The 144,179-nt window shown below is 37.6% G+C and overlaps 1 pseudogene; it reads right to left on the reverse strand.

Moving 5' to 3' along the window:
• Positions 1-53,971: 53,971 nt before the first annotated feature.
• Positions 53,972-55,176, reverse strand: LOC469679 (glyceraldehyde-3-phosphate dehydrogenase-like; annotated as a pseudogene).
• Positions 55,177-144,179: the final 89,003 nt, after the last annotated feature.

A 144,179-nucleotide genomic window follows, 5' to 3' on the forward strand; every position in this document is an offset into this window, starting at 1 on the left:
CAGAGACACACAAAATAGGTGTTTTAGTACAAAGGCACTGAGAAGAACATGACATAAGCCCTTTCAAAGAGTTCCTGAAATAAAAACCCAAACTATTATTGAGTGCAAACCTGCTAAAACTGTAGATGTCGATGGATGACTTATCTTAGTATCAACCTATAAAAATGAAAAGATTCCTGCACCTTCATTTCATTTCTGCCCATCAAAACTGGACCTTTGGCAGAAAATGAAAAGATTTCATCTTGGGGCCGGGCGTGGTGGCTCATGCCTGTAATCCCAGCACTTTGGGAGGCCAAGCTGGGCGGATCACGAGGTCAGGAGATCAAGACCATCCTGGCTAACACGGTGAAACCCCGTCTCTACTAAAAATATAAAAAATTAGCTGGGCATGGTGGCAGGCGCCTGTAGTCCCAGCTACTCGGGAAGCTGAGGCAGGAGAATGGCAGGAACCCAGGAGGTGGAGCTTGCAGTGAGCCAAGGTCACGCCACTACACTCCAGCCTGGGTGACAGAGCGAGACTCCATCTCAAAAAAAAAAAAAAAAAAAAAAACAGATTTCATCTTATCTATGCACTCACTTTCACAGTGTGAATCAAATATTTGTACTCCCTGAATGATGGGATTAATCTTGGAGTGTTATCCCAATTCTCTAGAAAATAAGGAGCACAAGGTATTAATAACAGCTAAACTGTGGTGGGCCCTTACCATATCCTCAGAAGTTTACCTGCATTAATGCAATCAAACCTTACAACTGCTCCCTGAGGTCAGCAAGTTTGGGTAGGCAGCTCCATACACTGCCACCTGCGTCCTGTCTCCGTACCCCTCTGACCCACAAAGCGGCTCCTTAGTTCCCATTTTGGCTATTTTTCCTTATTGTATAAATGTCTTGGTCAGAAACCTCCACGGGGAATTGGAATGAGTGGCAGTTTACTAAACCTATCCTCCTCGCATTCCCCTAGTAGTAAATAATTTTCCCATCTTCAGGATACAAATGAGGAACTGAAGGTTCAATTGGGTTAGGTAAAGTACCACTGGAACACAGTCAAAAGACAGAACACCCTGGAGTAAGAACTGCTTAATCAAAACCTTGTTTTTATATATGGAAGAAATTTAAAACTCTCAGTTCCATTGCCTGCAAAAAATTTAGAACAAACTCTAGAAGTCAGAATGTGCCTTTCCCTAATGGGAAGTAGAGCGAGGGAGGAATTGTTTAGGTGATAAGGCTGTGTTGTTCAATAAAGGGCACAGAATCAGAACTAGGGAGAGGTGATTCTGGTCCCAGATCTTTACCTGTTAACGTCTCTAGGGTGGGCTTCCTGTGCTGCAAGAGAAAAATATTAACCTAAATGACCTCCAGCTATGTCTCAGCTCCAGAATTTCATGTCTCCTTTCAAAGAGCTGCTAGAAGACACAAGATAATCGATGTGAAACCATTTTAAAGATTTTACCATCCGCTGTGGAAGTGTATTATTTTATGGAAAATTATAGCAAAAAATTTCAAAGTGTCCTAAGGCCAAAGGATCCGGGAGATTGTTCCCACTTTGGCCCCACTCTGAGGGCCATCCCCACACAAGGGAGTGCCCGAGGAAGAGCCAAAGGGCCTGGAATATTTTGCAGAGCAAATGTCTCTACTTTTGTTTTTTCCCTGATGCTCTTCTCTTCCCCAGCTGGGGTTCCCTTCAATTGATTTCAAAGAAAGAGCTCCCATTGTCACAAATGAAAGTTGCACCTGCACTCTGCAGAGAAGCAAATGGAACTCACCAGGAGGATGATAAAATAGACAGGTTTTCCTTAAATCAGAGAAACAAAAAACAGATAAATATTAATTTGAAATTACACTTTATCACAGCAGTCATAATAGAAGTCTAAGAAGTAGGCATTCTCCTTAGAGAAATGAGCGGATATCTGTGTATGAGGAGAAGCTACAGAGTGAGCCCAGGAGAGTTGGGGGTGGGTATTTTTAATATGGCAGTTGGGCACAGTCAGGCAAGCTCACATATTAAGAAAGCATCTGTCTATCTCTAAGGGACTTTACCTAAATTAATTTAAAACAAAATAGCTGTTAGAATTCCCACTTCATAGAAGAAGAAAGCAGGCCTGGGAGAGATGACTTGCCCAGGTCACATAGGGAAGTGAAAGCTGACCCCTCAATGGTACCTCCAAAACCTTCTAGTCCTCACATCCTCCTTCTCTACATTTCTATATTTATTATTGAAGTCTGTGTTTTAACTACACTGAAGGGATTGGGTAGAAAAATTGTCACATTCTGGACACAACTGAGTGTTCATAAATATGTCAACGTTAGTGGGGCTGTCACTGCTGGCCCAGGTGCAGAAGGTATAGTTACTGCCCCAACACAATTGACTCTCATCCATCTTAATAGTGATGGCAAGCAGATAAACCAAGCAGTTAAGTCTCCTCTGTGTTAAACAAAGCAGATAAATCTCTTCTTTTTGCACTCTCTTGCAGCTTGACCATACTGCCAAGTTCATCAAGTACAAAATGCAAGCTAACCAGACAGGTCTCCCTTGAGTTGCTGCTCAGTGTAATGGAAACAGGGTTATTCTATGGATTAGGATTGGGGAAGCTAACATTTCGATGGGGGTAAAGTATTTGCTTGTGCAGGTTTGCCTCACTGCTTTGGAATGAGCCAAATGTGGAAAGGGGACCAAATCCACTCTGGGAAAGGCAAAGCCCAGCTGAAATGTGCAAATTACTATCATATAAACAAATGCCATTCTTTATCTGGCTCTCAAGGTACAAAGAAGGTTCTTAAGTACAGATTTTCTGAGCTTTTCCTGGCACTAGACACCTTTTTTCTTGTATTTCCACAGAGACCTCATGTTTTCAAAGATTTTTCTATTTACCAAACTTCATTTAAGTAAATTAATTCATTTGTTGAGTCTTATTCATCAAAGATATAACTACTGATCAAAGCTTCTAATCAGCCTGGGATAACTAATATTTCCAGAGTGTGCTAATTATAATTCCAGGCTAAAGCAAAAAACTTGACATTTTAATTAGCATGGGCAGCTTTGCCATACTAAATGAGTTGTTTCTATTGGCTTCTGCAAATACAGAAGATAACTTCCGGTGTCCTGTGGATCCAGGGGCCTAGGGTTCAAAAATAGTGGCCTCTAAAAATAGGTCAAGGTCCTTTTTATGTAATCCCTTAAGACCTCCTGCAAACCCTTTCCAACATAACTTCCACGTTGCGTTGTAATTGTCTTTTCAAATATACATAATTAGAGTTTGATTACTTAGGTACCATCCTAATTACATAAGCATACTTACTGAGTTTCTTCCAAACATGTGCTTCCCCCAAGAATCCCAATGAATGTTATTTTCTCCAGCTCACGTCACTGATGTGTGTTTTGTTACATATCCATTCAGATATTTTGACACATATGCAATGAAATGTTATTCAAAGAAATGAAAATCCACTTCCTCTAACTTCCAATTTGATGAATTAGTAGAAGACGTTTCACGTATCAGGTGAATAAAAAAAGGAGGAAGGGCACAGGAAGAGTGAAAGGATAGGAAAAACATTTTTCAATTTATCAAAAGATGGCCTTATCAAGACAAAGAAGAGGAGGTGGGCGTCTGTGCACAGAGAATCAAGTTTAGGACATGTCCATTAGCTACACCTAATGACAGTTTAGAGATTGAAGAGAAAATGGCAAGAGACAGTGGCACAGAAAGCCGATCATGTGTTCACTGATAAGAAATTTAGATTCTATCCTGACACTTCAGGGAGTCAATGAAGATTTTTGTAAAAGATGTATTTGTGCTTTAGAAAGCACAATGGCTCTGACTATGTGACCAAAGTGTAACTCAGGTGTCAGCAGCATTGACTCTGCCTAACTACACAATAGAAATCCCCTTGAACCACCTCCTCTACCCCACAAAATCCATGTTCTTCCCAAAGAGTAGTGGGAGACAAAAATATGCCACCCCAAAATTTGAAGGGTTGTTGAGCTGAAGACAAGAGGAAGCAGATACAGGACAGCTCTCTGCCCTTTCTCTGTTTGCCCAAAAGCAGAGCACAGACTTATAAAGACAAAAGTTATTGTGCCTCTCCTTTTTTATCAGGGAGAACAAAAGTTAACCGATGAAGATAGCTTTGGACCCTTATCAGCCCAGAGATGATACCAGAGAAACTTGTATTAAGAAGCTTTACTGGCCAGGCGCAGTGGCTCACGCCTGTAATCCCAGCACTTTGGGAGGCTGAGGCGGGCAGATCACAAGGTCAGGAGATCGAGACCATCCTTGCTAACATGGTGAAACCCCATGTTTCTACTAAAAATACAAAAAAATTAGCCAGGCGTCGTGGCAGGTGACTGTAGTCTCAGTTACTCAGGAGGCTGAGGCAGAAGAATGGCGTGAACCCAGGAGGCGGAGCTTGCAGTGAGACGAGATCACGCCACTGCACTCCAGCCTAGGTGACAGGGAAAGACTCCATCTCAAAAAAAAAAAAAAAGAAGAAGAAGCTCTACTAACCAGCCTTTAATCTGCCAGTTTTTTTCCTTCCTCCAAATTGCTGCTGTAGAGACTCAAAGCCCTTTTCCTTTGTCTTGCCACTTCTCTAAAACTTTACTTTGTTGAAGATGCTATATAAGCTGGAATTCAAAGCCACCTCTTTGATAACTACTAATTTTGCGGGGGGTCTCCCATGTAAACATGAAATACACAGGTCAATAAATTTGTTTTTCTCTTGTTATTCTGTCTTTTGTTAACAGGAGTTTATTGCAACTACAAACTTACAGGAGCTTAGAAAAAAATCCTGCAGCAATTCTGCTAATGTCCAGGGACATTTTGTTTCCTGGCCTCCTCAGTCTCTGAAGCTTCTGATTTCTTTCAACATCAATCCTAAAAGGAAGTCCAGTTTTCTCTTTCAGTTTCAAACACACACACACAATTTTTTTTATTAATACCAAGTCTTTTGTTTTTTAGATTTTTGTTTTGTTTTGTTTTATATATTTGATCATTTTGTCTTGAAAGCTACACCGAAGATTTCTTAGGGAAGACGTATTAGCTTAGCACAAAAGTAGTTGTGGTTTTTGCCATTACCAATCTAATAGAAAGGGTTATATCCCCATGATGCAAATTGATGGCAATAGGAAGCTTTCTTTTTTTTTTTCAAAATGCCCGTTGGCCATTCACTTTGGCCATTCACTTATTTCTTGCTCCTTGGTCTCCTTTGTCCCATTGTACCACTGAAACTTCCACACTTCTTGGAATAGCCTTGAGAGCTGTGAAAGGCTTCCTCTCTATCAGACAGAACAATGTGTTCACATCCATGCTCTGATGTCAGGTTCCTGCCTCCCTGGCCTGGTGTGATTCTGCTGCCCCCAAGCAGGCATACCAAGGCTTATTTCCATAAAAACTATTTCTTCCTCCGATGAAACTTTTCCATCAACTGTAAAGAGAATTATATTTGTTTCATCTTCTTAAAAATTATTGAAAGAAGGAACACTTTCAATGAAAAAAATGGTAGTTGGTGCAGAAATGTAGTGGAAATGGTAAAACTGAAATAGTAGCAGTGTAAATAGTGAGAGGATTGTTTTAAGAGATAATAAGGAGATAGAATCAACAGTGTCTGAAGATTGATTAGATAACAGCTTTGTGGAGGGAGAGATGGAGTCAAGGTTAATTTTGTTTTCTTACTTGAACAGCTGGGACTATCACATAAATGGTAATGATATCCACCAAGGTAGAGAATAATGGAGGATTATAATATTATTTGTTTGTATGTCCTTTTTCACATTGAGATGTCTGTAGAACATGCAGTGACGATGTCCAGAAGGTAATTGGATTTATAGGTCTGAAACTTTGACGAAACATATTTAGACATCACCAAAATGTCAGTAGATTTAAGCTATAAAAATAGATTACATCGCCCTGGACCAGTGTAATACGAGTGAAGAAGAGACATGACAACAAAACCAGGAGACATTTATGCATAAGAAGTGCAGAGAGAAAGAAAAGCCCTCTCAGGGGCTGGAGGAGCCATCAGAATGGAGAAGGAGAATCAGGAAGGAACTGGTGTATTGAGAGCTGAGGGAGGAAAGTCCCAGAAGGACAGACTAATCACAATGTGAATGTTGTGCAGAAGCTAACATGGGACCACAATCCTCCACTGGATTTTCTCCTATTTTGTTGAGGAAAGAAAACCATTGTGAGATTTGCCAGATTTGAAATTAAACAGCTGTTTTAATTTCTTATGAGTTCTAATAATCTACTTGTCTTTAACCCACTTCTTATCACCGACAGGTAAATATATTCAAAATATTCCAGAATATAGCATTATTTTATTCACAGCTATAGAATAACGATACTGACAGGTGTACATGAGAGACCACACATCACCTCCATTTTCATTGATAAGGCCGAGAGTCCCAAGGAAACCAATCCCAACATTAGCACTGCAATTATCAAGCCTAAGCCATTGCCTAGTGAAAACTAGGCTTATTTGGAGCTGCATGAACTCTTTCAGGTCATTGGGTCAGATATTATAGTAAATTATTACAAATGGTATAGGAAAATAAATAACAGATTATTGAATATTTAGAGACATATCTATTAGGATAATCTGCCCAAGGAGAGTGGTAATTTAATTTTTTTAATCTTATTTTCTTCCTCTCTATACTATTCTCAGACAGCCGTAACAAGATCTCCTTCAGTATAACATGATTCACTGCCTAATGTTAACAGATATCATTCTTTAGGAGAAAAACATAACATCAAGAAATATTCTTCTACCTAAGAGAAAGTATTTTATAGAAACTAATATGGTAGGTGCCATGGTTTCTACTTCAGGCTGCAGGCACCCATTCCATGGTCTGCTGGCCACTCAGAGCTGAGACTTGCCCTGAGCCAGAAGGAGCTGCCTCATCCAGGCTGATAACCCATTGACAATGAAAGTCCACGTCCAACGACTGCTTTGTATGTGCACAAACCCAGATGCCTTGCCTTGGCTCATGCCCTAATTCTGGAAAACGCTATAGAGTTAAACCAGCTCCATCCCTTTTAAATGGGGTGAAGCCTCTGTGTCAACTGCTTCAAGTTCAACTTCTTTCTTCGTCCCAACCTGCTTCCTTTACTCCCTGACAGGCACTGTTCTGAGAGCACTCCCTGCTACTTCTTGCACACGGATCTCAGTGTCTCAGTGTCTGTTTTCCAGGGAACTTAATCTAAGACAACTGATAGTACATGTCCATTTAGATACACCAGATAAGACACGGTTAGACTCCTAAAAGATTTAGTACTATAGATCTCTGTTTCTAAAACTCTAAAATGCAAAGGGACAAAGTCATTATAATATATATCTGTAACTTTCAATCATCTCTATTGTATGTGCTAATAGCCCCATAATAATGAACACAAGAATTATTGTGTTCTCCATCATGTCTGTATAAATGCCATATTGAGCAGAGTGTTTTTCATCTCTATTTATTTATGTGTTTATTTATTTTTAGAGACAGAGTCTTGCTCTGTCACCCAGGCTGGAGTGCAGTGGCATGATCATAGCTTACTGCAGCCTCAACCTCCTGGGCTCAAGTGATCCTCTTGTCTCAGCCTCCCAAATTGCTGGGATTATAAACATGAGCCACTGCACTCAGCTTGTTTTTATCTTTAACTCCTACCTCTCACCTTTCCTTCTTGAAAATTTAGGAAGTGTGTTATTGTGCTTTTGTTGTTGATGGTGTTGTTGTTATTTCTATCTTCCTTCTAATAACTTTGATTTATTCTCAGATTTTCCTGCCTATTTACAATTATTTAACTTTTTTCCCTGTCTATAATTTTCACTGACTGCATAGGCTTATAGAAATGTCTACTATTTTCCTTAAAGTTGCCGTGACTTTTTCTTCGCCTTGATTACTTCTCTCCAATTTTAAGGCATGTTCTTTGACACTTCTGTAATTTTTTAAGAGGAGAAAGACTTCGTTTACTGTAATCATTCCTCTTATGTTTTAAAGTTTATCCTATTTGTTAGCAGTTAGAATATTTTAATGGTGTTAGAGAACCTAGAGATGCCCTAAGTATGCCTTGTCAATTGCCCTATAACCATGAGTTATTCTCTAAAAACAAACATTCTAAGAATGAAACAAACATCTAAACAATGAAACACAAAGAATGAGAAACGAGATATCATTTCAAATCAGGCAAAGACAGAATCAGAACACTTCACCTAGACTAAAAGCTTTCTCAGAATGCTACCTAAGCTCTTATTATCCTCCAACTGGTTAAGTAGTACAAAACCTTTAAGAAATAGCTAGTGTACTTAGGCCCAAGAGAAAAGGAGAAAGAGCTTCTGTCCTGTATCTGCCTTCCTGATGGAGGCTGGAACAGGACCAACTGGCAAGTAGATGCACTACCTTTTCACACGGTGATTTCTGCATTCCCCACATCATAAGAATTCCAGCAGAAGGTCCCCTGTGGAGGAGTAAGAAAGAAGGTAGGCGGAAGAGGCAGGTAGAGAAAAGAAGCACCCATACCCCAACACACACACATGCACGCACGCGCGCCCACACACACATGCACGCACGCGCGCGCACACACGCACGCACGCGCGCCCCCCCCACACACATATGCACACACGCGCGCCCACACACACACACACACACGCTGATGTACAGGAAATTTGTTATTGTCCTTAAATGTCCACTTCTGCTAAATTTCCCTGCTTTTGAAGAACTAGGTTAACTAGGCAAAAAGAAGTACTCTTACTACCTATTTCTATAGGGCTGCTATTTACCTCATTTGCCAACTCTGAAAGTCAGAATTTTTGTTCTAAATTCATGTAGAATCCACAGGGACCTCAAAACCATAGCTAGTGGCACTCTGTTTGTTTATCACTGCAGGTAATAAGTCAGGTGTTAGATATTTTGAATATCAGGCCTAAGTACATAAAGCAATAATTAGAGGAGTTACTTAGGATTCTGTAAAGATGAGAAATGAATTGATTGAGAATGACTAAGTTATCATAATAACAACAGGTAATATTTCCTCTGTGTTGACACTCTTCTAAGAGCTTTGCATGCCCAGTGTACTCATGAGGTGTGCCTTATTATGACCCACATTTTACAGCTGAAGAAATCAAGGCTGAGAGACTATTAGTATCACTCCCAAAACTGTATTGTCAGCAGCTAAAATGAAGAATATATATACAATTTTTAGGCAGTGGATTCTGATAACAATTCCCCACATCTTCTTGCCTATGTGGTTAAGGGGAGTAGAATGGCTCTCACTGGATTCCCCCATAGCGTCTCTGCCTTGTTCTTGTCCCACATGGTCTAATCAGTTCTAAGATGCTTAAGTGCTCCTTACTAATCCTCAGTCTTAATCTTTACTTAGACAGTTAGCCACTATTGTTTTGAAGATCTCAATGTTTCACAGTTTATTTTCACTCTTCTCTAGTGTGCTGTACATATATGCTCTTATTTTTCCCATCTTCCAATAATTTCTCTTGAAAGCACTTTACTTGCCAGCTACTCCCTCTACTTTGTAGCAAAATTCATCCAAACAATTATCTACATTCAATGTCTCCAATCTTTCTCCTAAACCCCCATGAGCAGGATTTTGTTCCTACCACAGAGTTGAAACTGGTCTTGTAGAGGTCTTCAATAACATCCCATTAATAAATCCAGTAGTCAATTCTCAGTCCATGCCTAATTGAATATCCGGCAGTGTTTGGTACATCGGATCACTATGTTATCTGTGACACTACATATCTGTGATTTCCTTTGGAATTTCCAGGTCTCCCCACTTCTCTGGCTGTCCTGCCATTCACTGGTGGCCCCTTCTCTGTTTCTTCTGCTAGAAGCTGTTTTTCTGTCAGTCCTTTTAATGTTGGAGTACTTCCATGGCTTAGTCCTCAGTCCTCTTCACTTCTGTATCTATACTCAGCCCTCTGGTGATGTCATCTGGGGATTACAAACTCCCCAATACTCCTGCTCTATATTTTTAGTTGTTTTTGCTGTTGTTCTTTATAGCACTTAACACCTGTGACTGTTCTATACACATTTTCTCTTATTATATGTCTCGTTCCATTAGAACATAAATTTCATGCAAGGGAGGGGTCTTGCCTGCTCTTTTCACTGATGTATCCCAAGTACATGGAATAAGCCTGGCACATAACAGGTGCTCAATAAATATCTGTTGAATGTCTGAGTTTGGGGGTGTGATGCTAAAGCACTATCTTTCTAATCTGAGCATTGTGTTCCTTTTCTGTCTTCCTTTAGTAGCTGACCTCTCCCAAGAGATTCATGTGCTTCTGTGCATCCTGCCAAAAATGGGGAGAGATTTTGTTGCTATTTTTATGGAGGTGAGATTCATAAAACATAAAATTAATGATTTTAAAGTGAACAGTCTAGTGACATTTAACATCTTCACAATGTGCACAATTGCCACCTTTATCTAGTTCCAAAATGTTTTCATCACTCCAAAAGAAAAATCCATACCCACTGAGCAGTCACATTCAATTCTCCCCTGGCCCCAGCTGCGGGCACCACCAATCTGCATTCTTTCTCTATGGACTTACCTATTCTGGATATTTTATATAAATGGAATCATCCAATATGCGACCTTTTATGTTTGGCCTCTTTCACTGAGCATTATGTTTTGAGATTCATCCACATCATACCATGTATCAGTATTTCACTTCTTTTATATCTGAAGAGTATCCCATTGTACGTGCATACCACAATGTGTTTATCCATTCATCCATTGATGGACTTTTGGAGTTATTTCCACCTTTTTGCTATTATGAGTAATGCTGTTATGAACATTCATGTACATTTGTATATTTGAGTACCTGTTTTTTAATTCTTTGAGGTATATATCTAGGAGTGGAATGGCAACTCTGTGTTTAACTTTTTGAGGGACTACCAAACTGTTCTCCACAGCAGCTGAACCATTTTACTTTCCCATCAGCAATGTGCGGAAGTTCCAATTTCTCCACGTCCTTGTCAACACTTGCTATTTTCTGTGTGTGTGTGTTTTATTATATTATAGCCATCCTAATGGGTGCGAAGGAGCACTTCACTGTGGTTTTGATTTGCATTTCCTGAGAAGCTAATGATATTAACCATTTTAAAATGTACTTGTTGGCCATTTGAATATCTTCTTTGGAGAAATGTCTATTAAAATCATTGACCCACTTCTTTATTGGATTTTGTTTTTTCGTTGTTGAGTTATAAGAGTTCTTTACATATTCCGAACAGTAGACCTTTATCAGATATATTACCTGCAAGTATTTTCTCCCATTCTGTGGGTTGTCTTTTCACCTTCTTGATGATGTCTTTCAATGCATACAAGTTTTAATTTTGATGAAGTCCAATTTGCATGTATATTTTTGGTTGTTCCTTGTGCTTTTAGTAGAAGGAAAGTTTTAAAGCCACATTAGTGGAAAGAGTCTTCTCCTGCTTGGAGTCCAAACCTTAATCCATTACTAAATGTGAACAGCATTATGATACATAACTGCATTCAGCTTTGCCCAGACAGCAGTAAATCTGGACATCACCACTTGTTATCATGGGACATTTATTCTTAGCTCCTGGCCTTACTTACTTTGTGAGGAAAGTTTACTATCTAACACTCCTGGGCTCTGCCAGATCCCTCACTCACTGTTTCTCCTAATCAGTAAGTAGATTTGGGAGTGATGAACTAGCAGAGTTAGTGCTGCTCCTCCCTGTTTCTCTTGACAGCTGGTCTGCCTATGGAGACAATGTGTACTGCTCTGCTCTCTATCACGTGAGGAAGGAGGCTCACAACTGAGTGTATCAGTTTACTCAGCTCATGGATATAATCTTATATCTGTAATGAAGTTGATGTTTTTATTTTCATATGCCTTGCCCATTCACTGACATATGCACTCATCCACCAGCAAATAATTATTAAATGCCTGTTTGTAACCAGGCACTGTCTTATATGCTGATGACACAGCTGGAACAAAATAGACAAAAAATCCTTGTGTTCATGGAGTTACGGTACTAATATTAAGGTTGAGACAAACAAGATAAATAAGTAAAATTATATTGGTCAGAACTTGGGCAAAAAATACAGAGGTACCCTTTATTGGCCCCCTCAGAGCCTAACAATAACCAGAGTCATAGGGTTTCCAATCACATAACTCAAAACGTTTACCATTTTCTCTGGCCTGCATTCTTGGTTGCAAGCAGTAGACAGGAGCTCCAATTCTTTTACATATAGATGAAATTACCATGTAGAGGAGCAGGTTTGAAATGTAAGTAGGAAACAAAGGGGCTCTGGAAACCAATTGCAGAGTGTAATCCCTGAACACACCTTGCCACAGCCATCCCTTTAAGCCTCACAGCTCCACATCTGCTGCTTAAGGGGCAAGATCCCAGGCAGGAGTCTCCTAATGGTGGAGCTGAAATCATGTGCACATGCTCTGGCTGCCATAGATACAGTGAAGAAATAACTGGCTTTCCTCGATTTCCATAGTCAAAGGTATGGATCAGCTTCTTACTGGCGGCCACCTAATGAGATCTTCTGAAAATAAAGCATGTTGGATGTTAGGTTGCCTGTATGGCCAAAGGAGATATATATCCATCATATTAGCACCCTATTACTACACGCACCCTAAGTCCTACTTCTCTTACTTTTTCTATTTCCCATTTTATAAGAAATTTTGGTCAGATTTTTTTTTTCTTTTAATACTATGGCCTGAAACTGAAAAAACTGTCACTTTAAAACTGCAAGTACTTTTGTCTCCTGACAGATGGAGAATTGAATTAATCTTTGAGGCAAATTGCTCCTTCATTTTGGGGGAAAAAAAACCTACCACTGTTTAACAACGCAGCATCCATCCTGAGTACAGGTGTTTCTAGCAGAGCTATGCCTCTGAAAATATAGTCAGTTTGTTAAGATAAATGTTTCTTAAGGATAGGAACTGCCCTATGTTTTTGCATTATTGTTTGTTTTTGTGGAGGGCTGTGAGTGTGTGTGTGTGTACACAGAAATTCAAGCACTTGCTCATAGGAAATTTACGAACAAAGACTCTGAAGACTCAAGAAAGATGATATTTACTGCCAGCAGACAAGAAACTGTAAAAAGGAACTGGAAATAAAATATTGCACACATGGTATTGTTCAAAAGAGAATAACATAGAGTTTGGAAAATATACTTATTTTGGACAATGTTCAGATGTGATTCTCTTTTGGAGGCCCTAGGACAAACCCATCATAGGGTGGATTGGGAGTAAGATCCCCTCAGGAGAGGGAACATCCCACCATCACTAATTCAGTACCCACTTCATGTCGCTGCCCCTGTTTCCATAGCCACGTGCCCTTCTGCATTCAGGAGGCTGACCTTACTGCTGCCACTGTCTCTGCCATGACCACAGTGAGAACTGCCCAACTGCTTGCCTCGTATCATCCTGGCTGCTGAGACAGCCTGACATGAGGGTTGCTGAGTGGCGGAGACTGGGCAATGTGCCTGTATTCTAACTGCAAGGCAGACTGAGCAAGCCGCTAAGGAGCGTTCACAACTCCTTTACAGGGAGATGATCTTTGCCAACACTGCCCCCGCCCCCCGGCCAAGGCGCTGGGTAAGAGTTTGAGTAGGCAAAGTAATAAATAATGCCCACTACACGTTCCAACCTCGTTTTAAATATGGCATTGTTTTGTAATGCAATAAACTATTAATTAGGTTTGGTGTCATTGCCCTCATTTTCTACCTCAGGACCAAAAAATAATTATTACTTGATAAATAGGAATTTAAATTTGCTGGTATCCCAAATTTTTTAACATGTATTCATTCAATTCACTCAATAAGTACTTACTGAATATCACATTTTTTTTTTTTTTTAAAGACAGGGTCTCAGTCTGTCACCCAAACTGGTGTGATCATAGCTCACTATAGCCTTGAACTCCTGGGCTAAAGCAATCCTCCTGCTTCAACCTCCCAAGTAGGTAGGACTACAGTGCATGCTTACATGACTGGCTAATTAAAAAAAAAAAGAGAGAGATATAAAGTCTCAACATTTTGCCTAGGCTGGTCTCAAACTCATGAGCTCAAGCGATTCTCCTACCTTGGCCTCCCAAAGTACTGGGATAACAGGCATGAGCCAACGTGCCCTGCTAAATCCTAATTTACAGTATTTGGAAGTAACTTAGGGTTACAAAAGCTGGAAAGTTATATAGGATGCCTTACCTTAAACATTGTATTAAATATTCTAAAATTATTCATGAAAATGTTTTAGTTCTTTAGAAAAAAAATTAGAATTCTACCTTCTCCCTGAAATTTTCCATATTTCTATTTCAACTTTTTTCATATCTTTGACTTTTTTAATCTTAAATTCTAATGGAATTGTATATGAAATAACACAAATTTAAAATTTGAGGCAGTAGAAAAATATTAAAGTGTTACTTTTTTTATAGAGCTCTAGAAATGGAAAGACATCTCCCCTGAATCTCGCATCATATTTCCAAACATTATGTAATGAGTACATGCTACGTAGTAGGAAACACAGTCTAGTACTGAGGCAGACTTAATAAATAATTACAAAATAGAGAATAGATTTTACCTTTCACACTTACATAGTTAACCTATCTCAAACTAAATGTTGCTTACAATGTGAAGTAGGACACATTTTCATTTCCCTCAATATGAAAAATTGTCTCAGAACCATTTATTGAGGCATCTTTGCCTCCCTCCCTGATGTACAAGGTGACCCTCGTCATATATTGAGCTGAAATTGAGGCATGATTCTCCATTATGCTCCACTGTACAGTTCAACTTTCCCTGTATGCATGCCAGGCTCTCCAAGCACAGTAACTCTGATCCAGGACAGTCTTATCTGGAGGAGGTCAGATGGGCTTAACCACTCTATCCCAGTGATTTAGGCAGAGACCATCTGAAGGCATCCCCATAGGGTGGACCTATTTCTGGGTGGGTTCTGTGAGTCCTGAAAGTGGTCACCCCTAAAACTAATTATAAATTATTTTCTGTGTTGTGCTTCCCTTCCACTACCTGCAAACCTCCATTAAAATCTTCCTAAGTGTTACAGCCTTGTCTCTTCTTTCACCAAGGGAGACGAGAGAAGGTATAAGGATGTAGTGAAATGAAATGGTGTGAGGAAGGGCAGCTGTTGGGAAATAATGCTCCATAAATAGTTTCATGTTTCTACAGTCAAGGCTTTCTGAGCAAAGAGCACTGGCACCTGGACTAAAGGATAATTGAAGAGCAACCCTGAAGATAGATACCTCTGGGAAGATGTAGAGATTCATCTCCCTGGAGCTATTTGTTTATATTGTGGGGTGGTGAAGTAGAGATTTTGTCCTCCTCTCTCTAGGGAGGATTTGTTTACATTTCAGAATAAAAACGTCTCTCTTCCGCCCTCCCTTCCTCTCACTCTATGTAAGCACCTAGAGGGGAGGATGGACAGATATGTCAGTGACACCTGCATAAACTCTGAGTTTCATAATTTGGGGGTTCCTCCTCTGTGGTGCAAACCTCCGAATATGCAGGTACCTCTAGCACTCACTGCACTACCCCGTGGAGAACTAGGGCTTGAGAAACTGATGAAAGCTGCTCTGTGAATAAAAGCTGCTCTGTTTCCTGATCTTGAGATCTTGATAGATGATATATAGATATAGATATAGATATATAGACATAGATATAGATAGACATAGATACCATGGTAGGATGACTAGTTAGCTTGCAGGCAGGGTAACATCTCTGCTAACCTTTCACAGCTTCAGACCTAACAGCAGCTGCAGTCCAAGTAAAACTAATTTGAAGACCATAGAAGATGATCCTGGAGTGGACTAAACAGTAGTTCCCAGGCCCATGGAGACCAGAAACCTAGGACTGGATGGTATTGTGTCTACAAGAGGCATTCAGAACAGATCTGTTCTCAAGTGTTCCAGAAATTCTGTGGGGAGAGAAAATTGATAATAAACTGAACTTTCTGTAATTAAGGGAGTTGGAAGAGATGAGGTTAGAAAGGCAGGCTGGTGTCACAGGCCCAAAAGGACCAATGTTACATCAGAGAATTTGGACTTTATTCTATAGGTAATAAATACTTTTAAGCAATGGTCAGTAGTCTCTGTGTGTGTGTGTGTGTATGTGTGTGTGTTAGTGTGTGTTTTAAGATAACTGACAGCAATGTCCAGTATAAATTACAAGAAGTGACTAGCAGCAGAAAGAGAAAACATTATACCAGTCGAGGTGACAGATGATGAGGTCTTCAAACAAGAAAGGTCTAGCAATTCTCATCTTCTTTTTCTTAAATTGAAGTTAAAATTAAGATTAGCTTCTCTGCTGATCTAAAATGCATTTGTTCCTGGCTCCAGAATTTGGATTACAGCAAATATACTTCTTTCACTCATCCAAACTGAATATGTAATCAATCCTCCATTACATATTCTCTTGCTGCATTGTTCCTTACAAGTAAATGTTCAGCAGATTCTTGAGTCAAAACATTCCCTGAAAGGGTCTTCATACACACAAGCCATGCAAGCCTTCTTTCCTCCTTCTTCCTTCTCTTCCTCCTGTCATTCTGCAGCCCTTGCAGAAAACAAAATGGGAATACCAGAAATATCTGTTTTCTTCCCTTTTGCATTTCTTTCCTCCTCTTTCTTCTACCCTCCACCCCCAACTTCTCAGTTTCTTCCTGTCATTCCATCCCTGAAATCTCCCATTTGTACCTGATACTTGACACTGACAATGTCCCTGACTAAAGCCAAGGACAGAATATTTGGAGCTTCTGATGCCTAAACTCTTACATGTCTGTTATTCTATCACCTGCTGCTGTTGTCCTTGCATCTCTTTCTCCAGCAAGTTCTGTATAATTTGAGCCCACATCTTCTCTATTCTCTGACTCCTGATCCTCTTGGTGTCTATTTGAGTCCCTGTGGGTTCTACATGCATTCATTGACTTTCCTTCCTCTTCTCACTGCTGATATCCAAGGAGCCTTCATTCCAGGAAGCACTCAACCCTCAGAGAGAAGCTCAACTTACACTCATAATGACCATGCCAGGTAGGCGTAAAAAAAGACTCTTGTCTCCAACTTACAGATGGGAAAACTAAGTCACAAAGACATGAAGTTCCTTATTTCAGAGCTGCATTGTTAATTATTGACAGTGCCAGGATAAACAGTGCACTGATATTTCTAAAATGGCCACCTATTTCTAGTGCATTGATAGCTCTAAATTGACATCCTAAACAGATAGAAATATTCTTCCTAACCAAAGTCTTCCATTTATATCCAAGGATTTAATTCAAGCTTTCCACAATACTCACAGAAAAAAAAATGATATCCTAACTAGTTAAAAATATTTTTTCTAACCAAAGGTTTCCATTCATACCCAAGGATTTAATTGAAGCTTTCCACAATACTCAGAAAAAAAAAAAGCTTAGACTTGCCTACAATACCATGATTCAGATTGCCTTTCTATTAAAAAAAAAATAGGCCAAAAGCTTTGTTAAAACACTTGAGCTACATTTTTCAGACACAAACTGGGGAATTTAAACAATGACTAGAGTTCAAGATAATGCTTTTTAAAATTATTTCCAACTGTCCGGATAATAGAGGGAAAGTGTTTAATGATTTTATTAGTATAATGGAAATAGCTCAATTTCCATCTGATTATACATATACAAGAACTAAGAAAACTAAAGCTAAAGTATATTTTAATCATGTTCTTATACGATTATATTATTTACTCCTTAAAACATAAACACTTGAATCAATAATTTAAGAGATGGGCAAAGGCCTAATAGACAACTTGATGCTTTTCCCAAAGACATTAAATACTATTGACATTCAACCAAAAAGAATTTCTATTGAATTTACATTAACAGTTTCCATTGCTCACATGATCTCTCTAAATAAAGATAGATGCCCTTCTTTCTACATCCACAATAGAAATTCTTTCAGTTACTTTCATACAGTGAATGTTTTATTTTAAATATTTCGTATGTATTCAAATAAGAAAGAGCAGAAGATAGATTAAATAGAAATAGAAGAAATAGAATAGAATAGAAATAGAAGAATAGATGAAGAATTTTTAGTTACCCTCCAAGGTATAACTTCAATATTCAATTAATGTTTAAATTTTACATGTTTCAATGATATAAATTGGCTCCATGTACCTTGAATGTAACATGAGTGTAAGAACTGTCCATTGTCTTTAGAGTATTTTTAATTCCAGTCTGTATTTGAGCATTAAGTGTTCACACTCATTCCTTCGCCCCCTATGTTCATCCACTAAATTATGCAAAATGATGAAGCCTTATGTGATTTCAGGAAATTGAAGTTCAGCATGGTCTTTGGTGTGTGGTGCTTTCTCTATTTGTGGCTTTTCTTTCTGCTACACATGATGCCACTATTGAACATCTGTCAGACACTGCTTCTCAGAGCAAACTAGAGAGATGCCCCTCACAGAGGGAGTCTGCACAGTCTGCCAGCTCAGCCACATCAGCCCTCCAGTATCCATAAGCCACACCCATCAATGCCTTCTGAGGAGCTGTGCTGGTCTCCATCATCCATGGAAGCCATTTCCCATTAACTCAGCCCAGTGGGATGGATCCCCCCTTAGTCCACTCTCTTCTTCTTTCCAAGCATCAGCCTCTCACCCCTCATTTTCTCTCTTCTGGAGCCACTTTTACTCTATCTTTCACTGAGCTTAACTTCCCCCAACAAACGCTGTATATCTAAAACTGAAGTTGATACAAAGGAAAAAGGGAAGGGATCATTGATTAATTGGTCTCCAAACACACTGCACATGACAATCACTGGAAGTGCCCTTTTAACATACATGTCTTATCTAGTCACTTTTGAGTGGAAGCGAGAAATTGACAGGAGGGGCCCTGGACAAATCTGAAGCAGGTGGTTCTAGAGCCACACTTGGAGAAACATTGGCCTAGGTCCTACAATACAAATGCCTGGCTGACCCCCAGGAGACATAGGAATGGAAAAATGCTACTCAGCCTTTTACGACAAATTTACAATCAGCCTTCAATCAGGAAAATAAGAGAGTTGATTTCTCAATCTGCTTATCTTGCAGCATGTTTTGTAAATTTTTTCTGTGATATAGAGATTCTGGGTGTCAGGATGAGAATCTGTCCCTTTGAACTGACAATAGCTCATAGATCAAGTCAACTAACAGGCAAGAAGCAGAAGAGGTATTAACATGATACATATTGGAATATTTTACATGTATGTATAAATTACACATTCATATTTTCAGATTTTACTTTTGCAAATGGTTTTATCATCACTTAATTTTTTTCTCATAGAAAAATTTTGGCTTATTTTACTTTCACCTCACAGTATAAGACCAGTCTTAAAATAACCATTTCTACCTAAGAAAGAGAAGAAGTAAGGATTACAAAGCATAGTAATGCAGCACCTTTCAAAGTTGCAACTTTCAAAGTGAATATTGCTTTTCTCTTTTTTCTCCCTCTCAATAAATGCTCCAAGACATCCATTAGCTGTTCCTAGAAAAAAAAATTACCTTTATGAAATATGGAAAATTGGAAGCAAATAATGCTAAAAATGTAAGTAGTAGCTTCTGGAGGGAAAAAGGCGGATCCAATAGTTTCGTTATTTTCCTACCGCCACTATACGTAAAATATAAGGCCTCATAGTGAGTAATAGCAAACTCCCAATTACTTTTGCACCAACCTAATACCTTTACTTCTGGTTATATAATCTCTCTCTTTGAACATCTATCCCAGGAATTTTTGTGTTATGCTATTGACAGAAAAGGGTTAAAAAATTGTGAATTAAAGGTAAAATACAATTGCATCTAAATAACTTTAAGATTGTTTTGTCTTTTGTGATATAACACATTATGATTACTGTTTACCAGATTTAAAAAATCAATATATACTTGCCTTAAGAACCACCACATTTAAGGTACTTTGAGTCCTTTAATTACAGCAAGAGAAAAATTTCAGAACACCTAGATGCAAAGACTGGCCAAAGGTTTTTATTCTCCCTTTACTCCCTATCAGGTATAGTACAAGGATACTCAGATAAGTAAATCCCACACAGCTGCTGCCTTCTGTTGGTAGAAGGAGCTCTTCAACTACATAAGTGGTCTCATAATCCATAGCAGGATAGCCTTCTGAATAGTGGGGTAGACACCAGAGGGACTGCTTCAGAAGCAACCAAGGATTTGTAAAGTATGCCCATGCAACTATTATATGCGACAGAGGTATAATATTAATCTCACAATAGAATTTATGATCCTGTGTGATATTCTGTGTTTCACATGTTCGACTGTGTTGTGTATTATTTTAGGACACTGATGGGCAAGCTTTATCTTGATTTTAATTAAAAAAAGAAAACAAAAGAAGAATTATTTCCAAAGAGAACATTTAACAAAGGATGATCAGATTCCATGTAGTCTCCTTCCTTTTGTTTCTTTGTATATAGTCACCAATCATTCATTCATTGGCTTCTTGTGAGAAGGAAAATGGTTACAAGGTAGTATAAAGAATCTTGGGTCTCAAGTAGGGTATTTTGTCAGGAGTGTCATAGAAGAGAGAAACAAGAAGGGAGAAAGACGCTGTAAAACATTGGATTCAACAGCAGAGGAAAAATAAAAAAGAATTTATTGGAAGATACATTTCTAAAAACAAGTGAAACCTATTAATAAAACTTACCTTTTATTGCCTAAGAGTTATGACGTTAGTTTCATTTCCAAATGATTTTGTTTAGCAATGGCTCCTAAAGGTATAGTTTTCAGAATTTCTACCTTTCCTCCATTTCACTTTTGCAAAGCAGTTACTGATTTGTTATCCAAGACTTACGTGTATTAAGGGAAGCAGTTAATGATTTTGCAAAATGAGGTCACACTTTTTGTAATGTGAATACTCACAGTTTATGTAATTGTTTAGCCAATTTATGTTTACTTAACATCGATATGACTATACAGAAATGCTAGTTTACCTTTTATTCATTTCAGATACCATAATCTTAAAATTATACTTCAACTGTTTTACTAAAATGAGTTTGGTATCTCAGAAAAATTAAAAATCTAGACAGCTGTTCATGCTAGCCTCTAATGTATGGAAACAATTTCTATGAACAGCTCATTTTGGATCCATTTTATTTCTCTTGGGAACTTAATATTTATAATATAGGTTACTTTTGAATCTTCTTAATTTTATTCTATTATTAAAAAACAATTAAGTCTTCTCTCCTATGTGGAGCCCATAAGTATTTTCAATGTTTGTGAGTTTCTATGGGTGGGGGCAGAGGGGGTGGTTCGTATGTATGTCAGTTTGCATTTTAAAAAGAATTAGGGAAGCAGAAAAGTGCATGTACTAAAAATAACTTTAGAAATAGAACATTCACTTCTGGATTATGGGCAAAGAGGTAATGTTGGGAAAATAGACAATAAGACTTTAAGCAAGTTTTGTCTCCTTTGATTTTGTTTTTAGAGACTCCAACTTTTCTACTGCTAGATATAATTTTTAAGAGCTTTGCTCAAGGGAAGTTTAGGAATGCGAAATAAAACTATCAAGGCAACAGCATGTATAAATTACATGGTATTATATTTCAAGGTGTACAAAAAGCTAGTGTTTTTATTTTGTTAGCCTTAAGAGCACAGAGTATATGCTGTTCTCTTTGAAAACTTCAGTGCAGAAAAAGCATTAAATATTATACCAAATAGCAATTTGTATTCAATCTATCCTAACTTTTATTGCTTGTTTGGTTTTTTGTTGTTGTTGCGAGGCCATTGTATTATGATGTCAATTGCATTCATCACTAGCACTTACATTATCATAAGAAAAAAAATCATCTGAGAATAATGGCCAAAGGAATCACAGACACACAGAAAGACTGCATTTCAGACACAGAGAAGTCATAGCTTAATTTCCCAAAGAAATTGAGTTGGTTATTTAATTCTGAGACAGATCTAGTTTGATTAAAAATCAAAAACATGATTCAGAAGAGCAAGTGAATTTAATATTACAGAATGATGTCACTATACTTTGTACTTTCTTTTTTCACGTAATAGTTTTTAAAAATCCTAAGAGCTAGACAACTAATTATTTGTGTACTTACTCATGTGCAAATGTTGATCACTTACCCCATTTTTGTTAACATACCAGATAATTGGCCAATGTCTAAGTCCATTTGTGCTGCTATAACAAAATACTTGAGACTAGGTAATTTACAAAGAACAGAAATTTATTTCTTACAGTTCTGGAAGCTGGGAAATTGAAGATCTAGACACTGGCAGAATTGGTGTCTGGTGTAAGCTCTCTGCTTCTAAGATGGTGCCTTATTGCTGAGTTCTCACACATCAGAAGGCAGAAGGGCAAAAGGGACTAGGGCACTCCCTTCAATCCATTCATAAGGTCACTAATATCATTCATGAGGGTTCTACCCTCATTACTTAACCATATCCTAAAGGCCCAACCTCTTAATATTGTCATACTGGTGATTAAGTTTCAACATATGAACTTTGGGGGCACATTCAGATCACAGCATCAAATATAAGTCTTATACCATATTTGTTCACATATCATGAATAGCCACTGAATTGTTGAGAAAATAGCCATTAACTATGATGGGGTTATCCTAATTAAAAGAATTTGTTTTCAAGCACAAGGAATCCTTGACTTGGATCTGGTCTATCCTAGCCAACTAGCTGAGTCATCTCTGACTAACTATTTAGGCTCTTTAAGTCACAGTTTCTATATTGCACAAATTAAACAGTGCAAACTAGTCAGGAAAATGAACTCAAAATTCTAGGTGAATTTCATGGAATTTTGGTTTGTTTGTTTTTCTAGTGTTTGTTGGTGTTGGCGTTATTGTTGTTTTGGTGTATCTTCCAAAATAAATCTCCTTAAGACCACTCTTACCTTTCCTTTTTTCACAGTATGTCTATGGATGTGTTAGATGGCAGACTCAGGATACTTTGTATTTGTTATCAGAGCTATGCATTTCATTGATGAGTAATACAACTTCAAGAACATGATTTCTTCTTTTAAGCAGGGAAATTTTTACCAGTGTTTTCCCATCCTGGACATCAAGCCACTTTATCTACAAGCATTTTCTCTTCACTTATTCATTAATGATATCTTCTTTGAAAGTTATTTGCTGAGTTTGGTGATGTTTTTTATTCTACCTATAAAAATTGTAAGAGTTTTCTTCAGAAAAATAGGCTGAGACATTGAATAGAACATTGAAGACATGGATTTCAATAAATCTTGTGATGTAATTTCAAGAATACAAGAACTTCTACTAAATTTGATCCTTGCCTTACAGGAATCATCAAAACTTCAAAATCAGTTAACAGCAAACTAAAAAACAAATCAAAAGAAAATAATTAGGATATATGCTACCCAAAGCCATTTTAATTCATTATCTTTCTGTTTCATTACGTTTTCTCCTAATCACCAATTTTTACATAATAGTAAAGAGATATATTTTGCCATTAAAATGTATTTCAATATTTGCCAATTCATTGCATTTATTGTAATCAATTACAGTAAATACTATCCAGCCTTTATTTCTCATGAGTATTTGTTTCTACACAATCTATGAAAATTCAAAGGTACAATACAATGTTGGAATTCTATCACCATATTCCTTTCTTGGTCTCTAGTCAGTAGGAAAAAAAATCCACAGAATTGAGCTAAATTGAACAAATTATCAGCTTTATTTATGGATCTCCGGGAACAGCTAGACTGAACACTACAGCAGTGCTGCCTCCTTCCACTCAAGTTTTGGAATTCAGGATCCACACTATTCTGACTCAAAAGTTAAGTCACAAGTGAGGAAGTTATAACTGAGACAGTAAAGATCTGACTTGGATTACTCATTTCATGATATAGAAATACAGAAATGTTTGAGTGCAGGTCTTTCCAAGACATTGACAGAAAGCTAAGAAAGCACTGGCAAAGTCACCCTGCTTTGGCCCCACCCTCTGATTAATGCAGTTGATATGCAAGTCAAGCTTCTCTCTCTCTTAAACAGAGAAGACACTTCTACGGGGAGGCAGGAGGGAGAGTTAGAGAGAGAAATCTCAATTGTTCCCTCCCAACTTGTCATCTTCCTCCACTTCCCTAGCTGCATAGTGGAATGTATTTTCTCTAATGAAAACATTTGGACAGTTAAATCATTCGTATATGCTTCCACACACACAAACACACACATACACATACACACTATTATCCTTAGTTTCAAAGGGTGGTTCTTAGGTGGCAATATGTGGAGGCTTGATTTGAACGATTAACAAGTAAATATCCCTTTTATTAACTCAAGCAGCATACACTAAGAGTTCCAAGACAAAGTTCTCAGTACTCTGGAGCAGAGAAAAGCAGAAAGGGATAAAATGATGCACAGCTAAATAACAAACAAATGACTTCAAAGAAATTACAGTAAGTGTTTCAAATATAGGAACACTGACCAATTAGTCTTTTGTTTGATTTTTAGTGCCTAGAGCTTGTCGAGGTAAATTCTTAAATTATGAATGGCACCATACGAAGAAGTAAATAATCGTGAGCAAGTCAAATGTACATCTAATGAAAATTTTAGAAGAAAAGAAAATAAATAATAAGACAGAGGCAATATTTGAAAAAAAATTATTGCCAAAAGGTAACAAAAGTCACCAATTCAATAGATTTAATAATACACCAAATCCTGCATAGGCAAAATAAAAAGAATTCCTATTCACTCATATTATATTGAAAGTTTAGAACACCACAAAAATGAGAAGGAGTAAAAAGCAACCATGAGAAAAGAAGGGAAATCAGACTGCCAATTACATATCAAAAAGAACAGCAGAAGTTGGAAGATGGTATAATAGCATTTTCAGTGTTGAGAGAAAATCATTGCCATCCGATTATATCCAGCAAAAATACCTATAAATAATAAGGATGAAATAAAAAATATTTTCTTTTCTTTTTTTTTGAGACAGAATCTTGCTCTGTCACCCAGGTTGGAGTGCAAAGGTGTGATCTCAGCTCACTACAACTGAACTTTTGCCTCCCAGGTTCAAGCAATCCTCCTGTCTCAGCCTCTTGAGTAGCTGGTATTACAGGCATGCACCATCACGCCTGGCTAACTTTTGTATTTTTAGTAGAGACAGGTAGTTTGGCCAGGCTGGTCTCAAACTCCTGACCTGAAGTGACCTGCCCGCCTTGGCCACCCAAAGTGCTGGGATTATGGGCATGAGCCACCACACCCGGCCTAAAAAATATTTTCTGATAAGTAAAACTAAAAAATTTACCTTCAGAAGGGATGTAGACCTTCACTAATAACATTCTATTAGGAGTTCTTCAGGCAGCTAGACATCCTTATAAAAAGGAAAGTCTGAAAACCAAAAAGGTAGAAAGAAAAACCTAATTTGTAATAATAAAAGCTTTAATTCTCCAGGAAAATATTCAAATTCTAAACTTGTATGCATAAAATAATATATCTTCAAGATACATAAAGCAAAAATTGACAGAATTACAAAGGGAAAAAGAAAAATCTACCATTTGAGAGCAATTTTAGTACAACTCTTTCTGTAACTGATAAATCAAACAATGATAGATTTCAAAATTGGCCACAGATTCCTCTCATTCCAGGATGCATATTTTTTGCAATGTGACTTTGTTACTTTTCCCATGAAAATGTGGAGTTTATTTTTCCATCATTTGAATGGGAGTTTGGGCATGTAATCTACTCTGGTCAAGGAATCATTAGCAAATAGGATACATAAACTTACAGTTTGGGGCTTGCTATCTTGCTGGTCTTGGGAACCCTGAAACCACTACCAAATGAATCAGCCTGGGCCACCCTGCTGGATAAAGAATGCCTTTGGGCTTAAGGTGGCACCCCTGCTGCTCACAATGTAAGGTCACTATAGACACTCTGTGGAGTAGCTAACCATTAATGCATGAGTGTGTCTAGATAATCTCTTGGAGCAGAGATGAGCCTTTCTGGCTGAACTCAGGCCAAACTGTTGACCTAAAAAATTGTGAGCAAATAATTATTATTTTAAACCAATACATTTTTAGAGTGATTTGTTTTACAGCACAAGCTAACTGATAGAGTTTCCAATTATAGAAAGTTCGAAGGTAAAATTAAATAACATATTGCTTATATACACATAATACAAAATTAGTAAAACTATTTCAAAAAGCAAGAGAATTATTAAAACAAAAATCAAAGCAATGCCTAGGATGAAGATAGAAATGGGAAAGAGCATATAGAGCATTCATAAAGTAGCCATGATACTCTATTTTTGACTTGGGTCATCAGTATACGTTATTTGGCTTTTTAAAATTACTATCCTTTAAAAGGTATGTATGTGTATGTTTATATAGACTTCTACAAATATATTTCACATTTTTACAAAAAAGAACAGTAAAAAAGAACAAACAGCAAAACCAAAAGCATGTACAGAGGAGAGGCTACAGGGAATAATAAATAGGAAGGAAAAAAGAGGCCTCCATAAGAGGCTGGAAATTATATTCAATCTACCAGTAAAGAAATAGAGCCAAAGACATCTGACTGAGTGGGAAAAGTTGGTATCTGAAAGTAAGGAGAAAGGATTTCCCTGGTCTTTGAAATATTTGTGAATTGCACCCAAGTGGAGAATCACAGGCTACTGAGAAAGTGATGCAGACCAGTTAAACAATTCCAAAAACTCCTGATATTGCCAAAAGATCCTAGGCAGGGAAAGAGCAGAACATTACAGAAAATCAAACTATGAGCATCAGGAAGGCTAAAGTGGAAAAATGTAAGGAAACAAAAATGGAAAGTTTCCCCATATGTTTATCTATCTTATGTATAAACTGAACAAAGAAATAATTTATTACCAATTGGAACTTCAAGCTCAAATCTCAGTGTTGGACCTTGGTAAACTAAACCGACCCAGGTGGGAAATTATTTTTGCACAAGCTTACTTACTTCAGTCCAGAAGAAAGAATAGAATATTTGGACTATAGCCCTGAACTCAGGACTCCCCCTTGGACCTCTGATGACTAAAGCCCTGTCTAGAACACATGTGTCAGCAAAAAGAGAATAGTTTGCACAGAGAGCTCTCAGCCCAAGACTGGGAGAGCTACTCCTTTACACTACCACACTAATCCAGAGCATTCACAGAGGCAGAAAGAGCCAAAGAATACAAAGGAAAAGGAGACGGTTGGGGTTTCTCTCTCTCTTTTTTTTTTTCTTTTTTTAGACTAAGTCTCGCTCTGTCGCCAGGCTGAAGTGCAGTGGCGCAATCTCAGCTCACCCTAACCTCCGCCCCCCGGGTTCAAGTGATTCTCCTGCCTCAGCCTCCTGAGTAGCAGGGAATACAGGTGCATGCCACCACGGCCAACTAATTTTGTATTTTTAGTAGAGATGCGGTTTCACTATGTTAGCCAAGATGGTCTCGATTTCCTGACCTCGTGATCCACCCGCCTTGGCCTCCCGAAGTGCTGGGATTACAGGCGTGAGGAGTTTCTCTTAAGAGGGAGCAGCTCTGGCCAGCCTCTCATTAGGTTCTGTGCTATGAGAGGAACAAAGGAAACAAAGATGAGATATTTACCCTTCTGGGAGCGAGTGCACGATTGAGAATACTGATCAGGATCTAATGGTATCTGCAAGAGACAATGGAGATGCTAATCATAGGAGGTTGCGCTCACAGATACAAGGACTCCAGAGGTAAAGTGGCATTCATTCCTGTTTCCCAAGGAAAGTAGGATTGATACCACTGTTCTGGAGTGATTATTCATAGCATTCCCTCCCACTTTTTTTTTTTTTCCTTTTTTTTTTTTTTTTTTTTTTTTTGAGATGGAGTCTCACTCTGTCACCCAGGCTGGAATGCAGTGGTGCGATCTCGGCTCACTGCAACCTCCACCTCCCTGGTTCAAGCAATCCTCCTGCCTCAGCCTCCCAAGCAGCTGGGACTACGGGCACACGGCCACCAAGCCCAGCTAATTTTTGTATTTTTAATAGAGACGGGATTTCACTATGTTGGTCAGGCTGGTCTCAAACTCCTAACCTCGTGATCCACCCGCCTTGGCCTCCCAAAGAGCTGGGATTATAGGCATAAGCTACTGCGTCCCACCCCCCACTCTTAAAAGTGTCTCTGTGTCAACAATAAATTATACAGTCATCCTAATTATAAGGAAAGTGTTTTGAGGGAATTTCAGGGCAATGAAGCAGAAAGCAAGCACCTGTGTTTTGGTACCATCCCTCAGTAACACCCACTGTGGATAAGCACCTCTTTTCCAGGACATGAAATCCAATCCCTGGATCCTGCCCAGTCAGTTCTCATTTCCTTCCTTTCCCCCTGTTTCTCTAACAATAGAAATCATGCCATCACTATCTTTATTTCAAATGAATGGAAATCTCTAAACATTTTTGGTAGAGTAATTCAATGAGTCACAAGAATTATAGCAAGCCCTAAATTATAAGATTCAAACTGGAGAGAAAGATGGAAATATGGGATAAGAGAATTTGAAAATTTCTGTTCTGGAAATTTCTTCATTTTCATTTTAGTCCTCTCTTTTATTATAAAATGCCAGCTCCAAAATCAATAGATGCTGTTTTCAATAGTGTTAGACAGTTACATTTTTCCTCAGGGAAGCATATTAAACCACATTTTCAGCCCAGTGACTTTCATTTCATTTGCTTATACTTACTTTCATTCATCCTTGTGTGCTAGGTGTATTTTCAGCAGCTAGAGGTTTTTTCTTTTCTTTCTGAATTTAGAGATTATATGGCTCTTCATTTACAAAATTTATAGACTTGCTACTGAAGATGATTGACAAGTTCAGTTGTCGTTGTGCAGAACTGTAAAATATCTGCAATGCTTCTCCTAGTTCCCAGCTTTGCTTCCTTAATTTCCATTCTTATGTGATTTTAGCAGCAGACTTCTAAAAGCTCCTGTTTGCATTTTTTTAAAAAAGGTGCAAACTCTACCATCTGTCTCTACAATGATCAAATTTTTCTCTAAAATAAATATAGTACCAAACTGATGTTCTAATTTAAAATTTTAGTCCTATTAAGGTAGTTGATATTTTATAATTCAAGCAGAGACCAATTATTTGAGAGAGATGCTTTAGAAGGAAGACAAACATTAGGTTGTGAGCTGGACAGGAGGTATTGATTGGTTCAACAGGCATTTATGGAGTGAATACAATGATCCATAATAGATTCTGAGCCAAATTTTATTGCTGTTTAAAGGATATAAAGCCAATGATAGTGGAATCCCCAATAATTCTGTGCTACTCACCTCTCCTCCCTAAAGGATTTCATATAAAAAACCCTATATCCAAGGAACAGCAGAACAAGTGTCAAAACATCAATGTATTGATCATTTAATGTACTTTAGTCAAAAGTGATCAAGTCTCAAGCTTAGTCTAAGCTGGGACATTTTATTTTCCACTCTCACCCCTATTTCTAACCTAAATTTAGGGTTCATCATGCATTAGTTTCCTTCAGAGAAAAAGAGATGGCCAGGTTACAGGAGGGGCCTTGAATCCATTCAGCCATCTACCTATAAAGAATAGGAGAACAAAAAAATGAGGAACTTTCATCTATGACCATGACCACTGGGAAAGAAACAGGAAGACAATTTTTTAAAAAAGAGAGAAGTTATCAGTGAGTTCTGGGTTGTAATGCTCTTTAACTCAAGCATGTAATAAAAGGTGGCTCTGACCAACTGATTTACCATTGGTTCCTCCATTTTTTTAAGCAAAATGAGACTGAACTGAACAAGTCCCCTCCCAGAAAGGTACCAGGCACTGTGCTGGGCATTGGTGATACAGAGATCAGCATTACAACCCCAAAGAGCTCATATTGTTGGAGAGAGTAGCAAATGAATCAACTACCAGGCTCCCTCAAAGACTAGGACTCCATGTTTCTAATAAACACGGTTTAATCTAATTAATAGCTAGATAAATCATTTTAAAATTTTGATCCATATAATTACACAGCTCTGTGAGGCAACTCTAATAATTCTGAAATTAAATGTCCTGTTCAACTTCTTTGATTCTAACAGTTTCAGAGCCTATGCAATCCCCAGACAAGGACAGATTTAGGTTTCTGACCAATGAAAAGCAACACATAAAGAAACCATGGCTTCAAAAAAGATGTGAAAATAACTTAGACTTTCATTCATTCAATAAATACTGATTGAACACCTAATATATGCAGGCAGTGGGAACGCAGCAGTGAACAAGAAGGCCAAAGACTTTCAAGAGATTTATTTTATAACACACACACACGTGCATGAAAAGTATACATAACTCACAAAATTAGTTTCGAAATAAGGATGAATCTCATACAAGTTTCCTAGACTAGAATAAATTTATGCCATAAATTAAAAAGCACTAGAAAGAGAAACTGCTTTTAAAAAATCAGATAAGGAATTCAAAAGCAAAAAATAAATTGTGCACATGATTATTCTCTTCGTTAGCATAAATATGTGGCCTTCCCGTGCCTAAATGCAAATGTCACTCATCCAATCATCACATTCTTTCCCACTGAGCCCAGACACAACCTCAGAATCATTCTCATAGTCCCCTGGGCAGCCATTACCAATCAACTGTGGTAATCACTCAAGGGGAAACCTTTGTCCTCACTGATGTAGGGCATCTATCACAGAGTGTTTCGTGAGTAGCCACCAGGTACCTCCAATTCTTCCTAACTGCTAAAAGAAGAAAATAGGACTAGAAGACATGTACATGGACTAAGAGTCTTGTACACATAAACAATTAATTAACAAGACTTTAATTGGTGTGGGAAGAGTTCCAAAGTTGCAGTTGATGTTCTTTTTCTGGTCTCAGCACTCATTAACTGTGTAATCTCAGGCTTGTTTCTTATGCTTCTGTATCTCAACTTCTTCATCAATGAAATGAGAAAAATGAATGGCTATTCTGCGAATTTCTCAGAGTTGTTGTAAGGATAAAACAAGATACTACATAAGCAAGCATTTTTTAAAAATGTAAAATGCCACACATTATTACACTGCTAAAATAATGAGCTGAAATTATAAGACTTGGACTAATTTTGTGAGTTATATATACTTTTCATGCACGTGTGTGTGCATGAAACAGTATTTAATATGGCATCAAGCCATAAAATGTATGAAGAATAGATTGATGTATACCAAATTTTAAAACTTTGATGTGAAAATGTATGTATATCAAATAAGAGACAAAAGACAAACTGGGTGGGATGGGGGGATATTTACAACTTATTAAAGTCAAAGATTGATATGTTTTCTGTGTAAAACACTCATAGTAATGCAAACAAACTAGGAAAATCACCACCACAATGAAAATATGAGCAAATACTATAACGTGGCCAAGGAATAAATCCTAATTTACCACAATCAACTGAAAAATAATATGTAAAGAAAGAAATGTAAACATATTTTTCACTGATCACATAAGTAACTATCATAAAATAAAATGCTGGCAAGAATTTGGAGAAATGGCCATCTTATATTCTACCAGTAGGAATATAGATTGGTACAATGATTCTGAAGGATAATTTGTCACTTGACATCACAATTTTTATTGTGTAGAATATCCTTTAATATGGTTGTCCACAACACTGATGATAATGGGAAAAACTGGAAATCGTTAAAACGTCCATCAATAGGAGATTTGCTAAATAAATGATTTTCCTACCAATGTAATCCTCTGCAGCTAATATAATAAATAAAATAGATCTTACTTATTAGCTTGGGAAAATGTCTGTAATCCATTATGGCTTTGTCATTTTGCTGTATTTCCATCTTTGTTAAAAAAAAAGTTTGAGTATGTATGTAAGTGTATCTGCATGTACATGCACATAAAAAAATCTTGAAATATAATCATCAAAATTTTCACTGTGATTATCTCTATGATAGAAGTGGTAGAACTTTTTTCCTTAAATACACACACACACACACACACACACATATTATTTTTTATTTGTGTGGGTACATAGTAGGTATACATATTTACAGAGTACACGAGATGTTTGCATATAGGCATGCAATGCACAATAATCACATTATGGGAAATGAGGTATCCATTCCCTCAAGCATTTATCCTTTGTGTTACCAACAATCCAATCATACTCTTTTAGTTATTTTAAAATGTACGATTAAGTTATTATTGACTATAGTCGCCCTATTGTGCTATCAAATAGTAGGTCTTACTCATTTTTTCTTTTTTTGGACCAATTAACCAACCCCACCTCCTCCCCACCCCACCCAACCCACTACCTTTCTCAGCCTCTGGTAACCATCTTTCTATTATCTATGTCCATTAGTTCAATTGTTTTGATTTTTAGATCCCACAAATAAGTGAGAACATATGATGTTTGTCTTTCTGTGCCTGGCTTATTTCACTTAACATAATGATCTCAAGTTCCATCCTTGTTGTTGCAAATGACTGAATCTCATTTTTTTATGGCTGAATAGTACTCCATTTTGTATATCTATCACATTTTCTTTATCCATTCATTTGTTGATGGACACTTAGGTTGCTTCCAAGTCTTGGCTTTTGTGAACAGTGCTGCAACAAATGTGGGAGCACAGATATCTCTTTGATAAACTGATATCCTCTCTTTTTGGTATACACACAGCAGTGGGATTGCTGGATCATACGGCCAACTCTATTTTTAGTTTTTTGAAGAACCTCCAAACTGTTCTCCATAGTGGTTGTACTAATTTACATTCCCACCAACAATGTACAAGGGTTCCCTTTTCTCCATATCCTCACTAGCATTTCTTATTGCCTGTCTTTTGGATATAAGACATTTTAACCAGGGTAAGATGGCATCTTATTGTAGTTTTATTTGCATATCTCTGATGATCAATGATGTTGAACATTTTTCTTAAGCTTATTTACCATTTGTACGTCTTCCTTTGAGAAATGTCTATGCAAATCTTTTGCCCACTTTTTGATTGGATTATTAGATTTTTTTCCCCATATAGTTGTTTAAGTTCCTTATATATTCTGGTTATTAATCCCTTGTCAGATGAGTAGTTTGCAAATATTTTCTCCCATTACCAACAAAGTGAAGAGAAACTTATCTTCACTTGTTGGTTGTTTCCTTTATTGTGTAGAAGCTTTTTAACTTGACGTGATCCCATTTGTCCATTTTTTTGCTTTAGTTGCCTGTGCTTGAGGGGTGTTGCTCAGGAAATTTTTGCCCAGACTGATATCCTGGAGATTTTTCCCCTATGTTTTCTTGTAGTAGTTTCATAGTTTGAGCTCTAAGGTTTAAGTCTTTAATTAATTTTGATTTGATTTTTGTATATGGTGAGAAATAAGGGTCAAAGTTCATTCTTCCGCATAAGGCTATCCAGTTTTCCCACCACTATTTATTGAAGAGACTGTCTTTCCCCAGTGTATGTTCTTAGCACCTTTGTTGAAAATGAGTTCCCTGTAGGTGTGTGAATTTGTTTCTGGGTTCTCTATTCTGTTCCATTGGTCTGTGTGTCTGTTTCTATGCCAGTACCATGCTGTTTTGGTTAGGATAGCTCAGTAGCATAATTTGAAGTCAGGTAATGTGATTCCTCCAGTTCTGTTCTTTTTGTTTAGGATAGCTTTGGCTATTCTAGGTCTTTCATGGTTTTATATAAATTTTAAGATTGTTTTTTCTATTTCTGAGAAGAAAGACATTGGTATTTTGACAGGAATTGAATCTGTAGATTGTTTTGGGTAGTATGGATATTTTAACAATATTGATTCTTCCAATCCATGAACATGAAATATCTTTTCCTTTTTGGTGTCCTCTAAAATTTCTTTCATTAGTGTTTTACAGTTTTCATTATAGAAATCTTTTACTTCTTTGGTTAATTCCTAGGTATTTAATTTCATGTGTGGCTACTGCAAATGGGATTATGTTTTTATGTCTTTCTTAGATTGTTCAGTGTTGGCATATAGAAATACTACTGATTTTTGTATGTTGATTTTGCATCCTGTAACTTTACTGAATTTGTTTATCAGTTCGAATAGTTTTTTGGTGGAGTCTTTAGTTTTTTTCTCCTCCTTATATTTTTATATGAAGTGAATTTTACAATGGTTGTGTTTCATTTTATAATGAGGAAAATCAATAGAACTTTTAAAATATATAATCATAAAAAGTAAGTACAGGTATATGGTTCAGACTGTTATGTGAAATAGAATATCAACTTTTAAAACAATGGAATTGAATTCTATATACCTTGGTGATTTAAAAACAAGTTTTATACTTTTTCTCCAAAAAAAAAAAAAAAACAAATGAGAAGAGTAGAAAATATCACATTCTCTTTATTTCCTGAACATAGTAACTGCCATGGATGTGGTATGGCATAAAAACATGCGCCCTGAAAAAGAGAGACCTGGCTTCAAATTCAGATTTCACCATTCACTGCTTTACACCCTTTGCAAATCATGAATGCTTTTCAGATTCCTTTCATATTCTTGGAAAAGGGTACACTTTCATTTTTGTTTTTTAAATGGAACTAATTTTAAGGCTTTCTGCTTTCAATTCTTAAAGTAAAAAAATGAGCCTTTAGAAAAGGCTTATTTTGAAGTCTAATTGCATCTAAAATATCTGAAACCCTTTAAATAATTATCTTACATCTACTAAATTTTCAAAAGAATCCTTAGCTCTTGGAATAAAATTAGCTCCTGACATACGTACTTCTCATCACTTGGAATTTTCCTATGTGATATTAGAGTGCCTCATGGGAAACTGAAGAACATATTATTTAATGCTTACCAGAATAAAAACAGTGATAAAAAAAGAAAATCCTGTGATGTCTTCCAGTCTCCTGGCTTTAAACACCAACTAATCATAATGGTTTCTAAATTCCCATCTCCAGCCCTGACGTATGTATACAACCATCTTATTGGCATGTCCACTTTTTGTTTAACAGGCATCTTATATTAATATATCCAAAACCAGACTTTTTATCTTTCCTCCCCACACCCTGTGCTCTCCAGTTCAGTAAATGGTTCCTCCTTTCATCCAGCTGTTCAGGCTAATTATATTGGAGGCATGTTTGACTTCTCTTTCTCTTGCACTTCTAGTCCAATCCCTCAGCAAATTTTGATGGCTGCCACTAAAATATATCCAGACTTGGGATATGTCGACATGGCTCCAGAGACTTCCTACCATGCCCACCTTCTCAGGCCATGCCATCATCATTTCTTACCCAAAATATTTTAATAGCTTCCTACTTGTATCCCTGCTTTCTCTCACCCCCCTCCTCCCCACTCTGTACCACACAACACCTAGAGCAATCTCTAAAATGTGCACCTTATTTCATCCTGACCTTGCTCAAAATCATCTAGGTGCTTCCCATCCCCTTTAAAGTAAAATTCAGAGCCCTCACCATGAATAACAAGGCCTGACATGATCTGGGCCCTGAATACACTACAAAATATTTTACCTACCACTCTTCCCCTCATTTATTCAACTCCGCTACACTGATCTCTTGGTTATTCTTTCAATATATCGGCCCACTCAGCTCAGGGCCTTACACTTGCTCTTCCCTCTGCCTGAGGTAGGCCTTAGCTCAAATGTCTTCTCATCAAAGAAGCACTCCCTGACCAACCTATCTATAATAACAGCTTCACTGCTCACCCATCATTCTTTATCCATTTACATGATCTAGTTTTCTGCAAAGCACATTTCACTATATTATGTTTTCTAATGTGTTTGTCTGAATATTGTTTACTGTCTGTTTCAAACCACTTCCCATTCCACGTGAGACCTATGACTTTATACACTTCGGTGATTACTATACCTCCAGGGCCCAGAACAGTGCCCAGCACATGTTGACATTTTGTTAAAAATATATTAGGTGAAAAAAATGGTAAATGAGTAAGGTGCTGCTGGTCTCCATTCTGTTCCACATTTCTGTGAATTTTTTCCTACAACCTTTCATAGAGAGACTTCCATTTTTAATCCAATTTATGTTTTTCTTCAGTAATAAATGATAGTATTAGGATCATAAAACACTAGGCAGCAGTGTTATCACATTCAAATGAAAATTTCTCTTTAATCAAAAAAGAAATGAGCCATGCTCTGTATCTTCTACATACAGACACACAGATATTGTATCATGTTTTAAAAAAACTTCACATGAGCAAGTTACAATTAAACTGAATTTATGACTTGAAATATTCTATTTTACTTATACACAACTTTCCATGGAATATTCAAATTTATAAATAGGTCCTATCAACACAGTCTAATTTTTCATTAGCTCTGAGGGAGTTTTGTAGATCATCTTTTCACCAAAAAGAAAACATTATCACAACTTTACCAAAGTGATTTTCCACTGTCATGTTCTTTTTAAAGTGACAGATATCTGTATATGCTATTAGGTTGGTGCAAAAGTAATTGTGGTTTTTGCCATTACTTTTAACCACAAATTCTTTTGTGCCAACCTAATAATAGAATACACTCCTGTGAGTATTTTCATACCTCTAGGTGTGTGAAATGTATATATTTTAGTATATTTTTGCAGTTTATATCAAAAGAAATAAAATAAATCTTATGTCAAAGTAACATTATAATTCCAATTACCTTTTTATAACAGAATAAATTTTGTTAATAAAAATAGATCTAATTAGGCCAGGTGCGGTGGCTCACGCCTGTAATCCCAGCACTTCAGGAGGCTGAGGCATGCAGATCATGAGGTCAGGAGATTGAGACCATCCTGGCTAACAAGGTGAAACCCCGTCTCTACTAAAAATACAAAAATTAGCCAGGCGTGGTGGCGGGTGCCTGTAGTCCCAGCTACTTGGGAGGCTGAGGCAGAAGAATGGCATGAACCCGGGAGGTGGAGCTTGCAGTGAGCCAAGATCGCGCCACTGCCCTCCAGCCTGGGCGACAGTGCAAGACTCCATCTCAAAAAAAAAAATTAGACATAATTCAATACATGATTTAATATTTCAATAATTGAAAAAGAGAGCAGTATATATATATACATGTTATATCAGAAATACATAAAACATCTTAAAATATTTAGTAATAATTCATCAGAAGGAATATTTTAAGTCAAATAACATTTAATACCTAATAGATGCTCAGTGTGCTACTAGATATCTTTGCATACAATATCTTCTTTAATTATTGCAAAACCACAAATAGTAGCTATTATTTCCATTTTACACCTACTGCACTTGAGGCCTGGAGTTTATGCCCCAAGTCACTCCTTCTGAATTATGTTTAGAGCCCAGGTTGTGTTGATGCTCTTAAATCTATATAAAAGATTTCTAAAGCATGTGTTGAAGAAAGAGTGTGAAGAAAAATGGTAACTTCTATTTACATTTATTTTGATAATTCATCTTATTTTGTATTGTTTATTGCAGCTTATATTGCACACATATTTGTGTTTTTATATGCACATACATATACAAATATATGTATTCAAAGCTTTTTTACAAATGAGATATACAATCAAAAACGTTCAGGGACTTTTTCTTAATAATTTAATGCCTCTCACACTACCCAACTTCAAACTATACTACAAGGCTACAGTAATCAAAACAGCATGGTACTGGTACAAAAACAGACACATAGACCAATGGAACAGAACAGAAAACTCAGAAATAAGACCACACATCTACAACCATCTGATCTTCAACAATCCTGACAAAAACAAGCAATGGGGAAAGGATTTCCTATTTAATAAATGGTGCTGGGAGAATTGGCTAGCCATATGCAGAAAACAGAAACTGGACTCTTTCCTTGCACCTTATACAAAAATTAACTCAAGCTAGATTAAAGACTTAAATGTAAAACCCAAAACTATAAAAACCCTAGAAGAAAATCTAGGCAATACCATTCAGGACATAGGCACATGCAGAGATTTCATGACAAAAATGTCAAAAGTAATTGCAACAGAAGCAAAAATTGACAAATGGGATCTAATTAAACTAAAGAGCTTCTGCACAGCAAACGAAACTATCAGCAGAGTAAACAGACAACCTACAGAATGGGAGAAAATTTTTGCAATCTATCCATCTGACAAAGGTCTAATATCCAGAATCCATAGGGAACTTAAACAAATTTACAAGAAAAAAACAAACAACCCCATTAAAAAGTGGGCAAAGGACATGAACAGACACTTCTCAAAAGAAGACATTTATGCAGCCAACAAACATATGAAAATAAAATGTCAACATCACTGATCATCAGAGAAATGCACATCAAAACCACAATGAGATACCACCTCATGCCAGTTAAAATGGCGATTATTAAAAAGTAAAGAAACAACAGATGCTGGTGAGGCTGTGAAGAAATAGGAATGCTTTTACACTGTTGGTAGGAATGTAAATTAGTTCAATCACTGTGGAAGACAGAGTGGTGATCCCTCAAAGACCTAGAACCAGAAATACAATCTGACCTAGCAATCCCGTTACTGAGTATATACCCAAAGGAATACAAATCGTTCTATTACAAAGATACATGTACATTTATGTTCATTGCAGCACTATTCACAATAGTAAAGACATGGAATCAACCCAAATGCCCATAGTGATAGACTGGATAAAGAAAATGTGGCACATATACACCATGGAATACTATGCAGCCATAAAAAGGAACAAGATCATGTCCTTTGCAGGAACATGGATGGAGCTCAAAGCTATTATCCTCAGCAAACTAATGCAGGAACACAAAACCGAGCACTGCATGTTCTCACTTATAAGTGGGAGCTGAACAATGTGAACACATGGACACAGGGAGGGGAACAACACACACTGGGGCCTGTTGGGAAGGGCAAGGGGAGGAAGAGCATCAGGATAAATAACTAATACATGCTCTGCTTAATACCTAGGTGATGGGATGATAGGTGCAGCAAACCACCAAGGCACATGTTTACCTATGCAACAAACCTGCACAACCTGCACATGTATCTCAGAACTTAAAATAAAATAAAATAATAAAAAATGAAATAAATCTAATTTAATGTCTCACACTCTAAATGGAAATGCAGGCCCATTAACCAATTGAACTGAATTTCAATTCATTTTAAGTTTTGTTTCTCCAAGAAGCCAGAAGGCAAAAAATAGTTGCTCTGAGGCCACTATTTGTTAAGTGTCTTCCACAAGTTGTTCATCAGAACACTAGGTCACCCATTTATTCATTCCAGAAAAATTAAAGGTGCACAAACTCAGTGAGTCTCTGAGAACAGGGAAGACGTATGTCAACAAGCATCAATGGAACATATGGGTAGTGCTACAGGGCCATGAATGTAGTGCCCAGCTGAAGACTGGTAGATGGAGAGAGAGGCTTCCCAGAGGAAGGTGGCTGTAAGCTGACATTTGAAGGATGAGCCAGACTGAGCGTGATGAAGAGGAAGAAGAAATTTGCTCTCAGGGAACAGCATGTGCCAGGCCTGGGAGAGAGACATCACATGGCATGATTGAGGAACTAAAATATGTTCAGTTTGGGAGAGCAAGGTAAGGTGGGATGGGGTAAAAAATGGGGTTGAAGGCAAAGATCATGGATGACTTATTCCTCCAGTCCTTCCTGCATTTTGAGATTCTGAGCACCTGCTTCGTGGCAGGCTCTGGACAGGTGGGAGGGTTTCACAAAGTAGACATGGCCCCTGCTCCCACTGAGCTTACTCAGTACTGCTGGAGGGAAAGTGTTGAGTTTGCTGTGGGGAAATAAGAAGCAGAAGCACCTAAATTTTACTTAGTGAACAAGGATTCAGGGAAGGCATCCTGGAGAATGGAGCCTTTAAGAGAATATCTATAGAATAAATAAGAATTAACCAGACAAATACAATCTAGGCCAAAGCAGGGGGAAAAAATACTTAAGACAAAGAAGACACCAAATGCTCTAATGATAGGTACAAAATAAAGGAAATATAGAGCTGAATTTGTATTTTGTGGATCATTTGAAGTTCACGTATAACTCCAGGTTGGTTTCTGCTGTACTAAAACTTTTCTGAGTCAGGCTGCCCTCCACTTTCAAATACATGGTCAAGGGTAGGCAAACCAATTCCAGGAACCTAAGAAAAAAATCTTCTAAAGAAATTTTGTAAAATAAATTATTTAATATAGTCCAGTGCCAAATATAAATTATTCTAAACTGAGTGGAATCTCCTATATCTCCTTGGAAAGGATAATGAGAGGGCTAGTTGTATATGTGTGTGTTTGTATATGTGTGTGTGTTCGTGTGTTTGTGTTTATGTGTGTGTGTTTGTATTTCAAAAGCCAAAACATTTCTTAATGTAGACACAAACTGGATAATGTGAAATTCTACATATACTAGAACTAATAGAAAATGTATGCAGATTAAATAGACTTATGTGTCACTTATAAAAGAATTCTATCTTCTGGTATTTATCAGCACACCAAGTGCTCTAGCTTCCATTAAAACATAATAGATTAATAATTTTAATAGCTAAATATTAGTATTAATTGAAATGAATATAGCATGACTAAAACTATAACAGTAATAATGACTGTCTTCATTTCATTTATTCATTCTACTAATATTTACTAAGTTCCTACTGTTTACCAGGCTCTGGTTAACTGATTAGTGGAGATCTCTGAACCATAATATTAAAAAAATCAAAAAAAAAAAGAGAAAGCTTTCTTTTCAATAATGTTAGAAAATAGACATTATAATGCCATCAAAGAAATCATAATTGGGTATTCTACTAGATACTGAGGATATCATGGTAATCAAAAGAAACAAATTGCTTACTCTCATGGTACTTATAGTCTGGTGGGGGAAGGGTTCTTATGTAAAATGGCCTTTCCACTTACTTCTTAATTCTTCACTTATAAGAGATCAACAAATATCATTAAATTCATGACCTTGAGAGCCAAATGCTAAAGGATGTGGGACATGTTTATTTGTTCAACTGAAGTAGGTGGACTTTTTATTAAGTCTTTTATTAAGAGATCCTGCCCATATTCCCTGGTATTTACTTACTGTCTTCATTCAGGTCAGTGGTGTCCAACTGTCAGAAACTGTGACTCTCCACCTGAGGGCATTTTTGGGGTAAGCTGAGATGGCCAGAGCTAGGAAGTCAACACTCTCAGAGGCAGACTTCAGACAGGCCTCAGCCACCTTGCTCCTTTAGTGAGATCATTCTAAAGGGTTCCATGCACATATCATCTCCTGGAGATCCATAGAAAGGTTAGGTGCCAATTGGCCACAGTGGCAACTGCTCATTAAAGTGCTCTGAGTCAGTGTCTTCTTTCCTGTCTCACTTCTCCACTCCCCCACTAGTGCTACCAAGGAACACAGGTCCCAAATAAGTCACTTAATTCCTCCTGCCAGGGTCTCTTTCTGGGGGAACTCAGGTGAATACATTCTCAAATGAGTATCTTTGCTTTCATCCTTTGCTTGATCAATAGGAATATTGGATCACTGGATAAATTTTCACTGAAGGACCAGACAAAGTAATCTTATTAATTTGTTTTGTAAGTATATTCTTTCACCAAACAATAATTACCTGTTGAATTTTTAGGAAGAGATTACTATTTTAAGGATAAGGTTTGTTTTGTGATAACTTTTCTACAGTTACCATTGCAAAAAAATTCTTGAAGACCAGAAGTATATATCAGAAATATTACCAAGCTGATACTTTTATTTATATTTATATATTTATATTTGTGACATAAAATATAAGCATGCCATAAGTTTATATTAGGTAGGTAAGGAGCCTCGCTCTGTCACCCAGGCTGGAGTGCAGTGGCGTGATCTCAGCTCACTGCAAGCTCCGCTTTCCGGGTTCAGGCTATTCTCTTGCCTCAGCCTCTGGAGTAGCTGAAGTAGGTGGACTTTTTATTAAGAAATAAGCAAAACAGCATGACAGCAACAATTTGTCCCATTCTGCACAAATCTTATTTGTTCCTCTTTGTCCCTTGGCTAAAAGCTGAGTCAGGTCTTATCATAGCCTGATTGGAGAAGTACAAGTTTCAAGGAAAGTATCCTACAACAGAAGGAATAGCAGAACCTGGCAAATATATCCTGGCAGAAACTGGAGAAACTTGTGGGAGTGGATTTTAACAACGTAGAGTAGAATCAGGGGACTCAGAATATATGATTGGATAGGAGAGAATTTACTAATGAACACTAACCCTTCACTCATGATTTAATAGTTTGTCAAGAGCACATAGAAGGGTTCCTAATGGTTTGGTGGGGTAGCTCTTTGAAGTCCAGACTTGTTTATGGCCTACTACAAATGAAATTAGATGGATAGAGCATCTTTGGCATAACCAAAGAAAAGATTAGAAGGCATACGGAAGTAGAGATGTTAAAATAAACTTACTGCATATGGTTCAAGAACCTCCGCCTCTTTTCCACAAGAGAGCCTGCAGGAGAGCCTATGACTACTGTGATCCTTTGAAAAGGGCAGAAGGATCTTTGAGAAATTCCATTCTAGATTTTTAGGGTTATAATTGGGGTTGCTACATGTATTTGGACTCCCTAATATCAATGAGGTTGGTGGGATCTTGGAATGCAGAGACAAAATAGCGGTACTTAACTGTCAGGCAAGATGGGCTGACTTACTGCATGGGTAGCAACATGGGAATGCCAATCAGAATGTTTTGACATACAATCTATGATGGTGACTAAGAGATCATGATATTCTTAGATGGAGAGCAAACTACATTATTAAAATAACTGTTTTATTGAGACAAACATTAACATACCTTGAAATTCATCCTTAAAAGTGTACAATTCAGGATTTTTTGGTAGATTCACAGAGTTGTGCAAACATCACTACCATGTGATTTTAGAACATTTCATACACCCAAAAAGAAACCCCATACCAATTAGCAGTTGCTCTCCATTCCCCCTTTTCCCCAATCTCCTGACAATCATTAATCTACCTTTCATCTTTGTGAATATTCTGTGAATAAATGGAATTATACAATACATGACATTTTGTGACTGACCTCTTCCATTTAACATAATGTTTTTAAGCTTCATCCATGTTAAAGTACATGTCATTACTTCATTCCTTTTGGTTGTTAAATAATATTCAATTGCACGGATATTTTGTCTATTTATCAGTAGCTTCCACTTTTGGCTATTATGCATAATGCCGCAATGAACATTTGTGTGCAAGCTTTTGAGTGGCGTATGCCTTCAATTATCTTGTGAATAAACTTGGAAGTAGAATTGCTGGGACATAATGTTACTCTGTTTAACATTTTGAGGAAGTGCCAAAGTGTTTTACAAAGTAGCTGTCCCATTTGACAATCTCCCAGCAATGTACAAGCGTTCCAATTTCTCCACAACTCCACCAATACTTGATAGTGTCTTTCTTTGTTATTTCAGCTGTCCTAGTGTGTGTGAAGTTGTATCTCATTGTGGTTTTGATTTGTACTTCTTGATGATTAATAATGCTAATTATCTTTCCACGTGCATATAGATTATTCATACTTTTTCTTTAAAGAAACGTAGATTCAAATCCTTTGCCTATTTTAAAAGTTAGTCTGTCTTTTGGTTATTGAGTTGTAAGAGTTCCTATATATTCTAAATATAAGTCTCCTATGAGATATATGATTAGCAAATATTTTCTTTCATTCTGTCAGTTATCTTTTTAGTTTTTTGATGGTGTCATTGTAGCACAAAATGCTTTACTTTGATTAAGTCCAATTTATCTATTTTTTCTTTTGTTGTTTATGGTTTTGGTGTTATATCTATGAAACCAGTGCCTAATTCAAGATCATAAAGATTTACTCCTACATTTACTTCCAAGAGTTTAACAGTTTTAACACTTACATTTAAATATATGATACATTTTGAGATAATTTTTATATATAGTGTGAGTTAGGAATTCAGCTTCATTCTTTTAATGTGGATATTCAGTTTTCCCAGCATCATTTTTTGAAAATACTTTCTTTCTCCTCACTGATTATCTAGGCACCCTTGTGGGAAAAGCAAACTAAGTTTTCACTTGATTTATATAATCAAAAATATCAAAATCTGGCAAAAAAAATGACTGAAATCATCCACCGCAATAGAAAAGAGTGACCTACACACCATTTCAAGATCTAAGCGTCTCCAAGAATAGAGTCTATTCATTGAAGTAGAGGCTGAATCCCTTAAGGAAGGACCTTGAAATATCTCCACAAAGATACACAGTGTATATTATTTCCATCTTTTCTTATTGAAATCTGTAATTATTCCTTAGCATGAACTGGGACAAGGGAAATTCACAGATTTTTTTTAGAACTATTAGATATGAGGTATAAGAGAACATGATATCACGAGATTTCAAAGGCAATGCCATCCTTGTTTAAATGAGAGTTTATGGAATCCAAATGACAAGTTGTGTTTTAACCAAAATCTGTTGCACATCATCCAAAGGTCCACAAACCACCCCCCATACTCTCCCAATAACGTTATTTCCCCAGTTCTCTTTATATAATTGAGATAAATATACTTAGCACTTGACAGAACCCTCAACTGGTTTCCTAACCTGTGAAGTAATGGCAGGAAGAAATGACAACAGAAGCTCCTGAACTGCCACATCCTCCACACCAAGAAGCAATACACCTAAAAGAATTACAAAATTTGGAGCCACCATATGTATATGGAGCCATCATATATTGAAAGACATAATGTTGATTATCTTTGTCTTATCTCCATTGAATGCAAACCCCAGATGGGTCGTAGGATGATTAGCAGACACTTAAGCAGACGATCTCCATAATCGAAGCAGCTGTGCCAGGTTGGTACCTTTACTAAAATAAATCAACAGTCTCTAGCAGGTGGTATGTGTTTATTACGTTGGCAAATGATTTATTCATGATAACCATCCATAGGGAAGATCAAAGCAATTCACTTTTACAGGGCAAGGACAGCAGTATACCTTCACCATTTTAACTCAGGAGTAGGTCAACAATTTTGCTGTCAGTTATAATGTAGCCCACAAGAACCTTAATTATTTTGACCTCATACCAGTCTACTATATTAATGACAGCACACTTATGTGCACCTGGTGAGAAGTCCAGAAATTGACAAGCACCAATAATGCACCTAATAAGACACATACATACGAAACAATTGGAGTAAAATCCCACAAGGTTCAGGGGCCTGACACTTCTGTGAAATTTCTAGGGATACAATGATTTGGGGCATGCCAGAATAACTCCTCAAAAAAAGACAAAAAGATAAGCACAACTTTTTTTTAAATCTTATCAGGCTACAGCTGTACTTTATTTATTTATTTTTTATTATACTTTAAGTTTTAGGGTACATGTGCACAACATGCAGGTTTGTTACATATGTATACTTGTGCCATGTTGGTGTGCTGCACCCATTAACTCGTCATTTAGCATTAGGTATATCTCCTAATGCTATCCCTCCCCCTCCCCCTCCCTCTCCCCCCACCACACAACAGTCCCCGGTGTGTGATGTTCCCCTTCCTTGGTCACTGTGTTCTCATTGTTCAATTCCCACCTATGAGTGAGAACATGCGGTGTTTGGTTTTTTGTCCTTGCGATAATTTGCTGAGAATGGTTTCCAGCTTCGTCCATGTCCTTACAAAGGACATGAACTCATCCTTTTTTATGGCTGCATAGTATTCCATGGTGTATATGTGCCACATTTTCTTAATCCAGTCTATCATTGTTGGACATTTGGGTTGGTTCCAAGTCTTTGCTATTGTGAATAGTGCCACAATAAACATACGTGTGCATGTGTCTTTATAGCAGCATGTTTTATAATCCTTTGGGTATATACCCAGTAATGGGATGGCTGGGTCAAATGGTATTTCTAGTTCTAGATCCCTGAGGAATCGCCACACTGACTTCCACAATGGTTGAACTAGTTTACAGTCCCACCAACAGTGTAAAAGTGTTCCTATTTCTCCACATCTTCTCCAGCACCTGTTGTTTCCTGATTTTTTAACAATCGCCATTCCTCCTTAAGCTGATAGGCAACTTCAGCAAAGTCTCAGGATACAAAATCAATGTGCAAAAATCACAAGCATTTTTATACACCAATAACAGACAAACAGAGAGCCAAATCATGAGTGAACTCCCATTCACAATTGCTTCAAAGAGAATAAAATACCTAAGAATCCAACTTACAAGAGATGCAAAGGACCTCTTCAAGGAGAACTACAAACCACTGCTCAATGAAATAAAAGAGGATACAAACAAATGGAAGAACATTCCATGTTCATGGAGAGTAAGAATCAATATGGTGAAAATGGCCATACTGCCCCAGGTAATTTATAGATTCAATGCCATCCCCATCAAGCTACCAATGACTTTCTTCACAGAATTGGAAAAAACTACTTTAAAGTTCATATGGAACCAAAAAAGAGCCTGCATTGCCAAGTCAATCCTAAGCCAAAGAACAAAGCTGGAGGCATCATGCTGCCTGACTTCAAACTATACTAGAAGGCTACAGTAACCAAAACAGCATGGTACAGGTACCAAAACAGAGATATAGACCAATGGAACAGAACAGAGCCCTCAGAAATAATGCCACATATCTACAACTACCTGATCTTTGACAAACCTGACAAAAACAAGCAAGGCGGAAAGGATTCCCTATTTAATAAATGGTGCTGGGAAAACTGGCTAGCCATACGTAGAAAGCTGAAACTGGATCCCTTCCTTACACCTTATACAAAAATTAATTCAAGGTGGATTAAAGACTTAAATGTTAGACCTAAAACCGTAAAAACCCTAGAAGAAAACCTAGGCAATACCATTCAGGACATAGGCATGGGCAAGGACTTCATGTCTGAAACACCAAAAGCAATGGCAACAAAAGCCAAAATTTACAAATGGGATCTAATTAAACTCAAGAGCTTCTGCACAGCAAAAGTAACTACCATCAGAGTGAACAGGCAACCTACAGAATGGGAGAAAATTTTTGCAATCTACTCATCTGACAAAGGGCTAATACCCAGAATCTACAATGAACTCCAACAAATTTACAAGAAAAAAACAAACAACCCCATCAACAAGTGGGCGAAGGATATGAACAGACACTTCTCAAAAGAAGACATTTATGCAGCCAAAAGACATATGAAAAAATGCTCATCATCACTGGCCATCAGAGAAATGCAAATCAAAGCCACAATGAGATACCATCTCACACCAGTTAGAATGAGAAGCACAACATTTGGTAGATTCTTTTGGACTCTGGAGAAAGCATAAGCCATACTTGGGGATAACCCATTTATCAGATGACCTAGAAGGATGCCAGTTTTGAGTAGTCCACAAAAAGATTTCAGTCCTCAGTCTGTACAGGAGGCTTAACTCTGAAGCAGAAAGAGACCAAGACTATGTTATCTTTATTCTCACTATGACAAAACCCGCCTGAAAATTATCAATTAATGCTACAAAGATTAAATCTGTAAGAGAAATCTAAAACTATACATATGACCAATAAATAATCTTCCATTAAAGCAAATTATTGACATTTTGGTTTTCCCTAGGCCCAACTATGCCTGATTTTTAAGGATTCCTTGCTAGCTCTGAAGAGAACCCCAAATCTTGTTTAATATTTATACTAAATCAAGTTGGATTTGACATATTCAACAATATGAATGTCAGTTAAATACAATTGGTATTTCAAAAATTGTATTTCAAGAAAATTACTTAAGAAATATTCCACTATAAAATAGATTGTTATTCTGATAACTAGACTATTTTCCAAGAATAAAGGAATGTAGAATGGATCTTTTACCATTAGAAGGAAATATGTCACAGCATTATGACATGACAGCAGTAATGCAACAGGATTCATTTTCAATTTTCCATTTTTTTCAAATACCTAAAATTTATAGAGCATTTATTTCTACGGAATTATATTTATTTGTTATAAATGATAACTTATAAGATTTTACCACCTTCAAGTAACTTTACAGTTCAGCTAATTTTGTTCTCACCATCATTCTGTAAGGTTATATAGCTATTACCATCCTAAGTTTTCATAATAGAAATCCTAAGTTTAAACTATTTAAGCAATTGTCAAAAAAAAATCAGTGTTTCAATGATAAGATTAGAATCCAGATCATCTGGCTTCAGATTTCGCTCTCTGATCACCTACTTTAAAGACATTAATGACAAAGCCTTTTCTAATCTTCCAACTGACATGGTATCTTCCTCCTGCACATTTTTAATAGCTAGCATGCTTTTAGTACATAATATCCATTTACTTAACATTATTTCCCTTACATTCAGTCTTTGTTGGTCTACAGTACTTTGATTATATCCTTCTTTTGAACATTATCATGGGCTATAGTTTTTAATACTGTCTTATTTCCTCTACTAGACTCCAAAGTACTGGAAACCTGACTTGAGATCTCCTTGTTTCCTCAGAAATTGATATACTTCCATCTGATGGGCCATTTAACCTTTTTGACTAAAATTTCTCCCAGAGGGTGAACATTTGTCTGACCTTGGTGATTGTCTTTGATCTTCCATTTCTCAGTCCTCTAAATGTCATGAACAACCCTTTCCCAGAGAGTGGAGTCCTGAGATTACCATTTCTTACCTGCTTAATATTTGACTGACTTCCAAACACCAAGTAATTGTCTTTCAGTCTGGGAACACTGCTAATCTTATCTTAGACCAGATCCAGACTCCACCTCTGTTGTAATCCTCATTAGTACATTTTTCCTTCATCACCACCATCCTGATGTCTCATGTTGGGGCTCAGAACACAATACCCCAAAATATACCACCTTGGCATACTGAGTATTTTAAGCTAAAGGAAATTGAGAAAACAATGAAAGCCCAAAAGTCACTCTCTGACCTTCTCCCATCTTTCTCCCCTGAAGCAGGCCATGAAATAGTTCTCTGACCTATCCCCCTGAGAGAAGGTCACAAGACCCTCATTCCAGAGAGGTTATGCCCTATAACCAGAAGGCCAAGAAGAATCTGAAAGAACAGGCCTTACTAAGCTCCCCCCACCACAAGGTTATTACCATTAAATAATACCTTTTGGTTTTACCATCACATTTCTTCATGACTGTCTATAAAAATATGGTTTTCCCTGGATCACTGGGTCTTCATTTCTGAAGGCTTCTGTGCCAAATAAAATATTAAATGTGTGTGTGTAAAGGGTATTGTTAGTGTAGGGGAGAAAAAGTAATATCTTTTCCTTGCCCATTGCAAGGTTCATGGATGACAACCCTGCAACAAAAGACACCTAGCAAAAAGAGAGTACTTCTACAATGTACACATGAGCTGATTTGTAAACTGATGTGGTCTAGAGACCACATCATTGTTCCAATGGTTTAGTTGCTGTTCTATATCAATCAATCAAACATCAAGTGCTTGTGAAACACCAGCTGTTTGGATAACTGTGCCAGTCACTTTGAGAATTAACTATATGCCAACTGATACTAGAACTTAAAACCTTTTTATTCTTTTTAAATTTCTTTAAGGTTGTTATCTCTTTTGTGGATTTATACACTACAGTGATTTACGGTAGGGTCATCTCAAAAGTTTAGTTGTATCATACCACCTTGTTAAAATCCTGCTTGTTTTTATGTGGGTTGTTACTGCTACCTGACACAACAGGGAAGTATCAAAGTATAAGATGACATCATAATTCTCTGCAGCCACACATCATATATTTGAAGAGGCAAAATGAAATACAACTGATATAATTAGATTAATTCCAGTCTATATGCTCTCCTATTAGGAAGTAAGCTCTTGAAATCAATTGCTAGACCTTATGCATTTGTGTCTCCTGTATGTAACCATCGGTTGATATCAACTAGACAATAATATAAAACTAAAGCACTAAACTAGGTAGTATAAAATAATTCTTATGGAATTTGGAATACAATCTAATATCTAGCACTGATTATAGGAAACTTGCCATTTTCACCTTGTCACGACATTAGGGTAATATGGAATAGGACTCAAAAATAGTAAAAATGAACAACACACAAAACTTCTTATTGCTTTATAGTTACTCCATGTCCCTTAGAGTTGTTACACATTGATTTAAGTTCAGTATTTCTTATTATAACCCAAACTCATATTGTGTCTATTTTGGAAGATATCTCATGGAGGTATATCTCAAGGAAATTACTTGCCTTTCTTTAACATATCAACATGGATTCTGTCCAGATGGCTCTGTTCTAAGTAACTTAGTAGTACTATTTGAAGCATATGAATCTTTTAGTCTCTTTTCCATCTGAAGTTCCAATTATTTAATTCATCTTACATTACATTTCAAAAAAAATTACAATCAGCTTGTTTGCAAAATGATAAATATTTCTTCAATGGGTAGGGATCTAGACTTACTCTGCCTCTTACATCTTCTTCAGATTGGTTCTTTTTTTACTTCCTAAATGTCAAAATGCAAAAAAGAAGTTTAAAAAAGTTTTATTTCTATTAGTAAGAGCCTTGTACAAATGTATTTGTAATACCCTTCCTTCTCAGAAAGGATTTTAAAATATCTTACTAAAAAATGAGAGAAAGGCATAACATAAATTAATATAATAGAAATACAAACTGGAAGTTAGAATTGAAAACAGTAAGGGAAGCATGGAGCCAACATAGTAGGTGAACTTCATTATAACTTTCCTGGCAACCAAACCTAAAAGGAATACCCAGTATGTGACACAATTTTAAAAGTCAGAGAAGAGGAAATAAACAAATTCTTCAAGGTACAAATCTAATGACTGGTCCAAAAACCTAATCATTTTCCAAAGTACGTTAAAGGAGAAGTCATGTTTGGCCATCGCTTTAGCTCAACAATTACTTATTAAACATTATTAAGAATTTAATTTGTTCAAGGATTTACATTAAGCATTGTATTGACTATCAAAATGTCAAAAACCCTAGTTCCAACTACAGAATATGATTAATCCAACTGGGCAGACCAGACATGTGCTTTTAAGGGTAGCTGATGACCCAAGCCTACATTTGATAAATGTGAAATGAATTGTGCAGACATTCAGAGCTGGAGGAATTGAGAGGAAGAAGAGACTTTTATGTCAGACTCAAGATAACCATAAGATAAGAAATTCTGGAGAAATTAGGCCTGGGATGCGGGCAGGCAGAAAGAATAGCACTGGGAGTCCTGTGGGCAAAAATGAGGTCAGAATCCAGTATATCAGGGAAAACTGGATGTCACAAATGAGTTTTAGTATTCAAAAAACCTAACAAAATTTAGTGTTCAAAGATCCAGGTCAAGCAGAAAGACACAGTGGAAGTAAAATCCAAAAACACCTGCCCTGGTCAGCTTTCAGTCTTTCAGCCAGCTATCTAGAAACAAATGAAGAATGGAGTTTGATCCAAAAGGCTTGAAGCTTTGCCTGCTTTTGAAAAGACCTCTTGGAGTGAGTAGGTAAGAGGGAGTAGGAATGAGCTGCCCCCCAAAATGAGGCAGTGCTCAGCAGGAGCTGGGGCCTGCTCAGAAAACCAGCTCTGGGGCCACTTTTCGGGAACTAGTAACCTTCAAACTAATTCCAGAACTAATTCCAGAATATTTAGAGAATAACAAATCAGTAAGCAAGGGAGCTGGAAGTCACTGCATGTGAAAATTTATTTAAAGAATTGAATATGTTTCTGTTAAAGGTAAGAGACCAAGGGGAGTATGATAGTTGCCTTCAGATTTTCTAAGGGTCACCATATATATATATAAAGGTAAATTATTTTATTACACATTTGTATATAATTTGTTGGTTTTTGGGTATTAAATACATAGTTTTATTTAAAACTTTTCTTACTGGAGATAATCTGTTTAAAAAGGAGTGAATTTTCCATCCCAAGAGGTGGAAATTAGATGACCACCTTTCTGGAATATTGTTGGTGATAATCTGGCATTGATATGGTGCCTTATGCAGAAACTCCACTTTCTGATAGCTTCAGTTCTATATTCTGATAAGTCTCAAAGTTCAATACTACAGAACCAATCAAGGAGTTCCTGATACCTCTTAAGTGCACCAGCTTATAATAAATCTGACAGTACTTTACACATGGGTCAGAAAAATGATGTGCTTTACAGGCTCCCAAGCCTGATCCTACTGGCTTGAAACCCTTCTATTTCCAGAAAAATAAGTCTAAAAGAGATCAGGTAACTTATACAAAGTCACAAGGGCACAAAATCAGTTAATGACAGAGCTGCAATTGCGATACTACAAAACTTCAGCAATTCTCTCCATTCTACCATTCTGCCCCCTGACTGAAGTAGAAACCCATCAGAGAGGTGTATGGTAAGGTGAGTGCAAGGCTAGAAGGCATATTCTTATTAAATAAGAACCTGCACAGGACACAAACTAGTCACTGTTTTGAAACTATGGTACTTCCTCAGAGAACACACAGAAATCTGATTTCCTGTTTGCCCTTTTCATACAAAGATGAACAGAATTGTCACCAATGCTGGATACGTAAACCTTAAGTGACACACACGAGACAGTCCATCAGGGCAGAACTAAATACTAGAATTTCTTTATATTAATTTTAACGTAATCTATCACTACATTTGTATATGTTTCTATATATACTCAATGCATTAGAGAAGCATATGTATATCATCTGTATATTAATATACATATATTGAAGATACATGCTCTAGAAGAAATCAGAAATATTTAGAGAACATTTAAAATAATTCTTATGAAATTTGGATGAGGAATACATCAAATAGTTAAATTAAAACGATGGTTTTTTCTGTATACATTTTGTATCACAAGTATATTTCAAAGCAAAAACTGTTCCTATTACAGATTACTAAAAAGATTATATTTTAGTGGTAAAAACCACTGGTTTTAAAATAAGCTATAAATAAGACATAAATAGGCTTCTGTAATACTGACTATATCCCTGTGTTGTTGCATTCACATAATTTTTGCCTGGGTTACACAAAACAGAAGCGGCAAAGAAAAAAAAATACATATTTCTCATCATCAGGTCTGACTGGCCACTTCCAAAGAGTTCCAAGGAAGAAAACATATGAGAGATTTTCCCCAAGGCTCCAAACTGCAGAGCAAAAGGAGAGAATCATGAGTAACAGCTCAATTTCCACCACAGAGACAAGGGTCCTGGACCTATAGGGACTGCCCTTGGGAGACACTGTTTGTGTGGAATCAAGTCAACTCTTAAGTAACTCCACAGCCAGCTGGAGTGACAACGCCTCTGTCATGACTCTGCACACTTTTCGTAGCCGGGCTCTGCTGGTGACTGACCATATGTATCTGAGTAAAAGTGAAGTATCTAGGATGCCTTACAGATTTCCAGTTGGTGCAGCTAGGGAGATGGTGATACCATTGAGTAAGAGAAGAACCAGAGGAAAATGAGTTGCTCAACTTGCTCATTTTTAGCAAGTTGAATTGGAGGTATAAGTGGACCACTTGTGCCAGTTCTCAGTTTATCACATCTGAGCCCCTAAATCCACGCTTCTTGCTCTGAGATACTGGCCAGACCCTGTAAACATTTCTCCTTTGCTAGCTGGCTCAATGTTGGGTTTTGTCAACAGAGAGCCCTGGAGGGATACTGTAAGGCCATAACAGCAGAAGGGCCCTCCCTTCCTATTTTAGTGTGGCTTTTCTTTGGATATGGCAGCCAGTAAATCAGCATGTGGAAGGCCATGGACATTCACCTCAGAAACCCTCAGGCCAACTCCAGCCTTGTGCCTTCTGGCAAGTTTTCTACCACTGCATGTTCCTCTGATAGCCCCATCTTCTCCCAAGAGATCTGGACTTCAGTCTCGGAGAGAGGTGGAAAGGGCATCTCTTTTAAAATCTTAGTTACTCAGTTTTTCATGGTTATATAGCCCTAGAGGTTGTAGCTTTCGGCATTTACTATTTCTCTACCTCTACAGCCCTCTTTTTCCTCATTTTAGTAATTAATCATCTTTTGCTAGTTAATTCTGTACATTCAAAGTTTCCTATCTAAATTACTGGTGTGGTTTTTATCTCCTAACTGGACTCTGATTGATACCCTACCCAAGTGGAGATGCCTTTTAAGGAGCTAGAGATGCAGCTTTAAAGAGATACAGCTTTGAAAGGAAATTCCTATTTGAAAGTCTCCAGAATATTACTGGTATTTATTTTTTTATGTACATATGAATTTATTTATCCATTATTTATTTAATATTTTTGGCTGAGTACAGGAGACTTTTTATTGATGGCACATGACAAGGTAGGGATACCTGGGCCCCTCCCTCTTCAGGGGGTCTGCATGGAAACTGTGAGGAGGGGAGATTCTCAGTGTGGTGGGGGACTGAGTGTGGCAGGAGCTCTCTAGAAGCTGAGGGCCTATCTCTTCCTCTCGTGCTCTTGCTTGTGTTGATGGTCTGGGGTTCTGACTCCTCAGAGGCCATGTGGTCTGCGAAGTCCACCACTCTGTTGCTGTAGCTAACTGCACTGTAATACCAGGACATGAGCTTGACAAAGTAGTCATTGAGGGCAATGGCAGCCTCAGCATCAAGGTGGAAGAATGGGTGTCACTGTTAAAGTAAGAGACAACGTGGTGCTCAGTATAGCCCAGGATGTACTTGAGGAGGCCCTCTGATGCCTGCTTCACCACCTTGTTGGTGTCATCATATTTGGCAGGTTTCTCCAGATGGCAGGTCAGGTCTCGTACCAACATGTTGGCAGTGGGGACATGGAAGGCCATGCCAGTGAGCTTCTTGTTCAGCTCAGGGATGACCTTGCCCACAGCCTTAGCAGCACCAGTAGATATAGGGATGATTTCTGGAGAGCCCCATGGCCATCACACCACAGTTTCCCAGAGGGGGCATCCATGGTCTTCTGGGTGAGGTGACAGTGATCATGAGTGTGGTCATGAGTCGCTCCATGATTTCCAAGGTTGTCTTGGATGACCTTGGCTAGGGGGCTACTCAGTTGGTGGTACAGGTGGCATTGCTGATTTATAATTCTCATGCTTTATGACCATCATGAACAGGGGGAATCAGCAAAGGGAGCAGAGATGATGACTCTTTTGACTTCCCACCCCATGAGCCCCATCTTTCTCCACAGTAGTGAAAATGCTGGTGGACTCCACAACATAATCAGCACCAGTATCACCCCATTTGATTTTGATGGGATCTCACTCCTGGAAGATAATGATGGGATTTCCATTGATGACAAACTTCCTGTTCTTAGCCTTGATAGTGCCATGGAACTTGCCATGGATGAAATCATACTGGAACATGTAGACCATGTAGTTGAGGTCAATGAAGGAATCATTGAGGGTGACAATATCTACTTTGACAGAATTAAAAGCAGCCCTGGTGACCAGGTGCCCAATACGGCCAAAACCATTTACTCCATCCTTCACTTTAACCATGGTGTCTTAGGGATGCGGCTGGCACTGCACAAGAAGATGTGGCTGTCTGTCGAATAGGAGGAGCAGAGAACCACTGCTCGTATTTAGAACAAAAAAGTAGATGATTACCACAAAGAATGTAAATCGTGGAACTATAAGGGAGCTAAGGAGGGAGCCCTGGGACGGCATCATTTGTGGGACAGGTAGGAAAAGAACAAAATGGGAAATTGTGGGAATGGAGGAAAAGGCAAAATGAAATGAGGGAAAGAAGCTGAGAAGGATTTGTCTTAGAAGTTAAAAAGGAAATCAGGAGAAGCCAGAGGCAGAGAGAATTTCATTGAGTGATCAATAATGCAAATACTACAGGTAACTCAAGTTAACTGAAAACTCAAAATGAATTTAGGAGTAATCTTTTCAAGAACAATTTTAGTGCAGCAGTTTGAGAAGTCAGTAAGAAGAAAGCATGTAGGCATGACAAATGTAAACCACTTTTTTTCTAAACTTGAAACAGAGAGAGTAGCACTGGGCACAGGGACTTCACAAAATCAGTGTCTCAAAGCTCTTCTAGTTTATGTTCACTGTAAATTGGGCTGATTTGGGTTAAATGAATTATCTGTAGGTTCTTCTCCCTTACATGCTCTTCAGATATTTGGTTTTGATCTGCTCAGTGCTCATTTAAATCATCATTGGAAAGTGAACAATAAAAAAGAAAAAGCATAGGAAGCTAAAGGCAAGTTTTGTTTTAATCTACCAGCTCTAGAAGCTAGCACTAGCTAAACTTGTGTTGCATTAAACCAACTCAAAAATTTTTGGTTCATTATAAAACATAAATTTATCTACAGGTTTTATTTAGTTCTTCTACACATATCTAATATCCTTAATATCATGCCATTGACTTCATTGACCACTCCAGCATGGTTAATGCAGTGGTGCCATTGCAGACATTTAATAAAGTCTGTGGACCAGTGAGAGTTTTCTATATCTGTTGCTTAAAATAGTAAAACATTATTTTCAGAATGAATTTGATGGTGAAGTATACAAAATGGTTTCAATTATAATTCCATGTTCAAATGTTCATAACTTGATGGAAAAAAATGCCTTTTGAACTGAAACTTTCCATTCCATGTTCTAGCTCCATCCAAATATAGTTATTTTTTCTTCTCTGGAAAATTTGAGGAAATCCGTATGAACACTTATGAATGTGGAAAAAATGCACTCTTTCAAATGTTTAATTAAATGAAAGGATCGACAATTACAAAATCTTTAATATAAACTTCCCATACATATTTATAAAAACCAAAATATAAATCTAGTAGGCCTCAGAAAAGAGATTAGGTGTTTACCCATTTAGGGAAAACTCTAATTTTGAATGTTTGCTAATTTGAAACTCAAAACTGTATTATGCAAACACAATAGTAATTTTCACATTAAAACTGATACATTTGAAGTGGCATTGTCGTCTGGGGTAAATACCTGGGGTTCATTGTCTTGCGCACTGAGATTAAGGATATGGACACACATTCATGGAGTGGGTTAAGGAGCAAAAATTAAATAGGTAGAAGAAAAGAGAGAGGAGAGCAGCGCTTTCTCTCTCTTGTGAGAGCGAGGCATCCAAAAGGGAAAAGGTGGCCTGGGTGGACCACAGCAGATTTTATAGGCAGGCTTGAGGAGGCGGTTTCTGATTTATGTAGAGCCCACAGATTGGTTCGACCAGGTGTGATGTGGTGTTTACATAGCGTTCGGGGAAGGCTGGTCACCCTGTCCTAATCTTATTATGCAAAAGGCCTTTTCACCATCTTGTCTGCTCTTACCTTACACATAGCTGACCAAGGGAAGGAAGCCATTGTGAACATGTCTAGTCCCAGGTAGCTTTTTTCTGCCAGCATTCATGGGTGCAGGCTTCCAACTTGTTTGTCTATGTCTGCAGCTCAATTTTACAGGCTGTTCTTTGTTAGAAAATGATTTGGGGGCTTCTTTTCATTAAAAAGGAAAACCTTACCGAGGACTCCCATACCCTTATTATCTGCCCTAGTAGTTTCTCTTTAACTCCTATATCACATTCAATTGCCTTTATAATATGACTACTAACTATTAATTTTTGCTAAATAATACCTGATATACTTTGGATATTTGTCTCTGGCCAAATATCATGTTGAATTGTAATCCTCAATGCTGGAGGTGGGGCCTGGTGGGAGGTGTTTGGATCATGGGAGCATATACCTAATGTCTTGGTGCAGTCTTCACTATAGCAAGTGAGTTCTTGAGAGATGTGGTCATTGAAAAGTGTGTGGCACCTTCCCACTGTCTGTCTCTCTCTCTCTCTCTCTCTCTCTCATGTGTGCTCTCTTTCTGGCTCCTGCTCACACCATGCGATGTACCTGTTTCCTCTTCACCTTCCACCATGATTGAAAATGCCCTCAGGCTTGACCAAAAGCCCAGCAGATGCCAGCACCATGCTTCCTGTAAAGCCTGCAGAACCATGAGCCAATTAAACTTCTTTTCTTTATAAATTATCCAGTCTCAGGTATTTCTCTATAGCAATGCAACAACATAATAATACCATACATGATGGGCCAAAGAACAGAGTTGAGAATGGAGATTGTTTTCTGAATTTTCCATGCTCTGTATATAGTGTGTGCTTAATAAATATTTGCTACTCAAATACAATTTGCAAAATATGGCAAATAATTTTTTTATGGCTTAAAGTTAATTTAACCTTCAGAAGTGACTTTTTACTTCTTTTTTCTTTAAATGCAGAGAAGAAATGGGAGAGTGGCTTTCCAGAGATACTAATAGAAGAGAATGTTGCAAGAAAGGGTGATTTCTTATTCAAGTGAGATATATTTGCATCTACTAATTAGAAAGTTATTGGTCATCCCAGAGGCAACAGTTTCAGGAAAATAGTGGGAATCATGAGCCAGAATGTGATGCTTTGCGAAATGAATTGGAGGGACAAGGAGTAAAAGCAATGAAGAGATAGTCTTCTTTAACCTCTACTTCTTAATTGTGTAACACATCATTCAGAGGAGTGTATTTAACGTATGTGAATCGTTAAAAGCAAACACACTGTATCAGCTTCTAAGCCTAAAAATTACAGCATGACTAATGTCTTTGAATCCCTCTATGCACCTCCTTGAGCACGTGCACTTCCATTCACCAAACATAACCAATAACTGAATCATGAGTTAATCAGTGCTTTGCTTTTCTTTCTACCTTTGCCATGCATCCATACACATATCTCTAAATGACAATTTTGTTTTACCTAATTTGAAAGTTTATATAGGCAGAATCATAATCACATATTCTTCTGAAAATTTCTTTTAATACAGTAATGATTTTGCATTCATTCAGGTTGATTCTTAAAGTAATAACTCATTTATTTTTACTGATATATAGTATTCCTTTCAATTGAGGCACTAAAATTGATTTATCCATTCTCCGGCTAGTGAATACTTGAGTTGTTCTCTATTTTCTGCTATTGGGAAAATGCTGATATTCATGATATTATGCAAGTCCCTGGCACATGTGCAAGAATTTCTCTTACAACATACACAAGAGTGGAATGACTTTGTCATAAGGTATGTGGACATTCAACTTTATTGTGAATTTTTCTGTTTTTAACCAAACTGGTTCACCAAATTAATAATCTTACCATTTGCCCACAGCTTCTCCAATACTTAGCATTATCCAATCTAGTGCACTTTTAGTTTGCATTCTCTTGGATACACATTTGTTTAATATATTTTCTCTTGTTTTGGCCATTCAAGATGGCCTCTTTTGTTCAATCCTAATTTCTTCTTTCCGTTTTTTGTTCAATCCTGTTTCCTCTTTTTTGTTCAAATTAATGTTTATTTTGCCCTTTTTGGGCAGTTGCATTTATTCAATAAATTTGTAGCCATTTTATGTATTTGGTATATGAATTTTTTATTAGTAATACCTGTTTCAAATATTTTCTACCAGGTTGGAATCTCTCTTTTTAGTCTCATTATGGTCTCTTTTGATGAACAGAAATTTAAAGTTGATATAGTCAAATTTATTAATCTTTTGTTTTATGCTTTGTGCTTTTTCTCGCTTTTTAAGGACCACTCCACTAACCAATTGTTAGCTCATGTGTTCTTCTAAAAGTTTTGGTTCCTTTTTTTTCCATTCAAGGTCTTAATGCATTTCAGAATGGTTTTACTATGTAGCATAAAGTAAGGATTCATGTTCGTGTTTCTTTTTGTTCCATAGAGAAAACGAATTGTTTTAGTAATATACTGTATTCTGAGTAAACATATCCTTTCTGCATAATCTACAATCGCACCTTCATTATAAATCAGAGTTTCAGCTATATCTGTGATTGTTTCTATGCTCTCTATTCTATTTCACTGGTCACTTATTTTATCCCTGTGCTCTACTTTCTGTAACTTTATATGAAAAAGTTTGATATCTAGTTAGGAGACTCTACTAATATTGCTTTTCAAGAATGTTTTTGTTATTCTTGGTCTTTTGCACTTCCATGTAATTTTTTAATTGTCTTTTAAAGTTCCACTAGAAAATCCTACCAGGATTTTTATTGCAATTGCATTGAATATATATAAAAATACATATGTATGTGTGTATATACACACATATATAAATATATACATATCCACATGTAAATATGCTTATATAAACTAGAAGAGAATTGACTTTTATTTAGTATTCTTTCTATCCATGAGAATCTCTTTCATTTTATTTAGCTAATAATTAATCTTTCAATTAAGTTTTATTATTTTATTATTTTATCTATACAGCTCTCATATTTAGTAATTTTTATTCTCAAAGTGTCTTTTTTGTTTGTAATTATAAATACTTTTTCATAATTATATTTTCTAGCTCTATTTGCTTTATATGTTCTTATATGCTTTGTATATTACTTGTGTACCCAGTAAACTTAATGAACTCTTTTATTAATTCTAACATTTTTTCTTCAGATTGTTTCGAGTATCTGATAAAGGTAGAGACCTAATCCATATCACTCAGCTTTTTTTGGTCTTTCTAGTTGTTATAAAATTTATTTTTTGTTTTTGCCTTATTGCTCTAAGGCTCTCAGTTAAATGTTAAGTATATGTGATTATAGTGGTCTCTACCGATCTTAAAGAAAATACTCTAACTTTGAATATGATGTTTTCGTACAAACTTTTAAAATATACTTTATTGAGTTAAGGAGATTCTCACCTATTATTAGCCAAGTTTTGCCTGTTGTAACAGAGATCTAACTTTTAAAATGCCTTATATAGACAGAAGTTCATTTCTCTGTCACATTAAAGTCTAAGCTATTAAGGAAGTCACTTTGTATACAGCCATCAGGAATCTAGCTTCTTTCTATTTTTCCACCATTCCTAAGGTGTTTCCTCCTCCACAGAGTCTGAGATAGCTCAACATCAGGTCCCTTCTCCAACCAGAGGAAGAGAGAGCCATGCCCCCTCCCTATAAGGGTACAACTCTGCAATTCCACAGATAACTCTAAATTATGTCCCATTAAAAAGGCCTTCATAATAGTCACAGCTAGCTTCAAGGGAAGCTCAGTTCTTACCTTGAGCAATTAAATGCCTAACATCTAATAAGGTGTTGTGTTATTACAAAGAGAAAGAATAAAAAGATATAAGAGAAAAACAGCAGACCCTGCCACATCTTCTTTTTCTAGTTGCTAGAGATATTTTTGGTAATAAATGTGCATTAAATTTTATCAAATCTCTTTTATGCATCCAAAGTGAACATATGGTTTTTTCTATTTAAATTCATTAAAGAGAAAATTTATACTAACAGATTTTCACATTTTTGAGCCACAGTAGTATTTCTGGGAAAAAAAATAATTTGGTCATGATTTTTTCATTCTTATACATTACTTAACTTGGATTGCTAGTATTTTGTTTGATATATTTGCAGCAATATTTATAAGTTATATTGGTCTGTAAATTTTCTTATATCATCCTTGCCTGGGTTTTGTGTCAAGGTTATATTAGCTACATTAAATAAGTTAGTCATTATTCTGACTCATTTGGTTCTCTGAAAGATTTCGTGTAAGATTGTAGTTCTGTTTCTTGAATGTTTGGCAGAATTCATTGGGTAAAAAATGTCTGAACATGATGTTTTCTTTGTAGGAAGATCTTTTAAATAATGATCCTATTTCTTTAATGTTTAAAACTAAGTTATTTTTTAAGAAATGTATCCATTTCACCTATGTGTCCCCACTTTCTGAAATAACTTATTTACCCACTTTGCGGGTTGGCAAAACGTGGGATAAGAAATTGCAAAAAGATATAGAAAGCTAACTTTTAAGAAAGAGTAATGTTGATAGGATAAGTTCTGGAATCCACACTGGATAGAGAGGCAAGTGACACTCGCTAAAAGATGAAATAACTAGAAAAACCAAACTACTTTTGCAACAGGATATCGTATTGAACACAGAGAAAACATTCTAGGAGAAATGAAAAAGGCAATGCATAGGTAATGGTTTCAGAAGGGAAGTTCGGAATATTAATTCCTGAAGGTGGAAATGTACTGAGTAAAGTCAGATTATAGTGAGCACAAGGGGCTTGGAAATAGGACAGATAGAAGTAAAGACTGTTAATGTAAAAGGGGTTGAAACACTGAAACTAAGGGGCTGGTTGTCACAGTCCCAGATGTTAAATATGTGCCAATTCAGGAAGAGTCCCTACTCTGATGGAGCTTAAATCCAGCAAGGAAGACAGAATTTAATTATAAATTCAAATATGAGTACAGAAATATGAGACATAGTTTCTGCGGGCAGAAACCTGATATATGCTTAAGAGTGTGAGATGAGATGGCTTCTATAAAGAAGCAATAGTTGTGTTAACAGTCAAAGGATGAGTTAACCAAAGATAGAAAGGAAAGCATTCCAGACACAGACAACAGCACATGCAAAGATTCTTTGGTATGGACTCTTGCAGTAAATCAGCTGAGATCCTATATCAACATGGCTTAAGCTGAAAAGCATAGTGGAGAAAAGTGAATATTAAAGACATTTTTCTGATATAAAATCAATAGTATTTGGTGACACACTGGATGCAAGGGGTAAAACTTTAATCTGGGGCAATTGGGTAAATAGTAACAACTAATCATTGAATTAGGAAATGTTGGGAAAGGTTTTTCAGGAACAGATTAGAGCTAGAAAATCAGGATTTCAGTCTTGCCCATATTACATTTAAGATTGCTTTAGCTAACTCCAGTGGGAAATTTCTAGTAGGCAGCATCTCTGAAGATCAGATATGAAAACCATCAAGAAAGATATTAACTTATATAATGGATGGTATATTAAGCAGTGAAAATTAGCAAATTTTGGGGGTGGAAAGAATTTCGACTCAATATAGAAAAACTGTATATTTAGCAAGTTTTCAAATTATACAAGAATGGAATGTGGTCTCAGATTGGGCTGGTAGTCAAAAGTGCTTTACTCTTATCTATAATGTTTGACATTTACAAACATATAGTGTAACCATGTGTTATATGCGTAATTTAAACATTATTTTTAAATTAAGGACCAGAAAGACTCTTTAGTCTAAATGCAATGGCTGAGAGCATGGAAAAACAACAGCATATAATGCAAGGTGAAAATAAAGGCAATTAAAATCTTTAGGAAACACAAATAAACAAATACCATACAAGATTATCATAGGCCAAATATGAAGAAAATAAAACATGGCACGATTTTAAGAAAGGGTAGAGTTAACAAGAGAGACTCGATTTAAACTTGAAGCTCACAACATTCTCCTGTTAGTGGCCCTCAGATTGTGGCAATGGACGCTTACTTGGCCCAGAAGTGAACCTTCTTATGTAGTCAGAGTAATGTAAGCTCTGTTTATTGGTTTTCAAGTTTTACACTAAACTGCAAAGTACAGAAATCTTATAGATGTAGCACATAGTATTAATGTTAACAGTATCTCCATATAAAAGTTTAAAAAGTATTCAATGAAGGTATGATAGGGAACAGGAAAAGGTAAGGGAAATACATAAGAGCTACTATTTTCATCTTATAACAAGAAGTTATTGGACAAATAATAAAGATTTATATATATTATTTTCAGAGTTATAAAAGCAACCAACAGAAGAACTCAAAATGATGATACTTTAGAGGAAAGATATGAGAGAAAGGAAAAGAAGTATAATTATTTAATTCTTGTTTTTCATATTGAGGAGTCAGAAATAAAGGCAAATTATCTAGAGATATGGAAATTACCAGCAGAAGAAACAAAAGTAGGAAAAAATGTGAAAGATTGTCTTTGACAACTGAAATTGGGGATGGGAGAAAATGCAGCAGGAGACTCTCACATTTTGATACAATGAGCATGCACTATCATTAGCATGATTTTTAATGAATAGACTCTGCTTCATTTGCAGGGGTTGGGGATGGCGGTGAGAACAGGTTACAGAATCTCTCATGTTCAACCCAACCAGAGGCTTTGTGGCCCCAGAAGATCACCTAGTTGATGTTAAACTTAGTTTGGGCAAAACTCATCAGAGTCAGAGGTTGTGGAGGAAAAGTTAAATATTAAATTTGAACTCAGTTGAACATGGACAAAAACAATGGTCACCAATTCCCAGAACAGGTTGTGTGAGCTCCTTGAGGCATTCATCCAGCACTGTTTCAGAGAAATCTCTATTTCAATATATTCCTATATGTTAGTTATTGAAAAACAACAGGCAATCGCAAAAACAAGTTGATCTTTTTGTGTTGCTGAAGACCAGTCATGAAGGGCTCTCATGACTGGGCCTCATGCCAAACAACTCATTACGAAAAGAGCTAGGGGTCCAGACCATGCCGAAGCTTCATGAGACCTCTCCTTATCTGTTCACGGACGAGTGGCCGACACTGGAGCCCAGGCCGATGCTTCCCAGTCTGGTCATGAATCCTCCTTAGTCTGGTGAGTAAATATATGTATTTACACTCACCTTCTCCCCTTCCCAATGCAATTTGCTTATTATATCAATTTGCTTACTATATTATTTGCTTATTATATCATTTGCTTATTATATCTGCATTGCCATTTACCTGGGATAAAGGTTGTTTACCCTTAAAGGTATTGTGTGTGTGTCTTTTCTCCTCCCCTCTCACACATTTCCCGCACAGAAAACAGGTCCACGATCATCATCCTAGAGCTTAATTTCTCTAATAGCTTAAATTCAGATGCACACCCCACCCAGCAAATAACACAGAGATAAAAAGACCTTGAGGCCAGCGTAAAAGAATACAAATACTTTTTTCACGTTTTTTACCTTTAATAAAACTAATAATATTGTAACAGCTTCTGCTTTTTGACTTTTCATACTGAGCCAGGCATCTGGCTAAGTGCTTTGTGAAAATTATCTTCACAACAATCCTATTTAAAAGGTATTTTTCCATTTCATAAGTGAGGAAAATGAGGTCTAGAGAGTCACACAACTAATAAGAGTCACAGGTGAGATTTTGATGTGGGTCTGTCGGACCCTCCAGCTGATGCTCTTACCCAAGCATTCGGTTCCACAGTCCCCCTCTGCAATCCTGAAACCTCCATGGTACTACAAACCCAAAGTCCTTCTTCAGGCATGGAAAAACTTTCACCAGGTAGCCAAGTCTGATCTAAACTGATGTGAGGCTCCTTAGAATCTTTAATGATCTCACTTAGTGGGGATATTTATACTTTTAGTGTATAAATAAGATGCATTTGACTACATGTTGCTCTCCTACATGCCACTGAGGACATTATGTGGTATAGAACAGGGGACCCCAACCCCCAGGCCACAGACCGGTATGGTCTGTGGGCTGTTAGGAACCAGGCTGCACCGCACAGCAGGAGGTGAGCAGCAGGTGAGTGAGCTTTACCTCCTGAGCTCTGCCTCCTGTCAGATCAGCAGCCGCATTAGATTTTCATAGGAGTGGGAACTGTATTGTGAACTACGCATGTGAGGGAACTAGGTTGTGCTCTCCTAAGAGGATCTAATGCCTGATGATCTGAGGTGGAAGAGTTTCATCCCAAAACCATCCCCCCTGCCCCACCCCCACCCCACCCAACAGCCCAATGTCCGTGGAAAAATTGTCTTCCACAAAACCATTTCCTGGTGCCAAAAAGTTGGAAACTACTGTTATAGACTATATGCAAAGCAGTACTGTCCTAAAACCTGAAATATTCACAATTCCAAGAAACACCTGACTGCAAGGATTTCAGAGAAGAGATCATGGACCCGTAGATACAACTTATTTTAATCTTCTAAAAGTATTTTAGAAATCACTGGATCCAACATTGAAAGACAAACATTTACAGGTATAGAAAATAAAAAGGATTGGCCAAAATATTGATTAATCTATGTGATATAGCTAGAAATTCACTACTCAAAACAGAAAGAGCTTTTATCAACTGTCTGGTTTTCATTTACCTCTTTCTCATAAAACTTGATCTATGAGTGTATTGGGGGAAAAGATTTTTTTTAAGTTTGGACTGCAATTAAATGGGGAAATCTTTGCAAATATATTTGCCTCCTACTTGAAAGGGAAAATGTGTCTTCTCACAAAGTTCAAATGAGCAGTACAAGCGATTATGACTTTCCTCTGGTCTGGAAGTGACATGCTGATTTTGCTCAAGCCAGGAAGTGTTTATGTTTTGAATTAGCCAATAAAGCAAAGAATGCTAAAAATAAATGTTGAGCTACAACACATTAAAACAATTACACAAGTGTTATTCCTAGTAAACAAACAGACTTCATGATATTATTTCCTTTCTACATTTTTTTTCCCAGAAAGCACTAACACATAAAAAGTAAACAGGGCAATTTTGTGGGTTGAAATGACACGTCCACGTAAATTGCTCAGTGCTATTACCGTTCCTTTGCACTTACCACATTCATTTGTCACATATGGATGTTGGCATTGCCATTGGGCTTCTGGGAACTTAAGTGAACTGTTTCTTTTTTTGAATTTTCATTATGAAAAAAGTTTAACTATATACCAAGTAAAGGAAATAGCACAACAAACCAACATATATCCATCTCCCAGACTCGATGACCATCAGCATTTTCCCATCTTGTTTTTATGCTTTCTCTCTTCCTCTCTTTTCTCCTCTTTCATGCTTTCACTTCCTTGCTTTTTTTCTTCCTCATAAACTATTTCAAAGCAAATCCAATATATCATGACGTGTTACTCCTAAACACTTCTCGGTTAATTTCTTTTAAAAAGATGTATTTTTACATAACAATAATATTATTAAAACACTTAACAAAAATAACTAAAATCCTTTAATATCATCTAGTACCTAGTCAGTATTCTAATTTTATTCATAATCTCAAAATGTTTTAATAGTTTTCCTATCCTTTTCATACTTCTTACTTGCCAAGCGATTGTTTTATTATTTTGAATTGAAATAATCTGTTTTGTTGAACATATTAAATATTAAAATGAAACAATATATTCCTTATCACATGAGAGCAATGCAATCTCTATTTTGATTAAGTACATGGTCATTGGATTCAGCTTCCAGCTCCTCCACTTAATTGCTGTGTGATCTTAGATAGATAATGTAATTCCCAAGTGCCTAACATTTGTCTTCTGTAAAATAGCAAAATATAAGCACAACCTCATAGGATTGTTGTGTGGGGTGAATGAATCATTGCATATAAATCACTTATTACAATGCCTGCCATAAAGGAAGCCCTAGATGAATTTAGTTTATTATTTTTCTATATTGTGCTTTTTTTTGTATACACTATGTGCCTACTTTCTGGATTTCTGCAATCTGTATGGCATTTCTAGCAGTTTGAATCTGTGTGTTTATATATTTAAAGAGAGATGCCTATAGTATATGCACTAAAGTGCAGCCAGAGATTCCTGTACCAAACATGAAATTGTACTTAGCTTCTTCTTGGGCAGAACCAACCCCTCTAAACATCCATCAGAATCTGCAGATATCCTTGTCCAATTGTAAAAGCTATCATATATATACAGAGGGTATCAAATTTGTCCTATACTTGCATCCTTGTTAGGCTAGTACAGTATGGAGAAGGGGAAATGAATTCAGGGGCCTTCAGACAACACATGCTTTCCCTCTGTACCCCAGCTCCCTCTTGTTTTACTTTCTTCTTCAATGGATTTCTATTTTCCATTTTCTTATCTTGGCTTCTAATAGACAGTTGCATGATGATTTTGACCTCTCTGGTTATCAGTTTCCTCACCTGCAAAATGGTTCTAATAAAATGTACCTCGTGGGATAGTTGTGAATGTTGTGTGAAACATCACACTTAGGCACCTTTTTCCTTGTAAGTGCTCCTTAATAGTCTCTTTTCCACTTTGAATAAATTAGGATTGCTCTATTTGTTGTAGAAATGATATCTTCTTATCCCTTTTGTTGATTTTTTTTCAGTTCTCTCACTCTGCCTCAGACACATTGTTTTCTCTCCCACTCACTTTTTTTTATTTCTTTGCTCTGCTCTGACATTGCCTTTAGGCCTTCAGCCAGTCCAGTGTGCCGTACCCTGACTTAAGAAGGACAAGGTATTAATAGGACCACCATTACTGCAACCTACAAAACTACTACCACTATCCCACCTCAACCAGAAACAATAACAGCAACAAGAATAACTGCTTATTCTCATATAGTACTTTACAATCTTACACGGTTTTTCACATCTCATTATATTTAATCCTGCTCACAACCCTGGGAACAGGATATTATCTCCCATTTTATAATCAAGGTAGCCAAGGAGCAGAGATTCATTTTGAGGGCCCAAAGAAGACATTCTTACCAGTATTCTCAACCAGTTATTAGCCACATCTCGATTAACAATGCAAGATGATGAATTTTAATAAGTTGTTTCTTCCAACTTGAAACTGATATTGAACACCAGGAAGAGCCCATTTGTGGCTGTATGTTAGTTTCTTCTTAATTGTTGGTTAAAATAACTTAACTTTGAAAGAATACTGCACCCTTTAAGAAATCATTTCTGATTTAAACAGATATTGCCACTCCAAATTCTATCGTGGCAGTAGATTTTAAAAGAAGCTATTGCTAAAGTCATCTGAGCATTCTACTTTGGTTCATACAAGGCCCACTCATGGAATGAAAATTAGGGACAGAAGAAAAGAACCATAGTTTGTGTGTGTTAACTTCTCTGTTTCTGTGATGGGGGGTGGAGAAAGAAGAGGGACTGTGGAAAGCAAATGAAATTTCTACCACTGACGATTAGTAAGCAGTTGTCCAAGTATCCATCTTCACTCAAGGAGGGAATCAGTTGAGAAAAGCTACTTACAAGGACTTGACTATAGCAACCCTGAGTCTATAACACTTGCCTGTAATGGCTTTTAAGCTGGTAGCTAATAGAATCCAGGAGTGCTCCTCAAAGATGATAACAGTAAAGTTATTCTTTTTGAAGTTTCAAAGATTTATGAGAGATGAATAGAACATGCACTGTTACAGGATGATGAGAAAGATATCTAATTAGGATAACTTGCTTTTTCTACTGTACTCTCTCTAATGTATAACTGTGACACCAGTTATTCTTAGAAGAATCTGCTTAAATTATATAAATCCCCAAAATTATACCTTTTCTAGCTTTACTTTTATATGAAAAAAAAAACCTCCAGTGGGAAATTTTGGCTATAAGTCATTGTTTAAAATGGCCTTATCAGAAAGTGATTAGGATGAAATAAACTAGCCAAATATTTATAAGATTAATACATATTGATTATCAAATTCAATTTTTTTTTCCATTCTCTTCCCAAAGGTGAGATAGGCCGGGGCATTGTAAAGGAGCATGAAGAATAATAATGTTTGTAATGGCAAAAACTCTGATGGTGCCCTATTTAAAAAAAAAACAGATTGAGGAAAATATATAAAGGAAAAGGATATGAGAAAGGAAGCAATTAAAACTTTAGCCAAAAAACAGCAGCTGTGGGAGAAATGTGGAAATGGAAGTGAGATTTTAAAATGAAACAAATACCATTTGCATTACTGTTTAATAAGTATTTATTTGTTAGAGATACCAAAGTTCTCTACAAACCACAGAAGCAGACAAAATTCTTGACTAGGAAAAGAAAATTAAAAACCCAAGAGTGCAAATGTGTAGAAACTCATTACTTTGACTATATTAGTTCATAAAATAGGGATAGCTCAAGAGTTGAAGTTTGTTTTTTATCCTCTCTCTGTATTACAACTGCTGTTACAGTTCAACCTGTGCTCTGCATTTTAGCTCTCATCACACTTTATTGAAGTAATTTGCTGACATCTTGCCACCTCCACTGGATTATGCCTGGAAGGCGGGGACTATATTCATTTTGGCATCTTTAGCCCCTGGTAATGCATCCACATCTGTGTCCCAAACTCAGAATGGGCTCAGCCTGGAAAGGTCTCAAATGCCATTTACCACCAGCCCCTCCCTGCTTGCTCCTTTTCCTGTCTTCTCTCTCTAAATTAATGGAGTCACTCTCCAGTGTCTCTCAGTATAGAAATATAATGGCTGTCTTAATTTTTTCCTTTCTTTTGCACCATACATTAAACTAGTCAACAAACAAATCAATTACTTTCTCCCTAAAAATGTCTCTAATCTGACTTTCCCTCTCCATCCTCACTGCCATGCCTGATTTTGCAGTCTCACTTGAAGAGTTTCAACAGCCTCGTAACTGGCTTCCAAGCCACACATTTCTCCCCACTCCTATGTAATCCATCACCAGAAAGATGAAATGAAAAAATTCAGATTATGATATTGAACAAACGAACAAATAATGTAATTCTTTCATTTGTTCATTCAAAGGTTTCCCATCACTAATGAGAAAGTGCAGCCATTTCCCCATGACACCTGGCTGCTCCATGATCCAGTCCCAGCATCTTCCCTCAAGCTCGTTTCTCAACCCTCCTCTTCCCACCCACACTCCCCAAAACTAAATTTCTTTTGATCCCTCAAATACTTAACACTTTTATTACCTTATACGTGCCATTCCTTCTTCATAGAATGCATACCTGTTTTATTCAAGGAAAATATCTATTCATTCTTCAAGACTGCGCTGCAATATTTTCTTCGCTGAAAAAAATTTCGCAACCTCCAGACAGAGTTTGCTGCTCCAACTCCACGTTCTCACAGCACATTCTATTAGAGTATTAATCACATGATATCAACATTGCTTGCTCATAGCCTATCCTCCCACCAATGGGTTCTGAGCTTCCTTGAAGGCCAGGACTTTGCTATATCCTTCAACACAATTGGCCTCAACACATGTTCTATAAATGCTTGAATTAAAAAAAAAGACAATTAAGAAATGAATATAGTATTAGAAAGAATGTTTAAATAACAAGAGAAAAAAATGTTCTCAAGCAGTTTTAAGCACCATTTACATGAATAGAACTATAAACCGTTTTGATCAATATAGCTAAGGTAGATCTCTACACGCCAATAATTTAACAGCATTAAGGTTATGGCATTACTTGATGTGGGAGCCATTACTATTAAGGCAGTAGCTACTCTTTGTTGTTATCATCATTATTTTATTTCACCACACTGGGCCTTATCTTCTAGAATAGGGTTGGCACATGTTTTCTTAAAGGTCAGATAGTAAATTTCTTTCTTTTTTGGGGTGGTTGGAGACAGAGTTTTACTCTGTAACCCAAGTTGGAGTGCAGTGGCACCATCATAGCCCACTGCTGCTTCAACCTCCTGGGCTCAAGCAATCCTCCCACCTTAGCTTCCAAAGTAGCTGAGACCACAGGCATGCACCACCATGCCTAGCTAAGTTTTTTATTTTTAGTAGAGAAGAGGTCTCACTATGTCACCCAGGCTGGTCTCGAACTCCAAGTCTCAAGTGATTCTCCTGCCTCAGCCTCCCAAAGTGCTGAGATTACAGGTATGAGCCAAAGCGCTCAGCCAGATAGTGAATATTTTAAGCACTGTGAACCCAAAGGCAAAATTAAGTCTATTATGTAGTTACTTATATAAAATGTAACCATTTAAAAAATGTGAAAAACATTCTTAGTTAACAGGCATTAAAAACAGAACAACAGCAATAACAAAACAGGTGGCTGGCCAGACATGGCCCACATGCCTTAGTTTGCTGACCCTATTCTAGAACAATACTCTCCAACAGAAATGTAAAGCAAGCCTCCAGTATGAAACCCATATGTAATTTAAAATTTTCTAGTGGTCGACACTTAAAACTAGGGGAAATTAATTTTAATACTATATTTTCTTTAATCCAACATATTTAAAATATTTTCATTACAAAGTGTAATCCATATAAAAATATACCTTTTGGGGATTCTAAGTCTTTGAAATCTGGTGTGAGTTTTACCCCTACGGCATGTCTCAATTCAGAGGAGCCACATTTCAAGTGTTCAGTAGATACATGTGGCTGGTGACTATCAATTTGAACAGTACAGTTCTACAACTATAAAATAAAAAAGTGGGTGAAATAATACATAAGTTTCCTTTTGCTCAAAATAATACTCAATTGTGAAGCTAATCTAACTTTCTAATAGCTCACCAACGTTCATTTATTCTTTCATTTATTTATGCAAGAGTTTGAGATTGAGTGTTTCATAAGTGTCAGGCACTGTATTAAGCTCCAAGAAAAGGCAGACAGCTTCGGAATGGTTCTGTCTCCAAAAGTTCACCACCTAACATCAGAATAACAATTTATAAGCCTGTAAGAACATAACAGAGTAAGAAAGAAAGTAACACAAAGACACACACATGTGGGATTAGGGGACAGGGTGTATGCAACAAAAAGAAAATGGCCAGTTCCATCTAAGAGAGACAGGACAGCATCCCAGAGGTGGTGATGCTTGAGTTCAGTTAGTAGAGTGGTGACAACTTTCAACTCCTGCAGAGGGGACAGCGTGATGAAAGGCAGGAAGGCATGACACAGCATGGCCCCACCAGGGACCTGCAGGTCATTCTGACTGACCAAACTTTAGGATGCTAGGAAGGAAAGTCACAGCTGCAGAGCCCAGTGAGGAGCCTTGGAAGGCTTTATGAGCAATAATACTAAGAAGTTCGTACTTTACCATGTAGGCTATAGAAAGGTTTACCTGGTGAGAGGCAGTGGTTGGTATGATCAGCTTTGCATTTTGAAAAGATGATTTGGTTGTAGTGTGGATCCTGAGTTGAAGGAACAGACACAGGGGACATAGAAGACAAGCTGAGATTTCATTGTAAAATCCTAGACAAGGGATGATGAAGGACAAAACCAGGACAGAAACAAAGGAGGATACAGGCACAGAGCATGGCAAAGGCAACAAGCAGCTATGCAGTGAGTGGAGGAAAAGAGGCAGAGAACCAGGTTTCTGACCCACATAACTGGAAAGATAACTGGGCTTCTACTGGCCATGACAGGAAAGACAGGAGAAGGCCCTTCAAAGAGAAAAAAAAGTCTCTTCTAGAAGGTTCCAGAGAGACCCATCTTTTACAGAATGCTTCTCTATAGCAAGTCTGCCCTGGGCAAGGAAAGTATAATGGGACCTGATCAGTTTGTCCTTTTAGGAAAAGCTCAGGGAAAGAAAGAAAGATATTTTTTTAAGGTGCTAAGGTGAGTTTCGAGCCCTACATTGGAACAATCATACCAGTGTATCATCTGATGCTTGTTTTCTGACAGAGCATCTTGAGTTCATGATCTAATGTTCCTGAATTCACCACAAAGTCCCCACAGAAAACTGAATTTGCCTGAACTGCAAACTCAATGATCTTTTTTAATGCTTTGACGACGGAAATATATCCCGTTTCTCTTTGCCTCAAGCACTCATTAGTTGTTATCTGGTCAGTCTGTCTGACCACACATTTCAGTCTCTTATCATCATAGATTTCACCATCATAATTAACTGCCTTGCTGTGCAGCTCCAGTTGTTACATCCTCCTTTAACTTTGTCCAAGGCAAGCTGAAAGAGGCAAGATTTCTTACCTTGATGAATCCTTTTATTAGGGAACAAAATTCTTACCAGAGAGCCTCCCCACCCAGCAGCCTTCTTCTTATGACTCACTGAGTGGAACTGAGTCACATGTCTACCCTTAAACCACCAGCAAAGGGCAATAGGATTACCATGCCCTTACCTAGACCAAAAATGTCTCATTCCATGGGACAGTGTTGGGAGGGATGGAGGAGAGCAGAGAAGAAGGCCACTTTTCCTTTTCATGTGTTACCAAAATAATAATAATCAGTATATTGTTGCTGTAACAAATTACCACAAATTAGTGGCTTAAAACAACACAAATTTATTGTCTTATTTTCTGGGGGTCAGAAGTTCAAAAAGGTTTTCACTGGCTGAGATCAAGGCATCAGCAAGGCTGCAAGGCCCTCTGAAGGCTCTAGAGAAAAATCTGTTTCCTTATCTTTTCCATCTTCTAGAGGGCACCAGCATTCCTTGGCTTGCGGTCCCATCCTCTATCTTCAAAGGCAGCAATCTAGCATATTTCTCTATCTCCTTCATCACCTTCTTTCTTCATCTCCCTTATAAGGACACTTATGATTACACTGGGCCCAACCAGATAATCCAGGGTAATCTTCCCATCTCAAAATCTTTAACTTCACCACATCTACAAAAGTCTCTTTTCCCATGTAACATAACATATTCGCATGTTTCAGGGATTTGGATGTGGATACCTTTGGAGGGCCATTATTCAGCCTACCACAGTTAGGCTTCTATAACCCAAGAACAATAAATGATTGCCTTGATAGCAATCACTTAGTGTCTTATCATTTGTCAAGCCCTGAACTGGGCACTTTACACGGTTATCCAATGAAAGATTAACACTAAAACTGTGGAAGAGGTAGTCTACCCATCTTACACATGAGGAGAAAGATATCCATAGTGTCTTTGTTCATGGAGCCAGTAATCAGCCTCAATTCAAACCCAAGTCCACCTATCTCCTTAGCCCGTGCTCTCCTGTGCTCTTTTCTGCTTGGAAAAATCCACTAGAAGCCAAGGCAGGTATTATGAATACCCAAAGTTTAGTGATTTCTTCAAGTGCACACCTTATCAGTGGCAAATATATATATCTAGACCCTATATTTCTGAATTCCCAGTGAAATGCACAATGTCGCATTTTTTAAAGGAAAGCTAAAAATTTAATTTTAATTTACTTCTGAGGACTTATCCCTACAGGATAGTCAACCCATACCCCCTATTTCCATTTCCTGCCTATGCCTTTCAAAGTCATTAAAGCAAAGATTTTTAGAAAATGAACATCTTAACATAGTGTTAGCCATAATAAGTTGGTTTATTGTTTCATTTCCCTTTTGTTTTAAAGTTCCACAATAGTCTTTAGTTGCATTTAAATAATTGTAATAGGTTATCTCTCTGGAAAGAATGCTATCTACTCAGAGGTGGACACACAATAAAAAATAAAAATAATGTCTGTGGTAAACAGAGTGTTAAAAATGAGTTTTTATATTTTTGAAAGTTGGCAAGATTCATGCATGGGTTTTAACACATATAATAAGTAGCTGTGTTAATATATTAGGGGGCGTTCGGGTGCAGTGGCTCATGCCTTTGGGAGGCTGAGGTGGGTGGATCATGAGGTCAGGAATTCAAGAACAGCCTGGCCAAGATGGTGAAAACCCGTCTCTACTAAAAATGCAAAGCCAGGCATGGTGGTAGGCACCTGTAATCCCAGCTACTCGGGAGGCTGAGGCAGAGAATTGCTTGAACCTGGGAGGCAGAGGCTGCAGTAAGCCAAGATCGTGCCACTGCACTCCAGCCTGGGTGACAGAGTGAGACTTCATCTCAAAAAATAAAAAATAATAATAATAAATATGTGTGTGTGTGTGTGTGTGTGTATATATATATATATATATATGAGGGGACAAGGACCTAACACCCTAACAGCACCCTAGCTAGCACCCTAACAGCACATATATGCTGAAAGGCAGGAGGAAGATGGGGCAGAGAGATTATCTTTGATTTTCATATGAAATAAACTCCTAAGAAGACACGCTAACACCAAACAGAAAAGTTGAACAATATCTTACATATTACAATGGAGCTAGCTTTTCCAAGAAAGCTCTAATGTAAAGTAAAATCTCTAATTATACTTGGCCTTTTAGGCCATCTTCAACAGCATATTCCCAACTTATTCTTCACTGTTTTCCTCTTTCTTTACAATTAAACATGACAGTCAACTCTTAGGATTGATGGGTGTCCAACAGAAGTTTTAAAATTAAACACTCCAAGGGCCTCAATCATTGTTTCAATAGTTTCATCACTAGTATCAACACTTTGGTTTTTCTGTTTTACATTCACATTTAAATATTAAGGATGAAATACAAAGCAATATTTATATAAATAGTTACAGAGGCAAACACTGCTATTCAGCCAACACTGAGCTGCTGGCTGACAAGCAAGAGCAATAGCCAGTGGACGTGACTTTAAATTTAGCATAAGAAAGGCAGTTTGGGTGTATTATTGTATAGTATATGAAAAACAATTAAAATATCAAACAAAAGAGAAGGAATGCCTATAGCCCTGTTTTCGAATGTTAAGGTCCCAACATCTCAACTGGTTCATAGAATGGTTTCATGTGTGTGTGATGGGTGGGGGAGGAGGGTATGTGGGATGGGGGAGGGTTTGTCTGTCTATCCGTATCTCTGGGAAGTAAGTTTGGTTTTTTGTGTCAAGTTCAGACAATTCTTCAATTAAAATGCTCCCAGCACAATGCAGGTCCAACAATCTCTCATCCTTTTTCAGTTTCTCCATCAGTCCCTGTCCCTCCTTTCTCCCTCCAGAGTCAGACCTGAGGACCCAGCCAGCTTCAGGTGCAGCGGATATGTGGCATCCAGCACAAGCCTTCCCTGCAGCCGTCAGTGCTGCTGTTTTCCAGATGTGCGCCCATTCACTGCGTGCCAGTGCTGCTGCTGCAAATTTGGAAGTTTACACGTGCATCACGAAGTAAAAATGACTAGGAAACTCCAACACAAGCCATTACATAAAAGCTGAAATTTTGACTATTCACTGATTTTTCTTTCAAAAGTATTGATGAAGAAAATTCCCTTACAACCGAGCCGCATTCAATATTGGAAAGAAACTTGTGGATAATGCTTAGGCATTTGAGAAAGTCAGAAGGTTCTTATTAAAATAAACACTGTGTAATAAACTTTAATGGTCTCCAGAGGTTCATAATGCCAAAGAATAATACATAAAAAATGCTGATTTAATAAGAGTACTTATAAACTCCTCATAAATCATTTATTGCAAAGCATAATTTTGAATTATTCAAAAGATACTAAAACCATGATGAATTATAACTCATGCTGAACTAAGCCTTATGTTTCCAGTATCAAACAAATAGATAAATTAATGTCCTTAATTAGCAGCTGATGAGGAGAAATCATGCGTAGCTTTAAAAGAATCCTATAACGTCTGTGAAATTTCCAAGTCTGCTGGCTAAAATAAGCTTTTCCCTTTCACAACTTTTTTTTTTCTGGATTTCCCCTGCAAGCTGTCAACCCCATATATTATGCAGAACCGTGTGGATGCCCATCACAGGAAACTGCTGTCTGACAAAGGTATTTTCAATCAGTAATGATTACCGTATCTGTCAAGCAGATAGTTAAAGTAATATAATAAAACCAAGAAAATCTGACACTTCCCCATATGTCTGGGTAACCAGTATTCTTCCTCTCACACATGCACCAAACAGATGCACTCTATTTGTTAGCAGAATACAAAATAAAACATAACAAAGCCTATTTTCTCCAATTTGCATAAGCAGCACCCATGTGGGAGGGGGAAGTTGGAATTAAAGACTCCAGGCTTCTTTCAATTGTATCTTCTAGTTGTCAAAATCTGAAAAGGTATAATCATTCTGACAAGAAAGAGTCATCGGTTTCTATGGCAATATTGAGAAGGGAGCACCAAAGATAGGCCAAAGGAGGTAGGAAAGGGGTCAAGATTATTACTACAATTCCCTTCCTTGCTACATCTTGTTATTTTCGACAGTTGGATTGAAAAAATCCAATTTTAGCACTTTTCTTGATGTTCATGGGTGATTGTCAAACTGCACCTTATGGAAGAGAATGTCTGAGAGGAAAGGAGTAGGAAGGAAATTCTCCTCATGGAATCAGACCACTGAGATCTAAATTGACAGGCAAGCTTCAGGACTTTCACTGACGTCCCCAAAGTAAGGCAAACCTCACACTTGAAATCAAAGCCCTTCAGTGAAAATGAGTGGGACGGGATGGCGGAGCATTTTGATTGTCTTTTGAAACAGGTTTTTCAAGCGTGGGCAAGATCGAGCAGCAATCTACCAACTCCCTGAATATCCAGACCTTATCCCAGATATTTCATTGTCTGCCATTTAGTTTGTTCTGGAGTTACAGCATTTGGAAATTGTGAATCTGGAAAAGTTCCCGATATATGTACTACCCATGGCCTAAGGCCTCTTCCTGTAAGAAGTGGCTGCCAAAGACCAGCCTTTCACCTTTGTTTCCCTTTCCTTATACTCAATAATGAGTATTAAGAATACCTATCTTTTTTTTTTCTGACTATTGCCATTATCTAATGGAAGAACTGGGCAGGAGTTACTGGAACAGGTCATGCTGACAGGAGCTGACCTAAAACCGAACCTGGCTGTTAAGGTGAGACAGACACCAGAAAAGCCAAAGTTTGGGCATGTTTGGGTTGAGTGGAGGCTGCCCATGTGACAATACCACAGGGCACAGTCCAACAGGGTGAAGGCAAAAGTGAGTATTAGGATGGAACAGTGCATGGTAACAGGGTCTTCCAACAACCACCACTGAGTATATTGGGAAACAATACAGGAATATTAGTCAACGCACATTTTTTTTTTTTTTGAGACAGAGTCTTGCTTTGTCGCCCAGGCTGGAGTGCAGTGGCACAATCTCAGCTCACTGATTTCTGCCTCCCAGTTTCATGTGATCCTCCCACCTCAGCCTCCAGTAGCTGAGATTATAAGCATGTGCCACCGCACCCAGCTAATTTTTGTATTTTTAGTACAGACGGGGTTTCACCATGTTGGCCAGGCTGGTCTCAAACCCCTGACCGCAAGTGATCCACCACCTTGCCCTCCCAAAATGCTGGGATTACAGGCATGAGCCACCGTGCCCGGCCTAGTCAATACACTTTTATTAAGCACCTATTATGTGCCAGGCACTGTGCCATCCATTAGGAATCATGAACCAACTAGAAGGTGTCTCTTCTCTAGGAGACTTTGCATCTAGCAGGGATGTGGGTTGTGATAGAGAAAGTACCATCTGTCTAAGGAGGATCTAGTAAAAGTCCCTAATCTAGGCTGGGAGAATAGGAAAGACTTCCTAGAAGCAATGCCACTCCAGTCAACCTAAAGGATCAATAGGAGCCAGCCAAGTGAGGAAGGGAAGAATGAGGATCCCAGGCTGAGGGATTTTCCAAGGTCTTAAGAAAAGAAGGTCCATGGTATTCGATGAACTGAAAGAAGTCCACTGTCTTACAATTTAAATTACTTGGAATGGAGGAGATGGGAAGTTGTTGAAAAGAAGTAAAAGATAAGGGCAAACTCCTGAAGGTTCTCTAAGTCAGGTAAAGACTTCATCTAAGGGCCAAGAGAAGTTATTTAGGGATACGAGCAGAGGAAAAGCATGATCTGATTGGCACCCTTGAGCATCACTGGCTTTGGAGTAGAGGATGCATTTAAGGATAACTTAACTCAAGGCTTCAGGATGCTGCTGAAGTTGTCCAGGCAAATGAAGTTGGTGATGTGGACTAGGGCAGTGACAGTGGAGGTAGACAGAATTGGAAGAGTCCAGAGCCATTTAAGAAGTAAGTTTAACACATTAGGGCAGGGCAGCTGATTAGACTGGGAACGTGGGAGAGGAAAGAAAGAACTAAGGATGGAGTCTAGGTTTGCTACTTCAGCTACAGGATAGGGAAGAGGGATGTTTGAATAATTGTTAAGCAGTCTTCATTACGGGTTCACCCTGTGTGCAGGTAGTGGGACTCATTAGATTCAGAAATAAAACCTCAGATCTGGAAGGGGAATGGTAGAAGGAAGATAAGCCCCACACCACCCTCTGTCCTTTCCTTTGGGCTATAACTTTCGCATTTGCTCTCCAACGCACACCATCCAAGTTTCATCAGCAGAGGGGATTGACAGCTTGTGCCTCAGATCTGTAAGCAGATCCCTGCTTTTCCCCTAACCATTAACCCGCTAATCTGTCTTGTAACCTGACACATTGGGCAGTTGAAAGTTAATCAGTTAAAGCAGAATAATATTTCACTGTGGTATATATGTATGTAGATATATGTACACATGCTCCTTGACTTACAGTGGGGTTATATTCTGATAAACCCACTGTAACCTGAAAATATAATATCATAAGTCCAAAATGCATTTAATACCCCAATAAACTCATCATAAAGTCAAAAAATATAAAAGTTGGGGACTGTGTGTGTGTGCGTGTGTGTGTGTGTTTCACATTTTCTTTATCCACTAGTCTGTCGACAGACACATTGTTTCTGCATCTTGGCTATTGTACATAATTCTTCAATAAACATAAATATGCAGATACAGATTTCAATTCCTTTGGATACATACCCAGAAGTGGGATTGCTGGATCATATAGTAGTTCTATTTTCAGTTTTTTTCAGGATGCTACATACTGTTTTTCATAATGGTTTCACCAATTTACAGTCTCACCAAAGGTATACAAGGGTTCCCTTTTCTTCACATCCTGGCCAACACTTGTTATCATTTGACTTTATGATAACAGCCATCTTAAGGTGTTACTTAAATGTTCTCACCACATAAAAATAAAAGGTAACTGTATGAGATAGTGGATATATTAATAGCTCGATTGTGGTAATCACTTCACAATGTATATGTATATCAAAGCACCACATTGTACACCTTAAGTATATACAATTTGCATTTGTCAATTATACCTCAATAAAGCTATGGGATGTGGGGGTATTGGAGTTAATCAGTTAACATTTGTAAAAAAATTTTACCTCTCTGGTGAGACATTCTCCACTAGTTAAAATTGTTACCTTTATCTGATCCAAGACACTCCAGCTTTTTCAATTTCATACACAATTCTGAAAAATGAGACATTTCTTGGTAGTGACCCAGAAAAACTAGCTGAGGGTTATAGCTAAACCATGATAAAACACCTTACTGAGATGACAAACAAAAGATTAGGAAAGTACAGCTCCTTTTAGTCACTCATCCATTCATTTGTTCATTCCACTCACATTTGTTGTCATTCAACAAATGTTTTATAAACTCCTCTAAATGTTCTAGGCTGTGTAAGACACAGCAATGAACAAGACAAGTTATCTGCCCTCACAGTGTGTATATTGTGAGAAAAACAATAAATAAGTACTAATTCTAGGAAGTGCTACAAAGAAAATAAATGGGGTGAGGAGCAGAGTACCTAAGGAGGGCCCTTTTAGATGGAGTGGTCAGGGAAGACCTGCCTTCTATCTGAGAATGGGACAGCCACTCAATGAGCTGGAGAAAGAGCATTCCAGGCAGATGGAGCAGCAACAGCAAAGGCTGGGAGTGGGGAAGGGCTTTGCATGTGGAGGAACAGAAAGTTTGTCTACGAATGTTAAAGGAAAATAGGCAAATGTTTTAGATTGCAAGTGGAGAAGTGGGCAGAAGCCCTGTGACTCAAGACCGCATAAGCCATGATAAAATGTTGGGTTTTATGAAAACCAAAACCACAGTGAGATGTCATCTCACATCTATTCCCCCTTAGGATGGCTACTATTTAAAAAAAAAAAAAAAGTAACAATTGTTGAAAAGGAGGTGAAATAATGGGAACCCTTTTATACTGTTGGTGGAAATGTAAATTGGTACAGACACTATATGGAGGTTCTCAAAAAACTAAAAATAGAACCACCATTTGATCCAACAATGTCACCCTGGATATATATCCAAAGGAGAGGAAATCAATCTATGAAAGAGATATCTGTACCCCCATGCTCATTGCAGCATTATTTACAAGAGCCAAGACATGGAGGCAGCCTAAATGTCCTTCAACAAATGAACAAAGAAAATGTAATATATACATACAATGGAATACTATCAGCCTTTAAAAAGGGAATCCTGCCATTTGCAACAATACGGAAGAAACTGAAGACATTTTATTAAGTGAAATAAGCCAGCCACTGAAGGACAAATACTACATAATGCCACTTCTATAAGGACTCTGAAAGAGTCAAACGCATAGGAGCAGAGTAGGATAGTGGTTGCCAGGGGCTGGGGGGAAGGGGAAACAGGGAGGTATTAGTCAAAGGGTATGAAGTTTTGGTCACATAAGATGAATAAGTTCTGAAGATCTACTGCATGGCATAGTGTCCACAGATACTAATATTCTATTGTATACTTAAAATTTTGCTAAAAGGGTAGATCTTATGTTGTGTTCTTATCATAAAATAATAAGAGCAATGAGTAATGAGGGCAGGAGAAAAGTTCTGGAGTAATGGACAAGTTTATGGCATGGATCATGGTGATGGTTTCATGGATGTATACTTACCTCCAAAGTCATCAAGTTGTAGACAGCCTTTGGTATGCCAATAATACCTCAATAACATGGTTTTTGTCAAAGGAATGTTGGGTTTTATTCTAAGTACAAAGGAAATCACTGGATGTGTTAAGCAGGGAGTGACAAAATCTGGCATATTAGTTATAAGAAAATCACTCTGGCCACCCTGTGGGAAACAGACTAGAGAAGAAGCAAGAAACTACAGTTGAGAAGGGGCTGCAGGAGCCCTAGTGAGACGTGGAGAAAGGAGTTGTGTCTAAGTAGAGATGAAAAAAAAAAAAAAATCAACAGCCTTGAGAAAAATTGTGGGGAGAGGAAGAATTGGGCACAAAGGAGATTCTCTACTCTGTGCAAGGCACACACTTTGTCTTGTCTTTTCTATAAACACTTCCCATTTCATCTCAACAGAGGGCTTATGGAAACCATTTTTATGTGGAATCACAATTTAGCAAATATTGTTGGATTTAATTTGACTTAAGCCTATTTCTATTATTCTGGCCTGTGTGTCAGGTGTATTTCAGGTCACAAAGGAAGAGTTCTGTACCCAGCCAAAACACTGGTGGGCAGGTTTTAGATGGTTTTGCCCCTCTTACCTTTTTATTCCTCAACTCCACCCTCCTGGAAATCTCTGCACTTGCAAAGCTGGAAAAGATGACTGTTAGGGGCCAGAGTACCATTACTGCCCAGCAGGGCAAGGAACTGCTTTAAAAATAGAGTATTAAACCATTTAGGTGTGGGCTCTGGCTGGCTTGAGAATAATCAAGAAGGGCTTTGGGACCCTTCTAATCCTTTACTTCCCCTGTTCCTCTTAATCTCTACTTCAGAGTACACTAATAAAGACACCACTAGTTTAGCATTGCCTTCTATATACTAACTTTGAATGCCATGAAGTCATTCGTACACAAGGGAATCATCACAAATGTTATAGGCTCACCTACATGGATAACACAGCATCTATCTTAGCCTCTGACTAAGAAAGCCTCTCTAGGAAAAACATATTGATTCACCTCCACTTCACCTCCCTTCCCAAATAAACCTACTCTTTTTCCCCTTTAAAATTTGCACCTGTTCTTGGGATAATTGGCTAGTCATATGCAGAAAAATAAAACTGGATCCCTACCCTACCCTTCACCATATAGAAAAATTAACTCAAGATGGATTAAGACTTAATGTAAGACTCAAACTATAAAAAATCCTAGAAGAAAGCCAAGGAAATACCTTTCTGGATATTGGCCTTCACAAAGATCTTACGATTCAGTCCTCAAAAGCAATTCCAACAGAAACAAAAATGGATAAGTGAGACCTGATTCAACTAAAGAGCTTCTGCACAGCAAAAGGAACTACCAACGGAATAAACAGACACCCTGCCGAATGGGAGAAAATATGCACAAACTGTTCATCCGACATAGGTCTAATATCCAGAATCCATAAGGAACTTAAGCAGTATAACAAGCAAAAAACAAACAACCACATTAAAAAGTGAGCAAAGGACATAAACAACCTCAAAGGAACACATACATGTGGCCAACAAACATATGAAAAAATGTTCCACATCACTAATCATTAAAGAAGTGCAAATCAAAACCACAATGAGATCACCATCTCACACCAGTCAGAATGGCTATTATTTAAAAGTTACAAAATAACAGATGCTGCTGAGGCTGCAGAGAAATGAGAAAGCTTATTCACTGTTGGTGGAAACATAAAATATTTCAGCCACTGTGGAAAGCAGTTTGGAGATTTCTCAAAGAACTTAGGCTACCATTCTCCCCAGCAATCCCATTACTAGGCATATACCTAAAGGAAAATAAATCATTCTACCAAAAGACACATGCACTTGTATGTTCATCATTGCACTATTAAGAATAGCAAAGACATGGAATCAACGTAGATGCCCATCAATGATGAAGTGGATTAAAGAAAAATGTGGTACATATACATCATGGAATACTACACATCCACAAAAAGGAATAAAATCATGTCCTATGCAGTAACATGGATGCAGCTGGAGGAGGAGGAGGCCATTATCCTAAGTGAATTAATGCAGAAACAGAAAACTAAATGCCGTATGTTCTCACTTATGAGTAAGAGCTAAACATTGAGTACAAATGGACATAAAGACGGGAACAATAGACACTGGGGTCTACCAGATGGGTGAGGGAGGGAGTGGGAAAAGGGTTGAAAAACTACCTATTGAGTACTATGCTCACTACCTGGATGACAGGATCATTTGTAACCCAGACCTCAGCATTATGCCATATACTCATGTAACAAACCTGCATATGTATCCCTGAACCTAAAATAAAATTTGAAATTTTTAAAAAGTTTCCACCCCATGAGGGCACAAAGTCAGCTGCATGTGGTTCACACTTTTGGTGTTGCCTTCCATTAAACCACAGCTCTCACCTCTGTCCTGCAGAGAGAGCCAGAGCAGCTTAGGGCAAAGAAGGGACTTACTTGGTGGATGATTATTCTGTGTGTGAATTCAAGAGTAGGACTTTCTTAGCATGTCCCTAAAAAGAAAATTCATGGGCAGTAATTGGTGACAGGGAAAGAGACTCCGCAGGGCTGGCCATCTGGTGACCTGAGCCGGCTGCAGCTTTATTCCATTCAGATGCCACTGCTCTTCCTCCTTTTGTAGGATTTCAGCTGTCTCATTAGATTGCTCCTCGCCACTAAATATTCCTTCCAAATCATTTTCATTTCTAATAATAAAACTAATCTAGGATTTCAAAACTATTTTTATATTAAAACTTTAAAATCATGTTTCTCGGTTTAAAGAGATTTCGGGGGTGGGGAGGGGAACTTCCTGATATTTCATCCCTATGTTATCCCCATAACAACTGCTATGGTGAAATTCATCTGGCATATTAACATTTATATACCAGGAAGAAAAGAAGCTTAACATATGGCTTATCTCTCTGTCAGTTCTGACCCTCTTCAAATGTTTTCAGTAGGAGATATTAAGATGGAAAAAAAATACACCAAAATCCAATTTCTCAGACTATCCTGCTCCCTGCGTTGCCTTCCTAACACAAGTACTTCCTTTAAAAATGGGGCCAGACACAGTGGTTCACATCTGTAATCCCAGCACTTTGGGAGGTTGAGTTGGAAGGATCGCCAGAGTTTGGGATTTTGAGACCAGCCCGGGCAACATAGCAAGACTCTGTCTCTACAAAGGATAAAAAGTAAAAAATTAGCCAGGCATGGTGGCACATACCTGTAGTCCCACCTATTCAAGGGAATGAGGTGGACAGATAACTTGAGTCCAGGAGTTTGAAGCTGCAGTATGCAGTGATCATGCCACTGTGCCACAGCCTGAGAGACAGAGTAAGAGCCTGTCTCAAAAAATTTTTTTAAAAATTAAAAAATTTAAAATAAATGGGAACTAGGCTATTTATAAAGGGGAATTAAGTTATCTTTCTCCTGAACCACACCACTAAACTTCAGGAATCAAGATGATTTCATTTTCCCACTTTGGGTTGTTTTTCTGGCAGAAGGGACAGATTTACATGAATTATTTTCCCAGTCTTTTTTTCAGATTTTACATTTTTTACATACTTTAAAATTTACTCCTGTGAATGTACAGTTCTGTGGGTTTTCAGAAATGCACACAGATGTACATCCACCACAATCATGGTACAGAAGTTTTATTGCCCCTCCAAAATGCTCTCATGCTGTCCCTTTAGGGTCAACCCCTCCCTCTCCCTTACTCCCACACTTCTCTGTTCTGTCCCTATTGCTTTGCCTTTTTTAGAAAGTCATAGAAATGAAATGATGCAGTATATAGCCTTTTAGGCCCGGCTTTTCACTTAGCAAAATGCATGTGGGATTCATGCAAGTTGCTGACCATATCAGTAGTTTGTTCTTCTGTATTGCTGAACAGTATTGCATGGACACACCACAGTTTGTCAATCTGTTCACCCAAGGACATTAGGGTTGTTTTCAGTCTTTGGAGATTACATATAAGGCTTCTATAAACACTTGTATGCAGATTTTTATATGAACATAAATTTCTATTTATCTTGGGCAAATAGAAAGTGGTATAGTTAAATCATTCAGTAAGATTAGGTTAAACTTTATAAAAAACCTTAAAAGTTCTCAAGGGAGTTGTAATATTTTGCATTCTCACCTGCAATGCAAGAGTGCCTGTTGCCTCCCATCCTCATCAGCACTTAGCACTGTCATTTTTCTTAAATGTTAGCCATTCTGATAGATGTGAGGAGGTAAATTATTGTGCTTTTAAACTGTATTTTCCTAATAATGTCTCCTTCAATTCCAGCCATTATTCTTATCCTTTAGGCAGGAAAGAGGGAAAGACATTGGGCAGATGGCATATGCTAGCAGAGGCAGCACTCTTTTTCAGTAGCATTCCTGAAAACCCCTCACAACAACTTCTGATTGCATATCATCGGCCAGAACTATTATACTCACAAGGCCTTCCTGCATGCAAGAAAGACTGAGAAAAGTATTTTTTAACTGAGTATATCAGCACCTCATTGAAATCAGGAATCTCTAAGTAAGAAAGGAGAATGGGCATGGAGTTGGCATCGTGCAGACCCTCTTGTCACACTGGTGTCCCTGCTTCCCTCCCATGCTTCTGTACAATTTATTCTTCACTTGCAGCCAGAGTGATCCCTATAAAAATTCATCACATCATGTCACTTTCGTGCTCAAAATAATTCAATGCTTCCCAACTCCCCTGCAGTAAACTCAAAGTCCTTACAATTGTCAGTAAGGCCTTTCTTGATCTGTGCCCATACTCACATTTTGGAATGTACCTCCTACCAACCTTCCCCTTGATCACTAAGTTGCAGCCACACGTCTGTTCTTCCTCTTCCATGAATAAACCAAGCATACTCTGACTTCTGGGTCTTCTGGGTCTCACTACTCACTTTGCCTGGATAGTTCTTCTTTCAAAGAGGCTCATTGCTTTACTTTCAATTCCCACAAGGTTGCACACATATGCCCCTGCATCAGAAAGACTTTCCCTCCTCTATAAAAAGTATCTTATATAAAATAGAACTTCCAGCCCCTGCCATACGCTGTTTATGTTATTCTTAGCACTTAACATATCACATTCTTTTATTTGTTAATATTTTGTGCCCTTTAGAATATAAGAGAGCAGGAACTTTGTTTTGTTCACTGTTGTATCTAGAACATGGCCTGATAGACAACAGACATTTGCCACCTGAATGAATGAAGAGAGGAGGGTCTTTACAGAGAACTCATAGAAAGAAAGAGTGCTGTGATATTCCTTCTTCCCTTTCTGCAGGTTCTTTTTTCTCCATTTCCCAGCTGGGTGAGGAAGACTCCAAGAGAACCAATCATAGAGCTTTGGGTTTTGCAAAAGGAGGGTCTGGCAACACATCCCTGGTTGCATGTTTGCTGAAATAGATAATCCTAAGAAGACTTAGGTGGGGTTTCCTGAAATTGAGGGCATGGAAATAGAGGAAAGGGGTAGGATTATGGAGGGGAAGGGAGGCAGGAGTCTTCCTGTCAGCCTAGTAGACACCATGAAGGTAGCCAGGCGAGGGCCATCTTGAAAAGATCCCACCCAAGTGCTTTCCAGGGTGTATTAGTCTGCTAGGGGTGCCATAACAAAGCACCACAGATTGGGTGGCTTAAATAATAGAAATTTATTTTCTCATAATCCTGGAGGCTGCATGTTCAAGATCATGATGTTAGCAGGGTTGGTTTATTCTGAGGCCGCTCTCCTTGGCTTCTTGACAGCCAACTCCCTGTCTTCAAACGGTCTTCCCTCTGTGCATGTCTGCATCCTGATCTCCCCTTCTTATAAGGACATCAGTCATATTGGATTGGGGCCTACCCTAATGACCTCATTTTAGTTTAATCATGTCTTGGAAAGATGCTATCTCCAGACATAATCACATTTGGAGGTACTAGAAATTAGGGCTTTAAAATATGAATTTGGGTGGGGGGTGGAGTGGACACAATTAAGCCCACAAGACTAGGACTTCCGTGTAGAAAGAACCTGAGTAGGGCACAAGAGCACAAGAGCTGGGGGCATATTAAGAGTCCTGCAAGAGAGATCACCAAGCCTGGAATGGCGCAATGCAGAGGTCCCAAAGGGAGGTCTGGAGGAATCCACAGGAAGAGCCTCAGGAGGCAAAAATTTGCAGTTGGACCCCTGGCATTTAAAGGCAAGAGAACTATAATAAGCATGAGTAGCTAAAGAAAAATATCTTCCTCCTCTTCTCTATTCCTTCTTCTGCATGTTTGAACCACTAACCTTAGAGAGTGGGAGGAAGGTGTAGGAAGGAGAGTAAAAGAACAAACCACTGGATCCTTTCCCACTGCTGCTCGCAGAGCCCAGGGAAAGGAGAAAAGATTGAATTACATGAGAGATCAAAGTTTGATTTCTGGATTTGGCCTGCTGTGAACGGGGCTGCTAGGAAGCAAAGCAGGTCAGAAACGCACAGGTCATGGGGTGTCACCAGAGGGTGGCACAAGACTGCTGGGAAGCTGTGTCAGGCCAGAATCCTCAGAAGAACTATGGCTTTCTGGGAGAGGGAGCATTGCCTGCACCATCAAAACTGCTCTCAAAAATTAGGCTCATAGCCCTTCACTCCCCAATCCTTTCACAGTGACTCTTCCAGAAAAGTTCATTTCCCATAATGCACACCCACAAGGCCTTTGTTCCCTGGTCTTCTCATTCTCTGCAATTCATTCTGTAACTCCACACAATTAATTCCCATGGACATACCAGCCCCAAGGCATATCATATTGTATGCAAGATGTTCCAGCCACCAACTTTACCACAAAAACTTGCTCACCCTTTACCCCATCAATCAGGTTTACTTATCCTATAAGCACCCTACAATAGGAGACCGTGTTCAGCAATTTCAAGGTGATACTCTGTCTCTATCTAGTTCCGATGTAGCTGGCAAGGTCTCTGTATCAGTTTGCTAAGGCTGCCATAACAAAGTACCTCAAATGGAGTCAATTAAACACCTGAAATTTATTGTCTCACAGTTCTGGAGGCTGGAAGGTGTCAGCAGTATTGATTCCCTCTGAGGGCTGTGAGAATCTGTTCCTCTGGTTTCTGCTGGTTTGCTGGCAAGGTCTGGTGCTCCTTGGCTTATAGAAGCATTGCCCTGACCTCTGTCTTCATTTTCACATGGTGTTTCCCTGTTTGCATATCTCTGTGTCCAAAACTCCTTTCTTTATAAGGACACAAGTCATATTGGCATTAGGGCCCACCCTAATGACATCTTAACTTAAATAACTGCATCTGCCAAGACACTACTTTCAAATAAAGTTGCATTCTGAGGTATGGGGGTTTGAACTTCAACTTATGAATTTCGGGGTAGTGAGAAGGGGACACAAGATTCAACCCATTACAGTCTCTGAGGAAAAACATTCACTCTCCAGGAGAGCACCCCACTGGCAGGGAATCTGTGATGACTAATACTGAGTGCCAACTTGATAGGATTAAAGAATGCAAAGTATTGATCCTGGGTATGTCTGTGAGTGTGTTGCCAAAGGAGGCTGACATTTAAGTCAGTGGGCTGGGGAAGGCAGACACACCCTTAATCTGGTGGGCACCATCTAATCAGTTGCCAGCGAATATAAAGCAGGCAGAAAAACGTGAAAAGGCTAGACTGGTCTAGCCTCCCAGCCTACCTCTTTCTCCCATGCTGGACGCTTCCTGCCCTCAAACATTGGACTCCAGGTTCTTCAGCTTTGGGCTCCTCAGCTTGCAGACAGCCTATTGCAGGACCTTGTGATCATGTGAGTTAATACTACTTAATAAATCCCCTTATATACATATAATATATAATTACATATACTATATTATATATTATAGTTTATATAATTATATAATATATACTATATTATATAATATATAATTATCTATTATATGTACTATTATATATTATATAATATATAATTATCTATTATATAATATATAATATAGTATATATAATATATAATAGTATATGTAATATATAATTATATATTACATATACTATATTTATATACTATATTATATATACTATATATAATACTATATATTATATATACTATATAGTATATATACTATATATAGTATAATATATACTATATATATTATATATACTATATAGTATATATACTATACTATATAATATATACTGTATATTATATATTATATTATATAATCTAATATATTATATAATATATATTATTATATTATATAATCTATTATATATTATATAATATAATATATTATATAATATATAATATATTATATTATATTATATATATTATGTATTATATATTATAATATATTATATATTATATTATATTATATATTATATAATATAATATATAATATATAATATATTATATATTATATAACATAATATATTATATACTATATTATATATTATATAATATAATATATTATATACTATATTATACATTATATAATATATAATTATATATTATATAATACAGTATTATATATTATATAATTATATATTAGATAATATATAATTATATATTAGATAATATATAATAACATATTATCTAATATATAATATATAATTATATATTAGATGATATATATTATTATATATTATCCAATATATAATTATATATTATATATACATACTATATATAATATATAATTATCTATTATATATACTATATTATATATAATTATATATTATATATACTATATTATATATTATATATACTATAGTATATATAGTATATAATTATATATACTATATTATATATGATATAATTACATATTATATATACTATATTATATATTATAATTATATATATTATATATAATTATATTATATAATTATATATAATATATATAATTATATATAATATATAATTATATATTACATAATATACCATATATATAATTATTTATTTTATATATATATCCTGTTAGTTCTGTCCCTCTAGAGAACCCTGACTAATACAGCATCCCACACTAACCATGGCTATAATGAAAGAATATGTGAAAACCTGGCAGGAGGCTTCATTCAGGCCAATAATTCACAACTTTGGCAACTAAATAATCAACTCACATAGAATAAGATTGAACATCAGTAACAAGATGCTCCTCTTACCCCAGTCAAATGAGGATCTAATAATAATACCAAGTGGTAAAATTAAGAGCTTATTTTAAAAAGTGAAAAGCACCATTTAATATTCACATCAACCTTTGCTAATCAAATAATGTAGTTTCCATTCGTTGAGAGAAAAACACATGTTTTGGAGTTACATTCTTTGAATGGGATGTGAAGGTTCATATTGAGATAGGAGGCTGCATATTTCATCTGTTAACTTAGCTGCTGTTGACTCATCTGCACCCAAGAGTGTACACACGGGTATTAAATGTGAGCAGAGCTTTGCTTTGACATCAAAAGTATGTTGGGGGCTTTTATTTGCTTTGTTTGGAAATATTTTTCTTGGAGTGTCTTATTTGATTTTCTAGTATCCAGGGAATTTAGAGAAGCCAGAAACACATCAAAAGTTTTTCAGTGCCCTCTATTATCAAATGACATTGGAGAGGGCTTAAAAGAACAGTCCCTTTATGGATATAATGCTTTTATCCAGGGAGCTCAGAGTCTTTTACAGCAGATATTACTTACTTTTATAGAGCTTCAAAGGTACTTAGAGTTAGTCCAAAGCCTGTGAGTAGATCTAGGGGAAAAGGTCAAAGAATAAAATATTCTGGTTGGATTTTTAGCCCTTAGCCTATACTTCTTAGAAAAATGGTCTCCCTTTATAACATGGTAATCACCACCTGAAATATTATCTGGGCATCTGCCATCTAAATAAAATATAGCCTGATCAACCAAAGGGATTATTTACTTAAACATTATTAAATCCGACTAAGTGTTGCAGACTAATCCTACACAAGGGATGCAGCAATGAGCAAAGTTCTCATGAATTTATACTTTGGAGACAGAGATAGACAATAAGTTAAATTAATAAGTTAGTGTCTTAAGTTGGATAGTCCCCCCAAAATTTCACATCTACCTGGAACCAATGAATGTGACATTATTTGGAAATATTATCTTTGCAGGTGTCATCAAATGAAGATGAGGTCATGCTGGATGATGGTGGGCCCTCAATCCAATATGAGTAGTGTTCTTTAAAGAAGAAAAAAAATTGGACCTAAAGGTACAGAAAAACAGGAAGAAGACCACATGATGATGGGGGCAGAAATTGGAGTGTGCAGCTCCAAATCAAGGAACACCAAGGATTGCTGCTGCCACCGGAAGCCGGGGAGAAGCATGGAATGGGTTCTGCCTGAGACACTCCAGAAGGACCCAATCCTATCATCATCTTGATTTCAGACTTCTGGTCTCCTGAACTACAAAAGAATAAATTTCTGTTGTTTTAAACCACCTGGTTTAAGGTACATTTTTTACGGCAGCCTGAGGAACTAACACAATTTGTGAGTGCTGGTATGTGCTAAAGAGAAAAAAATAAAGCAAGAAAAAAATAGTGAAGTGGGATAGAGAGATTTGGGGCGGGTTGCAGTGTTAGACTGGCCAGAAAAATTTTCCATGAGAAGATGATATGGACAAGAGACTGAAGAAGGCCAGGGAGTGACACATGACGATACCCAGAGAAAGTAAGTGTTCCAGATGGAAGGAAGGAAGAGCTTGTGCAAAGGCCCTGCGGTGTGAGCATGCCTGAACTGTCAGGGAATGGCCAGGAGGCCAGCATGGCTGGAGTGGAGTGACACACAGGGAGGGTAGGAGAAGGTCAGGGAGGCCATGGACAGCCAGATCACAGAAATGCCATGGGCTGTTTTAATGTCTCTTGCTGTTACTTTGAGTCAGACAGAAAGGAAGACTCAACTCTTGAAGAGTTTGGAGCACAGAAATGGAGCAGAGAACTGACAAGATCTGACCTATATCTTAATAATATCTTCAACTTGTTAGGAATACACTGAATGGAACAGGACTGGAGCAGGTAGAACAATTAGAAAACTGCAATAATCCAGGCGGGAAATGACAGTGACTTGGACCAGGGTGGTAGTGGTAAAGCTGCTTATACGGGGTCAGATTCAGGATTTTCTTTTTGTAGACATGGCCAATAAGACTTATTATGGATCAGATGTGGAATATGAGTAAAAGAGAAGAATTAAATATAGTTTCAAGACGGTTTGTCAGAGGAATTCGAATAATGAACTGGCTATTTACTGAGAGAAAAACATGAGAAGATTAGGTATGGTGAGGGAGTTCAGGAATCATCTTGGGGCATGTTAACTTTCAGATGCCTTTTTTTTTTTTTTTTCTTTTTTTGAGACAGAGTCTCGCTCTGTTGCCAGGCTGGAGCGCAGTTATGCAATCTCAGCTCACTGCAACCTCTAACTCCCAGGTTCAAGTGATTCTTGTGCCTCAGCCTCCCAAGAAGCTGGGATTATAGGCATTTGCCATCACACCTGGCTAATTTTTGTATTTTTAGTAGAGACAGGGTTTCACCATGTTGACCAGGCTGGTCTTGAACTTTTGACCTCAGGTGATCCGCCCACCTCAGCCTCCCAAAGTGCTGGGATTACAGGCATAAGCCACCACACCTGGCTCAAATGACAATTAGATATGTAAGTGAGAACACTGTGTAAGCAGTTGAGTGTACAAGATGGAGTTAGTTAGGGAGAAGTCTTGGCAGGAGATTCTAATTTAGAAGTTGTTGGACTAGAGATGGTATCACACGTCTGTGTATTTATTATGCCTCTCCACAATGCTTCTTATTCCTCTGTAGAAAGACTATATAATTTGGCAATGTAGGGAGAATGACCTTGCTTCTGACTCGTGACAGTTCCACACCCTTCTTATGGAAAGAATTATAAAAATGGCTTACCACAATCTGTTCAATGTTTCAGATTGTTATATATATCTATTTTTTATAGCCTTCCCATTTTAAAGAAAAATGTGTTCGGCAATTTACAATGTTCAACACATAATAAAAAAACCATAATTTAAAAAGTAAAATTAGCAATTAGAAAGAGAAGTTAAATAAGTAAGCCAAGCCTCTGTGAGTGGACATTTTTTTTTAAGTTCTGTTTATGATGATCACCTTTAGCAAAAGAAAGAAAAGAAGCAGGTATCAGCCTCCACGGGAAATTTCTAAATAATATTTTCATTATTATCTAACTTTTGGAAAAATGTTGAATGCATTATTTTGAATCAATGAATGAAAGGTTTGTACTGATCATGAGATCTAACCACACAATTGTTTTTGGTTCCTGGTATTAATTAAATATTGTACCCTAAGAAGATTTAATAACTAAGCCATGACTCCTTTGCAGAGATCCTTGATCAATAACACTAAAGTAAATATATCAATAAGAAGAAAGCCCCTTTTCTGATTTAAGAACACAGAGGCAGGTGGATGAATGATAAACACAGATGGATCTGTGATGATGACCAGAACTCAGGTGGGAACAGGAAAGAGTTTCAGTGCAGAGCGTGAATTCAATGAGTACTGAACCCTCCAGGGAACTGAGACTACTATGACTTTCTTATTCGTATTCAAATGATGATGCTTTGAGGTCTGTCATGTCATCTATAGTTTCTGCTTTAACAAGAAACTGAGTCAAGTCATGATCCTGGAGGGGTTCCTTCCTGCCCATCTGCTACTAAACCCAAACAAGAATCCTGAGCTCAGAATATTCTACTTTGGATCCAAGGCCGTGGAGTAGGTAAATTATATCACTCCCTTCTAATTTAAGAATTTAGTGTTGTTTGTTCAGTTAAATTGGGCCTCATATGGGCATCAGTGAAAATGTTCTGATTAGTTCTTTTCCTCCTAATTATTCTAACCAATTCAAAGAAATTACCTAGAACAAATAGTAGGAGTGAGATATTATAACTAAATGCTAAATTTAACTTTGAGCTTCATGGTAACTAAGTTAAAAACAATCATTGGTTGATGCTCCCAAAAAAACTGGCTTTTTAAAGACCCATATATTAGCATGGTGCTATTGACTGAAAAATTGTGTCCCCTCCAACCCCAGAATTTATATGTTGAAATCCTAACCTCCAAGGTGATGCTACTAGGAGGTGTAGCCTTTGGGAGGTGATTAGGTCATGAGCATCATCCCTTACAAATGGGATTAGTGCCCTTATAAAAGAGATTGAGGAGGGCTCCCTCAACCCTTCCCCAGTGTGAGCTTACAACAAAAAGACAGCCATCTATGAACCAGGAGACAGGCCCTCAGCAGACACCAAATCTGCAGATTCCTTGATCTGGAATTTCCCAGCCTCTAGAACTGTGAGAAATAAATGTTTGTGGTTTAGGCTACCTAGTTTATGATGTTTTGTTATAGCAGCCCAAACAAACTAAGACACATGGAAAAGCATATTTTTTCTAGTGTAAATCTAGAAAATATTTATTAAGTATATTTCAAATTCCAGGGACATTGGATGATAATAGAAAAATGCTTAGTATTGTGCTTTTACAAATGATACACACTGCAAATGATCACTCTAGTATTATCCTTACACAAAATATGCAGCACGGCATAGAAATCAAAAGATATCTTCAAAGAATTAGAGTTCACAAAAACTGAGTTCTGATTATATAACTTAAAAATGGAAAGGACTTAGGAAATGTAAAGGAATTAATAATTAATATATATTTTACACATTCCCTTTAAAGCAGCAGATATTTCAAAAATAAAAGGTTAGAAAGGCAATTTATCATGCCTAGAGTGTTGCTATTTTATAATATTGATTAAAGAGATAATCATAAGACTTAAGCAGGGATTCCAATTTACATTGCCTGCAGAGTCCAGGCAGATAGATGTTTGACTCAGGTAGTGAATAAATACGAAGTGAAGGGGATTGTGCAAGTTAAGAGTACATAATTTATCATATAAGAGAATCACTACCCAGCTTCAGCCCATTTTTATTTAAAAGAAATACAGACCCATTATTGTAAAATTTATCTGGATTTTCAGGGAAAATTGGTAATATGGAGTTTATGTGAAATTTTGCCATCTTTGATTAAGTTGTTTTAGATCTTAGATGGTAAAAGTTGACATATAAAGGGACTTCCTCTTCTTGTCAGAATGTAGAAAATGAGAAGAGAATGTCTCTCCCATCTAAGAGGTTGAACGGGCTGGGTAAACACACAAATTTTTCCCCATGTGCAACGCAGAAGCCACCAAAGGCAGGGACAGAGCAAGAGTTGAGAAAAATCTTTCCAAGGCTCACCAGGCTTTTACTAAGTATACTACAACACACTCTGCAAAGCCTAGGGACATCAGCAGAGCAGAGGGAGGTATCATGACCACAGAAAGCCTGAAAGTAACTTGTAGAGAAAAGAGAATTCCTCCCCCACTCATCTACAAACCCAAAAATCTGGAAGCAAAGCTATAAAGCATACAAGGAGGTTCATGAATACACAGATCCCAAACCCCACTGAAGACAAAGGGTTGTAAGATTCCATTCAAGTGTCGTTAAGATCCTTGTTGTAAGATTCAGTATTACTTCAGCGTAGAACTGAAGTTCAAAGCTCATGTAGCAATCTCTACAGCAATTACTAAAATACTTTAAAAGTTAATAGAAGAAACAAGGTGGAATATTACAAAATTTTTTATTCAGCCAAAAGAAGGCAGAAACAAAGAAATAAAGGAAAAAGAGATGAGACAAATAGAAAATCAATACCAAGATGTTATACTTAAACCCAAGTATCAATAATTATATTAAATGTAAATGGATTACACATGTCATGTAAAAAGCAGGGATTGTTAAACTAGACCAAAAAAAAGCCTCAATCATTAACTGTTTACAAGAAATACACTCAAAATAGAAATACATAGCCTGATTGAAAGGAGAAGGGTGAGAAAACATATACCATGCAAGTACTAAAGGATAGGAAGCTAGTATTAGTGTACTAGTATAAAACAAATTCCTCTAAGATAAACAGTATAATCTGAGCTAAAGGCAGACATTTGATAATGATAATATGGTCAATTTATCAAGAATTCAAATCACTCATAAATAAGTATGTACCTAATTATGCAGCAAAAACTCAGAAATCAGAGAAGAAATTGAAATATCTATAATCACAGCTGGAGAAGTTAATATTTCTTCCTCACTAATTGGCAGAAAAAGTAAACCAAAAAATCAGTTAAGAGTATAAAAGATTTAGACCACCATCATCAGCTAACATGACCTAATTTACATTCATAGAAAATACCATACCCCAAAATGAAGAATGCACATTCTTTTAAAGAATACAGGCTGGCCATGGGGGCTCATGCCTGTAATCCCAGCACTTTGAGAAGCCTATGCAGGTAGATCCCTTGAGCTCAGGAGTTCAAAACCAGCCTGAGCAACATAGTGAAACCCTGTCTCACAAATAAAAATAAAAATTAAAAAATTAGAGAATAAACAGATAAAATTTAAAAGAATACATGGCACACTTACCAAGAGAGACTGTATTCTGGCCCATAAAACTAGTTTCAATTCATTTATAAAAATTGAAATGATAAAGTGTGTTCTCTGGTCACATTGATATTAAATTAGCACTCTAAAACAATAAGATAGCTAAGAACACTCATGACAAACATTTGGAAATTAAATTATGGGCTTCTGAATAATCCAGAGTCAAAGAAAAAATTATAAGAAAAACTGAAAATACTTCAACCTAAATGACAATTAAATCACAACATATGTAAATTTATGGGATTCAGTTAATACTAAGCTGAGGAGGTAATGAGGCAGGAGAACAGGTAATGAGGCAGGAGAACAGGAGAACAGTGCAAACTGATTTGCACTGACTTCCTAGAACAGAATCAAAAAGAAAATCCTATCTTTCCATGCCCAAGTAACAAAAGGATCAGAGGCTTCTCCCTTTGCAAAACCCCCTACCCTTTCCACTGCGTTGCAGAAGAAAACTGGAAAGTACCTCTGATTGGCCACCTCCCACAACCAATCAGATTGGTAACGGGCCAAGTCTTTGTATGCATAGGGTGTAACTTTATAACCTCACTTCAGCCTCTGATTGGTCACCTCCCATGACCATTCAGACTGGTCCTGGGACAGTGCTTCATTTAGATAGGGTATAACCAATTAAGCAATGGGAAATCTCTAAAGGGTATTTAAACCACGAAAATTCTATAATTAGCATCCTTGACCACTTGTGCTTGCTCAAGGCTGATCCCACACTGTGGAGTGTACTTTTGTTTCAATAAATCTGTGCTTTTGTTGCTTTATGCATTTTGTCCAATTCTTTGTTCAAAACGCCAAGAACCTGTATGACTCGTAGTCAAGACCCTTCACCAGTAACAGAAATGCTTAGTGTTGAATTGTTTACATTATTAAAGAAGAAAGATGGAAAATCACTGATCCATGCTTCTACCTTAAAATTTGTAAAAGAGGCCAGGCGTGGTGGCTCATACCTGTAACCCGAGCACTTTGGGAGACTGAGGCAGGAGGACTGCTTGAGGCCAGGAGTTTAAGACCAGCCTGGGCAACAAAGTGAGACTCCATCTCCATAAAAAAAAAAAGGAAAAATCAAAAGAAATTCCAATGGAATTTACAAAAACAAATTCTATTAGAACTGGCAAGTGAATTTAGTAAGGCTGCAGAATTTAGGTCAATATACAGAAATCAATTGTATTTCTATATGTTAACAAAAAACAATTATAAAGTGTAATTTTAAAACAATAACACATATAATAGCAACACAAAACATTGAACACATTGGAATGATTCTAGCAAAAGACGCACAAGACCTTTACACGGAAAACTACAAAAATTTCTAAGAGATATTAAAGAGCATTTAAATAAGTGAAAAGATACCTCATGTTCATAAATCGAAGGACTCACACTCTTTTGTCCATTTGACCCAAGTTGATCTCTTTAATACGTTCTCAAACAAATCCCAGCAGACTGCTTATGAAGAAATTGACAAGCTGAGGAAGAACAAAATTAAAGGATGTATATACTACTTCATTCAAAACTAACCATAAAGTAATATTATGACAGTGTGCTATTGCTACATAGATAGACAAATCAATCAGTGTAACACAATAGAGATTCCAGAAATAGATCTGCACAATATAGGCAGGTGGTTTTCCCCAAAGATGCCAAGGTAATTCATCGGGGGAAACAAAGTCTTTTGTACAAGTGGTAGTGAAAAAACTAGAATCCAAATGAACAAAAATAAATAAACCTCAACTGCTACCTCATCCCATTCAAAAATTAATTTGAAATGGATCATAGGCCTAAACTTAAAAACTAGAGCTATAACACTCTACAGTAGATGAAGATTGCTTAGGTCACAAAAGTAATAGCCATAGAAGTGGAAATTGATAACTTAGATTCCATCAAAATTAAAACCTGCTGCTCATTAAAACCACTACTTACAAAACTAATAGGTAAACCACAGACTAGGAAAAATATATATTGGTTAAAAATCTGTTTTTAAAAATCTGGCATCCTTTATATAGATAGATACACAAAGAATTCCTACAAATCAACAGGGGAAAAAAATGAATAATCTAATTTTTAAAATGAACAAATATATTCAAACAAACTTGTCTCACATACACACAAGATTTACAAGTAACCAATACAAAATAAAAAGATGCTCATTATTATTCAAAGGGAAATTCAAATTAAAACCAAAATGAGATACCATTTCATGCTCACTGCAATAGCTAAAAAAACAAAAAAACAAAAAACTGACAATATCAAGTACTGGTGGTGATGTGGAACAATCAGAGCTCTCATTCACTGCTGGTGAGAATGTGCAATGGTACAACCACTTTGGTGAACTGTTTGGCAGTTTCTTAGAAAAATTAAACATATAATTGGCCCAAGGCCAGCAATTACACTCCTAGTAATTTGCCCAAGATAATTGAAAACATATGACCACAAAAAGACTTGTACAAGAATGTTCATAGCAAACTTATTCATAATCAAAATCTGGAGATGATCCAAATGTCCATCAACAGGTTGTTGATTGTTGGAGAGTGACTGAGCTGACTAAAAGTGGGTACAAGAAAAGTTTCTGGAGAAAATGGAAATGGTCTATATGTTTTTTCTGGATGATGTTTAGCACAAATATACACAGCTCTTAAAACTCAGCAAATAAACTCTTAAATCTGCATTTTATTGTATTTAAATTATATCTCAACTTCAATTCTTGAAAAACTTTGTGACAGGTGTCTATGTGTCATATTCTATATTTTAAAAAAACCCCACTGGGGTAGAATGATCAAGATTTTTCTTGAAAGAAAGAATACATTAAATCTGCTTAAGCACTTAAATACTTAGTTGCAACTTTGTAAGTCTATGTTATTCAACAGTAATTTTTAAATGTAGAAAAAATGTGCAAAGGGCTTGAATAGATATTCTTCCAAAGAAGACCTAGAAATGCCCCACAAGTATATGAAAGCATGTTCAACATTGCTAATTATCAGGGAAATGAAAACAAAAAAAGACATAAGAGATAGAAGTCGATCACGGTGGATGGGAAGCAGGACAAGATTGCAGCTCCTGACAGAGCAGCGGGTGGCTCGCGTTGTGAATTTTAGCTCCAGATCCACCACAAGAACCTTCAACCAGCAATCCCGAGAGGACCCACAGACCCTCTGAAGGAAGCGGACTACTCCTGCAGGACCCAGGAGACTCCCCCAAAACTGTGAGTGCCCAGACTGTGGAAGTGGGAAAGGGAGACCCTCCTCTCCTGAACACACACCCCCACTGCAGAAACTTAAGGTCTGTTTGGGGGAGACGTTTCCGAATTTACCTGGAGCTGAATCAGTATGGAGAGCCGAGTGAAACACGGGTAGAGGAAGCAGCAGAAAGGCCCCGGAACCTCACTGGGTCCCCTAGCACCCATTCCTGCCTGGTACCACAGAGATCCAACAGGAGAGGAGCGGGAGTAAAACTGCACAGGAAGAAGCAAATCTCTAGCTGAACTTTGTAACAATTTGAACCGGGTGAGAAGCCTCCTGGCCAGAACTTGCGGGAGGGCGCAAATCCAGTGTGCGGACTCCACTGGTTGGGGAAGAACCAAGCCCTTTTTTTTCCACAGCTGGGAGGCGAATAGCCTGGGGCAAATTTTCGATCCTGTATTGCTCTCCACCTGCAAACAGTCTGGGGGCAGTTGCAGGGAGCACGGTGGGAGGGAGACGGGCCCTTCGGTTTGCGTGTGGGAGCTGGGTGAGGCCTGTGACTACCGGCTTTCCTCCACTTCCGGAACAACCTGCATGACTCAGCAGAAGCAGCCATAATCCTCCTAGATACACAACTCCAGTCACCTGGGAGTCTCACCACCATCCCCGACAGCAGCCACAGCAAGACCTGCCCAAGGAGAGTTTGAGTTCAGACACACCTAGCCCTGCCCCCACCTGATGGTCCCTCCCTACCCACCCTAGTAACAGAAGACAAAGGGCATTTAATCCTGGGAGTTCTAAAGCCTTGTCCACCGGCGACAGGTTCCTCCCCATAATACCACGGCTGAAGCTCTCTGGAAAGCGCCACCTCCTGGCAGGAGGCCAACCAGCACAAAAATAGAACATTAAACCACCAAAGCTAAGAACCTTCACAGAGTCTGCTGCACTTGCCCCCACCCCCCTCCCACCACCTCCACTGGAACAGGCACTGGTATCCACAGCTGAGAAACCCATAGACAGTTCCCATTACAGGACTCTACACAGACAACCCCCAGTACCAGCCCAGAGCCGGGTAGACTTACTGGGTGGCTAGACCTAGAAGAGAAACAAGAATCACTGCAGTTCAGCTCACAGGAAGCCACATCCATAGGAAAATGAGTCTCAATAAATTTAAGAAAATTGAAATTATATCAAGCACTCTCTCAGATCACAGTGAAATAAGACTGGAAATCAACTCAACTACAAGAGGAATCTTCAAAACGATGCAAATACACAGAAATTAAATAACCTGCTCCTGAATGAGCATTGGGTCAAAAACGAAATCAAGATGGAAACTTAAAAATTCTTCAGACTGAACAACGATAATGGCACAACCTATCAAAACCTCTGGGATACAGCAAAGGTGGTGCTGAGAGGAAAGTTCATAGTCCTAAATGCCTACGTCAAAAAGACTGAAACAGCACAAACTGATACTCTAAGGTCACGCCTCAAGGAACTAGAGAAACAAGAACAAACCAAACCCAAATCCCACAGAAGAAAGGAAATAACCAAGAACAGAGCAGAACTAAATGAAATGGAAACAAAAAAAAATACAAAAGATAAACGAAACAAAAAGCTGGTTCTTTGAAAAGATAAATAAAATTGATAGACCATTGGCAAGATTAACCAAGAAAAAAAGAGAGAAAATCCAAATAACTTCACTAAGAAATGAAACAGGAGATATTACAACTGACACCACTGAAATATAAAAGATCATTCAAGGCTGCTATGAATATCTTTATGCACATAAACTAGAAAACCTAGAAGAGATGGATAAATTCCTGGAAAAATACAACCCTCCTGGCTTAAATCAGGAAGAATTAGATACCCTGAACAGACCAATAACAAGCAGTGAGATTGAAGTGGTAATTTAAAAATTAGCAACACAAAAAGTCCAGGACCAGAGGGATTCACAGCAGAATTCTGCCAGACATTCAAAGAAGAATTGGTACCAATCCTTTTGACACCATTCCACAAGATAAAGAAGGAACCCTCTAGTTCACCCTAATACCAAAACCAGGAAAGGACATAACCAAAAAGAAAACTACAGACTGATATCCTTGATGACCATAGATGCCAAAATCCTTAACAAAATACTTGCTAAACAAATCCAACAACATATCAAAAAGATAATCCCCCATGATCAAGTGGGTTTCATACCAGGGATGCAGGGATGGTTTAACATCTGCAAGTCAATAAATGTGATACACCACATAAACAGAATTGAAAACAAAAATCACACGATCATTTCAATAGATGCAGAAAAGGCATTTCACAAAATCCAGCATCGCTTTATGATTAAAACTCTCAGCAAAATCAGCATACAAGGGACATAACTTAATGTAATAAAAGCCATCTATGACAAACCCACTGCCAACATAATACTGCATGGGGAAAAGTTGAAAGCATTCCCTCTGAGAACTAGAACAAGACAAGGATGCCCACTATCACCACTCCTCTTCAACATAGTACTGGAAGTCCTAGCCAGAGAAATCAGACAAGAGAAAGAAATAAAGGGCATCCAAATTGGTAAACAGGAAGTCAAACTGTCACTATTTGCTGATGATATGATTGTTTACCTTGAAAACCCTAAGGACTCCTCCAGAAGGCTCCTAGAACTGTTAAAAATAATTCAGCAAAGTTTCCAGTACACAAGTCAGTATCTCTTCTATACAAGAATAATGTACACAAATCAGTAGCTCTTCTATAGACCAATAGCAACTAAGCACAGAATCAAATCAAGAACTCAACACCTTTTACAATAGCTGCAAACAAAATAAAATAGTTAGTAATATACTTAACCAAGGAGTTGAAAGACCTCTACAAGGAAAACTACAAAACACTGCTGAAAGAAATCATAGATGACACAAACAAATGGAAACACATCCCATGCTCATAGATAGAATCAATATTGTGAAAATGATCATACTGCCAAAAGCAATCTACAAATTCAAAGCGATCGCTGTCAAATATCACCATCATTCTTCACAAAATTAGAAAAAAACAATTTTAAAATTCATATAGAACCAAAAAAGAGCCTGCATAGCCACAGCAAGACTAAGCAAAAAGAACAAATCTGGAGGCATCACGCTACCTGATTTCAAACTATGCTGTAAGGACATAGTCACCAAAAGAGGATGGCACTGGTACAAAAGTAGGCACATAGACCAACGGAGCAGAATAGAGAACCCAGAAACAAAGCCAAATGCTTACAGCCAACTGATCTTCAACAAAGCAAACAAAAACATAAAGTGGGGAAAGCACCTTTTCAACAAATGGTGCTGGGATAATTGGCTAACCACATGTAGAGGAATGAAACTAGATCTGCATCTCTCACCTTATACAAAAATCAACTCAAGATGAATTAAGGACATAAGCCTAAGACCTGAAACTATAAAAATTCTAGAAGATAACATTGGAGAAACCCTTGTAGACATTGGCTTAGGCAAGGATTTCATGACCAAGAACCCAAAAGCAAATGCAATAAAAACAAAGATAAATAGCTGGGACCTAATTAAACGAAAGAGCTTTTGCATGGCAAAAGAAACAGTCAGCAGAGTAAACAGACAACCCACAGAATGGGAGAAAACTTTTGCAGTCTATATATCTTACAAAGGACTTATACTCAGAATCTACAATGAACTCAAACAAATCAGTAAGAAAAAAACAAACGATCCCAACAAAAAGTGGGCTAAGGACATGAATAGAAAATTCACAAAAGAAGATATACAAATGGCTAACAAACATATGAAAAAAAGCTCAACATCACTAGTGATCAGAAAAATGCAAATCAAAACCACAATGCAATACCACCTCACTCCTGCAAGAATGACCATATTTAAAAAAATAAAAAAACTATAGGTGCTGGCATGGATGCATGAACAAGGAACACTTCTACATTGCTGGTGGGAATGTAAACTAGTACAGCCACTATGGAAAACAGTGGGAAGATTCCTTAAAGAAGTAAAAGTAGAACAACCATTTGATAAAGCAATCCCACTACTGGGTATCTACCCAGAGGAAAGGAAGTCGTTCACAAAAGATACTTGCACACACATGTTTATAGCAGCACAATTCACTATATATCACATTGTATATACATTAGTGGAATAAGTATATATATACATACACACACATTAGTGGAATAATATACATTATATATAATATATACATATGTGTATTATATATTAACATATACATTAGTGGAATTATATATATATATATGATGGAATACTACACAGCCATAAAAACGAATGAATTAACAGCATTTGCAATGACCTGGATGAGATTGGAAACTATTATTCTAAGTGAAGTAACTCAGGAATTGAAAATGAAATACTGTATGTTCTCACTAATATGTGGGAGCTGAGCTATGAGGACACAAAGGCTTAAGAATGATGCAATGGACTTTGGGGACTTGAGGGAAAGACTGGGAGGGGGATGAGGGATAGAAGACTACAAATATGGTGGAGTGTATACTGCTCGGGTGATGGGTACACCAAAATCTCACAAATCATCACTAAAGAACTTACTCTTGTAACCAAATACCACCTGTACCCCAATAACTTATGGAACAAAAAGCACATAAGATATCACCTCACCTCTGTTAGGATGGCTATTATCAAAAAAATGAGAGATAACAAACACTGGTGAGACTATTTAAAAAATGGAACCACTGCACACTATTGGTGGGAATGCCAAATGGTGAAGCCATGGAAGACAGTATGGCAGTTCCTCAAGAAATTAAAAATAGAACTACCACATGGTCCAGCAGTGTCACTTCTGGGCATATATCCAAGAAAATTGGAAGTAAAATCTTGAAGAGATATCCGTACTCCTATGTTCATTGCAGCATGAACAATAGCCAAAGTATGGAAAAACCCCAAGTGTCCATTGACAGATAAATGGATAAAGAAATGTGATACATACATTCAGTGGAATATTATTCAGCCTTAAAACGGAAGGGAATCCTACCATTTGTGACAACATGGATGGACTGGAAGACATTAGTGGAATAAGTCAGTCACAGAAGAACAAATACTGCATGATTTCTCTTATATGAGGCATCTAAAATAGTCAAAGGTATAGAAGTAAACAATAGAATAGTGGTTACCAGGAGATGGGAAGAGAGTAATATGTCAAGTTGTCATTCAATAGGTATAAAGTTACAGCTAGACGAGTAAGTTCCAGGGACCTGCTGTACAACATAGTGCCTAGGGTTAAAAATAAGATATTGTGAGCCAGGCACGATGGCTCACGCCTGTAATCCCAGCACTTTGGGAGGCCAAGGCAGGCAGATCACCTGAGGTTGGGAGTTCGAGACCAGCCTGACCAACATACTAAAAATACAAAATTAGCCGAGTGTGCTGACACATGCTTCTGATCCCAGCTACTCAGGAGGCTGAGGCAGGAGAATCGCTTGAACCTGGGAGGTGGAGGTTGCAGTGAGCCGAGATCGCGCCATTGCACTCCAGCCTGGGAAACAAGAGCAGAACTCCATCTCACCAAAAAAAAAAAAAAAAAAATGTATATATACATATATATATACACATACATATATATACATGTGTGTATATATACATATATCAAGATGATAAATCTCATATTAAGTATTCTCACCAAAAAGAAAAAAGGAGGGAGGATTACAATGAAACTTTTGGAGGTGATAAATTTATTACCTGGATTATCGTAATGGTAACATGAGTGTATGCACATGTCTAAATTGTATATATTAAGTATGCACAGTTTTCAGTATACCAATTATACCTCATTAAAACTGGGGGAAAATGAACAGGAGAGTAACTTTGGGATTGCGTTGCTAAGTAAGCTGCAGACTTCATGAAAAATTCACCTGTTTTTCACTAATGTCCTTTATCTGCTCCAGGGTCCATATTGCATTCAGGAGTGATTTCTCTTCAGTTGCCTCCAGTCCTTTCAAATTTTCTCAGTCTTGCCTTGTCTTTCATGACCTTGACGGATGTTTATTTTGCATAAGTCTTATGAGAAAGAAAAGTATCTGGATTAAAGAATATCTCACACACAAACACACATACACACACAAAATGCTATTGAGGGGCAGAAAACAAAATTGTGTGAGGACCAATATTTGTAAAGGAAAATAAACAAGCAGTTTTGATTGACCCCCTCCTGGTCTCCTAAGGCAGATAGCTCCTGCAGCTTCATTAGGAAATCCAGTTGATCTTCAGAAGAGTTCAAGGATCTCTAACGAACAGCAAATAATAAACAATGTATGGGTTTAAAATTCAGGAAGTCCAATCTTTTGACTTCCCTGGGTCACATTGGAAGAAGAAGAATTGTCTTGGGCCACACATAAAATACACTAACACTAACAATAGCTGATAAGCTTTAAAAAAATTGCAAAAAGTAATCTCATAATGTTTTAAGAAAGTTTATGAATTTGTATTGGGCCGCATTCAAAGCTATCCTGGGCTGCATGTGGCCCATGGGCCGCAGGTTGGACCATCTTGATTTAAATGTTTTCAGAGAGGGTGTGTTAGTTTCCCAATGAATGTGTTGTGCTGCCAAATGGATTTTTTTTCTTTTGTTATTTTGCTAAATTCTGTTAAAGGATGGCTGTAGGGGTGCATTCATTTAAATTTGGAGAAACTTCCAACCAAGATTATAAATTTAGCTTTAGTATAGCTGAAGTTAAGCCAATCTTATTGACAATAATGAACCCACAGGCTCAGATATCTTAAGACTATTCTTGTTCCCTAACAATAAACAATGTCATCAACATAGAAGAGGTTACTTGAGGTATGGAAGAGAGCATGCATCCAATAATTAAATGGCCTTGTCAGATTATTTAAATTTATGCTAGTAGGAAGGGAAGCAACTTTGCAACATTTAGAAATGAAATTCGCTTTGTAAGATAATTCTAATGCCAGTGGCATTATATACTAGAAGTTTTGAAAATGTGTTACAAGCAAGACTTTGAAAACATGTTACAAATGTTAAAATATGTTCTAGATAATATTCTTTTCTATTTCATTGATGTTTGTCAAGAAATAAAAGCAAAAATATCTATATCATCTTTTTCTTCTATATTACTCTTGTCTTTTTACTTGGGCAATGAAGAAGAAGATAGCAGTTACTAACAGTGAAATGGTTTTACCAAAACATTGATCAAGGGACTGTTCCACAGTGTTCATTTTGCTTCTTTCTTTTTTAGAAAACCTGTCCAAAGTTTTGAAGGAATATACAAGATACTAGTAGGTCTGTAAGTTGGGACAATAGAGAGTTTTTCTTTTATTAAAACTGAATAGACATCACTTCAAATCCACTCTGACAAACTTCTGCAAAAATTATGTAAGGTAAAGTCTGCAAGAAAAAGTGATACTGCCTCCTGCTTCCAGTGCTGGTAGGGCAGAAAAGAAAAAAACCTATTTTGCTATTATTTACAGTTTTAAATATTCACTGATATTTTAATATGGCAAATGAAACCATCGATAAACTAATAATAACAAAAAATTCTATACAGTAAAATCCACCATAATCAAAGTCAAAATACCAATGGAAAATCACAGGAAAAGCTATTTGAAACTCCTATTGTAGACAAAGGAATAATTTCCTTTTTAATGACCTCAGAAGAATCAATAACACAGACAAACCAAGGAAGAATGTACAAAGAACAGGAACATATAAGCTACAAAAACTATAAATAACTCTTAAATACAGGAAAAGATGCCCAATCTGAGGCAGAAAAAAGAGAAGTAATATTTAAATGAAAATTAAATGCCATTCTTTATCAAATTGGCAAATATCAAAACGTTTTATAGTCCTCCACACTGGTGAAACTGAAGGAAACAAACCACCTCATATGTTGCTGATGGGAGTATAGAGACAATGGGAGATAGTACAGACAACATGAAGATCAGCTGGAAAATGTCTATCAAATGTACAATTGTTCAAGGATATTTGCTGCCATATTATTTGCAATAGAAAAATGTACCCATCAATGGTTAGATTATGGAAACATACATAGAGTGGAACATGATACTGGAAATGATAAGGAAGTTTCATATGTAATGACCTTGGGGGGAAACTTCAGCCTTTAAAGGCTCTGAACCCTTGATCTCCTACCCAGGATCAGGTCTTAGAGCATGGGGAAAGATGTAAAAATTCTTCTCTTCACATAATTCTGGCATTCGGAGAGCAAAGGAGTACTAGGTTCATTTCCAATTGGACCCTATAAAGAGAGGCAAAGTCCTTTTCTTAGCTTGAAAAAAAAAAGCGGCAGGGGGGAAGCAGAGTCTTAAAAAGGTCTACTTGCTACTACTTTCTAGGGAGTGAAAAGAAGCAAGAGTGAGGGACTAGGGGAGTAAGGCAGGGAAGGAAATGGTGATGCATTGTCAAGCTGGCCACAGTAAAACATGACGAATTGCTGCATCTTTCTGAATCAGTCTCTGAGAAGTCAGATAAAATGGATCTCAAGACTGCCTGTTAGAAAGAGTAGAGGGAGGAGGATGGAAAACAAACATATCCATTACCCATCAGTTCCTGTATCATATTAGTAAAAGCCTTACTGCAGGCAGCACTAACTACCCAGTTCTTCCAAGTTGTAAATTTATGGGGCCAAGTAGAATTTCACAGAATTCCACATTTTCATGTCAACAGAGAGGCCCTGGCCAGGCATAGGGTATTAGGCGAATCACCTTTGGGAACTCAGTCAGAGCCCTGCAAAGCTTGTCATTAGAGCAAAGGAGGGAACAAAAGACAGGCGAGGCTGAGAGAAGCAGAAGCAATGAGTGAGGAAGTCTGATATGGTCTCTGGACCTGTGGGAGTGTAGTAGAAGTGGTTGTATGGGGTATCTGGGGCAGATAAGTTCTAAGGAAGCCTTCCTGGTTCTCCAGCAGCAACGTAGCATCATAGGATAATAAAGTTGGAGGGCATCTGCAAAGGGCCATGGAAGAGGGCTCAGGAGAGAAAGAGATACCCAGTAGATCCTGAACAAGTCTTGCAGTTGTGACAGGTGGACATCTAAGTGGAAAGGGTTGGGCCATGCCACCAGACTCCAGTGGTGACATGCCACCTCAGCAGAGAACGCAACTGTGGATTGCACTCCTCAGCAAGTGTGCTGCCCCACAGCTGTCCCCAGGCCATGCTGTTGGGCCCCACGAAACTTCTTTCCCTGGGAAGAAGAAGGAGAAGAAAAAAGCCCCAAAATGGACTTAATCTGAAAGACTTAATCAAAACTAGAATAAAATGGGTAAATTTTCTGCCACTGAGCAGAAATGAGGCTCGAGAGAGATAAAGTTGAATTATAGAAAAACAAAGTCACATTTCTAGCATCCCTGAGGATGTGGTTTGAAGATATCAGTTTTGCTACTCGTGTATTGGCTGACAGTGGCAGCAATATTGAGGCTCGGAATATGTTCAAATTGGTCTAAAATATCTCTCTCAGGAGTGGCATTTGCAAAGAAATTCCGACCACTAATTAATCAGTAAGGCTGGTGTCTTAATGAAAGTAATATTTTCTCTAGACAAGTGCATTACTTTGCTAGGACTGCCCTAACAAAGTACCACAGACTAGATTAAACAACAGACATTTATTTTCTCACAGTTCTGGAGGCTAAAAGACCAAAATCAAGGCATCAGTTGGATTGGTTCCTTCTAAGGGCCATGGGGGGTGGATCTGTTTTTCCAGGTCTCTCTCCTTGGCTTCTAGATGGCTATCTTCTCCCTCTGTCTTCACATCATCTTCCCTTTGTTCAGGTCTGTGTCTAAATTTCCTCTTCCTACAAAAATAAAAGTTACATCATATTAGGGCCCATCCTAACGACCTCACTTTAATCATCTCTATAAAGACTGTATTTCAAAAAAGAGTCACATTCTGAGGTAATAGGAGTTAAGACTTCAACATATGAATTTTTTTGAGGGAGAGTGTCCATTCAGCCCATAACAACAAGCTATCTTCCTTCCTGCCCCTGCTATGTGTGTGAGATGCTATGAGGCAAGCCAGAGAGAGCCAACTGGAAGGAACACCAATGGCCAACGCTGGAACAATTTGAGCAAATAATAATAATGATAATATTGGATTACAAGTCACAAAATAAATGAGTCCCTACGGGTACAAATAAACATTTGAATAAATACATAAATTGGAGATATGGGAGATCTCTTCTTTACAAAAGAATTCCAATTCATAAATGTAAAAGAAGAGGGGGAAATAAAACTTGCTGTTAAGTAAGCACTACAGTAATAGCTGTTACAGAAAAATCTATGAATGGATGCTAAAATTAGTGGGCACAAGCTCAAGGGAAAATAAGATACTCATGTACTTTTAAAGCATCTTCCCCTCTATTCATTTCTTATGTAAAAATAACTTAACAGTTGAAATGCAGCAGGTAACATCTAAACCAAGTAATCTAAATTAACATCACCAATAATAGGACATCTCACTCCCTGATATGATGCACTGAAGAGGACACAGCATCACCTATGGTATTCTCACCAGCATTCCCATAAAAAATGCACGACCTCAATCTAATCATGGGAAAACGCCAGACAAGCCCAAATTGAGAGATAGTCTATAAAAATAACTAAGTGGTACTCATCAAAAGTATCAAGATCATGAGACACAGGAATAATGTGGAACTATCACAGTAGAGGAAGACTAACGAGATAAGACTAAGTTCAAGGGAAGTCCTAGATAGAATCTTGGAACAGAAAAAGGCCGTTAGGGGAAAAGGAAAAAAGAAAATGAGTGAAATTTGAGCAAGGCCTGTAGCTGAGTTAATAGAATTGTACCAATGTTAATTTCTTTTTTGTTTTTTTTTTTTGATGGTTCAACCAACATGTTATTATGTCTTATTTTATTAGCTTTGACCATTGGTTTCGATCGCTGTCCTTTGGTTTGATAAGTTGTTAACATCAGGAGAAGCTTGGTGAAAGGCACATGTAAACTAGATACTATTTTCGCAACTTTTCTGTAAACCTAAAATTAAATAGGTTTTAAAAAGACATTGGAAATTGTCTCTTACAATATCCTGCTATGTTGGAAACAGGTTTTAAAGGAGAAGAATTCTGTGGTGAAAGAGGTTCCAAAAAACAAAGTAAAAGGAACTACAAACACGAAAAAGGAACTGCACATGGAAGACATGATTTCACTAACGAAACCCCCACACTTAGCCCAATGGCCGCCTTGTATCCTTAAGCCATGTCAGAGGACCTCTTCTGAGGGGTGATGAGAGGGAGTAGACAGGAAATGACCTCTAGAGATCAAAGCATGTACTGGTGATGTCTGCCCACAAGATTTTTGTGAAGAGGAGGAAATATGTGAGAAAAGCCCAATTTGGTGACTGTTACATAAGCGGCTCTTAATAAAGTTTACTTTCTGAAGGGAAGGATATGAGTTAGTGTTTAAGCTCACCCTCATGTGTTCTCAGAAGAGAGGGGAGTTTTGTTACATTTCCAGTATAGCCGTGGGAATAAAACATTCAGTCTCTCTCCTCGTTTTCCATTCTTCTTTGGGAGGAGGAATATCTTCTCTGAGTTTCAAAGTCACATAGTGACTAAAGAGACTGGGTCACTTAACCAGGGAGCTGCTCAACATCAAGACAGACTCCTTGGCCACTCGCTCACCACAGGCTGTCTGCCTTCGATGTCTGGGAGGAACCCTGGCTTCCTCGTCCAGAATATAAGTGAAGAGAGGCCTGCTTTGCCATGCTCATCCTCCTCCAGCTTTCCATCCACAAGTGAGTGGGTACACCAGGATTGCACGGGTCCCAAGATCCTTTCTCAATGGGCAATCCTAGAAACAGATTAATAGACTACTGTCCAACCCTTTGATAACACATATATTTTTACCTCTGGTCTTGTCTTTATAGACATTCTCTTTGAACTTTAGAAAAGAAGAGGAGTAATAAAATCTAGGCATCAAGCTTGACTCAGAAGACTTGAATTTAGTGAAATTATGATATGTGATCTTTGTCCAAGAGGGTTTCTGAATCCTAACCTTACCTGAATTGTCTATTTAAGATTTCTTCATACAAAAGAACAATAAAATCCAAGGGGAGGGATTTTACTATGTCTGAAAGATCTTGCTGGAATGGTTTAAATTCTAATCAATTTTGACTGCCAGAGTAGAAAAGGGGAATTTGAAAGTATATTAAAAGAATCCTTTGGCAGCTCTGTTTTAGAGATAAGTAGATCAATGAAGTGATTGTCATCCTAGGACAGAACCTCCACTATACTTCCTTCCCCCAAAGACTGCCTCTTATATAATATTTAAAATAGTATTGAACAGCTTGGATGTATACAGCAGTTGGTAAATGCTGTGAGGAATACAAAAGATGCATGAATTGCCTCAGGAACTCACAATCTCATGGAGGAAATGACAGAATGACAAAATATATACTCAGATTAGCAAAAATCATAAAGAGTACTCAAGATCATGTGACAAAATGTGGCAGAACCAATAAGTGCCATAGGAAGTTAATGGAAGAAATGATCTGCATTGCCAAGAATATTTGGGGAATGCTCCACAAGAATGTGAAAATTGAGATAGATTCTGAAGAATTTATATTTGCCATGGTCAAGACAAGCACACGTCAAAAAATGGTGTAGTAGGCAAAATAATGTCACCTCCTCCCTCAAAGATGTCCATATCCCAGTCCCCAGAACCTGTGACTTACATTATCTTTCATGGCAAGAGGGACTTTGCATATGTGATTACTGCTTGAAGAATGGGAGATTAACCTAGAATATCCTCATAGGCCCACTCTAATTACATGGGCCTTTAAGAGCGAAGAAAAAGGCAAAAGGGTCAGTCAGGGAGATGGGAAGAGCGAAGAAGAAGCAGGAGAGATCTGGAGCTTGACAGCAACTTGACCCACTGTTGCTGCCTTTGAAGATGGAGAAAGAGGCCACAAGCCAAGGAATACAGGCAGACTCTAGACACTGGGAATAACCCTCAGCTGACAAACAGCAAGGAAACAAGTCCTCAATCCTCCAATGACAAGGACTTGAACTCTGTCAATGATCCTGGAAACAGAACCTCCCCTAGAGCCTCCATAAAAGAATTCAGCCCTGCTGACAATTAGATTTCTATCCATTGATACTCATGGGAGGATTCTGACCTGCAGAACTGTAAAATAACAAAGTTTTGGTGCTTTAATCCACCAAGTTCATAGTCATTTGTTACAGCAGAAATAAAAATCTATACACATGGACACAGTTCCCACAGCTTACATAGAGAACCTCAGGCAAAAACATTAATTTCTTATTTCTTGTACAGTACTTAGTCTATGCAGCCCTTTGGGAACACCATGAAATATGGCTGTAAATATACTGACCCTTCCTGAGGATCCTCAAATGGCTACCGTGGCCGTAACTCACTTCTGAAAGTTTCCTGACATCTACATCTCCATGCACTGAACTATGCAGCCCTAACGCCTTGGAAGTAAATAAAGTAGGAAAGAAAACCTGATGTAAGGTGATCAAAGTAGTTCACCTGAAGCTTATCTGGTGATAAGTGACCCAGGAGAATGCTATATTTTGACACAATCAAATCCTCTATTTGACACTAAAAGAGTCATCAGACAGAGGGTTGTTGGAAAGAAGAGACAGAGAAAAATGATAAAAAGAAGCCATTCAGAAGCTTACAGAAGGCATGAGTACAACCAACAAGTTAGCAGAAATGTTGATATTGAAAGAAGGAAAAAATGAGGAAACCACAGGCAGTTATTTGATGATGGTAGGAGCAAAAGAAGCAGAGTGTCCACATTTGTCCAACAGGAGAAGGAATCAAAAAACTCCTCTTACAGAGGGGGCATGAGAGAACAGGACTGCATGAACCATATTGTACTGGAATAAGCTTCCAGGCTCCATGAAGCCTTCTGAGAAAGTTTCCCATTGTTTATTTCCTTTCTTTGTAAACTTATATCAGGGTTTTTTCTCCTTGGGTGAACTGACATCTCTCTTATTTTGCAACCTGAAAGAACTGAACTAACACGCAGATTCACAAGACTCTACTTGCTGAGGGTGACCTGCTCTGCTGAATGAAAAGACAATTATTGCAAGGGAACCTCTTGACTTTTGACCTCTGTGGATTTCATTTATTATTGTCTGTTGGGTTATTTATTGAGAAGCTGGCTATGATTCCCCAAAAATTACTCTGATAACCAGCCATTTCAAACATCACAGAAATGAGCAGTTAGATTAGATAAACAGGAAATAAAAAACTAACTTTAATTCTACACAACTATATTATTTAGCAATTAAATATATACATAGTCATAGTCTACTATCATTTTCAGTTGTTTCAGGGTATTATTCCTCTTTCCTCTATTAAACTATAAATTGTTGAAGTGAGAGGATCTATATTTTGTATCTCAAAAATGCAGAATAATTAACTATATACCTAATATGTATGTATTGGCCCATTGCCTATTGGAACTTTTGACAAAATAATGTTGTTTCTGAGAAAGAGGATCAAAATTCTCATAGCATAATCCAAGACCATCTCTATTTCCTTTCTACCATGAAATGCTATCCCCCTTGACCCCTCTTCATGAAAGAATCTTCTTCTAAATGTTTCAGTTACAAGAATAATACCCCAGCAATAGCAGACATCAGATCTCCTACTTGAAAATGTCTTTCCTTAAAAAAAAAAAAAAAAAAAAGAGGATCTAGAGTTACATTAAGGTATACACATGGCTTCCTTACCTATCTTCTAGATACAGATAAATATAGCTACCATTTGCTGAACAATTATTATGTGCCAGTCATGGTGTATACATTACAACTAATCTTAGCAAGAACCGTTGTGAAAGGAAGGCACTGGTCACTACTTTAGAGGTGAGGAGCTGGACTTCAGAGGGATTAAATTGCTTGGCCAAAAGTATTCAGCTCTAAATGGCTGATTCTAAGTCAGTATGTTCCAAGTCCTCATGCCTTCCACTTTCTCATGCCTACCTTATATTCTTTGTTTACTGATTTGAAGTGCACAAGAAAGCAGACCCTAAATATCTCAGGAAGCAGGAAGCAGGGTTATGATTCCTACTTTAATCTGCCTAATTTAATTATCAAGTGCTCAAGGAAGGTCAGTAGCCTGTGCTATAGCTTTAAGGAGAAAAGGTTTGCATTAGGACCTGGTGCCACCTATTGGTTAATCCATGAGACTAGTGAGATAGTAGTTCAGTTTCACCTCTACTCCCTACCCCAAAATCAACCAACCTAGAGGTCATGCACGAATTCTTTAAAAATAGAAGTCATGTCAAAAACTTTTCTCTCAGTTCCATTCTTTCCCACCTCCAGTCTCCAAAATCTGTGTTCAGCCAGTTGCCGCCACGTAAAAATGACTGAATTTAGAAATCAATTCCAGTTCTCCAATTAACTATTATAAACTCTGGGGAGGTGAGTTGGTTTCCTTGAGTCTGAGTTTCTCACCCACAAAATAAGATGATACCTGCCTTCCTTCATACCGAGTTTATTGTGAGGACCATATGAGACAACATATGAGAAAGTGCAGCATAAATAAGATAGCACTTTACTGACCTCATGTTATCGCTGCCTTTCATTGCCACCTATCACTACTTTTCATTTAAAGTTTGATTTCTGTGAGAGTGCTGCTCATATGCACATCTGCCCGTCACTAGTAAATCACAGATTTCCTAAATGTATTCTTGTCTGCCTGTGTCAGGGTTCATGATCTCTTTTAGATTGTGAATTCCCAAGAAAATGGGCAGAACATAGCATCTTTATGTACTCATAGTACATACTACAAGGTTGCACATATACTGGGGTCTCAAAGAGATGTTTAATTTTTTCAAATATTGTTTCCTCAATGAGCATGTGGAAACAATAGTGAGATAGTAGTTCAGTTTCACCTCTAGTGAGAATCAACTTTGAAATGATTTATTGAGAGAAAAGGGATGACTTTTAATGGCAGGTAGTATTGGAGATCCAGAGGAGTAAGGGAGGTAATGTGAGTTTCAAATATACATGGTCATAAACTCTTTTGCGAAAGAACTAAGGATAGAAATGCTGAACAAATGATCCCCTTACATTTGTCCATAATTTTTTATTTTTTTAAATTTTCTGCACAAATACTATAATTATAGAGGCATTTTGGCTAAATCACTTATCCAAAAGTTACAGCGTACAGGCATGCCTCGAGATATTGTAGGTTCAATCCCAGACCACTGCAATAAAGCAAATATTGCAATAAAGTGAGTCACATGAATTTTTTTGTTTTCCAGTGCACATGAAAGTTATGTCTACATTGGCCAGGTGCGGTGGCTCATGCCTATAATCCCAGCACTTTGGGAGGCCAAGACGGGTGGATCACCTGAGGTCGGGAGTTTGAGACCAGCCTGACCAACATGGAGAAACCCCATCTCTACTAAAAATACAAAATTAGCTGGGCGTGGTGGTGCATGCCTGCAATCCTAGCTACTCGGGAGGCTGAAGCAGGAGAATCGCTTGAACCCAGGAGGCGGAGGTTGCAGTGAGCTGAGATCATGCCATTGCACTCCAACCTGGTCAACAAGAGCAAAACTCCGTCTCCAAAAAAAAAAAAAAAAAAAAAGTTACGTTTACATTATAGTGTAGTCTATTAGGTGTGCAACAGCATTATGTCTAAAAAGTGTACATACCTTAATTAAATATGCTTTATTGCTAAAAAAAAAAATGCTGAAATCATCTAAGCCTTCGGCAAGTCATAACCTGTTTGCTGGTGGAGGGTTTTACCTCAGTGTCGATGGTTGACCTGGGTGGTGGCTGCTGAATTTTCGGATGGCTGTGTCAATTTCTTAAAATAAGACAACAACTAGGTTGGCAATGTCAATTGACTTTTCTTGTCACAAAAGATTTCTCTACAGCATGTGACAAGGTTTTATAGCATTTTACCCACAGAAAAATTTCTTTCAAAATTGGTGTCAATCCTCTCAAACTCAGCCACTGCTTTATCAACTCAGCTGAATATTCTAGACACTTTGTTGTCATTGTTCACAGTATCTTCACCAGCAGTTGGGTCCATCTTAAGAAACTGCTTTCTTTGTTCATCCATAATAAGCAACTCCTCATCCATTCATGTTTTCTCATGAGATTGTGGCAATTCAGTCCCATCTGCAGGCTCCATTTTAATTCTATTTCTCTCGCTGTTTTCACCACATCTGTAGTTACTTTCTCCACTGAAGTCTTGAACTCCTCAAAGTCATTCTTGAGGGTTGGAATCAACTTCTTCCAAACTCCTGTTAATGTTGACATTTAGACCTCCTCCCATGAATTATGAATGTTCTTAATGGCATCTGGAATGGTGAATCCTTTCCAGAAGGTTTTCAATTTCTTCTGCCCAGATCCATCAGAGGAATCATTATCTATGGCAGCTTATGAAATGAATATCTTAAATAATAAGACTTGAAAGTCAAAATTTTTCCATGATCCATGAGCTGCAGAACGGATGTTGTGTTAGTAGGCATGAATGCAACATTCATCCTCTTGTGCATCTCCAGCAGAGCTCTTTGGTGAACAGTTGCATTGTCAATGAGCAGTAATCTTTTAGAAGAAATATTTTTTTCTCAGCAGTAGGTCTCAACAGTGGGCTTAAAATATTCACTAAACAAATCTATAAAAAGATGTGCTGTCATCCAAGCTTTGTTGTTCCATTTCCAGAGCATAGGCAGAGTAGATTTACCATAATTCTAAAGGGCCCTGGAATTTTCAGAATGGCTAGTAAGTACTGGCTCCAACTTAAAGTCACCAGCTTCATTAGCCCTTAACAAGAGTCAGCCTGTTCTTTTAAGCTTTGAAGCCAGGCATTGACTTCTCCTCTCTAGCTATGAAAGTCCTAGATCCCCTTCCAATAGAAGGCTGTTTTATTTACATTGAAAATTTGTTGTTTAATATAGCTACCTTCATCAATGATCTTAGCTAGATCTTCTAAATAATGCTGCAGCTTGTACATCAGCCCTTGTTGCTTCATGTTGTACTTTTGTGTTATGGAGACGACTTCTTTCTTTAAATCTCAAGAACAAAAACTCTGTTAGCTTCCAACTTTTCTTCTGCAGCTCTCTCACCTTTCTCACGCTTCATAGAGTTGAAGAAAGTTAGAGTCAAGACTGGACTGGGCTTTTGCTTAAGGGAATGTTGTGGCTGGTTTGATCTTCTATCCAGACCACTAAAACTTTCTTCAAATCAGCAATAAGACTGTCTTGCTTTCTTATAATTTGTGTCCACTGAAGTAGCTCTTTTAATTTTTTTCAAGAACTCTTCCTTTGCATTCACAGCATAGCCGACTGTATGGCACAAGAGGCCTTGCTATTGGCCTATCTCAGCTTTTGACAGGCCTTCCTCACCAAGCTTAAGCATTTCTAGCTTTTGATTTAAAGAACGATATGTGACTATTTCTCTCACTTGACACTTAGAGGCCATTGGAGAGTTATTAATTGGCCTAATGTCAATATTGTTGTGTCTGAGAAAATAGGGAGGCCCAAAGAGAGAGAGAGAAAAAAGTATTCAGTCAGTCAGTGGAGCAGTCAGAACACACACAACATTTATCAATTAAGTTCACTGTCTTGTGGCAGCTCACAAAACTTACAATAGTAATATCAAAGATCACAGATACAATAATAATGAAAAACTTTGATATATTGCAAGAATTACCAAAATATGACACAGAGACCTGAATTAGGCATCTGTTGTTGGAAAAATGGTACTGAGGGACTTGTTCATTTGTCACAAACTAATTTGCAGAAAATGCAATATCTGCAAAGCACAATAAAGTGAAATGCATAAAATGAGGTACGCTTGTATAAGTCAACACAGAAGCAAGGGTTTCCTGACCAATGTTCTTTCCACTAGATTGTGATATTACCTCACTGCATGACCAGGGCTCAGGTTATTCTGATACACACAAACTCCTATTCGCCCCTCAAAACCCAGCTGAAATGTCACTTCTTTGGAAAGTCTTTCATGGTGCCCTCAAGTAGAGTTCATAGCATCATCCTCTTTAGTCACATGATGCACAGCAGCCCTTTTTTTCATTTTCAGGGTTTCCTCCCCACCACACACCTAAATCGTCAGTACCCTATCCCACCATTTAGCACAGTGCTTGACACATTTAGATGATCTACAATCATGAATTCACACTAACTCAGTGCTGTCCTGAGCAACAACTGCATCTGGGAACTCACTGTTAATAGATAAAAGGCAGGATGACCTCTTTTACCTAGTTATAGCTAGGAAAGTATGAACAAAGAAACATGACAGAGAAGTACATCTCATGATTTAAAAGGTTAACCAAGACTTTGAACAGCATTTAGAAATTGCCCATTTTAAAATGTTAAATATCAGTCAACAACAAAGAACCCTAATAGCATCAGGATGTATAGCATTTTGTGGTAGGTAAAGGCTTTGGAGTCAAAGTCTTGAGTTCAAATCAAAATTTGTTTTCTCTAGACTTACACAAGTGATTTCATTTATCAAAACCAAACCTATTGTCTTTGATCCCACTTTTTTGTATCTTTTTAGCCAACTACATCCAGTCTCATTCCATCTACCTATGTCTCTTTGCAGTATATTGTCAAGACCATATTCAGTGATCCCTTAGAAATTTAAGATGTTATTCTCCAAGGCCTTCAGTTGCAATGTTCAACTGCATTCCCCCATGGGAATGAGGGTGATGAGACGGGAAGGCTGGGTGGGCACTCCTATAAATGTGACTCCAGGTGACAGCAGATCTTCATTACTCTAAAATGACAGCTGTGAAAAAGATTGGATTCAAAATCTATCCATCTTCACATGAAACTTTACTACTAACTCTTTCGACAAAATAAAGGGAATTCTTCAATTTATTAAATAAAATTGAGCTGTTGTAAATGGTTATTGAAATGAATTCAAATTTTTTCACCTGCTGGATTGTAGAACGTTTCTAATTGATGATATTATCAAGAATTTGAAGCAATCGTCATTAAAAAGTCTGGTCAGAATTGTCTTTGGTTGTTTGAGGCCTAAAATGATACAAAAATAAAATGTATGGTCATAGAAGTGAGTTCATGTCTCTTATTTAAAGTGAGACAAGATTTTATTTATAAGTTCTATAAAAAGTAAAAGTTTACTATTTTCCCTCATACTTTATTCTTAAAGTAATTACGTAACATAGAGAAAATATAATAATTTGTTTTTCACCAAACCCAATATAGATTATTTCAAATCCCCTCCAGTTTTCCCAGTCTGACTACAAATAGCTTCACTTTCTTTGCATACGATTACATGAAAAATTATTGGAAAGTACTGGAATGATGGTCAAGACAGAGACAGCAAACCAATTCAAATCCATATTTCACTGCTCACTGATGTTAAATGAAATCTTTCTGAAATTTGTTTTTTTTTTAATTTTTGAAATGAGGATCGCCTTGTCCAGCTCTTATGAGGCGATGTCTGTAAAGCATTTGGCACAGTGCCCAGCATGTTGTAATTGCTTGGGGAATAACACCTGTGTCGTGACAGTAGTGGTGATGCAAATGGTTGATGCTAATGCAAAATTTCACATTACAAAATTGATTTTACATGTCAGTTTTTTAGGTTTCTTCAGATAACCAAAGCTATGACTAACCCATATCTGGAGACTTATGACAGCATAGTAAGAATCGGCCAGGCGCGGTGGCTCACGCCTGTATCCCAGCACTTTGGGAGTCCAAAGCAGATAGATCACCTAAGGTCAAGAGTTCGAGACCAGCCTGGCCAAAATGGCGAAACCCCGTCTCTACTAAAAAATAGAAAAACTTAGCCGGGCATAGTGCCAGACTCCTGTAATCCCAGCTACTTGGGAGGTTGAGGCAGGAGAATTGCTTGAACCCGGGAGGCAGAGGTTGCAGTAAGCCAAGATCATGCCATTGCACTCAAGCTTGGGTGACAGAGCAAGACACTGTCTCAAAAAAAAAAAAAAAAGAAAGAAAAGAAAAGAAAAAGTATAGTAAGAATCACACACGCATTGCATGAACAAAAGTTGAGAACCTTATTTCCTACACACTGTGCTGAAAATTTGCTAAAATTTATTAAATCAGGCTTGGCATTTAAATTAAATGGTCTCAGCATGTGACACAAATTAGAGAGCACTAAATGAGAATTTCCTTAATTCAATCTTGAAACCATAAAATGCAGCCTAAAGAAGATATTTCATTGTGTTCTGTCATAGTGTTCACTTTCCTCAGTTTTAAACATAGATAAAAAATAAAAATGGCATCATTCCCCCAAGAAAGAATCTCATGCATTTTTCATACATGTGTGAAATTAATATACCTTGAGTATCCTGAGTCTGTTACTGGTTTTTTGAGTTATATTTATGACATTCTACCATCTGCAACTAAGTTTCCAACTAGAAGGAAATATTTATATACACCAGGGAGTCATACATAATTTAATGCGGGAACTGGAAAGAAGAAAGAAAATGTTTCTTTTCTTTGTGTAGTACAACATCCCTTACAAGGAGATATAGCTGAGTAGGAGTCAAAGATCAAAGAAGTTTCCTCTTAAGCAGCACCAGATATTGAGAATAAGAAAAAAATTTAATTTGGATATTTTCACTGACTATTCCTTAGAAAAGCAGGGCTTGCTCTGAATTAAGAGATAACACTGAAATTGTCCTTGGAATATTAAGAGATAAATATTTAATATGGCACATAAATTTTTTTCAGTTCTGAGAAAGCCAAACAAAACAGGTTGGTAAATGTTATCTACATAATAATAAACTAAATCATATTCTGGCAATAATCTCTAAGAATTAGCATTAGGTACATTTATTGCAACACTATATAACATATTTTCACTCTTAGCTCCTCATATTTATTGCTTTATTGGAAATTAATGTTATCTGAGGATTTTACAGCTCTTTAAAAATCTCGATTCTGCAATTTATAGTACATACATCTTAACAGCATGAACATTTTACATTAAAACCTTTAGATTATATGAAAATATATAAGGTAACAATTTAATAATATAGATGTGATGGCAGTATAAAAACACAAAGACATGTTAATTAAATAATTTTAAAATGAAGAAAATAAAACAAATTTTTCTACAAACTTGGATTAAAACTAGTAAAAAAATATGTATATGTTATATAAATAAAGACGTAATTGTTATTAATGTTATTCAAAAATAGCCCAACTTTTTCCTTTTGGACACCTGGTAGATATATTAGCTTCTTGAGGCTGTCAGTAATAAAGTAACACAAACCAAGTGACTTAACACAACAGAAATGTATTGTCTCACAATTGTGGAGGCTACAAGTCCAAAATCAAGGTGTTGGAGGGTTAGTTCTTTCTCAGGGCCATGAGGGAAAACGTGTTCCAGGTTTTTCTTCTCGCTGCTGATAGCCTCGGGCATTCCTTGTTCCAAACCCCACTCCAAAACCCGTATGATCCTCTCAATAGACACAGAAAAAGCATTCAGTCTTATCCCAAATTCATGAATGGCATTCTCCCTGTATTTTTACATCATCATCATCTCCCTTCTATGCATGCCTGTCCCTGTGTTCTGACATTCCTGTTTCATAAGGACACCAGTCGTATTTGATTAGAGACTATCCTAATGTCCTCATTTTAACTTGATTGCCTCTGTAATGACTATTTCCGAATAAGGTCACATTCACAGGTGCTGGGGATTAGGACTTCAACATCTTTTGGGAGTACACAATTCAACCCATAATAGTAGGACTGCATTTTTCCTGCCCACTTTGAAATTAGGCCCAATTACATGAGTCGCTATGACCAATAAAATGTGGGCAGAATAAAGTGTGTCATTTCAGTGCATGATCCTGCACATCTTTTTCCTGCCTGGTCAACCATCAAAACATGTGCTCAGATGGAGCTTCCATTAGCCTGAGGCCCTGAGTCATTATGATGAACTAAGCTTCTTTGGACATCATGAACAAGAACTAAATTTTCCCTATCTTAAGCCATTGAGATTTTAAGGTTGTTTTTTACTGCACCATAACCAAGAATGTTCAGACAGATATAAAAATTAGTACCCAAAAATAGAGTGATACCATAATAAAAACTTAAACTATGTTGCATGGGCTTAGTGGTCAATTGGCAGGCAGCAAGAAAACTGTTAACAGGGCTTGGAAAGGTGGTAATCATGTTATACAGTGACAAAGCACTTGGAAAAATTTGTCACCTGTGACAAATTGGGAAGTAGATTATGCAGTGACTGAACTTGTACCTCTAAGGCAAGCTGTGGGGAAACAAACTCTTAATATTGTGTACTTGTTGCTATTGTGGCATTTGGCAAGGTTTACAAGAAGGAGATGAGCTCAGAAACAAATTGGTCCTGTTTGAAAGCAAGAAAGAGAGGTAACACAGTCCATCATAATTGCATTATTAACAGAGTTGTAGAGTGGAAAGTGATAACTGCTTCTCAGGTCCAAACAGAAAATATAAAATTTAGAAATGCTTAGAGGAACAAGGCTGATTAAAACCCAGCCTTGATGCAATGATCAAATCAAAAGGATCACACTCTTTTTTCAAACCTCTAAGTGGATTATAAGATTCATGAGTAATGGTCAGCTAAGAGTGTGGTGTCTCATAAAGCCTTTCAATGGGACAAAAAGGACTCTAAAAGAGACAGCAGAGCAACAGAGAGAGGTGAAAGTTTAGGCAAAGCCCACTATTGAGCCACTTTCATGTAGGAGAGAAAGAAATGTTTGCGAATTAGCAATTTAGTCAAGAGAAAGAACCAAAGGAAGCAGAAAGCAATAAAAACATGAAGTATAGCAGTGTAAAAGTCTTAGTATGGAAATGTGGGTATGATTATTGATACATGAAATTGATTGAAATCAAACAGATGGGGTTTTTTTCAAGATAGCTGATTAGGGACAAGGGATGCCAGTTCTCCTGAGAAAGAAGATCAAAGTTACTGGTGAATGAACATATTCCAGAGGGAAAACTGGGGGAAGAGAACCAGGACATGCTAGAATTCCCACAGGAAGAAGCTGGGCTGCAGAAAGAGAAAGCAGCAAGAGTCTTGAAGAAGCTGATCTCTGAGGAACTTGAGGTCCCATAGAAAGGGTTAAGTGGGAGCATAATGTTTCCACTCCCTTCACCCTTCTGACAATCTGCTGATTGCCAATCTGTTGGGAAGCCCTTCTGCCCTCATGACCCACGGCAATGCTATACGTGGTGATTTGAGAACTTCCTGGGATGGGGAACTGGGTGGCCAGCTCACTTAGGCATTTTTGCATTCCCATCAGGTCCAAACTGAGATAGCAGGTGCCATACTGGTTGTGCACTCCATGTGGGCCACTGGTCTGCCCAGAGATTCTCTGCCTTTGAGTTATCACACACCACCAGATGCCTCATAAACATACCCCACAACCTGCTCTGATTTTGGCAAGCACAGAGAATAGGCAGGTCCTCAGAGAGCGGCAGGACCCTGGAGATCTAACTCTCAGCACAGACAACCCCTAAAGGAGGGAAGAGCACAGCCCCACAAAGCCCTCCTCAGACAAAGGAAATATGAATCCATCACTAATCACTGACGGGAGCAGCACTGATGCCAGGCACAGATGTGGAGAGGGTGTCATCTTCTTCCCCCCACTCCCTTCTACTGCTGCAGATGCAGCACTGGTTCTTCCCACTGGGGACCAGAACATGTGTACTTGGAGAAAACAATTGTCATATTTTTGTGGCATATTCGCTCCCACTGAAAGTGAGACTGTGTCATTTGGGCTTGCACAAAGGGTAAGGCCCAGCTCCCCATCCTTACACAGAGTGACAGCATCCTGGAAATGAAGGATAGACAAGCCATAGAGTTGTCTGCTGTGGTCTGGGAGTAGAGGCTTTGCCCCAAGCCCATTTTGGTGATAGCCATCAGAGGGGCATATCTGCTGTCTGCACTCACACTGCAGCCAGGAAACAAAGGACAAAGTCTATGAGAACTGAAGGTCATGAGCCCTGCAACAGGGGCATGATAGGGAAGCAGATTTTGTTCCTGCTGGCTCAGGACAAGGAGCTGGTGCACCACCCTACCCCTTACCCCAGGACCCCAGTGTACCCCAATATGATCTCTTCCCACCACTCGCTTTGTCAGGGTCATTGCTTCCACTCCACTCATCATCACTAACCTACCTGAAGGCCAGTCGGCTATAACTCTCAAGCACCGCCTACTGTACTGCAGCCTGAACTCCACCACAAGGAAAAAAACCTGATACCAGAAGGGCTTAGTGCTAGTCCACAAGATCAGCTTCCTGAGACCCCTTTACCCTTGGCCCCAGAGGAGATAGTGTGTCAGCTCATGTGTCTGATACATCACTACAACAAGCTGCATCTTAAAAAGCCACTGCACAGAAGCTGTCCACAACTAAGTGACCAATACAGAGCCCTGGTCCTGAGAAAGCACCCAGAAACAAAGCCAAGCAGTCATACACAACATATGCCACAACCCTACCCTCAATGGCAAATATATTTTTAAAAAGAAGTCACTTCCAAATAGTAGAAAATTCAAAAATAGGAAGCAACAGGTGAGAGGGAATCAGTGCAAGAACTCCAGCAGTACAAAAAGGCAGAGTGTCTTGACACCTGCAAAGGATCACATTAGCTCTCTAGCAATGGATCCTAACCAAATTGAAGAGTCTAAAATAAGAGATAAAGATAAAGAATTTAAAATATACGGCCTGGCCCGGTGGCTCACACCTGTAATCCCAGCACGTTGGAAGGCCAAGGCGGGAGGATCACCTGAGGTCAGGAGTTCAAGATCAGCCTGGCCAAAATGGCGAAACTCTGTCTGTACTAAAAATACAAAAATAAAAATAAAAAATTAGCTGAGTGTGGTGACAGGTGCCTGTAATCCCAGCTACTCGGGAGGCTGAGGCAGGAGAATCACTTGAACCTGGGAGTTGAAGTTTGCAGTAAACAGAAATCACACCACTGCACTTCAGCCTAGGCAACAGAGCAAGGCTCCATCAAAAAAAAGAAAAAAGAAAAAAAATATGAATTGCAAAGAAACTCAATGAGACCCAAGAGAAAACTGAAATCAAACATAAAGAAACAAAAAAAAGATTCAGAATATGAATAGATGTGTTAAGAAAAATAGAACTTCTAGAATTGAAATTTCACTAAAAGAATATCAAAACACAGGCGGAAGTTTTAACAGTAGACTGGACCAAGCAAAAGAAAGGATTTCAGAACTTGAAGACCAATCTTTCAAATTAACTCAGACAAAAATAAAAAAAGAAAAAAGAATTTTTAAAAATGAACAGAGCCTTTAAGAAATATGGGATTATGTAATGAAATCTATGACTTATTGGCATTTCTGAGAGAAAAGAAGGAAAATTAAGCAACTTGGAAAATTCATTTGAGGGACTAATTCAGGAAAATTTCCCTAAGTTTGCTAAAGAAATTAACATCCAGATATAAGAAATTCAGAGAACACCTTTGAGGTACCATACAAGACAATTATCTCCAAGGGATATACTTATCAGACTATCCAAAGTCAAAACTAAAACTTAAAGGCAGCTAGAGAAAAGGGCCAAATTACCTAGGAAGGAAATTTCATCAGTCTAACAGCAGACTTTTCAGCACAAGCCTTAAAAGTCAGAAGAGAATGGGGGCCTATTTTAGCCTTATTAAAGAAAAACAAAATGCCAGCCAAGAATATCATACCTTAGGCCAGGCACAGTGGCTCATGCCTGTAATCCCAGCACTTTGGGAGGTCAAGATGGGAGGATCACTTGAGCCCAGGAGTTTGAGACCAGCCTGGGTAACAAAGCAAGACCTCATCTCTATTAAAATAAATAAATAAATAAGAATATCATACCCTGCCAAACTAAGTTTCATAAACAAAGGAGAAATAAAGTCTTTCCCAGAGAAGCAAATGCTAAAAGAATTCATCATCACCAGACCAGACCTACAAGAAATGATCAACAGAGTTGTAAACATGGATACTTGCTACCATAAAAGCACATGTAAGTACAAAGTTCACAGATCCTATAAAGCAATTACACAATTGAGACTACAAAGCAACTAGGTAACAACACTATGACAGGAACAAAACCTCACATATCAATATTAATTGAGCATGAATGGCCTAAATGTTCCACTTAAATGACATAAAGTGGAAAACTGGATTTAAAAAAACAAGACCCAACATTCTTCCTTCAAGAGCCCCATCTCACATGTAACATAACTACTGGTACCACAGAAATACAATAGATCCTCAGAGACTATTGTGAACATCTTTATGAGCAAAAACTAAAAAAACTAGAGAAAATTGATAAATTCCGTTTATTTATTGCTTACTTTTCCTTCCCTCCCAGGAATGCCAATAAGTCATAGATTTGATTGCTTTACATAATCCCATATTCCTTGAAGGCTCTGTTCACAAAAAAAAGTCATAAAATAACAAGTCACAAAATTGAATCCATAATAAAAAATCTAACAACAAAATAATAATAGCCCAGGACCAGACAAATTTATAGCCAAATTCTACCAGATGTACAAGGAAGAGCTGGTACCAATCTTACTGAAACTATTCCAAACAATTGAAGAGGTAGGATTCCTCCCTAACTCATTCTACAAAACCATTAACATCCTGATACCAAAATCTGCCAAAGACATGAAAGATGAAAGAAAGAGAGAAAAAAAGAGAGAGAGAGAGAGGAGAGAAAGAGAAAGGAAGAAAGGAAGAAAGGAGGAAAGGAGGAAAGGAAAGAAAGAAAGGAAACAAAGAAAGAAAGAAAGAAAGAAAAAGAAAGAAAGAAAGAATGAAAGAAAGAAAGGAAAGGAAAGAAAGAAAGGAAGGAAAGAAAGAAAGAAAGGGAGGAAGGAAGGAAGGAAGGAAGGAAAGAAGGAAGGAAATAGGTCAATATGCCTGAAGAATATAGACACAAAAATCCTCAACAAAATATTTGTAAACCAAATCCAGCAGCATATCAAAAAGATAATTCATCACAATCAAGTGAGCTTTATTACTGGGATGCAAGGATTGTTCAACATACGCAAACAAATAAATGCAATTTAACACATAACAGAATTAAAAACAAAAATGAAGTGATGATCTCAATAGACAAGGGAAAAGCATTCGATAAAATCCAATATCCCTTCATAATAAAAGCCCTCAACAAACTAGGCATTGAAGGAAAATACTTCAAAGTAATAAGAGTGTCTGACAAATCCACAGCCAACATCATACAGAATGGGCAAAAGTTGAGAGCATTCCACCTAAGAACTAAAACAAGACAAGGATGTCCACTCTCACCATTCTTATTTAACATAGTGCTGAAAGACATAGCTAGAGCAATCAGGCAAAAGAAAGAAATAAAAGGCATCCAAATAGAAAAAGAATAAGTCAGATTATCTCTGTCTCCTGATGACATGATCCTATACCTATACAACCCTAATGATTCCTCCAAAAGACTTCCAGACCTAATCAAAAGACTTCATTATGAAGTTTAGGGATACAAAATCCGCATATGAAAATCAGTAGCATTTCTATATGCCAATAACATTCAAGCTAAGAACCAAATAAAGAACTCAGTCCCACTTACAATACCGAAAAATAAAACAAAATATCTGGGAATATATCTAACCAACAAGGTGAAAGATCTCTACAAGGAGAACTACAAAACACTGATGAAAGAAATCACAGATGGCATGAATAAATGGAAAAACATTCCATGCTCACATGTTGGAAGAATCAATATTGTTAAAATTACCATAGTGCCCAAAACAGTCTACAGATTCAATGCAATTTCTATAAAATTGCCAATGTCATTTTTCACAGAACTCACAAAAACAATTCTAAAAGTCATATGAAACCAAAAAAGAGCCCAAATAGCCCAAGCAATCCTAAGCACAAAGTACAAAGCTAGAAGCATCCCATTACCCAACTTCAAACTATACTATAAGTCTATAGTAACCAAAACATCATGGTACTGGTACAAAAATAGACACATAGATCAGTGGAACTAAATAGAGAATACACAAATAAAGCTACATACCTAAAACAAACTGATCTTTAACAAAGTCAATAAAAATAGACAATGAGGAAAGGACTCCCTATCCAATAAATTGGGCAGGGAAAACTGGCTAGCCATATCTCTCACCATATCAAAAGTAAACTCTAGATAGATTAAAGACCTAAATGTAACATCTGAAACTACAGAAATCTTAGAAGAAAACCTAGGGAAAACTCTTCTGGACATTGGCCTAGGCAAATAATTTATGACTGAGACCTCAAAAGCAAATGCAACAAAACCGAAAATAGACAAATGGGACTTAATTAAATGAAAGTGCTCCTGCACAGCAAAGAAACAATCAACAGAGTAAATGGACAACCTACAGTATGGGAGAAAATATCTGCAAGCTATGCATCTGGCAAAGGTCTAATATCCAGAATCTATAAGGAACTAGAACAAATCAACAAGATAAAAACAAGTAACTCCATTAAAAAGTGGGCAAAGGATATGAACAGACACTTCTCAAAAGAAGACACACATTGCTAATTCAAGCAGTGGAGATAAAAAGAAAAGACACACAAGTGGTCAACAAATGCATGAAAAACATGCTAAATGTCACTAATTGTCAGAGAAATGCAAATTTAAACCACAATGAGTTACCATCTCATACCATCCAGAATGATTATTATTTTAAAAAATCAAAAAATAACAGATATTGGTGAGGATTTGGAGAACAGGGAATGCTTATACACTGTTAGTGACTATGTAAATTAGTTCAACCCCTGTGGAAAATGTCATGGAGATTTCTCAAATAACTAAAAACAGAAGTATCATTCGACCCAGCAATCTCATGACTAGGTATCTATCCGAAGGAAAAGTAACCACTTTATCAAAAACACCCCTGCAATTGTATGTTTATCACAGTGCTATTCACAATGGCAAAGTCAAAGAATCAACTTAAGTGTTGATAATGGTGGACTGAATAAAGAAAATGGGGTATATAGACACCATGGAATACTACACAGACATAAAAAGAATGAAATCATGTCCTTCGCTACAATGTGGATACAATTGGATGTCATTATCCTAAATCAAGTAACTCAGAAACAGAAAATCAAATACCACATGTTCTCACTTATAAGTGGGAGCTAAACAATGAGTACACATGGGCATAAAGATGGAAATAATACACACTGGAGACTCCAAAAGAGGAGAGGAAGGCAGGGAGGAGCAAGGGCTAAAAAACTATCAGTGGGGTACTACTTTCACTAGTTGGTGATGCATTCACTAGAAACCCAAACCTCAGCATTATGCAATATACTCATGTAACAAACCTGCTTGTGTACCCCATGAATCTATTTTTAAAAAGAAATCAAACAGATGAAAAGCCTAGTAAATGCCTAAGAAATTTGGGCTCCCCAAGAAGCCATAAGCATATCCTGATTGTTTGAAAAATGAAAGAAACACAAGAGAAAATAAAAATAGCTACTCTGTCAAGGAGTTAAAATTGGAGGTGAAACATTCTTTTCACAGTGTTTTCTAGTTGTTTTAATGATGTCTTCATAAAAACAAGAAAAATTTAATATAGAAGAATTTTGAATTCAAGTGGCTAATATTGTTCTTTCTTTCTTAAGTAAATAACATTCTTCCAAGTAGTATCAGCCCAAGGTCATGGGTAAGAGAAATGACTTGGCATCATCAGAAGCTCAGCAGGAGCCAAAAGAAGTGGGGTCTTTTGCAAATGTCCACAGATTTCCATACAAATGGGTATTTGGGCAAAATAAATTATATTTCATAAAACATTTATAGGATGTGTTCGTGTCTGAATTTTTTAATCATCTGTTATATTTTTTACTAGAGAAATATGTCAGATTTATTATACTCATACAGTTCAAATTGATTTTTTATGTAAAATAAGCACCGTAATAAATGACATACAAGAGCTTCTGATTCTACTTTTAAACAAGCTCACTAAATTCCATGTCAATTCAAATTTGCAGTTATATGGCTGTACGCTCAAGAGCATATAGAAAATCATGTTCTTGTTTAAGTCTAATATGCTGTTATCTGTGATAAACAAATACATCGGATCTTTGGGAAGATCAGATGCTTTAACGAAGGAAAAAAACCTGAGGCTATAGAAAGCAGAAGGAAATCTTTGATCATAAGGACTATCAGATTCAAAGCAAGGTCTCAGTGGAATTACGTGGGTCTTGATTTTGATTTAGAAGGTAAAAGACTGATTCTAACCCAGTCAAATCTAACCCCTTTGATCCAGGGAAATCTCCCTTAGTCTGGAAAAGTGATTTTATGGTAATGAATCCCTTGGGAAATCAGCCCTCAACCTTTTGGCAACATTTTCTGAATGGTCATTATTTTTTATCTCTGCAGTTTACATATCAATCTGCAAACCCAAAGTGGATAGTCATATGGGGGATATATTTTTTAAATAGCTTCCTTGCCTTGGAGAGTTACCTATAAAGATGAAGCTAATTTTCATTACGTTCCATCCCTAGCACACATGTGGGTACAGTCAGGCACATATGCATGGAAGTGCACACACACAAACACACACGCCTCTCATTGTCACCAGTCCAATACTACAGTCAGATTCAAACATGCCCCAAGGGGCCAAAAAAAAAAGCCAAACCCAAGAGCAAATGATTATATACTGAAAACATTGTAGAATGTTACCGCTTACTATGTTGAGAAAACTCTATAGAATATATACAAGAATGTATTTTAAAGTATTAAAATATTGCTTTAGATCAGGCCTAAATTGATCATTAAGGAAACTCTTCGCATAAATTCTGGATTTGATGTCCCTCTCAAATAGCTGAGAGTGATTTTAAGAGTGTCCTTGCTGATTCACAGAAATCTTGGCTCAGTGTTGGATTACACTAAGCAAAGATGAAATACCAGAAATTCTTCAGTGTAATGTAGTGAATGGATTCTGGAGACTTTAGTAGATAAGAAGACTGAAGTATGTTTATGATATGACCATCCCCACTCACTCCCAGACCATGTGCCCCAAAGTGCTCCAGAGGATACTCTCTGCACTACATCCTTTCAGGGCAGTGCCAATATGTACAAAAAGTTCTTTAGTCGCTGATCTACATAAGCAAGGTATTCTATTGCACAATACTGTATTGAAATGGGCTTTCTGATTTCAATTGGATCTGAAGGATTCTGGCAAAGGCCTTAATCTCCAGCAGCAAAGTAGGGTTGCTTTTATAACAGCCAAGGCAAGAAATCAAAATGGTTCAGTTTTTTGGCAGGGACCAGGAAGTCTTTAGGACAGAATATACGGGCAGGTTACTGAGACTCTATTTGATTTTTTAATGAAAAATGTTTCAAACCTGGTAGACAGACATCTGATGGGGCAAACAATAAATGGAGCTCACACATGGTAACTCCAGTAAATTTCCTAACACAGTCTGAAGTTGTTTCTCCCAACCATGAGCCAATAGTTGAATTGGGTATCCTGAGGAATTAGAAGGCTGGCCCTCTGCATTGGCTCACTAGCCCAAGGCGATACAAGAGAAGATGGAAGAAAAGGCCAAGTAGAAGTCTGTTCTTCCTCCTTCTTACCAAAACAGTAAATTCAAGACTTTAAAAACTAAAAACCAAACACTCCTCTGGGGGAAATTGCAGAGATTAACATCATCATCAAAAATTTAAAAGATAAACGATGGTAAACAGACATATCACCTACTTAACTCTTTCATTTTGGCCAGTGCAGAAGATAGATAGGTCTTAGAAACAGAAAGTTTAGTGGTTACAAACAAGGGCACCTGTTTTATAGGTTGTCTTCATTATAGGAGCAAAGCAATTTAGGTCTGGCACCTGGGATTCAGTTCTTAATCTGGGAGGTTCTTCTTTGGCATCCCGATATATAGACAATGCAAGTAAATTTCTGGCATTTGGCAAGACAGCAGCAAACCTTAACAATCTTGCCCCAGAATTACATAGATCAATTCTCTGCTCTATGTCACAACTATTGACCACCTTACATTCATTGACATTGACCACCTTACATTCATACTGGTTCACTACCTCAATGATATCATCTCATGCTGGCAGGACCTGGAAAGCAGGAAGTAGCCATACTCTAGATGCCTTAGAAAAAGAGAAATGCATGCCAGAGAATTTGGGATAGATCCCATGAGAATAAAGAGGCCTGGTAACTCAGTGAAGAAGAAAAGTCACAGTTCCAGTGGCTTCAGGTGTATTGGATATTCCTCTGAAGTAAAGAACAAGTTTTTCCCTCCACCAATAAAATAGACACAATACATTCTCGATTTCTTTGAATGTGGAAAGCAAAATAAGTCAGGTTTGAGGGATGCTCTGGCAGATTTACCAAGTGGCCTGACAGCCACTAACCTTTAGTAAGCCCAACAGCAAGAAAACCTTCTCTGACTGGGTAGACAGCAGAGCCCACCAGTAGAGCCAGGAGTTCTGCCATCAACTTTATGACCCAAAGGTGCAGAGAAGTCAAAGAGTCTCAAGCAGATCAGCATATTGCACCAAGACCATAACAAACCCCTCTAGATGAGGCCCATTGGGTTCTAGAGGAAAGCCCTCTTTAGAAACTTACGTCTTGCCATGGATGAAGCTGGAAGCCATTATCCTCAGCAAACTAATGCAGGAACAGAAAACCAAACACCACATGTTCTCACTTATAAGTGGGAGCTAAACAATGAGCACACATAGACACAGGGAGGGGAAAAACACACTCTAGGTCCTGTAGGGGGTGGGGTAGGGAGAGGGAGAGTATTATGAAAAATAGCTAATGCATGCTGGGCTTAATACCGAGGTGATGGGTGGATAGGGGCAGCAAGCTACCATGGCACACATTTACCTATGTAACAAACCTGCACATCCTGTACATGTACCCCAGAGCTAACAATAAAATTAAAAATTAAAAAAAGGAAACTTATGTCTTGCTATTGAGCCCAGGTTCAGAGTAAATGACTTATGATAGGACACAAGTGACCACGGGCCCTGAGCTGTGTATATGGCCTGGTGGTCTCTGATCCACCCAGCCATAAATTCTGGCATATTTATCTTCAGATGCAAATGATGTACAGTCAGCTGGGTCCGAGCAAGTTCTGAAGACACAAGGAAGCTGCTTGATCAAGTTACTCGTACCTCCCAGTCTGCCTACTTCTGCTGCCCTGCCAGCTGTTTTCTAAATATACCAACTATTTCACCTGAATCATAATCCCATTTTATAGTAGAAGGATTAAGGCAATAAGTTGGTGGCCAAGGGATTTACTGGTGTCATCACATTCCACAACATCCAGATGCAGCAGATATTATATAATGATGGATTTGCCTTTTAGAGACTTGGTGACAGTACCCAAAAGGACACAACATTTGCAAGGTTGGACAGCTACTATGCAAGATTCTGCAAATGCTCCGAGATAGAAACAAATTTATGGAATATAATAGTGTTTACACTGAATTGGAATCAGGCTATTTCAGGTATCTCAGGCCAGTGAGTAAAAATGAAGGAAATGGTGTTAGGGAGCTAGTAAGTATTTCTAACCAGCAAAAAGAATAGGCTGGCAGCTACTTCCTGAGAAAGAGAGTGAGTGGAAGCCAGATTATCACTTTTAGAACTCTCCTTTTATAGATATGTCCTGCGAAAAAATTAATTCACCTACTCTGTGTCAGGCCCTATAATAGGCATTTAGAATATAACAGTGAAAAAACAAATAGGATTGGAATCATTCTGATCCCCAAACACCTGAAGCAAAGGTTTATCAAAAAGATTGTGGAGGAAGCGAATCATAAATTCTAAACGGCCTCTCGATCAGCTGCACAAACTTTCTCTTCTCTTTCTCTCCTCTTTCCCATTATTGTACATAAGTTTTATTGGTGATGGTCAGCTTTAAAAATTAGTTCAGAGATGACAGAATATTGAGATGGGACGAAGACATACCCAGAAGAAAAATGAGCATTTCTCACGGATACTGACTCAGATGCAAAATCTGACAAAGCTTTGGGTTAATTCCCACTGAAGAGGGAGTGAATACCTTCTTTGCTGTTTGAGCAATATTCCATATATTTTCTTTTTCAGTATAAGTGTAGAGAAGGGATGTGTCTCTTAAGTAGTCAGAGACATAGAGTCCAGGGAACACTGGCCTTTGTTCTTTTTGAACTCCCAGCACCCAAGCCCTCCTTTACATAGGGTGCTCAATGAGGAGGTACAGTGCAACACCTCCCATTCTGGAACCCAAAGTCAGGGAGCCTCTCTCTTCCAGCCCTCTGGTACCTGGGAACAAAACTCAATCAGTAGGGTTCTTCTACCTGGGTCTTGGAAACTTAAGGAAAGGATATAAACATGTAGGAAGAGTTTAGAAAGTATACACAACAGTAAAATCAGTATGTCAAAGTCATGTCCACTGACGAGAGCCAGCAGCAAGACTCTAACCAGACTGTTCATGTAGGTTCTCCTTGACTGTGGTTCTAGCTCGCTCCCCTCCTCTGCACTCTTTTTGCCATACATGTTTCTCCAGCTATCCCACCAATCCTTCCAATACTTATCTTTCAGTGAAGACTAACCAGAGATGCTCTACTGCTCACAACTAGGACTCCAAATGGATACACACCACCACCCCCATGCTCATGCCTTCTGGTCAGTCTACTGAGTGGTGACTGTAGCCTCCGTTCTTGTCCCCCCAACCCATTCAGCCTCTCTCTCCTCTAAGCAATCCAAGACATTCAAACCAGAGTCTTCTGGTTATGTTTAGACTCTGATCATATCATTCCATGGCTCAAGATCTTACTAACATCTCCTGTCAGTCCTCACCTCTACCACCACTGCATTCCCTACTCAATTAAGTGATATCCTCTCATCGCAGATGCGTTTTCTGACATTATACTCACTACCTCTCCATATTTCTATAGAATTTTAGGATTTTCTGTTCTCCAAGCCTGTCATGTCTTTATGGTGCTGTACCTTTACTCAACCTGTTCTCTTAGCTATAAGGCTACATCTGCACCTGTCAAAATACTATTTATCTGTTAACGCACACCTCAAATGCCACCTCCTCCATGATGTCTTTGAGGCCTTCCAAAAAATATACATATATGATCTCTCTTTCCTTTACATTTTTTACAGTATTTCATGTTTCTTCTCTTACATCAGCCATAGCATTCTGCATTATAGTTATCTGTGGACTTTTCTTCTCCTTTTATAATAAAAGTAGCTTGAATGCTTTTCTTTATAGATCCTCAAGCACTCAGTAGGTACCCCTAAGATACTATTAAATCAGATTGTTGAGTGAATACAGTACTTTAGGCATCTCATCTAGCCCATGAGATGATACATGTTCTGTGTGAAGAAAAGAAGTTAAATCACCAGCGCCCCAGTCTGGCAAAGGTGCTTTCTATTAGGCTAAAAATTGGTAACTGGGGAGAAAAAATCAGCCAGAGATTTTGGACTTCCCAGATTCAATTACAACTAGGGCTCCTCACATGACTTGAATATCAACAAAGCAAACACAACCACACTACAGGGAAGTAGACATTATCAAAGGAGATGGTAGCCTCATCCCGGGAAACTAGACAGAGATATGGCCTAGTTATAATAGCAATGTACCATATATTCCCAGTGCTGTTAGACACAAAATGTAGGACGTGCTCTGTGCCTTTAAAAAATTCCTTTTCTTTCTGCCAGTTCAATTTTATATCTACCTTCAGTTGGTACATCATGTTTATAGTTTTTCACTTTGTATTTCCTAGAAAAGACATGAGCCAGTTACTAAAGGGAATCATTACTTGTTTTCAAAGAATCTGAAATGAACATTTTGATTAAATTTTTGACTTATTTATAACATGTCACATTGTAGTATCTTCCCTAGACAGTAAGATTTCAATGAATTTTAAATCATGGGCTACATAAGAGATTTAAAATATTCAAAGCAATTAAATTTTTATGAATTAAATTCTTTCTAAGCAATATGTACAAATTCTAGTCATTATTAAAAACTAATTAGTTTAATTACCTAACAAAATATACCAGCTCTTTTGTTCTTTATCTTTCCTGGCCTTCACTAACAGTATTCCTTGGTTTTTATTATACTATATGACCTTGCTTCTTAACGTTTCATAAAGAATACAATAGGATAGAAAATAATCATGCCATCAAATTTACTGACATAAAATGATAATAATGTATTCATGCCTGACTAGAAAATACTGTCTGTGACCATCCTTCTAAAACAAAGGACATTAAAACTGCATTCCAGATACAGAATTTGAATCAGGCTTGAACTCATATTGCACCATATTCTATCAACTTCCCAAAAGACACCCAAACCTTCACCATTCTGTTCTTTTAGGTCTGATCATACACCATATGCACTGCCTAAGTAGCAAAATTCAATAACAGGTCAGGCTTTTGACATCAGTAAAAAGCTTTTGGGAAGTTGTTTACATAGGCTATCACTACAAGGCCTTATTCTGACAAACCTATCAGGCAGATGTGCCTTCTACCTACACATCTCTCTCAAAACAGTCTGCTGTTCCTCAATGGCTCTCTCTGGCGTGCTGAATAATACTCTGAACTTATAATGCTTTCCATTCGAGATATGTGAATGCAAAGTCTTACTCTCTTACACTGTTATTGGTAAGATAGATGCATTGTTACAATATTTTTGCAAAATAGCTCTATAATGTATCAAGTCTTAATGTATCTATCAAAGCCTTGAAAAAACTCTTCACACATTTTCACCCAACAATGGCATTTCTAGAAATTTATCCTAAGAAAGACACATGCACAAGTATGTCTATTGCGGCACTATTCACGATAGCAAAGACTTGGAACCAACCCAAATGTCCATCAATGATAGACTGGATTAAGAAAATGTGGCACATATACACCATGGAATACTATGCAGCCATAAAAAAGGATAATTTCATGTCCTTTGTAGGGACATGGATGAAGCTGGAAACCATCATTCTCAGCAAACTATTACAAGGACAGAAAACCAAACACCGCATGCTCTCACTCATAGGTGGGAATTGAACGAGAACACTTGGATGCAGGTAGGAGAACATCACCCACTGGGGCCTGTTGTGGGGTGGGGGGATGGAGAACGGATAACATTAGGAGAAATACCTAATGTAAATGACGAGTTAATGGGTGCAGCAAACCAACACGGCACATGTATACATATGTAACAAACCTGCACGTTGTGCACATGCACCCTAGAACTTAAAGTATAATTTAAAAAAAAAGAATAACTCAGCCTGATAGATGGCTTCAGACATGTGCATGGGAATGTTAGATGTAGTATTGTTTACAATATTAAAAAATTGGAAAACCACTAAAACATTCAGCAATAAAAGATAAGAAAATTCTGGTACATTTTTACATGATGAATACTGAACATCCATTAAACATTATGTTGTAGAAAAGTATTTTTAGCACAAAAAATTACAATATACTGATAAATGAAAAAAAGCTAGTCATTCAAATACTATTTTTTAAAATATAAGAACAGGGTGGACTGACTAAAAGTCACCACACTTTGGATCTGGTTCCCTTCTTTACGCCACTTTTTCCAAGGTGGGCCATGACCTCTTTCAAGCAGATAGTGAAGCCATCCTCACAGGGTTAACTAGAATTCTGGACAGAAATCTAGTTATTAAGCATTAATCAGGCTGTGCTTTGACCCCCTTCTTTGGAACTGAAAGTCAGTTAGCACTAGATCCTGACCATTTGCATCCCAACTGTTGCTATAGATAGGATCTCTGACAGTAGAATCATAAGGCTTTTCTTTAAAGATCACCGGAGATATTTTTTGATGCAAATAATTGAGTAGAATCATTTAATTTGACATTAAATGCAATTACTTAAACAGCTAACGTGACATTTGCTGCCCTGTTGTTTGAGTTTAATTTTTTTTTAATTTAAGTTCTAGGGTACATGTGTACAACGTGCAGGTTTGTTACACAGGTATACATGTGCCATGTTGGTTTGCTGCACCCATCAACTCATCACTTACATTAAGTATTTCTCCTAATGCTATCCCTCCCCCAGACCCTCACCCCCCCAACAGGCCCCAGTGCATGATGTTCCCTGCCCTGTGTCCAAGTGTTCTCATTGTTCAATTCCCACCTATGAGTGAGAACATGTGGTGTTTGGTTTTCTGTCCTTGTAATAGTTTGCTGAGAATGATGGTTTCCAGCTTCATCCATGTCCCTGCAAAGGACATGAACTCATCCTTTTTTATGGCTGCACAGTATTCCATGGTGTATATGTGCCACATTTCCAGTCTATCAATGATGGACATTTGGATTGGTTCCAAGTCTTTGCTATTGTGAATAGTGCCGCAATAAACATATGTGTGTATGTGTCTTTATAGTAGCATGATTCATAATCCTTTGGGTATATATCCAGTAATGGGATCACTGGGTCCAATGGCATTTCTGGTTCCAGATCCTTATGGAATCACCACACTGTCTTCCACAATGGTTGAACTAATTTACACTCCCACTAACAGTGTAAAAGTGTTCCTATTTCTCCACATCCTCTCCAGCATCTGTTGTTTCCTGACTTTTTCAGTGATCGCCATTCTAACTGGCATGACATGGTATCTCATTGTGGACTTGATTTGCATTTCTCTGATGACCAGTGATGATGAGCATTTTTTCATGTGTCTGTTGGCTGCATAAATGTCTTCTTTTGAGAAGTGTCTGTTTATATCCTTTGCCCGCTTTTTGATAGGGTTGTATTTTTCTTGTAAATCTGTTTAAGTTCTTTGTAGATTCTGGATATTTGTCCTTTGTCACATGGGCAGATTGCAAAAATTTTCTCCCATTCTGTAGGTTGCCTATTCACTCTGATGGTAGTTTCTTTTGCTGTGCAGAAGCTCTTTGGTTTAATCTTTGGTTTAGATCCCATTTGTCTATTTTGGCCTTTGTTGCCATTGCTTTTGGTGTTTTACTCATGAAGTCCTTGCCCATGCATATGTCCTGAATGGTATTGCCCAGGTTTTTTCTAGGGTTTCTATGGTTTTAGGTCTAACATCTAAGTCTTTAATCCATCTTGAATCAATTTTTGTATAAACTGTAAGGAAGGGATCCAGTTTCAGCTTTCTACATATGGCTAGCCAGTTTTCCCAACACCATTTATAAAATAGGGAATCCTTTCCCCCTGCTTGTTTTTGTCAGGTTTGTGAAAGATCAGATAGTTACAGATGTGCGGTGTTATTTCTGAGGCCTCTGTTCTGTTCCATTGGTCTATATATCTGTTTTGGTACCAGAAGCATGCTGTTTTGGTTACTGTAGCCTTGTAGCATAGTTTGAAGTCAGGTAGCATGATGCCTCCAGCTTTGTTCATTTTGCTTGGATTGTCTTGGCAATGTGGGCTCTTTTTTGGTTCCATATGAACTTTAAAATAGTTTTTTCCAGTTCTGTGAAGAAAGTCATTGGTAGCTTGTTAGGAATGGCATTGAATCTATGAATTACCTTGGGCAGTATGGCCATTTGCACGATATTGATTCTTCCTATCCATGAGCATGGAATGTTCTTCCCTTTGTTTGTATCCTCTTTTATTTCGTTGAGCAGTGGTTTGTAGTTCTCCTTGAAGAGGTCCTTCACAGCTGTTGTAAGTTGTATTCCTAGGTATTTTATTCTCTTTGTAGCAATTGCAAATGGGAGTTCACTCATGATTTGGCTCTCTGTTTGTCTGTTACTGGTGTATAGGAACACTTGTGATTTTTGCACATTGATTTTGTATCCTGACACTTTGCTGAAGTTATCAGCTTAAGGAGATTTTGGGCTCAGACAATGGGGTTTTCTAAATATACAATCATGTTATCTGCAAACAGGGACAATTTGACTTCCTCTTTTCCTAATTGAATACCCTTTATTTCTTTCTCTTGCCTGATTGCCCTGGCCAAAACTTCCAACACTATGTTGAATAGGAGTGGTGAGACAGGGCATCCTTGTCTTGTACCAGTTTTCAAAGGGAATGCTTCCAGTTTTTGCCAATTCAGTATGATATTGGCTGTGGGTTTGTCATAAATAGCTCTTATTATTTTGAGATACATTCCATCAATACCTAGTTTATTGAGAGTTTTTAGCATGAAGGGCTGTTGAATTTTGTCAAAGGCCCTTTCTGCATCTATTGAGATAATCATGTGGTTTTTGTCTTTGGTTCTGTTTATATGATGGATTACATTTATTGATTTGTGTATATTGAACCAGCCTTGCTTGCATCACAGGGATGAAGCCGAGTTGATCATGGTGGATAAGCTTTTTGATGTGCTGCTGGATTTAGTTTGCCAGTATTTTATTGAGGATTTTTGCATCAGTGTTCATCAGGGATATTGATCTAAAATTGTCTCTTTTTGTTGTGTCTCTGCCAGGCTTTGGTATCAGGAAAATGCTGGCCTCATAAAATGAGTTAGGGAGAATTCCCTCTATTTCTTTTGATTGGAATAGTTTCAGAAGGAATGATATCATCTCCTCTTTGTACTGCTGGTAGAATTCGGCTGTGAATCCGTCTGGTCCTGGACTTTTTTTGGTTGGTAGGCTATTAATTATTGCTTCAATTTCAGAGCCTGTTACTGGTCTATTCAGAGATTCAACTTCTTCCTGGTTTAGTCTTGGGAGGGCGTATGCGTCCATGAATTTATCCATTTCATCTAGATTTTCTAGTTTATTTGCATAGAGATGTTTATAGTATTCTATGATGGTAGTTTGTATTTTTGTGGGATAAGTGGTGATATCCCCTATATCATTTTTTATTGCATCTATTTGATTCTTCTCTCTTTTCTTCTTTATTAATCTTGCTAGCGGTCTATCAATTTTGTTGATCTTTTCAAAAAACCAGCTCCTGGATTCATTGATTTTTTTGAAGGGTTTTTTGTGTCTCTATCTCTCCTTCAGTTCTGCTCTGATCTTAGTTATTTCTTGCCTTCTGCTAGCTTTTGAATGTGTTTGCTCTTGCTTCTCTAGTTCTTTTAATTGTGATGTTAGGGTGTCGATTTTAGATCTTTCCTGCTTTCTCTTGTGGGCATTTAGTGCTATAAATTTCCCTCTACACACTGCTTTAAATGTGTCCCAGAGATTCTGGTATGTTGTGTCTTTGTTCTTATTGGTTTCAAAGAACATCTTTATTTCTGCCTTCATTTCATTATTTGCCCAGTAGTCATTCAGGAGCAGGTTGTTCAGTTTCCATGTAGTTGTGCGATTTTGAGTTAGTTTCTTAATCCTGTGTTCTAATTTGATTCCACTGTGGTCTGAGAGACAGTTTGTTGTGATTTCTGTTCTTTTATATTTGCTGAGGAGTGCTTAACTTCCAACTATATGGTCAATTTTAGAATAAGTGCGATGTGGTGCTGAGAAGAATGTATATTCTGTTGATTTGGGGTGGAGAGTTCTGTAGATGTCTATTAGGTCTGCTTGGTACAGAGCTGAGTTCAAGTCCTGGTTATCACTGGAGATATTTTTCGGATCCCAAATTCCAGTGCAACAGCTGGCACAACCAGTTTGAAGACCCCCACAGAAGTACAGAATTAGCATGAAAAATCAGTTTCTTCATCAACCAGTCGCATGACTTCGCAATGCACTCTTCAACCAATCAACCATCTCTACTCTTCGGCCCACTCCAAAACCCATAGAAACTCCAGCCTCAAATTCTACAGGAAGCTGGATTTGAGGTTCTCTCCCATGTCATCCTTTGGCAGCCATATGATTAAACCTCTTTCTCTGCTGCAACCCAGTGTCTCGGCATATTGACTTGTTGTGAGCATTCCGCGACTGAGCTATTACGGTTGCAATAGGAAAAATTTCAGCTTCAGGGTGCCCCAGACTAGAGATCATCTTCTCCATTTTGGTGTTTTTCTTTGGGTTCAAGAGTCTGCCATCTGCCAGACCTACCTCCACAGCCACCAGGCCCAGCAAGAACCCACCCCTGGAAAATGTTATGCAGTACTTAGACCCTATATTTGTCCCCCAAGGAGAGAGATGGAAATGAGTCACTGTCCAGTTTCTCGTTCAGAGGGCCACTCAACCCCGACTGCATGGCCACTTCATCACCTCTAGAATAGACAGCCTTTGTGGGAAAAGGGCTTGCATCCTAGCCAGAAACGCCCACCCCTCCCCACATCTGTAACTGAAGAAGTTACAGATGAAGTAATACCAATAAGGTGTGTGATTTTTTTATTAAAAAAGAACTCTTCCAAACTAGCAATAATACAAATATTAATTTTGATCACCCATGTGAGGGAGAAGACTGAATTATTCTTTTCATTCTCTTTCTAGTCTCCGTAGAAAATGCTATTATAAAATAATTGCCTTTCAAAGAGGTCACCAATGAGTATTCAATCCAAAATGTAGGGGTGGGAGAGGAGTGTCAAGCAATAAAAGAGTTAACATGCCAGGCGCGGTGGCTCACGCCTGTAATCCCAGGACTTTGGGAGGCTGAGGCAGGCAGATCATGAGTTCAAGAGATCAAGACCATCCTGGCCAACATGGTGAAACACCATCTCCACTAAAAATACAAAAATTAGCTGGGCGTGGTGGCATGCACCTGTAGTCCCAGCTACGGGGGAAGCTGAAGCAGGAGACTCACTTGAACCCGGGAGTTGGAGGTTGCAGTGAGCCGAGATCGCGCCACTGCACTCCAACCTGGTGATACAGCGAGACTCCGTCTCAAAACAAAAACAAAAACAAAAACAATTAACTCAATAATTGATTTTTCTGGATTGTATGGTATCTGGAGTATTTTTAACTTTATAAAATTTATAATTTTTAAGATTTTCTCTCTCATTCTATATAAATATTCATGTTCAAATTCAATTTTGCATTTATAATTTTATATTATTTTTCTTAAAGAAAGTCCCCCAAAATGTAAAAGTTCAGGCTTCAAAAGTATTCTGGATTCATTCTCGCTCTAGAAAATGTACTGTAAGGGCCAAAATACCCAAGATATTAGTGAAGAAAC

This window comes from Pan troglodytes, chromosome 1 (genome assembly GCF_028858775.2).
Source record: "Pan troglodytes isolate AG18354 chromosome 1, NHGRI_mPanTro3-v2.0_pri, whole genome shotgun sequence".
Lineage (NCBI taxonomy): Eukaryota > Metazoa > Chordata > Mammalia > Primates > Hominidae > Pan > Pan troglodytes.